At 37.3% G+C, this 118,627-nt stretch overlaps 1 protein-coding gene across 3 annotated transcripts; it reads right to left on the reverse strand.

Annotated features, from left to right (window-relative positions):
• Positions 1–24,079: 24,079 nt before the first annotated feature.
• On the reverse strand, positions 24,080–73,308 carry EIF4E (eukaryotic translation initiation factor 4E). 3 transcript variants are annotated; one of them, XM_047091563.1, is made up of 9 exons: positions 73,216–73,308; positions 70,578–70,675; positions 68,939–68,985; positions 44,916–45,022; positions 33,666–33,761; positions 30,426–30,489; positions 29,612–29,725; positions 28,144–28,283; positions 24,080–25,349 (listed from the first exon to the last, which is right to left on the reverse strand). In XM_047091563.1, the coding sequence occupies exons 3-9, from the start codon at positions 68,954–68,956 to the stop codon at positions 25,235–25,237; spliced, it is 654 nt and encodes a 217-aa protein (XP_046947519.1). In that variant the 5' UTR covers positions 68,957–68,985; positions 70,578–70,675; positions 73,216–73,308; the 3' UTR covers positions 24,080–25,234. The 3 variants fall into 3 exon arrangements, with proteins under 3 accessions (XP_046947519.1, XP_046947521.1, XP_046947522.1); XM_047091565.1 differs by lacking the exon at positions 70,578–70,675 and adding an exon at positions 70,728–70,843 and having other exon boundaries at positions 73,216–73,292; XM_047091566.1 differs by lacking the exon at positions 70,578–70,675 and having other exon boundaries at positions 73,216–73,238.
• Positions 73,309–118,627: the final 45,319 nt, after the last annotated feature.

Raw genomic sequence — 118,627 nt, forward strand, 5'->3', positions numbered from 1 at the left:
TTGACCTCTATCAAACTGGTATACAAAATTTAACTTGAGAAAAACCATAGTTCTAAATGTGTAAAACAATAAAGCTTTTTAAACAAAACAGAAAAATGTCAAGACAGTCTTACACAGAACACAAAAGACACTAATCATAAAAGACCAACTTCATTAAAATTAAGAACTATATTCATCAAAAAACACAATTAAACAGGTAAGAAAGGCAAATCACAGAATGGGAGATTTTCATGATACACATATCCAACAAAAGACTCATATCTAAATCTGTAAGAAAATGACAAATAACTCAGTTTTTTAATGGGCAAAAGACCTGAACAGGTCTGTCACAAAAGAGACTATTCAAATGGACAATAAGCATATGAAAAGGTATTTAAATAACTATTTGTCACAGAAATAATAATTAAAATATAATAAAACTCCTACCAGAATGACTAAAAATTAAAGGATTGTCCATATCAAATATTACTGAGGATATGAAGCAACCATTGGAACTCTCATATGTTACTTACTGGAAGGTAAGTTAGTTCAACCACTTTGGAAAACTGACAACACAAAAACTGACGACAGTATGCACTAAAATGAAACATACCTACCCTCTGACCGAGCAATTCTACTGCTACATACATACCCAAGAGAAATATGTGCATGCGTTTTCCAAAACATGTTTTTAAAATGGTCACAGCAGCATTACCCATAAAAGTAAAAAACTGGGATCCACCCAAATGTTCAATAGAAGGATGATTCAGTTAAGGTATAGTTTGACAATGGGATGCTATACGGTAATTGTTTTAAAACTATTGATACTTGCAACAAAATAGATGCATATTACAGACATCATGTCAAGTGAAAGCAGTCACAACAGTACACAATGATGATGTGTTTATATGAAGTTTAATATCAGACAAAACTAATGAACAGTAAAAGAAGTTAGAATCATGATTACCTTTTGAGGATGGGTATTTCCAGGAAGGGACATGAGGAAAACTTCTAGACAGAATGTTCTACAAATTTAGATGGATGGTGGTTTCATGGATCCTATAGACAAGTAACTCTTGAGGAGAGAATTGGGGCAGTAGCTGGCAGAGAAGTGGGAAAAGTTTTTTAGAGAATAGATAACATATTTATATACTGGTAAGAAGAATTAAGTAGTGAGACATATGAGGAGGAGGAGAGAGAATGATCCCTGAGCATGAAATATTCTGCCTATGTGGAGAGGGGGTTCTATAGCAGCAAGTGAGCCAAAATACATGAAATTGTATACGTGGGTAGATACAGTGATGGGAACCTAAAAAGTCATTTTCAGATTGTTTCCATTTTCTCAGGGAATTATGAAGCAAAAACCATCACAGGACAGAGCAAGTGACTTGGAAGTGGAAGAAAAGAGTAGAGTGAAATAACCAAGAGAGTAGCACAGTAAATGGACCATGTTGCTATACCACAACCATGAGGTAGCACTGAGAATTACTTAGGGCTAGGGTGATGAATTAAGTTAGTGTGGTTGTGTTTTTCTCCAGTTACCTGGGAGGTGGAGGGTTGGATTTAACCAGCTTTGCAGTTTTAGAGTAAGTGTTAGTGCAGATTTTGTGAGAGAGATCATAGAATCTTATTTTTACCAGTTGGGGCATCATTCGCTCTAGGTTCTTTCCGTGGGCAAAATTAGGAAGTATTCTTAAATATTTTTAAATAACTTCATATTGCTATTTATAATTCATACTTACTATTATAAAGATATTTCTGAACTTCTGATTTTACATTTGTATCTCTTTTCTCTGTCAGTGAAAATCTTGGGGCCCGATAATTCTACTACCATATTACTATTGGCAATAAAACTATGTAGTTTAAAGATTTCTTTGCAGTTCTTTTTGTTCTTACAATATATCCCATTTTGAATGTACACATGGAGTATGATATTCAACATTCATTTGGAATCATTATTTTCTCTGTATGGATTCTACCAACATGAAGTAAAATTATGCTTTCTAGGGGTGCCTGGGTGGCTCAGTTGGTTAAGCATCTGACTTCAGCTCAGGTCATGATCTCACACTCCATAAGTTCAAGCCCCATGTCAGGCTCCATGCTGTCAGCTCAGAGCCTGGAGCCTGCTTCAGATTCTGTGTCTCCCTCTCTCTCTGCCCCTACCCCGCTCATGCTGTTTATTGCTCTCTCAAAAATAAATAAACATTTTTAAAAAAATTTTTTAAATAGGCTTTCTAATTATTGGAGTTAAATTGGAGTTTACATTTTACACTCCATCTAAATTTTTCTTTCAATTGGTAAAACTCATTGGCAAAAGAAAATCAAAGTCATATAAAAGTCATGGTTCCATCCTTCTCCTCTCCCCATGCCCTCTTCATCCCTTATAGGCAACCATTCTTTAGTTTGGAAAGGAAAGAATTAAACATTTATCCTGCCTTTGGGGAAGAACTGGAACTTAACTCCTGTTGATGAGAGAAATTTCTTCTTTATAGAAAAATGTTAGATAATAAATGTAGAAGGAATTATTTAATTGGAAAACTTTTCTGCAAATCTTAATGAAATAATTAATTCAGACAAGGATGTTAAAGCCATTGGGTAAAAGCTTGTTGAAGATGATGATATTGGCGCAGAACCAAAGTATCACCCACAGATAACGTTTTTACTGCAAAGGAGAAACATATTGTACAACCAAGAGCCTGGGCATTACTATCCTAGCCAAGTGATCAAACATGACATTATGTGCTCACTGATGGGATCCAGTATGAAATACAGAGCATTAACCATGAAGCACTCTCACCAAAAAGGTTTAACATCATTCTAGCCAAACTGTTAGGCTAAACTTCCAATTAATGGGAATATCGAAGACAGAAGAACACATTAAACGATCAGACAAACCTAGATTGTGGGCCATCCTACAAGATCCGATTTCTTCTAATAGTCAATGAACATCCAGGGGGAGAAGCTGCTTCTAGGTGAAAAGAGACTAAGTGAAACTAGATTGTAAAAAGTCACAATGACACAAATAGAAATGTATTCACATCAGGTACACAAAGTACAACACTTCAGGATATTAAGCAATTCATTATTACTCTTACATTTGTGTATAAATAGTTACAGAGATAACGTGTGAAGTGTGTTACTGACTCTCTTTACATTGGCAACAAGATGGACATTGACCATTAGAATTGCAAAGAGTTTTATTTATATAAACCATTTAATAACATTTCATTAAATTTCCAAAAAATTAAGTTTTTAATTTAATTTTTATTTAAAATTGAGATACTATATTTGTATTTTACCTTTTAGTTTTAATAAATTAAGGAATAAATGAATATTTTAAGATAACTTTTTGAAAACATAAAAATAACTTCTAGCATTTATTTTAATTTTCATTAAAAAAATTTCTTTTTGAGAGACAGAGACAGCATGAGTCAGGGAGGGGCAGAGAGAGAGGGAGACACAGAATCTGAAGCAGGCTCCAGGCTCTGAGCTGTCAGCACAGAGCCCAACGTGGGGCTCGAACTCACGAACAGCAAGATCATGACCTGAGCCAAAGGCGGACACTTAGACTGAGTCACCCAGGAGCTCCTTTAATTTTCATTTTTGATGAAATATATTTAAATATTACACACTTGGAATATATTTTTAAACTTTATATTACTGCCAACAGAAATTATAAGAAAATTCTTCTTATAAGAATGTAATTAATGATTTTGCTAAAACAAAGCCAAGACTAATGAGCTCTTCAGAATAAAGATTCGAAAAAGACAAGAGGAGATAAAAACAACAGAAGACTGGCCAAAAAAATAAAAAATAGAATCAAAATAAACAGTGCTCCTGAAGAAGACTGAACAAAAGAAACAGAAGCATTAATCAAAAACATAGGTCTATGTCATTCACCCAAACACTGCTGCTGAAATCCCAGAAACATTCAATAATTAAATTCATATTTTGTCTTTCATCGGAGAAAAACCATAATGTTACATATCTTTTTCAACTTTATTGTAATGAAAGTTTATTTGCCAAGGTGAGAGAATGGTATATATTTAAGTTTATTAGCTTGATTCAAACATTTTAAATATTTAGATACATTGCATGTGGATCTCCATTTAAACTCTTGCCTCGGGCCCTGTGAACATTGCAGGTGGGCCTGACTGCAATTTTAAATGTCAAGAATAATTATGCAATATCTATAAAGTTTTCAAAGAGAAAATCCTGCCTCCCTAAAATGATAAACCATATATACCCCTTCAAGCTTCCTTTAAACGTAAAAAGAAACAAGAAGATCATTTTCAGATAGACAAAGTCTGAGAAAATACACCATCCACAAATCCTTCTTGTACAAGTTACATAAAGATGCCTACCAAACGACCCCAAATTAAAAGCTCAACATTGGAAGATTTCTGGGAAGATGGCAATGTGAATGCATTCCTACTGCTCGGCTTTCTCAACTCCAGCCCAAATACCACGTTCATCCCCAACTGGGCAGACAGCATGTATGAGCTAAACTTCAAGTGTGCTTAGATCTCTTCAGAGAGTGAGCTCAGGACTTTCGCTTCCAGGCCAGATGAAATGATTGGATCCTATAGAAAGAGCAGGAGTCCTGGGATGAGGGTTGAAAATCACTGATATCTGATCATACTAGATCTCATGACTTACTCCTTCTCACATCTCTGGCCCTTGGGGATAAGTGGGGAACTGATAAACTGACTGAATCTTCCAAATCTGAGGAGTCAAGGGAGCAGATCATTCTCAGCAGGAGGTAAACAACCTTCTGGCAGGAGTACCAGCAGGCTGCAAGACAGAAAATGCCAGTGCCTCTCAGAACTAGAGGTACACACTGGAGGTATATCAGTAGTAGCTCTTGAGCCCTGAGCAAGGATGGAGGGAGCCCTGTGGAGGCAAAGACAAATAACACAGCCCCCAACTTGGTAGCCAGAATGAGGAAGAACACCCAATACCCCCGGAACTGAGATCACCTCCTGAAACAGAGCTACTGAAAGACAAAGCCACCTTAAAATGCACAAAATCAAAATGTTTAAGGAAATCTAATTACAAATCACAAAGCATGGACTGAAAATTCTTAAATTAAATAGATAAATCAAAACAGGAAATTTGCTGTTTAGACCTTGATAAATTAAAAGTAAGGAGGCCTATCTCAAAACAGTCAGCAGGCATGCAAAAGAGTGTGACTTGCGAGAAAAGATGATAACTGACCTGGACAGATCCAAGGGCATCTCTCATAAAAAAATCACAGGAGTGCCAAGTTAACAAAATACAGATGAAGGAAAAGTAATAATTAAACTAATTAATAAAACTGAAGTCTGCAGATTAAAGAGGTTAGGAGCCCAGTTAGAATTGAGAAAATATACACACCTCATTAGTTTTATAAAACTCTCTTTTTCAAAGATAAAATCATATAGCCTTCTAGGCTGAAAGGGAAAAAAAGGGAAAAGCAATCATTTCCCTTCCCCATCCCATTCCCCCAAAGGTAGATGCTCTTATAATCCCTAGTTTACAGATGAGTAATAAAAGTACAGAGAGATTAAAAACCTTGCCCAAAGCCACAGGATGGTAAGTGGCAAAACTTTTCTCTTTGCTAATATCAGCCATATAATATCAGCAATATAATATTAAAAGCCTAGAGCAGAATAAAGAGAAGCATTATATACAAAGTAGCAATTCATGCAGATAAAATGGTCATAAATTTATAAGTACTAACAACATACATAGATAGGTTTGACGTCAAAAAATTTTAATTTGTGGATAAGAAAACAACTCAAGTCATTAAATAATATCCTTATGAAAGTATTTATAATGTGAAACCAGTAACTCTTAGAAAACAACAGCAAAAGTAACTGGACAGAAACATGGACTAAGGATATACATATGCAGAAGAGTGAATATTAATAAGCAGGAGAGTAAATCCAAATACACATATAAAATATTTTCACATTACTACACAGAGAAAAATGAAGTACCAAGGACATATCACTTTGCACCCATCAGATTATCAAGAATTAAGAGCCTCAGCACCTTACCAAAATTCTTACTATGGCTGACAAGGTCTGTTGTAATCTAGCCCTAGACCACCGCTTCTGACTTCATTTCTTTCTACTCTTCCCCTATCACTCCACCTGGCTACGCTGTCCAGCTAGTGATCCTCAAATAAAAAACAGTGTCCCTTCTGCCTGAAATATTTCCTCCTTGCTCCTTCACTTAAATCAAGTCTTTGCCCAAAAACTAACTGCTCAGAAATTTGTTCTGATCTCCCTAATAGAGAATCCCCTTCCCATAATACCTATCCTACTTTATTTCCCTTTACAGCACTTTTCAGTTGCCTAGAGTAACTGATTGTTTTATTGTATATTATATGTGTATAATATTTATTTTATTAGATTGCATTCATTACTTGTTTATTACCTGTCTTCCTCAATAGGCTGTAAACTCCATGAGGGCAGGAACTTTTTCACCCTCATGCCTGGAATAATGCCAGACACATGGCCAAGATAATAAATGTTTGCTGACTGAACAAACGTACAATGAGCAAACACCTACCACTAGTAAGAGTACTAATAAAATGAAAGTCTTCTACACTTGTGGGGGATATGTGAATTTGTAACAGCATTTTTGAATTTATGTAAAATTATGCCTGTGTGTGACAACATTCCCTTTAACCCAGCAATGGGTTACCATCCTCATAATCCAAATAAGCTAGCTCCAAAATCTGCAGAAACAAGCATAGGAAAGATATCCATAATGGCAATACTTGTAGAGGGAAAAAACTAGCAACATGAATGAATGTTCACCAAGCAGGATATGGGTGAATAAAATGTGGTAGATACACAGCACAGGTCATGCAGCCTCTAAAATAACTGAAATTAGATCTCTGCCTATTGACTTAGGAGAATTTGTACCATATAGTAGGCAAGAAAAAGAAGATTCAGATAAATGTATAGAACATGAGCCCATTTTATAAACCAGTGACTAAACCTCCACTCTGTACTTACGTGCATGTAAAAGCATAGTGAAATGTGAGCAAACAGATTTTTAATAATGGCTATATGGGGCTTGGGTGTGGTAAAAAAGAATTCTCTTTTGAAAAAATCCACACCAAAATAAACACAATATATGGCCCCATTGTGTACAATTTCACGTGCGACAAACGTAGCCATTCCCTACCATCCTTTCTTGCTATCAAAGTCTAAACTGTCAATATAGAAGCAGAAAATGCCTGAGGCACTCTTTCCCAGCCTCCCTTGCAGCTGAGGTGCAACCTTGTAACCTGACCAAAGGATAGTAAACATTTGCTAGCATCTCCTAGGAAAGATTTATTTTTTTCTTTAAAAAGACACAAGGAGAAGCAGTTTATTTCCTTGCTTCCTGATTTTGAACAGTTATCTGAGTATGTTATGGCTGGAATTGTGAGAGCCGTCTTGTGATTAAGAGAGGAAGGCCAATGGGGTGCCTGGGTGGCACAGTCGGTTAAGCGTCTGACTTCAACCAGGTCATGATGTCGCGGTCCGTGAGTTCGAGCCCCGCATCAGGCTCTGGGCTGATGGCTCAGAGCCTGGAGCCTGCTTCGGATTCTGTGTCTCCCTCTCTCTCTGCCCCTCCCCCGTTCATGCTCTGTCTCTCTCTGTCCCAAAAGTAAATAAACGTTGAAAAAAAATTTTTTTTTAAATAAAAAAAAAAAAAAAGAGAGAGGAAGGCCAAGAAAATCAAGAGAAGCCAATCCAAAGCCCCTAACTTTGCTAAGCTGCTATCAACCTGTAGCCTTATTTTATGTTATACATTTAATTAACAAATCTCTATTGTTGGTATTGCTTTCAGTCAAATATTTGGGTGAATTGTAACTCAACATCTTAACTAGCCCTGCGTGTATCTGGGTATTATGAATGCATGAAAATCTGACCACCAAAATATTAACAGTAGTCCTCAGACTTTCATAAAAAATTATTTGAATTTTTGATGAGCAAATAGCATTTAGATATCAAAATAATTAAGCAGATTTCATTATTCTAAAAAATCACGACTTCAGGGTCAGGTAGTAAATACGATAAAACAGAGATAACTTTTAATGCTGTAAATGTTGTCATAAAACACAATACAAAAAGACTCAGAATTGTAAGAATTGAAGCATTTTCTTAAACAAAAGGGGCTAAAAATATTACATGTCATAGAATCATTAATACTAACAAAGAACACAAGTTAAAGAATCCTTTGAAAACTTAAAATACCAACCACAAGAATCAAAAATAAAATACATTTTAGGAAGATAAAAGCAAAGAAAATAGTTTAAACCAAAGCACTGAAAAAAGAAACAGCAATCAAGCATTTTAAAAAAATGAAAAAGATGACTATCATCAAACACATTAATTATAAGAATAAATTAATCATCTGTATTAAAGACAGATGAGGGGCGCCTGGCTGGCTCAGTCAGCACAGCATATGACTCTTGATCTTGGATTGCAAGTTTGAGCCCCACATTGGGTGTAGAAATTACTTAAAAAATAAAAATAATGACAGATAATCTCAGAAAGGGTTAAAAATGACCAAAATCTGGTTTCTAATTGAAAAATAATAGACTCCGGATACATTTACCTCCCTTCCTTCCCATAATCATAATGAAGTAACAATGGAAAGAAATAGGGACTTCTAATGCAAAAGAGCTAGAAATCAGCATCTTTTCCTTTTCCTCTTGGAAACTGTACAAAAACCAGAATACAGGGAGGAGGGAAACCCTGTGACCTTTCCCAATGAAACATAGGAAAAGTATAATCCTCAGACACCAAAACAGATAACTACTGCCAAAAGCACCTGACATTACATAGAAGTAAACAGAGACAGCCCAGTGGTGGCAGGTTTCAGAGAGCACCAGCAAAAAATACTTTCATCCTAAAACGCATGGCCTTCTTTATAACCAGCACAAGAACTAAAGTGCAGGTTGTCACAGACAAAGGGGAGTGGAAAGCTTAGATGGTACCAAAAAGGCCAAGCAACAGAAAATGTGAGAAATGCCAGTAAAGTCTGTGCTGAGAGCTCAAAGCCTGGAGCCTACTTAGGATTCTGTGTCTCTCTCTCTCCCTCTGCCTCACCTACTCACACGCTCTCTCTTTCTCTTTCAAAAATAAATACAAACATTTAAAGAATATTTTTTTAAAAACTTAAAAAAATAAAAAAGTACACTTCAATTGCAATTCACTAAATAACTTTTTAAACTTTTTTAAGTTTATTTATTTTGAGAGAGACAGAGCAAGCAGACAGAGAAGGGGACAGAGGATCCAAAGCAGGCTGCGTGCTGACAGCAGAGAGTCTGATGTGGGGCTTGAACTCACTGACCATGAGACCGTGACCTGAGCTGAAGTGAGACACTTAAACAACTGAGCCACCCAGGTGCCCTGAAATAACTTTCCTAAATGGACACATCAAAGATATGATCAGTAATAAAATGAAATAACAAAACTGATGAAAAATGAGTACTCCTCCAGAGAATATGAACAATTATTGTGGAAGGACAACAAAATGGTTTTCTCCAGGCAATTCTGATAACAACTGAAATATAATTAAGTAAAAGGCAGGGGGTATTTATTTGCACACTGAATGCAGAAATTACTGAACAGAAATAGAATAGGGAAATATATGCGCTTCAGGAACAGCTGGAACTAGCAACCCAAAACCACCAGTTCTCACACTACCCTTATTTATTCTAGGGTATGCACACACGTGCACACACACACACACACACACACACACACCATCTTGAGAAAGGAGTATAAACTTGGCCAATGTGGAGAGGTTTTTTAAGAACAGAGCAGCAATTTTCAATCTTGGCTATACATCTGATTACCTGGTGACTACCTGAGGAGCTGTTAAAAACACCAGAATAATTATGAGTAAAAGGCAAAAACAATTTTTAAACACATACACACTCAGCCTTCAAAATATATTCAACATCACCCAAAACAAGAGAATATTAAACCTCTACCAAAATACAATTTCTCCACGTTCCATTGGCAAATGTAAAATTATGAACAACATACTGTTGGTTCAAGTCACGGGAAAACAGGCAGTCTCATACTGCAGGTGGCAATGCACACTGATGCAACTTCAAGAGACTAACAGAAACTACATAAATAATTATCTTTTAACTAAACAATCCTGTTTCAAGGAGTTTAACCTGGAGATACATGAAAATTTAACTGCACAAGATTATCCACTGCAGCAGGTTTGTAACTGCATATTTTGGAACACATAGTCATACATAGGAGCGTGGTTAAATAAACTATGAGACAGACAATGTAGCTTAAATAAGATCTCTATGAATAGATGTGAAATAATTTCCAGGATACACTGTCAGGTGAAATAAGCAAAGTACAAAAGATATCTGTAGTATCTTACCCTTTGCGTAAGAAATAAGAGGAAGTAAAATATACATGGATCTACTCCTTTGTGCAAAGAGAAATAAAGGACAGATAACCGAGAGATTCATGAATTCGGTTACCTACAGGAGGCGAGTTGGACTGGGGTAGAAAGAACAAAATAAATTAGGGGGGAGAGGAAGAGGTCATTTTTCTGAGTATAGCTTCATAAATCATCCTGCCTTTTTGAATCACATTTATGTTTTACACATTCAGGAAAGACAAAAGGGAAGAAGGTAAAGGGGAGAGAGGAGGAAGAAAATAAGGAGGGAAAGAAAAAGAAAGGGAAGGGAAGAAAAGGAGGGAAGGGAAAGAGAAAAAAAGGAAAGGAAAAAGAAAGGGTAAGAAAGGAGAGAAACCAGAAATGATGGGGCAGGGGAACCTAAAATGGAATACAACAGAAACCAAAGAACAAAGTGACATTTCAAATAATAACATGGCCACAACGAAGGAAAGGTGGGTAGGAGGGAGAACTGAAGTTTGAACACAGTATTTGAACTAAATGTCCTACATCTAAAGATCAAATGAACTCTAAACATATCTTGAATTATTAGAGTTCTTTCTTGTAAAGACAAAGGCTAGCAATTATGCAACTATTTTCTATTCTAGGATTGAACAAGTAAGTAAATATATTGGGGATGATAAACTGCTTTCTCACTGTACACAGACAAAGCTACATGTATGAAAAGAGAGGACACAAAAACTCCTGTTATATTGGGTTGGAATTAGAGGTATTGGATAAACTCAGGGATTTTACAAAAGATTATAGAAAGATATGTGTATACATCCCCAAAGGCAAGGGAATTAAAAGCAAAAATGAACTATTGGGACCTCATCAAGATAAAAAGCTTCTGCACAGCAAAGGAAACAATCAACAAAACTAAAAGGCAACTAATGGAATGGGAAAAGATATTTGCAAATGACATATCAGACAAAGGGCTAATATCCAAAATCTATAAAGAGCTCACCAAACTCCACACCCAAAAAACAAACAATCCAGTGAAGAAATGGGCAGAAAACATGAATAGACACTTCTCTAAAGAAGACATCCAGATGGCCAACAGGCACATGAAAAGATGCTCAACGTCGCTCCTCATCAGGGAAATACAAATCAAAACCATACTCAGATATCATCTCACGCCAGTCAGAGTGGCCAAAATGAACAAAGCAGGAGACTATAGATGCTGGAGAGGATGTGGAGAAACGGGAACCCTCTTGCACTGTTGGTGGGAATGCAAACTGGTGCAGCCACTCTGGAAAACAGTGTGGAGGTTCCTCAAAAAATTAAAAATAAACCTACCCTATGACCCAGCTGTAGCACTGCTAGAAATTTACCCAAGGGATACAGGAGCACTGATGCATAGGGGCACTTGTACACCAATGTTTATAGCAGCACTCTCAACAATAGCCAAATTGTGGAAAAAGCCTAAATGTCCATCAACTGATGAATGGATAAAGAAATTGTGGTTTATATACACAATGGAGTACTACGTGGCAATGAGAAAGAATGAAATATGGCCCTTTGTAGCAACATGGATGGAACTGGAGAGTGTGATGCTAAGTGAAATAAGCCATACAGAGAAAGACAGATACCATATGGTTTCACTCTTATGTGGATCCTGAGAAACTTAACAGAAACCCATGGGGGAGAGGAAGGGAAAATAAAAAGAGGTTAGAGTGGTTAGAGAGCCAAAGCATAAGAGACTCTTGAAAACTGAGAACTGAGGGTTGATGGGGGGGGGGGGTGGGAGAGAGGGAAGGGTAGGTGATGGGCATTGAGGAGGTCATCTTTTGGTATGAGCACTGGGGGTTGTATGGAAACCAATTTGACAATAAATTTCACATACTAAAAAAATAAAATAAAATAAAAAAATAAAATAAAATGCAAAAAAAAAAAAGAAAGATATGTGTATAAACACATACATACTTCTATTTCCTAGCTCTGTCAACCTGAGAACTTTTAAGCAATGACACCTTGGTAGCAATGAGTATACCAACTGCTAGATCTTGGCTATAAATCTATAGCCAATCTATTGGCTATAAATGACATTCTCCATTAAAGGGATCAGGGCTCCATGGAGAAATCACCAATTTCAGAACTGAAGCAGAGAAGGTACAAGATGAATCAAGATAAACCCGGGACATTCTTTATACCCAAAAGTAAATTCCACTCAAAGAATAATATGAATGTGTCAAAATGACAAGGAGCAGGCTTGGAGGAGCACCCACTGGCCAAATCTGGGACAATATGAACACCAAACTAATGATGGTAAAAGATTATTATCAATTGAATAGAAACCATGAGTCTGCACTTAAATAATAAGGGAAAGCTCTAACAATGGGAAGCCAAGTAATAAATACAGAAGACTGATGGAAGTAGAAAAATCACCATTTGTCAGTCCTAACTGAAGGCAACAACATCACTGAGTACTAAAATTTTCGGGCAAAATTTGTGGAGAAACAGGAAGTTCCCCTACAAGATACTATTATTAACTACAAAGAGAAAATCAGTAAGTTTACAGTGGACAAAACCATAGATATCATCTTAATCAAGTGATCAAAATTAACATCAGTAATGGAACAAATTGTCACCATGTGTTCCTCACAGGATGCCCTGAGAAAACCACATAACTTAGGTTATATATTTGCCAAAAGTTCATAGCCTGATTCTAATCATGAGGAAACATATTCAAACCAAAACTGAGAAATATACTACAAAGTAGCTGCCATGTTCTCTTCAAAATGTTAATGTCATTAAACCAAAGGGCTGAGGACCTGTTGCAGATTAAAGGAGACTAAAGGGATAGCACAACTGAATGCAACACAGAAATGGAACTTTTGATTTGTTATCAAGGAAATTATTGGGACAGATGATAATCGAATAAAATCTATAAATTTTACCACTGTATTAATGCTAATTTCCTGATTTTGATCACTGTATTATGCTTATGTAAGAGAATATCTTGGCTTCTAGAAAATATGCAGCATATATTTTAAGAAACATACTGAAGTATCTAGGGCAAAAGAGGTTATCAGCTTATTCTCAAATGGTCCAGAAAAAAATTTAGAATAAAGTAAATGTTATAAAATGCTAACATTTGATAAATCTGGGTGAAGGGTATATAGAAATTCTTCGTATTGTTCCAATTTTTCTGTAAATTTGAAACTATACCGAAATTAAAAGTTAAAAAAATATTTTCTGGAGTTCACACATAGATAACTAATTATTGCCCAGGAATAAAACTACCTATTTAAGATTCTAACCTACAGTAAAACCACATGGACTTCAGGGAGTTAGAGGAGGGGTTCAGGGTTCAGGGCTATCTACTGCAATGGAGAAATATTAGCCATTTGTTTGTATGATAAAGCATAAAATTAACAACAAAATGTCATCTGTTAACATCAAATAACTGCACTGAACTGTGTAAGGCAAAAACTGTTACAAACACAAAGGGAAAATGAACACATCTACAAATCTAAAACAAGATTTATTAGCTGAGAGATTTTTGTTCTGCTTTGTTGTTAGTATAAACTACCTTGGCATACAGTAACCATTGAATAAATGTATTTTCATTTACATTATATAAACTTACAGACTATATTCATCATCAAGGGTTACTATGTCTCACTTATTCTCCACTGTCTATTCAACACTTAGCAATGGCTAGTATATAATAGGTACTCAATATTTGTTGAATGGCTAAATACTAAGCCTGCTCATTAATACTTGTGGGAAACTGAGTAGTAAGAAACATCTTTAATAGATCAGAATTCCAATGGGAGAAACAATTAATATGTATATTTCCTATACTTTTTTTTAACTTCGTGTATTAATACCATACTTGGATAAGATGAATATAGGCTCTTTTGCTATACATAGATAAGTATTCATGTTAATGCAGATCACATGGGTTTACTGTCACTGTGACCTTAAATAGGCAAGCAGTTTGCAATGTAATTATTGCTTTCCCCACCTCCTCCCCTGCCCCCCAAAAATCTACAGAATACCTATCTAAAACCAGCACTATCACTTCTTACAATGTGGTAACTATTTAACTGATTAAGACTTTTGAGTGCCCACTCATTTAGTTACCTAGGAATATATTTTGTATTTATGTTACAGTCTAATTAAAAGAACTCAAACTGGGGCGCCTGGGTGCCTTCAGTTGGTTAAGTGTCCAACTTCGGCTCAGGTCATGATCTCACGGTTCATGAGTTCAGGCCCCAAGTTGGGATCTGTGCTGATAGCTGAGAGCCTGGAGCCTGCTTCAGATTCTGTGTCTCCCTCTCTCTCTGCCCCTATCCTGCTCATGCTCTTTCTCTCTCAAAAATAAATAAACATTAAAATAAAATTTTAAAAAATCAAACAACTCAATAGGAAAAAAAAAAATCCCAGTAAAAAATGGACAGAGAACCTAAACAGACATTTTTCCAAGGAAGACATATAGATAGCCACCAGACACACGAAAAGATGTTCAACATCATTAATTATCAGGGAAATGTAAATCAAAACCAGAATGAGATGTCACCTCACATCAGCCAGAATGGCTAGTATCAAAAGGACAAGAAATAACAAGTATTGGTGAGGATGTAGAGAAAAGATCCCTCATGTGCTGTTGGTGGGAATATAAATTGGCACAGCCACTATGGGAAACAGTATGCAGGTTCCTCAATAAATTAAAAACAGAAGTACCATATGATCCACCTATTCCATTTCTGAGTATATTTATCCAAAGAAATAAAAAACATTAATTCAAAAAGACACATGTACCCCATTATGTTCATTGCAGCATTATTTACAATAGTCAAGATATTTCAAGATATGAAAACAATCTAAATGTCCATCAATGCATGAATGAATCAAGATGTGGTGTATATATACACAATGGAATACTAATCAGGCGTAAAAAAAAAAGTCATCTTGCCATTTGTGGCATGGATGAGCCTTAAACATATTATGCTAAGTGAAATAACCCAGACAGAGAAAAACAAGTAATGTATGATTTTGTTTATATGTAGAATGTGAAACAAATGAACAAACAAAACTCATAGGTACAGAGAACAGATTGATAGTTATCAGAAATGAAGAGGATTGGGGGGTGGGCAAAATAAGTGAAGGGAGCCAACTGTATGGTGACGGATGGTAACTAGACTGAATTCTGCTGACCACTTTGTAGTGTATACAAATATCAAATTATGTCATACACTTCAAATTGTTATATACCAACTTTACTTCAATTTAAAAAAAAAATGTTAAACTGGTGGCGCCTGGCTGGCTCAGCCGAAAAGACTCTTGATCTCAGGGTTGTGAAGTCAAGCCCCACACAGGGTGTAGAGATTACTTACATGAAATTAAAAAAAAAAAAAAAAAGTTAAACTAACCAAGTGTAAACAAACAATGAAGGCTTTACAGATACTTTTTCATGGCTGATATGGCCAAATGGTATAAACTGCTTTATGATTTTAACAGGCTCACATTACCAGGGATATTTCCTATGGTATTTTTTCAAACTGCAGATTTTGCCTAACTAGATGAAGATCGAGACCAGCATAAAAAAAGAAACAGACTAGCACAGAAAAATCTCAGAATGGATCCCTATGGTAAAGCTGAGTACAGCTTAGTGAAACTTTTGTCTTGGGATATACAAATACACACAAACTGAGTCACAATATAAAATGTATTTCTGATTGTAGGTTGTAGTAAGAAACATTTTGAAAAATGCTGTTTCATGCTTTCCGTAGAATCTAGATCCATCTCTGCAGATTTGGGGACATTCCATTGTGGTACATGTCTTTACCAAGTTCAACTTTCACAAAAAGAATGACAATCTTATTCCAAACACGGCTCCTAAAGCATATGATCACACACATTAACTAGTTCTTCAGATAAATGTCCAGAAGTAAAACTCATTTAAAACCTATTAAAACCTATTAAAAGATGACTTGAGAAACAGTATTCACCACAACTCCCTAACAGAACTTTCTGCAATAATAGAAATGTCCAAGCTACCCTTTTGGACAATACAGATATAGAGCATTATGCCTTAAAGTGTGGCCCATGGATCGCAATAATCGTCTGAATCACGTGGGGATTTCTTAGAAATGCAGAATCATAGGTCTGACTCCAGGTATAATGAATCAGAATGACCTGCCAATTCATGTGTACAATGCAAACAATCTAAAGGACTAGCTATCAATGGGCACATTACCACTGAGCACTAGCATCCTAGTGGAAGTTTATGGGATACTTTGGTTATAGCAATTACAGGTAGAGTAATGCTGGCTTTACAGATAAGCAATACACAGAGCAGATCTACAAACCTAAGAGCTAGTATCCCAAACAACATTCAAATATCCTGCCAGACATTGACATTTAACCAATTTTTGCACAATTTTAATATACTCTGAATTTTCCAAAACTACATGTAAATTGAAAAAAGATAGTTTTAGTCCAGAACTGTCCTAAGCATTGTTCATTTCAGAGTAACTTAATAGCTTACATTTAGAATTGTTACATTCCCACTGATACTAGGTAGAAGTTCAATTATCAGACTTCATTATGTAGTTCCATTTGGGCTAAAATAATTTTTATAAAAATTACTTCCCTCTAATTTCCCTAATTATTCTATTATTACTTCTTTTATTCTCTGGTTAGGGTATTTATTAATTTTTCTTTAAAAGGGGATAAGCAAGTTATATTACCCAGCAATTTCACTTCAGAATAAGAACATACAAGGTTACATTTTCTTTTACACATGGGGTGCTATGTCTGACAGATTTATGAACCACTGACTTGGGGTGCCTGGGTGGCTCAGTCAGTTAAGTGTCAGACTCTTAATTTCAACTCAGATTATGATCTCACAGTTTCATGGCTTGGAGCCCCACATCGGGTCTACACTGGCAGTGAGGAGCCTGCTTGAGATGCTCTCCCCATCTGCCCCTTTCCTGCTTGTGCTCTCAAATAAATAAAACTTAAAAAAAAAAAATTAAGAACCACTGACTTAATGATTTATGCACCCAATACCATCTTCCTAAATCAAGAGCCCTCAATTTGGAGATACAAGGACACTCAGGCTAATTAATCCATGGAGTGGCTTCAGGTCAACAGGACTCCCAAATACTACATACGATTTGATATGTACGTATAGCTACTCTGGAATGGTAACACATAACTTTGCTCCATCAAAAACCGTTACATTAAGAACCATTACTTTACACCCTGAGACTCTTACGTCTTGGGCTGGGTTATATAAACTTGGCTCTCAAATGTGGTTGAGGCCCCTACCCAATTACATTTACGGAACTACAATTTACATGACTTCATCAGCTTACATTGACAAACAAATCCCATAAAAGAATTACTATGGTATGTCAGTCGCTACATGATGTACACTACAGGTATTCTTTCATGAAGACCCACGGAAGAAGGTTACTATTCATTCCTTCCACATTCACATGAACCAGGCACTGCACTATACACTGATCACACAACTGTCTTACAACCACCCTCTGATACAGGGATCACTTGTATCACAGATGAGAAAATGGACTTCAAGAGCTCAACAAACTTGACTAGTTTTAGGTATCTAATAGATGGCAGAACTAGAATCTGAACTCAAGCTGTCAGACTCCAAAGCATGTGTGTGCTTTTCTGGAGCAGGTAGCTGTTTTTTTCCTTTAATCATTTTATGGAGTATGTACTGGCTCCTGTCTTCCTTTGGCATAGCCTGTTAAATTACTTACAGCACAAATTGTGGCCACAAATGGGAGTTGCCCACGCATATTAGCATCTCCGAGTTACTTGCTTCTCCCTTTTATTTGGTCACTAGATTGACTTTATGGGATGAATGCATTTTACATTGCTAACTTTACTTTTGGCTTAATTTTTTCTTCCATTTCCCTCCTTTCTTCATTCTTCTACTTCCTGTAATAAAACAAGGAACAAACAAATGCACACACGTGCTGCTTTAGATAATACAGTAAGTATATTAGTAAGATAGTCCCACAGAGTACAAGCTTTCTTAGATAATTCAAAACCACTTTGCAATCATTTTTACAATTAAAAACACCAACTATCACTTTGATAGTGAGTACATAAGCTCCAGCATTTTCCAGTTGGAGAAAACTCCGGTTACTTTGCTTTCAAAAGAGCAGTAAGTCTTAATATGCAGATAAAACAGTAAGTGTTTGAAGCCATGGACAAAAAGTAGGGAGGTCAGTTGGGATGTCTTTTAGTATAAAAACCCAAAGGGACAATTAGGAGAAAACAGCAGTAGACTCAGAAATTGTGTGAGCGGAAGGTGAAAGAAAGTAAGTAACAACGCAAATCACATTTAATTGTGTTGATAATAAAGCTTTGATCAAGTGGGGATGGAGCTAGAGGTTTGCTAGAGGTGAAAAGGAAGTTGAAAGAGGATAAGATATTTGGTTTCTGCCAGTAACATCATCACCACAAAACATTTAGGGTAAGGGTAAGGATCAAACTTAAAAAAAAAAAAATCTTTTTCAATTAAGATTAGAAATCTCCAATTCAGTAAATATCTTAGGCTTCGCAGGCTACACAGTCTGTCACAACTAGCCAACTCCGCCATTGTAGCACAAAAACAGCCACAGACATACATCAACAAATGGATGAGGCTATGTTTTAATAAAACTTTATTTACAAAACAGAATGCAGACCAAATATAGCCTATGAGTTGTAGTTTGCTGACCCCAACATAAGAGGTCCAGTAGGCAGGGAGACACAGATCTGAAGCACAAGAGGAAGGTTATACCTAAGGACAAATACTTGAAGTCACTGTCACAAATAAAGTGACAGAATGGATAACCTAAGAAGAAATGGAACGCATTAATATTTATAGACAGAAACTTTATAAAGAGCAGCACTTTAAAAAAAGCATGAGGAGGAGGTCAATAATTAGTGGTTTCCTGAAAGAAGAAAAAGCATGTGAAATGAAAACTCGTGATTCCCTTAAAGGTCATTCTGGCTCAATTACAAATTCCTTATGCTTGAAAAAGCACAGGACACTGCAGTATTTAACCATAGTCATTATCTGAAAGGCAGTGCCAGAACACAGAAAAAGCCCCAAATGTGTATGTAATACACTTAATGCCTTGACATGAGACAACGCAGAGCAGGGTCAAGTTGGAACAATATCTTATGCCTCATGTATTTTATAGTGTATCCTGTACCAAAACAAAACACACAGGCATTTCACGGAAACCATTTACTTAAAACAGAGTCAAAGATTGAAAACAAATACAAAGAGGAAAAAAAAGCCCTTAAAAACAAAACCAAATGCCAAGGGGAAAAGGTTATAAAAATATATAGATGTGTTTGGGAAATGCTCTCATTTTAAAAATTATGGAGTTAAATTCATTACACTGCTTAAAAATAAAACAGGGTCCAATATCAATGTATTTGATTCAAGCTCTTTCAACGTTTACAGGTCTAAAATAGAATTACTAGCTTATTGCTTGTCTTTGGGAAAAACTACTTGTAATTATAACAATGTTGGCTCATTAGAAGAAAGTAATGCAATTAAAAACGAATCAGAAAGATATCATGAGGACCAAAACTGAAAACTTGCAAAGAAGCACTACAGGACACAATTACAAAACTGATGATAATTCATGTATGTAGTTTCAAACAGTCTGGTGTGGAAGAGGGAAAGAAGAGTAAGTGCCACTTAGCTAAAGAACAGAAAACTGTTTTCTTTACACACAGCAAAAAAACACAGTATACAAAGATAAGACAATTTACAGTGGGGACTATAAAGGCAAAAATTACAAGGAAGGAAAGCAGGCAAGCAGTCCTCCAATAAGGCATACATTCACACAATGGATCACTAGACAAAGAATAAAAACAATGTTCTATATGTGCAATTCAAGGTAAAAATGTCCAAAATTATTAAATGAGAAAATGCTACCAAAATGACCTGTGTCCAAAGAAAAGTTACACACATGTGCACACACATGTGTCTGGTGTGTGCACAGAAATTTAGACATTTACTAGAAATTTGAGAGGTACCTTGAAAAAAGAGTGGGTTTGAACAAGGAAGGAAATTTTCACCTTCTACCTTTCTGTAGTCAAAATACAATAAGCATGCATTGTTTGGTCAAATGTGAAAGGAAAAAACACTTTAGGTATTTTGGGGAGGTGGCTAGAGGATCTATACAACCATGCCAATGTAGACACAATCACATTTAAAATGTTTCACAATACTCAGTATGTTAAATGAAAGTTGTAATTATTAAAAAGTAAAATCACATAACCAAAAAAGAACCAAATTTTTCTTGGACAATCATAGATTTCAGTAATATAAAAATTAAGTCTTGCAAAAGCTGTTCTTTGCCTGCGAGGGTTTAGTCCTACCTAGTGTGATGTTCACTCATGGTTAAACCACCTCACCTTCTATGTACCTCCAGACTACTAATCCCTAGTAACAGAGACCCTAGGAGTTCTATTTCAATAACAAAAACTGTAGAACCTTATGGAGAGATCTGTTTATTTTTAAGACATGTCTGCTTTTAAAAGTTTGAAGCAGAGTCTAGTTCATTCTGTTTTCTGCTGTTAGGCCCCTCACCTAGAACACAACAAATGTAACGACTCAATACATATCTTGGGGGGGGGGGGGGGTGTGTGGATAGGAAACGCAGGAACAGAACCTCTGTGCAAAACTATGAGGAATTACAAGTTGTGAATTAAAAGAAACGGGACAAGGGGCGCCTGGGTGGCGCAGTCGGTTGGGCGTCCGACTTCAGCCAGGTCGCGATCTCGCGGTCCGTGAGTTCGAGCCCCGCGTCGGGCTCTGGGCTGATGGCTCAGAGCCTGGAGCCTGTTTCCGATTCTGTGTCTCCCTCTCTCTCTGCCCCTCCCCCGTTCATGCTCTGTCTCTCTCTGTCCCAAAAATAAATAAACGTTGAAAAAAAAAAAAAAATTTAAAAAAAAAAAAAAAAAAGAAACGGGACAAGATTAAAATGTGAAAATTGGTTCCTCTCAATTAAAAAGAAAAACCTAGTACCACACGTGATCGCATGCCTGCAATTTCATTTCTTGCTTCTAGCAATGGAATAGCAACAGGAACACTGAAGTATAAACTACCCAAGGTAACTAGGAAGGCTGCCTAATGTCTACTTTGGAATTCATAGTAAGCAGGATACCACACAGTATTATTTAAAGATGCTACAGTTTAGAAATGAAATTTTGACACCAAGTCCAATAGTTGTGAGGAGATGAATAACAAACCTAGTTGTTTCAGGGAAGGATGGGCAAATGAGCTGGCCTTGGCTCCTGAGGAAAACCACCTAAGAGTAGTGTTTCTCAAATTATATGTGAAGGACCAGTTTCAACGCCTAAATTGCTGTCAAAAACATTTTTGTAAAACACGTTTTCAAAAATTACTAGAAAAATGATAAACTTTAATGCAACAGCAATATCAAATTGCTGTAGAAATTTCTATACATTCTCAATTTCTAACTGGTGCACAGAGACACTGGATTGCAATGACCCAGTGTTTTGTTTTTTAATGTCAATCTGATCTAAAATCTTGCATTTGTCTAGAATCTGACTCTTGAGTGAGAAAACTCAGTTGTTTTTTCCCCCTCCTAAATAATGAAGACACTCCGTAACAATTAGAGATAAAAAGTAGCACAGAGACTTGTCATTAACTTGTTTTAATTTTAAAATGTAAAACATCGCATTATCACACTGCCTTAGAAAATTATCCTTTTAAATGCAAACTATGGTATTTAAGAACCTTTACTCCTATCAACTTGAAAATTTTGCTTTATTTTACCATTTATTTTAGAAGATAACAGGATATAGACACTTAAAAGTTGTATATGAAAATATCCACTTAACTGATACAACTGAACAGTATCTGTGAACTCCTGTATCTTTTTCTCCACATTCTCAAAACTCCTCCAGATGATTAATTTAGTTGATTGCTAACAGAGTGAGCCTAGGGGGACTGTCTATTTTACGTTTTCATTACCAAAGGAAATAAAATGTAAGTAAAATGCCTGGCCTATAAAATGACTACAATCTGATGTGATTTACCACAGACTTTAAGATAGGCTCTACACTATTAAGATTAAGAGTATGATGTGATTTACAGGGTCTCTGGAATGAAATCCACACTTTGCAATTTACAAGCTGTACAGTGACTTACATCCTCACTGCTTCTGTTTCATCTATAAAATAGGGATAACAGCACCTACATCAAATAATTACTGTGCAGGTTAAAGTGCATGTAAAGTGCTTAGAACACTGTCTGGCACAAAGTAAGTATTACATAAGTATTGTAATTACTTAATTCTTATACAGTATGTCTCAAATCCTTCTGTAGAATTGGATTAACAATTAAATTGGTTAAATATGTCACACCCTACAATTAATTACAATTCTTCTGTTAAAAGATTTTAATTCTCTATTATGAAAATATATTTATTTATAATATCCTGTTGGACAGGGAGAAAAAAGTTAGAAAAATCATATAGTCTAATCTTATATTTAGAAAAGACGCTAATGAAATTATGAAAAGTTGCAAGTCACTGTAATACTTAGGTGGCATCTGCCAAAAGTGACTCAGTAATTTATCATCCTCCCCACCCACTGGGAAAAGACTTAAAATAAAACTGATTATGATTCTAAAATGGTAATGATAAGGATAATCAAATGCTTGTTATAAATCAGGTTTTTTAAAATTCAGAAATGTGTACATTTAATGCATTATTCCTCCTCCACTCCTGAAAGCTGATGCTTCTTCAAATGGACTGCATCTTAGAATTAAGGAACTAGAGCATTAATTTCTAATAGATATACTACTCCAATCCCACCCATTGCCAACACACCACCATCACTTATAAGCAAGCTCTTGAAGTGCTCACAACTACACATATCAACACAGACAATAAATCACTTAACCAAGCACCCAAGCTTAAGCAGCAGATATTAGCTATAGTCTAGTGAGATTATAAACACAAGAGATTCAGTGTTTCTAGAATACTGAACAAGAGGTGTCTGTGGTATTGAGAGTACTCAGATGGTAGCCTGTGGCACCCTTTAAACTGAAGTTTTAAAATTCTTCAATGAAGTCAATATTATTAATTTCATGTTTACTTTATATGAGTTTTGTCAAACTTTTCAGTTCTTAAATGATTAATTCATAATGACTATTTAAACACAAATTTTCCTCTCATCTAATCATTTTCATTCTATCTAGAAGTTTAGCTTATTCTTTTGTCTACAATAGCCATTTCATTTTACTGCATCTGAAATACACAACTATATACAAAATTTTTCAAATGTGCTTTCAAATGCCTACAACGAGTAGATCACGTTTCAAATTTACATAAAACCATACTACACCAATTTACCAATATAAATATAAGTCTTCGTACCTGTTTATTCCATTCTATTTAGACAGCAACACTAACAAAATTCTTAATGTATATGCCCCCACCACCTGTACTCTTTCCCTATGCTATCATTTTGACACTTACAAAAGAACATCTCAATTCAGCAACCAAGTTTTACAACTACCATTCCTACCAATCAAATGGTAATGCACCAAGATAACAATTCTCTTGTGTTTTAATACATTAAGAGTACATTATTTACCTATGACTGAAGGACTATGCCTTCCTTTATAAAAAAACAAAGATAGTCACATCAATTTAATTCCATATATATGCTACCTATTCAATTTATTAAAAATTATAATAAACATAATAAACTAGTGCTCCAAACTTATGCTGTTCACGTGGAAGACACTATAAGACACAATAGAGACTGCCTGGCAATAAGAAATACAAATTCCTTCTATAGAGATGGAGAAATAAAAGGACAAATCTAGTTGTCTAAAAGACAATTCACTGTACACATTTTATTTACAGTTTTGTACACTGTCTTAATATGAATGGGACCGCTTTTCTACTTGAGCCATTTTTTAACCAAAGCAAAACAACCTAAGTAATACAAAGTGTTAAAATACAGCATAAAGATACAAAAACATACTAATTCTAATTAGGAATGTAATTATGATGTTACATTTTTTTTTATAATCCACAATTATGTTTAGGAAATCACACAAACATAGATCACTGATTTGAATGAAATGCATAAATTTGTAGCAAAGCTTTGTAGTTACAAAAAAACAAAAAAATTACCAAAGAATGCACAAAATTAATGTTTATTCCACCTTTGTGTCATATTCCTGGATCCTTCACCAATGTTACATGAGGAAAAAAACAAAAGCAAAACAAATGAAAAACTGAAATCAGAATCACTAATGTTATCAAGTAGGGAAACAAATAAATTAAAATCTAGCAGCCATCAGCAAGAGTACAGCAAAGACAATGCTGTAAAAAGAAACAAAGAAAATTGCTAGAAAACTGTATGCATCATACTCTTTCAAACCAGCAAAATATGCTCCTGCATACAATGGAACATAAACAGAATTTTTTCCTTTAAGGTATAGAAATGCAAGTTCTTTTTTGAATATTGTGGATGGGTAAAATGTGTTTATAATGGTAATTCTACTAAGCTATTACAGAGTGGGCCAGGAACACATTCATGGATTCTGGGGATGATGTGTACTGTAATTCTTTGATTGGGATAATGGACACTCTAGCCAAAAAAAAAAAAAAAAAAAAAGTGAACACAGAAGTACAAGACAAAGGCGAATGAGACTTCTCTTATATCTTAGCAACATTTAGATGGAAATCAAATTTAAATGCAGTCCACTCTGCTTTGGAAGAGGCTTTGGTTCAGCTCCCAAATCTCGATTGCTTGACGCAGTCTCCTATGAGAATACTCAGAAGGTGTCTTCTTAAACAACAAACCTATTTTTAGTGGTGGAGCCGCTCTTAGTAGCTGTGTCTGCATGGGACTGATAACCAATCACTATCTTTGGAGGAAGTCCTAACCTTTCTTTGTATACCCTCCTAGAAGAAGCAAAAGAAAAAAGGAGCTGTTAATTTTTATTCACACACACCAAATTCAGATTATTCTTTATATATAAAAAATATCTAGAGAGTGAAACAGGACATTGCATGCACTTTTCCTTACAACAAAATATACTCTTCATTTCCACAACAATCTTGGCTAATCACTTAAACAATATCTGAGATTCTATTGTGTTATCAGGATGTTATCAGGCATTGTAATTATTAATAAATCAATAATAAGCAAAGTATGGACAGTTCCTGGGTGTTTATAGTATTTGATTATTTATAAACAAATAATCCCACATACATAGGGTAGAGCTATATCACATGCATAATTTATATAAAATTAATGCCTACATAGGTCTACTTTAATTCTCTCTAAAATGCTACAATTATACTTTTCATATAACACATAATAAATATTGTATGATACTGCAAATTACATTTATCATACTTCTTACTTTATGGCATTTTGAGGGTAATTTATATACATGACTTCTGCCTTATATACTAACTCTGCAACCTACTTTCCAAATAACATGTGACTCTATTTTAAGAATAAACTATGATGAGTGCCAAAAGTAAGTATAGGGGTTGTGATACTAACAAAGATGATCTAATCTTATCTTTGAAATTAGAGAAAGTTCCCCTTTAAAAGTCACGAGGTTAAAAGTAAAATGCTGAGAAAATGAAACACATCTGAAGGCTGGGGAACAAAAATAAGGCTGTGTGGCGACAGTCCTTAAGGAAGAAAATATGAGCAAAAAGGCTGACAAGGTAAAATTGGGGACAGATCATAGAGAGCATGACAGGTAAATTTAGGAATATAGATATTTATTCTAAAGAAAAAATAGCAAAACTTCAAAAATAAACACCAAAATAAAATAAAAGGGATATATATTTTCATGGAGCTAAATTCTCCAATAGGATACTAGGGCAGTTTTATTCATACTCCACCTTCCAGAAGCTTCTACCTTCCTTCAAATAAAGGTTCTAAAAATAATTTCATGATAACTAAAATTATAACTATTATCAGATGTATATTATGAAACAATGTATTCTTTTCCATTATACATAATCATTAAAAATGCCAGAAAGCCAGAGCACTGCACTGAGCCATATAACTTGGAAGAATAAAAAAATAAATTAAAAAAAATCTTCCCAGGGCACCTGAGTGGCTCATGAGGTTAAGTGAAGGACTGACTTGATTTCAGCTCAGGTCATCATGATCTCGCAGCTCCTGAGTTTGAGCCCCCAGTCTCACTCTGTACACTGACCACATGGAGCCTGCTTGGGATTCTCCCTCTCTCCCTGACCCTTCCCTGCTCGTGTTCTTGGTCTCACTCAAAATAAATAAATTAATTAATAATCTTCCCTTGAAAAACTGAAGTCAAATGTTTTACAAAGATTTCAATTTTTAATATTGACACAAATACAAGATTTTCACAGGAAAGAAATTCATGCTCATTTTTTTAATTGATTTCCAACATGAAATCCCCACAACTATTAAGTTTTGATGCTGACAGAAAGATTAAGAATATGATGACAAATTGGGGCACTGGGGGGCTCAGTCAGTTAAGCAACTGACTCTTGATTTCGGCTCAGGTCATGATCTCACAGTTCGTGGGATCGAGCCATGCGTGGGGCTCTGCGCTGACAGGACAGGGCAAAGCCTGCTTGAGATTCTCTTTCTCCCTCTCTCTCCCCTCCCCTGCTCATGCTTTCTCTCAAAATAAGTATTAAAAAAAAAAAAAAGAACGTGATGACAAATTAACAGTCAACTTCTTTTACTGAAAACCTCTATAGAACGAAATCTGGAAAATCCCCATACTTTTTTTTTTTATTTTTTTTATTTTTAATGTTTATTTATTTTTGAGACAGAGAGAGACACAGCATGAGCAGGGAAGGGGCAGAGAGAGAGGGAGACACAGAATCCGAAGCAGGCTCCAGCCTCTGAGCTGTCCGCACAGAGCCCGACGTGGGGCTCGAACTCACAAGCTGTGAGATCATGGCCTGAGCTGAAGTCGGACGCTTAACCGACTGAGCCACCCAGGCACCCCCCATACTTTTTTTTAATAAAGAAAGGAATTATGTTCATAGGAGAATTCATAATGTTTGAAAAAAAAAAGAAATCACAAAGGGTAAACTGAACATTCTGTGACCTATGACCAATACATAATTTTAATACAAAATTTAAAGTCAAATTTTACTAATTTAAATGTAGTGAAAAGCAATTCCCAGTTAACACTGACAACATTTTGGGGGGAAAACAACAGGCAATTTTTGCAAGGAATAGTATTTACCAAAAAAAGTGTCAAAACATATACATGTGGGTTTTAAATATGGACAAAATTAAGATACTATCACTTAAATTTCACTGAAAATGTTATGTACAGTGATTACAAAACATGCACAGGATACACATATACCACTTGTCAATGCTCACTGAACTATTATGGGTGTTACATATTCATGTTATGTTATGGTTTTAAAATAGAAAAAAGACTTAATATTCTCATTTGATAAATGAACAAAATGCCACACACCAGAATTCAGGGTTCTGGTGATTATATACTCCATTGCTAGGAAAAAGAATTTTACAAAAATTAAAAAAAAATATGAACAAGACACTAAAAACCACTAGAGTAGTTCAAGATTATTAAAGTGTTTATGAAAACACAAGGAAAATAATGATCTACGAATCCAAGTATTTTTAAAGCTATAAATAACAGTACTTCTGCTTTTAGTTATCTTAATATTTTAAAGGAAGTGTACAAACAGCAAAACTTACCCTATATGTGTAACAGCCTCTCTGTTTTCACATTCAGTAGTCCATATTGCTATCTTATCACCTTTAGCTCTAACATTAACAACAGCTCCACATACATCATCACTGTAGTCATCAAAAGATTCTCCAATAAGGCACAGCAGCTTAAAAAAAAAATTAATCCCAAATTAAATAGATTATTTACTGCTTATTAAACTGCAAATGTCCCTTATGTATATGTGTATACATACAAAACTAAGAAAGTTTCTAAATCAAGTTGACTTCTTGAATGTCTAAATTATATTTATGTTTATAGTTCTTTGTCCTGACTTTTTAAGAATTCACATGTTTCTTTATTTAATAACAAGAACACTAACAGTTGTTTTAACTGTTTCAGCAAATGGGGCAATTGATATCAGGGGACATATAAAAGGCAAATTATCTTAATATTCATTTGCTCTGCTGCTGCTTATACTTGCCAGCAAACAAATATTAATAGAATGACTGAAGAGTTGTCATTATATTAAAAATAACCAAATAGTTACTCATGGTTAGATTAACTGCCTCTTGTTCTTGCGGTTTTTCAGAGCCATTTTCTAATTTTTTTTATTGTGGCGAATATATATAAAATCTACCATTTAATAAAGAATTTTTAAAAATTTACCATTTTAACCATTAAAAAATTTTTTTTGAGTATAGATGACACGTGACATTAAACCGCTTTAACCATTTTTAAGGGAACGGTTCAGTGGTGTAAGTATATTCACAACTATCACAACCATCCATCTCCAGAACTTTTGTCATCTTACAAAACTTTAACGTGGAATTCTAAAATGGTATTTACTGATAATCTCCCCCAAAAGCAAAATTAAGTCTCTCCATTTACCAAAAAAAACCTCCTATTCATTCAAATATTCACTAACTGCTTAATTTAGTAAGTGCTAACTATAAGCAAGACACCGTGCCGAATGCTGAAAATACACAAGAGACTATCATCCTTATTCCTGACAGCTTGGGGTTTAGGACTTCTCACTATACAAAATGTCAATTATTTCTTATTTAATTTACATCTTATAAAGCCAAATTTCCAGATTATATCATAACATAGAAGATGAATAATACCAAGCTACAATTTCACTGTTTGCTTCACTAATATAAAAAATTTAGTATACAAAGTAATACTCTAACAGGGTTGTAAAAACTTACATCATACAAAATGTGAGGCTCTATAATTTTGAAGTTAATGAAATGACCAGGATGAGCTTACTGTGGAAGGTGAGAGTCAACTGCCAATCACTTTCTATCTGATCTGTAATGTGGTACACGGTTTCACTGTACCAGTATGTAAAATATACAGTATTCACATGATTAATTGCCGGCTTAGATTTTATAGGGTGGGCATTCTTATCTTTTCAATTAGGTAATCAATTTAAAATGCAATGCAAAGTAAGTTTTAATATGCCAAAACTACTTTATAATTTTAAAACCTTACTGTCTCTAGCCAAAAGCGATCCAGATCACTTCGTCTCTGCTGTTTGTTCAATGTAATTAACCATCGTCCTCCTCGTTTGTTTTTCTCATCTTCCCACATAGGCTCAATACCATCCTAAAAGGTTAGTAGATAACAATATCAGACAAAATTGTTACTTTAACTGAAGAGATCACTAGAAAGAGCAAGCAACAACTCTGTCAACTTTTTACTTTATTCTCCATAAAACTTATTGATGTAGTGGGGGGGAAAGCATACAAGAATTAAAGCCAGAAGCATGGAATTGGGAGAATTAGAGACTTGACTTAGATACTTCTAGCTATCAAACCTTGGATTTCATTTAATTTGGAGGTTCTTAAACACTGAGTAACAGATAACTTTGAAAAATTACATACATTTCTATGCCTAAAAAATGTATGTAAAAATTATGCAATTTCAGAGTTAATGAATGCCCCTCCAACCCCTCTACCACTTGACAGAACCCACTTATAAATATCCCAAGGACCAATGCACCCCAAGTTAAGAATTCTTGACAAACTCTGGACTTACTTTGGTCTACTCAAATATATAAAGAGACTAGACTGGATATCAAAGCTCTCTGCAAAAATCAACGACAGTGTGTACCCAGAGTCAGACTCTCAATTTCAATTATTTATAGCAATAAGCCAAAATTGGTAAATGCTAAAGTCTAGTAAAACTAATTTAATTATTCTCCAAACCTCAGAGCATTAACTATTCCTAAGTTTCTGACAAGAGTTCTTAATAAATAACTGAATGGTCCAGTCTTAAAATATATGAAATCACTGATTAAACATACCTTAAAAAGTGAGTAGTCACAGCCAGGCATTAAATTACTAGACAACTGGATGTGGTTGTACAGACTAGGTAAAACAAAAGGACAATTATAAACATAAAATATGTAATGCAGAGTTTAGGTGCTCACATATACATTTAGAGAATATGATAAAAATTAAAAGATAAAAGTTTATGTTTACTCGTTTTTCTACTGAGTCAATTTCTGAACTGGACCAAAGAGATACCTTAATAATGGTCAGTTCAAGAATCAGCATTTGATGATTTTCAAGGCAATATTTTTAATGATTTTATTTTGACAAAAGTATATTTTGATGTATTAGTTAACTCAATGTATACATATGTATGTATGAGAATCTGAGACTAGGTGGGATGAGGTGGCTTTAAATACGTGAAAGAATTTATGGCGCTATTAACAAGTAGTTTTAAACACATAAGAGGATGCCTGGGTGGCTCAGTCGGTGAAGCGTCCAACCTCGGCTCAGGTCATGATCTCACAGTTTATGAGTTCGAGCCCTGTGTCCGGCTCTGTGCTGACAGCTCAGATTCTCTGTCTCCTTCTCTCTCTGCCCCTCCCCCAGTTGTGTTCTGTCTCTGTCTCTCAAAAATAAATGTAAAAAAAATTTTTTTTCAGCACATAAGACAAACCAAGAGAAAGCAAGATACACTTCCCAACTATCAGGACTGCATGACTGAAATAAAATAACACTAATATCCATGAAGGTATCCAAGAGTAGAACAGACCAATGGGTCTCAAATATCTCAATCATTACTAGTCAGTCAGCATAGCAATCGTTTGGGAACCTTTCAAAACAAAACAACAGTTCCAGGACCTACTCCTTGTGATTTTAATCCCTTAAACATAGGGTAGAGGGGCACCTGAGTGACTCAGTCGCTTAAGCCTGACTCTTGGTTTCAACTCAGGTTATGATTTCACGGATCATGAGCTCAAGCCCCGCATCTGACTCTGCACTGACAGCACAGAGCCTGCTTGGGATTCTCTCTCTCTCCTTCTCTCTCTGCCCCTTCCCTACTGGCACTCTCTCTCAAAATAAATAAATAAATGTACTCTCTCTCTCTCTCTCTCTCTCTCAAAATATCAATGTAACAGAGTAACACTTGAGATGACTTAGATACTCACTAGCCTGAAGGTAGAAGGCTAAATCATTTGGTCTTCTAAAGTTTCTTATAGCAAAATTGTTATAAAATTGGCAGCAGAGTAAGAATGCTTTGCCTGTCTCCAATATCAGATGCAGAAATATGATCTTTACTACATCTGCAGACCATGGACAATGCTGTTATCTTTAGTCAGATTCTCTTGATGCTATTTTAAACAAGTCTAGAAATACTTCAAGTAGTCTTAAGAAAGATTCTGGCATCCTTTGAATCATATTCCACAGGGTAATATATGAATTCAATTTGGTGGAAGGTAGCATAAGGCTGAATAAGGTTTGTCGAGTTACTCTACTTAACGGTCACTCTTCCCAAACTACATTATCACTGGCAGCTCCCTCTAGGCAACAACAGAGGCCTGGATACTAACAGTAACTATAAAATTAGGACCACTACTTTATAAAATTAATGGACAGGGTGGAGTAGCTGTCTTCAATGGCATTCAAGATAGATATGACCAATGCTTCTTTATGTGCCTCCTTTCTCCTTCATGATGCTCTAAGGTCTCTTAGCAAGTTACAGTAATGAAAATTTGTAATGATACAATCTAAACAGAATCAGAACACTATACACAAAACTGCATAAATCCCAAAGGGCTCAACAGTTGTTTACCACTACATCTGCCAGAAAAAAATGAGAAATTAAGAAGTGCTTAGATATTCACAGAAAGCTAAAGGATTCCTTCATATGTCTAAATTACACTATAAAAGTCCACTATGCAATGACATTGCTTACACATAACTAAAGTGTGCAGCCATATTCTAAATTAGAGGCCCACTTAGAAACCTAATTATGTACAATGGTGAAAGCTAACCAAACTAAATAAACGCAGCTCTGATTCCGTGGGGGAAATGGTTCAAGACTCTTGCTCTTCCTCCTCCATAGGAGACTTGGTTTAGAAGACTCAAATACAATTAAGGGAAAAAAAATCATCTGATGTTTTGATGAAGGGCAAAATAACCCTAGTTTAACTAGACAACCAGATCTATGAATAACTGGGGATTTAAATATAGTTTCATTACTTAAAAAAAAAAAAGTCAATGATTGCAATATGAAGTGACCACTCTTAAAGTGCCTACTTGCCTACTTCACAATTTTACAGTTTTCTCTAATTATTCTATGCTTTTTTCCCTCAGTGATTCAAACGTATACTAAATATCTATTATGGGCAAAGCACTGGAAAGATACAAAAGAATATTGTTTCTGTCCTGGAGGAAGTATACATATATGAATCTTCTGACAATCTGTTCTTAGTGTGGGCAAAATATACTCAGGCATACGGTTATGTTAATACAGAAGAGCTGCTCATTGAATACAGATACATGATCTAAAAATATACCAGATGTACAAATTAGAATTTTTAGGTAACTGCTAGTTAATTTACAGCTCTTAAAAATCTTTTTAAACAAGTTTTATCTTTGAAATGCAAATTACTTTCCAAATAAAATTACATACTAAATGAACTTTGTTTTAAAGAATCAATATTATAAAACGTCTTGAAAAGACTTTACAATTTTATACTGAGTCAAGCAAAGGTTTGACCCCCAAATCTGAACTTTTTGCTAAATCTGAAACAAAATCTCAAAGGTATTTCAACTATTCTTCTTGAAGTTGATCAACTAACATCAAAGACACTTGGACAAACCTGAATTTTGAGGACTTCAGTTTTTTAAATCTCAGAATCCTTAGTACAGGAAATCCCAGATGTTATACCAAAAAGAGTTTGCACAAATGGGAACCTAACAAAGCTCTGGAGTATAGGACAGATGTACCTAGGCAACCAAGAAAAGGACATGTTCCAACAAATTGTCAAAGTTCTAGAAGCAATAAAGGACTTTCAAAAGAAGAATCTTTTGGGACAAGGAATAAAGAATATACACAGGGCTAAAGGATGATGAGACTGAAGCTTTCTAAATGATGAGAAATAAACAGTTGTGAGGAGATGGAAAAACAAAAAGGTAGGTCTACAGATGAATATTTATTAACTATTCACCGTCCCTTCATTTTATGAGTGATTTAAAATGAAAAATTACACAATTCATAAAATAAACATTCTAAAATGGTTACTTACGCCCAAAAGTCTTCAACAGTATCAAACTTAGAGATCAGCCGAAGGTTTGCTTGCCAAGTTTTGCTTTTATCATTTTTAAAAAACCAGAGTGCCCATCTACAAGTAAAAAGTCAGTGTTAAAAAAAAAATGGTAGTTTTATTACACTCACATTCCTAGCAGCATTCTTCACAATAGCCAAAGGGCAGAAGCAACCCAAGTGTTCACTAACAGATGAACAGATAAACAAAATGTGGTATAAACAAACATACAGTAGAATACTTATCAGACTTAAAAAGGAAATTCTGAGAATGAACCTTGAGGACATTAAGTGAAATAAGTCAATCAAAAAAGACAAAACATGATTCTACTTGAATTAGGTACCTAAAGTAATGAAACTCACAGAGGCAGAAAGTAGAATGGCAGGGGCTAGAAGGAAAGGGAATGCACAATTGTTTAATGAGTACAGAGTTTTAGTTATGTAAGATGAAAACGGTTAAGATGGTAAATTTTATGGTATGTGTAGTCTAACACAATTAAAAATTTGTTTTAAGAATAATTTTAAATGGTAGATTACACTGGCAAAAAATGAGTTTTCTTTCATTTTTAAAGTATGTATTTTATACCTACTTCATAACAGATTCTCTGCTATACTTTACAGACCCATTGAGGCTCATCCCGCAGAGTAATTCAGAAATGTAGTAGAGAGACAATTACAGTGTGCTAAGTGCTATAACCAAGATATCAAGCAGTTACTCAAGAAAAAAGAGTGGAAGTACTTAACCAGAAAGGAAAGTAGGGACAAGAAAGCTGGATCTTTAGAGAAATGAAAAGGTATTAGCCAAGAGGGGATAATGGGACTTCTAAAAAAGAGGGGAAACTATTAATAAATTCTGTTTACTCAAACACACCAATAGGAAAATAACAAAATAAAGAGATTCATTGAGTAATGCTACCATAGATATATTCTGAAATAATGTATACTAGTTTCTCCATATCTGTATATACCTGTTAAAAGTTTATTCTAATACCTGGAAGATAAACTCCTGTCACATCAAAGTTATAATTAAATATCCCAAGATAACATCTTTAGAACAATTATATTGTCTGAATTACTATACCTAAGGTAACTCAAAAGGAGAATTTTATTTTCTCATTGACAAAAATGTTACCAAAAGATAGGTTTCCAAACAGATGCATATATATATATTTCATAACTCCATGATTAATGTTTGGATAATTTGACATAAAAATGAGATGCATTTCAACATCCACTTGATAATTTGAATTTGCCAACCCACTATCAAGGAGGATAAAAAAGAAAAAAGGAAAGGCATAAAAATTATTAAACATAAATGTAAGGTCAAGTACTATACTTTGGTCTTCCAAAATTAATTCAATCTTTCCTCAAAAAATTAAAAATTGAACTACCATATCATCTAGCAATTCTACTTCTGGGTTATTTATCGGAATAAAATGAAAACACTAACTCAAAAAATATATATGCACTCTCATGTTCATGCAGCATTACTTACAAAGTCAAGATGTGCAAACAACGTCAGCGTCGATCAAAGAATGAATGGATAAAATAAGTGTTGTATGTACGCCATGGATATTTATTCGCCCACCCCCCCCCAAAAAAGGAAGAAATCTTGTCATTTGCAACACTGAATGGACCTTGAGGGCATTATGCTAACTAAGTGAAACAAAGAAATAAGACAAATACCATATGATCTCATTTATATGTGGAATCTTAAAAAACAAAAAAACCAACCTCATAGACACAGAGAACAGACTGGTTGCTAGAAGTAGGGGTAGGGTGAAAAAGGGTGAAAGCAGTCAAAAGGTAACAAACTTCCAGTTATAAAATAAATAACTCCTAACTATGTAACATACAACATGGTGACTACAGTTAATATCAATGTATTATGTGTATGAAAGTTGCTAAGAAACAATAAAAGTTCTCATCACAAGGAAAAAAACTTTGTAACTCTATCATGGCAGATGTTAAGTACCCTTTCTATAGTGATCATTTCACAATATGCATAAATACTGAGTTATGTGCTACACCTGAAACTAATATAATAGGTCAATTATATCTCAATTAAACATGATACCAAAATTGTCTTTTTGTCTTTTTTACTGCACTCAGCCATTAAACATGCAAAAATTTATCCTAATAATTAGATGACTAGGCAAAAACGTTGTACAAGAATGTTCTTAATACTGGAAAATTTGGAAACATCTTACGTGCCTTCAACAAGGGATCATTTAAATCACAGTTATCAAAATGTGGTTTGCAAGACACTTAGGGGACCCCCAGACCCTTATCAGAAGATGTGATAAGTAAAAACTATTTTCATAATAATGCTAAGGCATTCTTTTACTTTTCACTGTTAACATCTATACTAATGGTACAAAAGCAATGGTGCAGTGAATCTGCTGGTGTCTTACAAAGTTTCATACAGTGGGACCGAACTGTATTAGTAGTCACTATACCCTTTATTATCACCACCTCTCACAGTAACAACAATGTTTTAGCTAAGAATACAACTGATGAAGCAGTAATTATTGGTTTCATTAAATTTCAATCTGTATACAGTCTTCTTCATACTCTGCAAAAAAATCAAAAACGACAAAAAAACACTTCTGCACACCAAAGAACAATGCTTAAAAAACTGAACTGTGAAATGAATTAGCCACTTTTTTCATGGCACACCACTTTAACCATGACTGACAGATAAACCATGGTTATTTCTTGAAAATGAAGTAGTGAGCCTGATGCTTTACTGTGGGCTTTCAGGGGAAAAATCAGAATTTTGGAAATCCTGCATGTGCCCCTGTTGAGCTTGACAAACTTACTAAAGTTTAGTGAGTTTACTAGTGATATAAATATTACTGTTTTGATACTATATAATGAAAAGTATCAATATCCAGAAAATCTGTATAACTCACTGTTTTCTAAATGACCAGTGATGTTGCACAATCATGCATGAGTAAAAGATCCATTCCAAATGCAAGACAAGCCAATAGATTTTTTTAACATAGAGTAGGAAAAGTTCTTGGAGGGGCACCTGGGTGGCTCAGTCAGTTAAGCGTCCAACTTTGGCTCAGGTCATGATCTTAACCGCTCAAGAGTTCAAGCCCGTGTTGGGCTCTGTGCGGACAGCTCAGACCCTAGAGCCTGCTTCAGATTGTCTCCCTCTCTCTCTGCACCTCCGTGACTCATGCTCTGTCTCTCTCTCAAAAACAAATAAAATACTGGAAAAAAAAAAAAAGAAAGAAAGAAAGAAAGAAAGGTTCTTGGATATGGTTTCAGATTTTACATTGCAGGTGACTTATAAGAAACCTAGTATCAAAGACGAATGGCTATCATTAGCTTAAAAGGCTATTAAATACCCTCTTCCATTTTCCAACCATGAATTTGTGTGACTTCACATTTTCTCATACTTAATATAAAACAAGTTATCTCCTCCATAGACTGAATGCAGAAGCAGCTATAAAAATACAACTAACTTCTATTAAGTCAGGCACTTGAAGAGATTTATAAAAATGCAAAGATGCTATACTTCCCATTATATTTTTTAAATATTTTTTCATATAAAATATTTATGTTGGGGTGCCTGAGTAGCTCAGTCGGTTAAGCATCCGACTTCAGCTCAGATCACGATCTCACAGTTCATGAGTTTGAGCCCAGCACAGGGCTCTGCAATGACAGTGTGGAGACTGCTTGAGATTTTCTCTCTTCCTCTGTCTCTGCCCCTTTCTCCCTCTCTCTCTCTCTCTCTCAAAATAAATAAAATATAAATACTTATATTAACATACAATGGATTTTCTAAATGACTATTTAATTTTACATATTCTCGGCTTTTTCTAACAATAAATGGAAATAGATAAAAATCTATATAACCAAAGCTCTGTGAAGTCTTCAATAACTTAAAAAAAATTTTTTTAATGTTTATTTTTGAAAGAGAGACAGAGAGACAGAGAGCAAGCAGGGGAGGGGCAGAGAGAGAGAGAGGGAGAGACAAAACCAAAGCAGGCTCCAAGCTCTGAGCTGTTGGCACAGAGCCCGACAAGGGGCTCAAACCCGCGAACCATGAGATCATTACCTGAGCCGAAGTCTGGCGCTTAACCTACTGAGCCCACCCAGGAGCCCTTTCAATAACTTTTAAGAGTATAAAAAGGTCATGAGACCAAAAAGTTTGAGAACTGCTGACTTAAATAACATATACATACATAAAAGAGACTACCATGCAGTTACTTAATAGAATAATTATGTGGGTAGGGGTGCCTGGGTGGCTCAGTTGGTTGACTGACTCTTGGTTTCAGTGCAGGTCATGATCTTTCTTGGCTGTGAGAAGAGCCCTGCGTGTTCAGCATGGAGCCTGCTTGGGATATTCTCTCTCTCTCTCCCTCTCTCCCTCTCCCTCTCTCCCTCTACCCCTCCCCCACTCGCATGCACATGCTCTCTCAAATAAATAAACTTTCAAAAAAAGGGGGGGATAATTATGTGGGTAAAGTTATCCCTAAGACGTCGGACATGAAACCCAGAGCCATGGAGGAAAGGTGATACTGGACTACATAAATATCAAAAACCTGTGGGGCGCCTGAGTTAAGAATCATCCAACTCTTGATTTTGGCTCACAGTCATGAAATCATGAGATCAAGTCTCCCACCTGCCAACACTCCCCCCAGCACTGGGCATGGAGGCCTGTTTGAGATTTTCTCTCCCTCTGCCCCTCCCTCCCCCACCAAAAAAAAAAAGACCTGTAAAAAACATAATTCCACAGACAATGCTCTAAGACAAATGATTTGGTAATTCATTTTCAACCTAATGCCCCACCTGGATGAGTTAGCATCCCTAATTATAGTGCTTGGAATTAAACTTTAAAAGATACCACCCTTCCACCTCAACAGACAAAAGAAATGAGCAGTCTGTCCACAGATAAAAACAAAAATGATCAATAAATATGAAACTGCTTTGGAACTTCAATAAAAGAAATGCAAACAAAATGACAAGACATTGGTTTTATAAATCAGAATAGGACCAGTTCATCTGGTCCTGAAAAGACTGATGGCACCAATTGGCAAAGATGTAGAAACCAGGAACTCTCAAACTGCTAAGAGCCTAAACTGATAAAAGAAGGATAATTTGGCAATTATCTACAAAAGTTAGTCTTTAACCTAAGAAATCTGAAACTTCTATAAATATATTCACACAAGTGCACAAAAACATATAGGAATGTGTACACTACAACACTGTAAATAGAAAACAAAATCTATATACTCATTAATATAAGCTTAATATGACTATATATTCATTTACTATAAGGCAGTAGTTTAAAATAATGAGCCCAAATATGCACAAACAAAAAAGGTCACCTGTATAAAAAAAAAAAAAAAAAAAAAGATATGTACATTGAAAAGCTCTGGAGGGGCGCCTGGGTGGCTCAGTTGGTTGAGCGTCTGACTTTGGGCTCAGGTCATGATCTCACGCTCCATGAGGTCAAGCCCCGCATCAGGCTCTGTGTTGACAGCTCAGAGCCTGGAGCCTGCTTCCGATTCTGTGTCTCCCTCTCTCTCTGTCCCTGTCCCTCCCCTGCTTGTGCTCTGTCTCCCTGTCTCTCAAAAGTAAATAAACATTAAAAATTTTAAAAGAAGAAAAAAGAAAAGCTCTGGAAAACTACAAACCAAATTTAGCACTGACTACTCCACAGAGTGAAGAAAAGTAAAATGGAGAAGAGAATATCTGAGGAAAATCAGAGAACATTTACTTTATATACTTGTACTCTGATGATTTGCTTTCTTATAATTATTATAGATGAAGTAAATAATGAGGAAACTACCAAAATGTGAACATAAAGCATCCTGGAATATTTTTCTAAATGATGCTATTTTACACAAGAAGTGCAATCATAGAGAAACTGAAATCCTCACAGGCCATTTGTCTACTGATGACACTTTAAAAAAAAATTTTTTTTAATGTTTATTTATTTTTGAGAGAGAGAGAGAGAGAGAGAGAGAGAGAGAGAGCAAGCATGAGCGGGGGAGGGGCAGAAAGAAAGGGAGACACAGAATCCAAAGCAGGCTCCAGGCTCTGAGCTGTCAGCACACAGCCCGACGTAGGGCTCAAACTCGCAAACCATGATATCAGGACCTGAGCCGAAACTGGACGCTCAACTGACTGAGCCACCCAGGCACCCCTACTGATGACACTTTAAAAAAAAAATTTTTTTTATGTTTACTTACTTTTTGAGAGAGTGTGTGTGGGGGGGGGGGGTACAGAGAGAGAGGGAGGCAGAGAATCTGAAGCAGGTTCCAGGCTCTGAACCCGATGTGGGGCTGGAACCCCAAAACCAAAACCATGAGAGCATGACCTGAGCTGAAGTCAGTTGCTTAACCAACTGAGCCACCCAGGGGCTCCTCAGATTTTATTCAAACTGTGAGGGATTATGTCTTGATTACTCTCCCAACAACAACACTAAAAACTGGGCTTAGCACAGACAGAAGGCATACAGAGTGGCTTTTTATAAGATAATACTAAAAAGATGAAAAAATACCTTAAGGGGTTTGGTGCTGTTAGGCTGAATTATATGAAATTGCTGCTAATCAATAGTTCAACTTTGGTATAATGCTTTCTTGAGGATAGATTATACCTCTATGGACTATCTGATCTTCGATAACTCACTCACTAGCTGACAATCTTCACTGTCCAGAGCATTAATTTCTTCCTCGCTACAGGATATGCTGAACTACAGGTCTCCTATGAAAAACTACACAAAACACATTTGGACTTTTATTTCAGCGAGTCTACCAAGATAATGAGAAACGATAAGAGATACTGCAGATTCAGTTACAGACCACCATAATAAAGCAAATATTGCAATAATGTCAATTGAAGTTTCTGGTTTCCCACTGCACATAAAAGTTAAGTTTATACTATACTGTAGTATAGTAAGGATACAATAGGATTATGTATTTAAAAATGTGTATGTTTGGGGCGCCTGGGTGGCGCAGTCGGTTAAGCGTCCGACTTCAGCCAGGTCACGATCTCGCGGTCCGGGAGTTCGAGCCCCGCGTCAGGCTCTGGGCTGATGGCTCGGAGCCTGGAGCCTGTTTCCGATTCTGTGTCTCCCTCTCTCTCTGCCCCTCCCCTGTTCATGCTCTGTCTCTCTCTGTCCCAAAAATAAATAAACGTTGAAAAAAAAATTTAAAAAAAAAATAAAAATAAAAAAAAAATAAATAAATAAAAATGTGTATGTTTCAATTTAAAAATATTTTATTGCTGGGGGTGCCTGGATGGCTCAGTCAGTTAAGCATCCGACTCTTGATTTTGGCTCAGGTCATGGTCTCACAGTTCATGAGTCTGAGCCCTGCTTGAGGACTTCTCTCTCAAAATAAATAAACTTAAAATGCTAACCATTATCCAAGCTTTTAGTGAGTCACCATTTTGCTCATGGAAGGTCTTGCCTTGGTGTTGCTGGCTGCTGCCTGACCAGTGGGTGGTTACTGAAGGATGGGGTGGCTGCGGTAATTTCTTAAAGTAAGACAACAATGAAAATTTGCTGTCAACACTGATTGATTCTTCCTTGGACAAACGATTTCTCCATAGCATGCAATGCTGTTTGGTATTTTACCCACAGAGCTTCTTTCAAAATTGGAGTCAATCCTCTCAAACTCTGCTGCTGCTTTATCCAACTAAGTTTATGTAATATTCTAAATCTTCTGTTGTCATTTCAACAATCTGCACAGCATCTTCACCAGGAGTAGGTACCATCTCAAGAAACTATTTTCTGTGCTTATCCATAATAAGCAACTCCTTACCCATTCAGTTTTATGATGAGATTATAGCAATTCAGTCACACCTTCAGGCTCCAATTCTAATTCTAGTTCTCTTGCTATTTCTACCACATTTGTAGTTACTTCTTCCACCAAAGTCTTGAACCCTTCAAAGTCATCCAGGAGGACTGGAATCAACTTCTTCCAAATGCTTGTTCATGTTGACATTTTGAGCTCTACCCATGAATCACCATGTTCTTAATGGCATCTCAGAATGGTGAATCCTTTCCAGGGGCACTTGAGTGGCCCAGTTGATTAAGCATCTGACTTTGATTTGGGTTCAGGTCATGATCTCACCGTCTGAGTTGGAGCCCCTCATCTGGCTCTCTGCAGAGCCTGCTTTAGATCCTTTGTCCCCCTCTCTCCCTGCCTTTCCTCCACCCACGCACTCTCTCCCTCTCTCAAAAATAAACATTAAAAAAAAAAAAACAAAACAAACAACAGTGAATCCTTTCCAGAAGGTTTTCAACGTACTTTGCCCAGATCATCCAGAGGAATGACTATCTATGGCAGCTATAGTCTTACAAAATGTATTTCTTTTTTTTTTTAATTTTTTTTTTTCAACGTTTATTTATTTTTGGGACAGAGAGAGACAGAGCATGAACGGGGGAGGGGCAGAGAGAGAGGGAGACACAGAATCGGAAACAGGCTCCAGGCTCCGAGCCATCAGCCCAGAGCCCGACGCGGGGCTCGAACTCCCGAACCGCGAGATCGTGACCTGGCTGAAGTCGGACGCTTAACTGACTGCGCCACCCAGGCGCCCCATAAAATGTATTTCTTAAATAGTAAGACTTGGAAGTCAAAATTACTCTTAAGCTGCAAAATGGATGTTGTATTAGCAGGCATGAAAATAACATGAACCTTGTACATCCCAACCAGAACCCTTGGGTGACCAGAATCATTTTCAATGAGTAGTATTTTGAAAGGAATCTTTTTGCTCTGAGCAAGTTTCAACACTGGGCTTAAAATATTCAGTAAACCATGTTGTAAACAGAAGTGCTGTTATCCACTTTATTGCTCCATTTATAAAGCACAGGAGAGTAGATATAGCATTATTCTTTAGGGCCCTAGGATTTTCAGGATGGTAAATGAGCACTGGCTTCAACCTAAAGCCACCAGTTGTATTAGACTCTAACAGGAAAGTCAGCCTGTCTTTTGAAGCTTTAAAGCCAGGCACTGACTTCTCCTCTCTAGCTATGGAAGTCCATCTAGATGGACTAAATCTTCTTCCACTAAAAGGCTGTTTCATCTTCACTGAAAATCTATTGTTTAGCGAAGCCAGCTTCATAATGATCTTAGCTAAATCTTCTGGATACTTGCTGCAGCATCTACATCAGCACTTGTTGCTTCATCTTGCCCTTTTATATCATGGAAATGGCTTCTTTCCTTAAGCCTCACAAACCAAACCTGTGTTAGCTTTAACCTTTTCTTCTGCAGCTGCCTCACCTTTTTCAGCCATCACAGAATTGAAGAGAATTAGGCCCTTGCTCTGGATCAGGTTTTGGCTTAGGGGAATGTTAAGGTTGGTTTGATCTTCTATCCAGATCACTCAAACTTTCTCCATTTCAACAGTAAGTCTGTTTCACTTTCTTATCATTCATGTGCTTGCTGGAGTAGCACTAATTTCCTTCAAGAACTTTTCCTTTGCATTCACAACTTGGCTGTTGAACAACAGGTTTAGTTTTTGGCCTCTCTTGGCTTTCAACATGCCTTCCTCACTCAGCTTAATCATTTCTAGCTCTTGAATTGAAGTGAGATGTGTGGGACTCTTCCTTTCACCTGAGCACTTAGAGGCCACTGTAGGGTTACTTATTGACCTAATTTCAATATTGTGCCTCAGGGAATAGGGAGAACAGAGGAGAGGGAGAGAGATGGGGGAACAACTGGTCAGGAAAGCAGTCAGAACACAGACAACATTTATTAAGTTTGCCATTTTATATGGGCACAGTTCATGGTGCCCCAACACAACTATAATAGTAACAAATCAAAGATCACTGATTACAGATCACCATAACAAACACAGTGAAAAAGTTTGAGATATTGTGAGAATTGCCAAAATGTGAGAGACACAAAATGAGCAAATGCTGTTGGAAAAATAGCACCAACAGACTTGTTCAATGCAGGGTTGCCACAAACCTTCAATTTGAAAAAAAAATGCAGTATCTGCAAAATCCGATAAAACACAGTATGCTGTGAAACATACATAGGCTTATAGGATCTTTAAAAGTCTTGGGGTAGGAGAATGAAAGGAACTTGAACACTTATATATCCCCAGAAATTAATTGCAATTTACTTTCCTCCAGATTCTTACAATGTTTCTGCATTGCCTTTTTCTTCTCACCATCAGCTCTCAGTACATTCATTTTAATTTTCATCATATAAACCATAAAAATACAAACATACTGGGAAGTGGTGGGGTGGTGTTAATGAGCTATAGTCAACTGTAACTATCAAACTCAATTCATCTTTTTTTTTTTTTTTAAGTAGGCTCTGCACCCAACATAGGGCTTAAACTCACAACCCCTGAGATCAAGAATCACATGCTCTACCAACTGAGCCACCCAGGTGCCCCAAAGCTTAACTCATCTTAACCTCTCCTCTTTTCTTCTAACTTGGCTTAAATACAAACTAACCGGAGTGCCTGGGTAGCTCAGTTAAGTGTCCGACTCTTGATCTCAGCTCAGGTCTTGATCTCAGGGTTGTGAGTTCAAACTCCACTTTGGGCTCCACAATGGTTGTGGAGCCTACTTTAAAAAAAAAAACAAAAAAAACCCACCCACCAGACTCCACATCCCTTAGAGCTTTTTCTCCTTCACACCCCAACTTTAAGTTGCTTATCTTCTCTATAACACATTTGTATACTTTCTATTCACTATGCAAACTACTCCAATCTTTTTCCATCATCTACATTCTACTAAATTTTCTCCTACATTAGCAAAGAATTTGCCATTCAATCCAATGGCCATTCTGAAATGTTTATTACTCAATCCAATGGGTATGTGACCTTTTTGTGGCACATACGCTATTGACCACATACCTGTCCTTAAAACAAACCATTTTCTTTGCTTCTCTGACCACCACTCTATTCTAGTTTATACAGTTTATATGTCTAAACCCTTCATAGGCATTCTCCCTCCAAAAAATCCCTTACATGCTGGTATCCCAAGCCTCTGTCTTGAGTCAAGTTCACTTTAAAGAGAATTCATGTACTACTAGTTTCACTCACCACCAATTACTGGTGAACTTCAAACCCAATGTCTCAACCAGTTCTTTCTGAGCTCAAGACTCACACATAAAACTGCTTACTAGAAACAGGTTACCCAAATGAAAATGGAATCCTCAACCTAATATATTTAAAACTAGTCTCACCCAGTCATTCACCATTTACCTTACTGCCTAAGTCAGAAAAACCTGTATGTCAGAAGGCTTACCTGTTCTGTAAAGGATGTTTAATATAGTGTTCTGGGTTAGCAACCTCCTGATTAGATTCTGTTTTCTCTTCTTCTGAAGGCGGGGGATTAGGAGTAGGGGTGGTTTCCTAATGGAAAATAATAAAACATTATTTTAAATGTCTTAACTATGATAACAATACTCTAAATCAACTTGAACTAATATTGCCAATATTCCCTTTCTAAGGAGAAAGAATTACAGCAGAAGCATTTCATAAAATAGACCACAGACCAAGCTCTAAGAAAAGCACCAGACTCTCCCATTCTAGCCATCTCTGCACTAAGAGCAAAGGGTTTCTCAAGTTTAAAAATACAGTAACAATATTATATACAGTTATCTTTCACTTACGCATTTTAGTATCAGAAAGATTGTTAGACACCATGCAACAAAATTAAGGAAATCAGCTGTCTTTCTTAACATACCATTAAAGTACTATGTACGATTTGGAGACTGGCTTGAACTAAATCTTCTTCTTGGTTAGACATAATTAATATTGTCATCTAAAAATGTCAGGGAAAAAAGGAGCTTGTGGATGATCTGTGTTCACAGCTCATGTAGCTCTTCACCCTGTTATAAATTATGGTCAACAAAACAGAATGCCAAGGAAAGGCACCAGAAGCTAAAAGAAAAGCTGATTTTGTTCAAAAAGGGCACCACAACAAGAGTCTAGGGGTCAAATTTAAACCAGCAAAACCCTCGAGATATTATGTTCACATTAACAAGATTATGTAGATCAGTTATGTAGGATCTAAAAGATCTAGCAGGTAGGTGGTAAATATTCAACTGACAAAACACATTTTTCTTAATAACATGACATGTCCAGGAATTAATTTCTACTGGCCTAAGAAATTGCTCACAGCAGGAGCTAGGTCTTGATTTTGCTCATAATTATAATGCCAATGAGCAAAGTGCTATACTCAATAGGAATTTATTGGCGTGATCACTTAAGTAATAAATTTAAATGTTTACAAAGCAATTAAGACCCTAAAATTTACATAGTCAATGCTTTAAAAATCACCATTTTTTACTGCATTTTTCCATCACAGTCAATTTACATCTTCGTATAATTACCAAAAACTATTCCTTACCCCACTAGCTTAAAATTAATGACAGTCTCCAGACAGGCAGTCTCCATGAATAAACAGGGAACGGTTAGGGACTAACAAGGCAGGTGGGCTTTGGGAGACAAAGTACTAGAGAAAAATGGGCTGCAGAGGTGTGAGCCTCAAAAAATCTAGGTAAAAAGCCCTCGCAGGTCCTTGGCTAGTTTAAACTGTGACATTCAGAGTACAGCAACAGCTGAGCCAAGACTTCAGAGGCCAATAACATAAGACTGGGTTCAGACCAAGCCAGAGTGGGTGGGTGAAATCCTCAGCTTTCTGATGAAATCCTAGAAAGGCCATGCCCTAGGAATCAGGTGAAACACATCTAACAAAACCTAAAACCAACCTTTGACAATATCAAGGTAATCTACCTATAAATTAAGTGCCTCCAAGAACCAAACTCTACACTCTTCAGGAGAGAACATAATCCTGTGTCTCTGAATGTTATTTACAATACCCTACCAATCAAACATTACTAGACATGTAAAGAATTTCTTAAGTCACTAATCATCAAGAGATTAACCTGTCCACAGAAAGACATCCAAGCATGATCCAAATAATGAAATTAATAACTATGATTACTATGGGAAAATAGCAAAGTCTTAATAATCAAGATTGTTACAGTAAAATAGAAGAAAAGATAAGGAGAGAGATGAAAAAAACAGAGTATTTGAAAATGAAACTGAGAGTGCCTAGGTGGCTTAGTCAGTTAAGCATCTGACTCGGTTTAGGCTCAGGTCATGATCTCATGGTTCCTGATTTTGAGTTCTACACTGGGCTCTGTGCTGTCAGTGTGGAACCTACTTAGAATTCTCTTTCCCTCTCTCTCTGTTCCTCCCAGCCTTGTGTGTGCTCTCTCTCTCTCTCAAAATAAATAAACTTAAAAAAAGGGAACAAATCTATTTTAAAGGAACCAAATGGAAATTATGGAACTGCCAAGTACAATGTCTGAAATTAAGAGCTCTCTGAATTTGATTAACAAGAAATTCAACTCAGCAGAATGTAAGACTGGTGAAATCAAAGATAAGTCAACAGAAGATATTCAAATAGAGAGAGGGGGAAAATAGATGCTAAGAAACACTGGTATCAATGACAGCCTAACTATGAAGAGAGCCCAAATGCCCATCAACCGATGGATAAAGATGATGTGGTAAATAAACACACACACACACACACACACACACACACACACACGGAATATTACTCAGCTGTTAAAAAAAATGAAATCTTGCCATTTGCAATAACGTGGATGGAGCTAGTGTATTATACAAGAGAAATAAGTGAAAGAAAGACAAACACCATAAGATTTCATTCATATGTGAAATTTAAGAAACAAAACAGGTGAACATATGGGAGGAGGGAGAAAAAAGAGAGGGAAACAAACCATAAGAGACTCTTGACGATAGAGAACTGAGGAGTTGGAAGGAGGTAGATGGAGGATGGGCTAGATGGGGGATGGATGCTAAGGAGGGCATTTGTTATGATGAGCACTGGGAGTTGTATGTAAGTGATGAATCCCTGAATACTACTGCTGAAACCAATATTACACTGTACGTTAACTAAAATTTAAATAAAAATTTGAAGAAAAAAAAACACTGTCGAAGAGGTTTAAAAAGTTCAAAGACAAGATGAGAAAATGGGACAGAAGCAATACATAAAAAATGACCAAAATATATAGTATCTCATCCGAAACTCAAGTCACAGACTCAAAAACCTGAAGGAATTTCAAGCAGTAAAACACAAACAAAATTGTATCTGGGCACATCAGATTCAAACTACTGAAAACTAAATATAAAGAAGCCGTATTAAAAGCAGTTAGGAAATCGGTGTTGGGGGCGGGGGCGGATGGGTGGTTCAGTTGGTTAAGCATCTGACTCTGGCTCAGGTCATGATCTCACAGTTCGTGAGTTCGAAAGTCCTACATTAGGCTCTGTGTTGACAGCTCAGAGCCTGGAGCCTGCTTCGAATTGTGTGTGTGTGTGTGTGTGTGTGTGTGTGTGTGTGTGTGTGTCTGCCCCTCCCCTACTCATGCTCCTTCTCTCTCAAAAATAAATACTAAAAAAAATTTTTTTAATAAAAATAAAAGCAGTTAGGAGGGACACACACACACACACACACACACACACACACACACACCCCTAACTTTCCAACAGCAACTATGGAAGCCATAAGACAACAGAATATCTCCATGCTGAAAGAAAAACTGTCAACCTAGAATTCAATGCCTAGGAAAAATATCCTTCACAACCCACCCCACGCCACCACCACCCCACATACACACAGGTCCAACGTAAGGGGAACACCAAAGGAAAAGTCTTCAGGCTAGAGGAAGAATAAGATCCCACTAGGAACATGAAAATGCAAAAAAGGAATGAAAAGCCCTGCAAAAGGTAAATCAGTGGGTAAATATGTAAGAAACTACAAATAGTTTAAAGGAACAATAATAACGATGTCTTAGGGAGTTTAAAATATTAGTGATTGGTCCTAGCAAAGGACAGAGTATATATATGGATTTGTGAGGTTGGGTATGAAGTATATTCTTCCTCCAAAAGTTCAGTAAATTCTCTTATCTAAAAGACAAGTAAAATTTACTCATAAGTTCCAAATCCTCAATACAAACCATACTTTCAGAACATTTATTTAAACAGTTTATGTCAGCAGCACACTAAAAAATAATTAATTATAGTATGAGTAATTACAAGTTTCATGAGGTCCAAAATGTCACCTAACTCAGTATTTTCCTTTCTTTTTGGTTTCTCAACTCTTCTCACAATTAGGGGAATGATGAAAGACTCAGATGGTATAAAAAGTCTCTGGACACATAGGAATTGAAAGCAGTTAATAACAGGAAAAAGTATATTCAGTTCCTAGAATTTAAAAAAAGTTTCTTTTAAAATTTAAAAGTCCTACCTTACTTGATGTTTTAGTCTTTATACTAAGAATATATAATTTTAGATTTTTCTTATAACCAAAATACTCAACTTTAAAAAATGTGTCTGTGGATATATGAATAAGTATAATTTAAAATCTTTCAGTATTCACTTTTAATATAGAAATATGCTAGGTGTTAAGACAAATACTCTAAAAAATATCTTAACCATAGACATTCATCTTTTCAGTAGTTAAAACCTCTTTTTCATAACGTAAGCAATATTGATGTTTCTTTTATTTAGCCTTTTAAGTTACTATGTGCAGTTTAATAGTCTTCTGTTTAAAATTTTAACTTAAGGATTTCTCAAACTCTTCTAATAAAGCAAAAATGGTTTTAATAGCCAATTATTTTCAAGATGGAATACAAAATACTCTATGAAAATATCCATATGGCACAAACCAAATCTAATAAGATTTAGAAACCACTTCATGATAGAAATTACCTATGAAAACATTAACATTATACAGGGCACATTTTCAAAAAAAAAGAAAAAAATGCATATTTTCTTGGCATACATTTTCTCATTTAGGTCATATTTTGTTATGACCATCTACTTTTCTTAGCAGTCCATTCTTTTTTTTTTTTTTTAATGTTTATTTTGAGAGAAAGAGAGGAACAGGCACACACAAGCAGGAGAGGGGCTGAGAGAGCAGGAAAGAGAGAATCCCAGAGGGCTCCGTGATGCCAGCACACAGCCAGACACGGGGCTCAGTCTCAGGAACTGTGAGATCATGACCTGAACCAAATTCAAGAGTTAGAGGCTTAACTGACTGAGCCAACCCAGGAGCCCCTCACCAATCCATTCTTAATCAGCAGAAATTTAAACCAAAAAGCTTACTATCAAACAGTCACCTTCTAAGTTTCTTGCAGTTATGTTGTAAATTATTGCAAAGGAAAAACAAAACAAAACAAAACTTGGGACTATTGAGGCATGCCTCATTAAAATCATTTCCTGCTAATTTCTTTCAACTTATTATTTTGTTGTTATAAAACCTCTTAAGTTTGATTCACATAATCGGTATTTTTTTTTAACTGAGATAAAACATTAGAAAAATAATATCAATGTAGGCTATTTAAAACTTTCAGGCTAATTCAGTGGGGGTAGTCCATTCTACGGGGAAATTCCAATTTCTAAACAACCTCTTGAATCTATGGCAACATATACAATGAGAAACGATGTCCAGAATGATGGCCATACTATATTAAACTCTTTGATCAAAAAATGATTTATAATTACCACCATATGCCAAACCAGAACAAAGAAATACAATTTATTTTTCTAAGGGACTGAAACAAAAAAACCACACTTTCAGTTCCACTCTTAAGCATAAGCCTGTAACAAATCTCCAAATTATCCATTATTTGTCCTAATTTGCTAAGTACTTCTAATATAAACTGAATTTGAAAATAAAATTATCTTAAAATTTTATCTCCTCTTAAAACTATTTGTAAAGTTATTAACTACGAAGGTTTCTGAGACTTAAGATTACCATGAAATAGGTACAGGAGGGCTATGTGGTATTTATCAACAGCAATTTCACAAAATTCTCTCTGAAAACTCCATAGCAGGGGTTTTCATGGTATGTATGTTTAACAACTGATTCAATCAGTTATTTTTAAATGTGGAAGATCATCAAATCAGCAAGGAACCAAAATTATTGTATGATTGTAGAAGAACTAAAAAACATTTTATAACCTGTCATTTTTATTGTTGCTTCACATATAGAGCAAATAATAAAATAGTTTCAAATTTACATTCAATTTAAAAACAAAATTCTTCACCACAAAGTTCCACAACATTCCTGTATCTACTCTCTCAGCTTGACAGTCTCCTCTGTAAGCAAATTTCATTAGAAATTACATCTAAAATACCCATGCTTTACCAGTATTTCTAAATTTTAAAATTATGCAAAAACACAAAAGGCTAATTTAACAGATTATAGCTACTCTCAAAGTAATCAAATACATTCTTTCCAAGTTGTTATTTAAATTCCAATTAACATACAGTGTAGCAGTAGTTTCAGGTATAGAATTTAGTGATTCAACACTTAACATACAACACTGGGTGCTCATCACAGCCCAATGCCCTCCTTAAACCCTTCCCTCCACAGACCTCCCCTCCAGTAATGATCAGTTTGTTCTCTATAGTTTAGAGCCTGTTTCTTGGTCTGCCTCTTTTTTTAAACCCCTATTTGGTTTCTTAAATTCCACATATGAGTAAATCATGTTTTTCTCTGACTTGACTTACTCAGCTTAGCATAATACTCTCTAGCTCCATCCATGCCATTGCAAACGGCAAGATTTCTTTCATTTTTTATGGCTAATTATCCAGGGTGTATACACACACACACACACACACACACACACCACATCTTCATCCATTCACCAATGGACGCCTGGTTGTTTCCATAATTTGGCTATTGTTGATATTGCTGCTATTAACATTGGGGTGCATGTATCCCTTCAAATTAGTATTTCTGTATCCTTTGGGTAAATACCTAGTACTACAATTGCTGGATTGTAGGGTAGTTCTATTTTTTTTTTAAAGAAATTTTTTTAATGTTTTATTTATTATTGAGAGAGAGAGTATGAGGTGGGGAGGGGCAGAGAGAGAGGGAGGCACAGAATCCAAAGCAGGCTCCAGGCTCTGAGCTGTCAGCACAGCCCATTGCAGGGCTCGAACTCATCAACTGTGAGATCATGACCTGAGCTGACTGAGACACCCAGGAGCCCCAAAGTAGTTCTATTTTTAACTTTCTGAGGAACTTCCATACAGTTTTCCAGAGCGGCTGCACCAGTTTGTATTCCCATCAACAGTGTAAGAGGGTTCCCCTTACTCCACATCCTCGCCAACACCTGTTGCTTCCTGTGTTGTTAATTTTGTTCCAAGTAATCAAATACGTTTTTAGCTTAAAAGACAAACTATACTTGAAAAACTATTGTATAAGACATTTCAGGTGGTGAGAATGGAGAGCCATTCTCAAAGCAATGAGAGCCACAAAGCCATGAGATAGTGCAGTGCTTAACTAGAAGATGGTAAAGAACCAATGAGACTTAAAGAGTTCATGAAACCAAAGACACACTAGAACAGTGGGCTGAAGGGAGATTGTGAAAGGCCTCAAAGGTCAAGCTAAAAGTGTTACCTTTCATCTTGTGAGCAATGGAAGCCATTCACTGACAGATCAAAATGATTAAATACTGATGACAAGTAAGGGAATAGAAAAGACAACGAGTTTAAGTGCAAAATATTAAAAGTGGTTTTGGATTTGCTGAGTTAATGAGATTCAAATAAACAAGCTGTCTTATAATTCAGTGGTCCCAGGCTCAATAGGTGTCATAGCAAGAGAAGAAAGTCTGGGGGGGGGGGGTAGTAGAGCAAGGGTGGGACAAGTCTAACAATTAGCCGCAAAGAAATCTCCAGCAACTTTTGAATGTTGCTACAGCATGATAGAATGTAGTAACATTCTGCAAAAACCAGCACATGTATCAAACACAATATTAACTTTGTGGGTCAATCCTAATATTATAAAGCTAGATACTCCGTAGATATAGTATTGTCTCTCTAATCTGACTAAAGTTTAGATTCTTCCTTCTAGCCATGTTCAATTCTACACTGCTTTAATTCCAAAACCATGGTGTGCTTTTTCATGGTGATGAACATTCAAGATTTTTCATTAACTCAACCCAAACACACAAACTATCTCTCCTTAGAAATAACAATGAGCCTTACCCTCAGGACACCCAATTAGTGTCTTCCATGAACAAATGAACAAATATTACTTCAATGAACAAATATTACTACTAAGAACTTCCCGAGTCTCCCAACCCCCACACCTTTGGGGCATCCCCTAAACCTTAACTTGAAGTAAGCAAAAATCAATAGTTCCCTTGGCACTAATAAGTTAGGTTTTAAAACAAAGTGTGGTCCACAGACTTCTGCTGGTTATAGTCTACAACGAGGTTAGGTATAGAAATAGAAAGTAGGGGCGCCTGGGTGGCTCAGTCGGTTAAGTATCAGACTCTTGGTTTTGGCTCAGGTATGATCTCACAGCTTGTGAGATCCAGGCCCACATGGGGCTCTGTGCTGACAGTGTGGAGCCTGCTTGGAATTTTCTTTCTGCCCCTCCTACCGCCTCCAGCACGTGCATGTGTGTGCTCTCTCAAAATAAATAAATAATATGGAACATAAACACTTAGAATACTTCATAGAAATCTGACAGTATTTTTGTACCTGGTCACACTAAAAATAGCAAATTCAGGCTTACATTTTTGTGCATTTTTTTCACTTTTATCCTATTTCCATGATTTACAAAAACATTACATTAAAACTGTTTAAAAACAAAATAGAAAACAAATTCATGTTCTGCTAGAGTATGAGAAGCACTGGTTTAGGTCACATACTCTTGAGCCATGTTACCCAGATTAGAATCCCAGCTCTGCCATTCACAGTTGTATAATTGCAGGCAAATTCAACAGAACAACAAATAATGGATAATGATATTATTGGTAACCCATTTTCAGTAGCACTTTCTCATATTCTCCCTTCCTTGCTTCACTACTTTTCTTAGCAGAATTAGAAAAGACCAGTTGCAGAATTAACAGAAATATAAATGCTATTATGGCAAAGATAACTGCAATTATCTCTACAAATTACTCCACATTTCAGTAAACTGAAGGCACTACATACATGAAAGGTATGAAATAATGAGAAGAGTAAGCAAATAAGAACAGAAAAGGATGGTGTTTTATGACTTTTAAAGTGGTTACACCCATCCTCACACTTCATCATAGGTAACACTTACAAAGCAGTTACTATCAAATAATGTGCTACATACTTTTATATACGTTATTTCAACATTTATATAAACTCAGTCAATATATTTAATCTTCACAATACTGTGAAACTACTGTTCTCTCTGCTTTTCAAATTTAAGTGCTGAGAAGTTACTATGGCCTAGTTGTACTCTACATTGAATTCAAGACTGTCAGGGTTCATGGATAGGAATACTGCATGTCCTGGTTTTACCTGTTTGTTGCTTCAGCTATTAGAACCTTTGTTCACTCTCAAAAGTGCCCCAGAGTTGGAGAATAAATTACATATGGTACTAAGGTACATGGTACTAAGGTACTCCTTCCAGGCAGCATACCCCTGTGCTGTATATGCTATACTATATATAGTATATACTATATATATACTATACACTATATACTACACACACACACACACACACACACACACACACACACACACACTATACTTAGTGCCACAGCCTCAGGCTCAACACCTTCACTATCTTGCAAGCACATGCCACTGCCAATAAGCTAGAAAAAAAAAAAAGGCATAAATGGTGCACCTCACACTCCCAACACACACAAAATCCCACTAGGATAAAAAGCAAGAAAATGCCAATGATTAATCACAGTGGTTTATATTGTTATACAAGACAGCATACGAATTGCCTATGTGGTCAAATACCTCAGAAATACAGGCAAGTATAAATAAAATCCTCTCTTTATGGATATAAATAACTGGAAGGAGAAAATCATTTCCTACAAGTATGATATGTAAACAGACTTCAAGATACTCTACTCTTCCTTCTCGTCTCCAAACATTCAGTTCCTAGGTCTCTTGCAAACAATACAACTCCCCGAGCACTCTCCCATAAGTAAATTACTATAATTAATTAACAAATACACAAGAACAAGTGGTTTTACCACTTGCCTTGTAAGGTATATAACTTGGTGTAAACACTGAAAAGCATCACAAATAGTTTAAATCAATTGTTTTGGTTGTTAAAGTGATACCAGCTAATCCAGCATCCCACATCACAAAAATGGAGGCTGTGGATTTTGCAGATCTTCTTCCTTGTCATAATAAAGGATCAAAATAGTGATCTTTGTGCTCTAAAATAAAAAGCTGAAGCAGAAAAACAACATATGCAGATTTAGCAAAATACAAACCTTTTAAGTTTAAAGCACTGCTCAAATGGGAGAAAATTTTTCCATGTAAAGGACTGTGAAAGCCCATATATCAATTCCAATTCAAAAGACATTACTTATTTTAATATTCTTCTCAATTGATGTAAAATGACATCTACACAACAAAAAATACTTGAAGCAGAGGTATAGACGGGAAGAGCTGTAATGATTTGTACAAATTGTGTCGTATCTAAAAGTGCTGCAAAATTTAATAGGTGTTCAATCTATTTGAGTAACAATAACCTAGTTACCTCATTAAAATTAATGACTAGCACTAAACTTTTCAGTGAACAGAGTTGATTAAGTTTGCTGCTCTACAGCTTAAAAAAAAAAAAAAAGCCTATCTCTGAATAGACAGCAAGGTATACTTAACCACATTTTACGCATATTAAAAAAAAAAAAATCCCTACAGGCCACACTTGAATTTCTGATCTTCTGGAATACAATTTCAAAACTTGGATGCATATGTCTTTTTTTTTTTTAAACTTTTATTTTTGAGACAGAGAGAGACAGAGCATGAACGGGGGAGGGTCAGAGAGAGAGGGAGACACAGAATCGGAAACAGGCTCCAGGCTCTGAGCTGTCAGCACAGAGCCGGACGCAGGGCTCAAACTCACAAACCGCGAGATCATGACCTGAGCCGAAGTCAGACGCTTAACCGACTGAGCCACCCAGGCGCCCGGGATGCATATGTCTTTAACTCTTCACTAGAAAGAGTTGTAGGCACCTCGTTTCATTTAAGATAACCTGACACCCAAATTACTCTGCACATCTTATGTTGCTTAGGACAAGATCTCAAATTCAGAAACGAAAGCGTGATGATAGAGACATAAATAAACATGTGTGATCTAGAATGACAACAGGCTAATGATAAAATTTAAATGTCAGTGCTAGTTAAACCAAAGGCTACCAGAGACTCCTACTTTACAATAACTAAGGAAATTTATAGAAGTTAAACATTACACAAAATTAAAAAGTACTTCAAATAACATTAAAATGATGTTAGGACAAGCATTTTCACTGCACAAAATTACACTGGTTCCAGTAGCATGATAATTTCTATTTCAATTATTCTTTAAAGCTTAAAATTACAATCTGAAAGGCAAACGTTTTAAAGAATTTAACTGCTGCTTCTTTTTAAGTTTATTGCTTTTAAAACTATAACAAAACGTAATGACACTGAATGTTAGTTTAAAAATCAATCTTGGGGCACCTGTGTCTCATCAGTTAAGTGCACAACTCTTGGTTTTAGTTCAGGTCATGATCTCATGGTTCTTGGGTTCAAGCCCCATGTCAGGCTCCACACTGACAGCACGAAGCCTGCTTGGGATTTCCTCTCTCTCTCAAAATAAATAAATAAACTTTGGGGTGCCTGGGTAGCTCAGTCAGTTGAGCACTGATTTTGGCTCAGGTCATGATCTCATGGTTCATAAGTCTGAGCCTCACCTATCAGCTATCAGCTATCAGCACAGAGTCCGCTTGGAACCTCTATCCCGCCCCCCGCCCTCAAAAATAAACATTAAAAAAATAACAATAAATACACTTAAAAAAATCAATCTTTACATGGCACAGTTAAACCAGCAGCTGAATTCTTTCTAAATTCTACATGTTTTTTAAAAGTTCTATTAATGTTAGGGGCGCCTGGGTGGCTCAGCTGGTCAAAATGAATAAATAAACTTAAAAAAAATTCTATAATGTTAAAAGTTAAAGATTAATATTATATTACATAGATACGTATCTATACGTATAGATTATATTACATAGATACGTATCTATGTAATATAATATAATTATAGCTTTTTTTTTTTTAAGGTAAGCTCTACTGCCAATAGGGAGCTCGAACTCATAACCCTGAGATCAACAAGCACATGCTCTACCAACTGAGCCATCCAGGCACACCAACTATAATTTTAGTAAGAAAACTAGACTTAATATTTAAATTATCTTCCAAAAGAAATCAACTTATATTTCTTTCAAAAAATTAGAAAACCATAGGGACAGTTTTCAAATGTCCCCAGGTTTATAGAGTATATCCTTCCACTTACTGAGCTTGTGAACTATCAAGCTTTCAAATATAAAAAGAGCTATATTCTTTATACGTCTAAAAGATTTCTTCAAAGTATCAGAACGCTAACAATTTTATATATTCTTATGTTAGCAAATAAAAAGTAGAGACAACATAAAACAAAAGATACAACCAAAAGGTAACAGATACATCATGGTGTTTACGACGTAGGCACTAAAAGTGATGCTGAGAAAATGATTTTAAAATGCTAACGTAAATGTGGGAAAAGGTAGATTACAGAAGTGTATAAACAAGGAGCACTTTACTTTATTGGTGGAGGGGACACACTTTTTAATTTAAGAAGTCCTAAATAAACTGTGGTACATCCAGACAATGCAATATTGGTTCTGCACACACAAAAATTGGGCTATCAAAAACTGTGAAAAGACATGGAGGAACCATAAATGTACATTACTAAGTGAAAGAAGCCAGTCTGAAAAGCTATGATTCCAACTATAGGACATTCTGGAAAAGGCAAAAAAACTATGGAGGCAGTAAAAAGATTAGTGGTTGCCAGGTATTAGGAGGGAGGGTTGAAAAAGCAAAGAACACAGTATTTTAGTCAGTGAAACTACTTCTGTGTGACACTATAATGATAAATACATGTCATTACGTATTTTTCTAAACCCAACAATTGTATAACACCAAGAATGAACCCTAATGTAAACTAAAGACTTGAGGGGACAATGATGTGTCCACACAGGTCATCTGGTGCAACAAATGTGCTGCTCTGGTGTGGGATGTTGATAGTGGGGGAGGCTGTGCATATGGAAGCAGGAGATACACCAGAACTCTCTGTACCTTCTTCTCAATTTTGTGGTGAACCTAAAAACTTCTCTAAAAATACTCTATTTAAAAGGAAAAGAAAAGGGGCTCCTGGGTGGCTTGGTTGAGTGTCCAACGTCAGCTCAGGTCATGATCTCGCAGTTTGTGGGTTCAAGCCCAGCATTGGGGTTGCTGCTGTCTGTGCAAAGCCCTCTTGGAATCCTCAGGCTACCCCTCTCTCTGCCCCTCTCATGTATGCACTCTCTCAAAAGTAAATCAACAATTTTTTTTAAAAAAAGGAAGAAAGAGGTACAAAGAGATGTAGTGAGAAGAAAAGAATCCACAAACAAGTAAACCAAAATAATACCAAAGAAACCCTAGTTGCCATTACAGATGACTTTTATTCCCCCCGCCCCCAGATCTAAATGTTCCAAATTTACTACAACAAAATATATACTTGAGTCTACTTCTGGACTGTTCAGTCTATTCCAGTGATCTGTCACTATTCAGTAATCCATCTATAGGATTTGAATTTTGTTCCTTCTCAAAATCTCACTAAAATGATGACATTTTTTTCTAAGTCCACAACTATAGAAAGTGCAAGGAAAAAAAGAAAAGAACTGGAACACAGAACGGACAAGTGATTACTTAGCAACGTACACAGCTAGATCCTTAAGTCTCAAAAGCTGGCAGCACCTTTAGAACTAGGAGTTAAGTAGGAGATGAAGTAAATTAAGGAGAATTTGGTGAAAGCTATTTGAAAAATAACTAGATCCCTCAATTCCCTCCCTCTACCTTACTAGGACTGCTGCCATGAGTTCAAAAACAAAAAAGAAAATTAAGCAACTTGGAGGAAGCAGGCAGAGAAAAGAAAATGTCTTTAAAAATACATACCTATTATATCCTCAAAAGGTTAAAATGTTGCATCACAATTACAGGAAGCTATAAAAGTGAACATTCAGAAAACCAGAAAGAACATCTAGAAATTAAAATTATGACACAGAAAATGTTGGAAAATAAACTTCCCAGAAAATACAAAGAGAAAATGAAAGCAGGATTTAAACTGGAAAAAAAAAAAAAAAAAAAGTCAGAGAACCAGGCTAGGAGATCCAATATCTGAATGAATAACTGTTTCAAAGAGAAACTGGGAAGAGGAGAATCACAAATAAATGTGAAGTGATGGACAGGAGTTGCCACATTAAAAAAGTACAATGCGTACCTAGCACAATGGATGAAAACACTCATACTAATAAAGCATGTCATTGTGAAATGGGGACAAAAAAAAAAGTAGGGGAAATGGTCACACACACGCACACACACGTACAAAACAAAAGAAAAAAGAAAAAAAAGTAGTCATCAGAATAATTTCTGACTTAACGGTCACAACAGATGACCTGGAATGACTAAAATTCCGAAGAAAAGAATTCTACATACACCCAAACTACAGACACGATATTGCTTAGTATGCAAGGTCTCAAAAATCTTTCTCATGTATCTTTTCTCAAAAAATTAGTGGAGATTTGATCTACCAAAATGAAATAAGAATCCAAATAAGACAACAAGGAACATGGCAAATGGAGAGGCACACCAAGGAAGTCAGATGAGAGGAGTCCCGAGCATAGTCAAAGACAGGTGTGCACCAGATATAGAGAGCAACATCCAGATTGGAGCAATGCAATTCAGGCTACATTCTTCATTTGATGGCTATAATGATAAAAATGCTTATTATTCTACCCTTAAAAAAAAACAACAAACAAAACACTGATTGCCATGGTTTGTCTGGCCTAGACTTTTATCTATACTTAACTCACCTTAACCATGTGTTAACAAAGCTCCTTTTCCCTCCTTTGTGCACTGCTCCTTAGAACAGCTACAAATTTCACACCAGGAGTTCACCTTTAATCTACTTTTAAAACAACATACAACCACTCTCCTAACTGAGAGTTCTCTGCCTGGCCCACTGGTTTCCCCAAGAGAGGCTTTTGTAGAGATTCCAGGAAGCTGAAGCCATCATAAAGACATGATGATGCCTTAGGTGATGAGTATACAGGTCTTCAGTTTATTACTCTAAAACTTATACGGATGTGTATCTTTTGTTTTCTACAAATAAACCGTTCACAAATAGAAAGGGAGGGTAGCTCTAAATATATATATATATAGCCCAACTATAGTCACAAACTGTTTTATCTAACCAGTTTTTTTTTAATGTTCATTTATTTTTGAGACAGAAAGGCAAAGCAAGAGCGGCGGGGAGGGGCAGAGAGGGAGGGAGACACAGAATCCGAAGCAGGCTCCAAGCTCTGAGCTGTCAGCACAGACACAGGGCTTGAACCCACAAACCATTGAGATCATGACCTGAGCAGAAGTCAAACACTCTACTGATTGAGCCATCCAGGCACCCCTAACCAGTAGAGTTTTTAAAATTTCAATTTATTGCCAAAACATTTACCTTGCAACTATACTACCTCATGCATGGAAATGATACAGATAAAAGGCTATTCACCACAGACTGTTGGAAATTTCACAAATTGCTGGAAACAACCCAAATATTGATCAATAAAGAAATAACTATGTTTAAGACCAAATTATGCAATACACACCATCAGAAAAAAAAAAGTGAAAGCTTTATGTGCTGATATACAACACTCTAAAACACCAGTTATTAAGTGAAAAACATAATGTGCCAGAATAGCGTATATAGTTGACTACTGTTATTTAAAAAAAAATATATACATCCTGTTTACTTACATATATACACACACACACACACACAAACACACACACACACACAAATCTCTATGGAAATTCAGGAAATGACAATGCTGGCTGCCTCTAGAGGTGATTCACCTGGATGGGATCAACTAGAGAAAACAGACTTCATCATATACTCTTTTGTACAAAATGTGAATTTTGAACATAAAGTACTGTCTACTCACACATTTTTTTAAACAGCAAAAAAAGGCTACGGGACAATTTTAATTATCTATACAAGAGCAAATAATTGCCTTTGAAAGTTTAAATACAGACAGAAGTTTCCCTAGGATAAAATTAAATAATTTCTTTAACCAAACTAGTCATATCCAGTTGAACCTTACAAAGTTAAGCCAATTACAATATGCATATGTGTATGTATATATCAGGTGTATCTAGACTAGAGCTATGCTGTCCAATTTGGTAGCCACTAGCTATATATGAAATTAAATTTCAAGTAATTAAAATTACATTTAAAGTTGAATGAAGTTTAAAATTCACTTCCTTGGTTTAGGGGTGTCTGGGTGGCTCAGTAGGTCAAGCGTCTAACTCTTGCTTTTGGCTCAGGTCATGATCTCACAGTTCATGGAATCTAGCCCACATCGGGCTCTATGCTGACAGTGCATAGCCTGCTTGGGATGCTCTTCCCCACCCTCTCTCTGCACCTCCCCTGGCTCATGCTATCTCTCTCTCTCTCTCTCTCTCTCTCTCTCTCTCAATAAACATTTAAAAAATAACATAAAATTCACTTCCTTGGTTGAATTAGTCACATTTCAAGTGCTCAATAGGCATGTGGGGCTAGTGGCTACCGTACTGATCAGCTCAGAGAGAGAGAACATTTCCACCATCATGGAAAGTTCTCTTGGACAGCCCATATCTAGAAGAATCCTCAAAAAATAAAAACTGATTGGGGCCCGTGGGGGGCTCAGTCGGTTAAGTGTCCGACTTCAGCTCAGGTCTTGATCTCATGGTTTGTGAGTTTGAGCCCTACGTCCGGCTCTGTGCTGATAGCTCAGAGCCTGGAGCCTGCTTCGGATTCCGTGTATGTGCGTGTCTCTCTTTCTCTGCCCCTCCCCCACTTGTGCTCAGTCTCTCTCTCTCTCTCTCTCTCTCTCAAAAATAAATAAAATGTAAAAAAAAAAAAATTAAGTTAAAAAAATAAAATAAAAACCGACCAACAGTGTGAATGCTTTGGGAAGGGAAACTAGGTGGCTGAAGAATATAGGTAGAACATAGGTTTTCTGCAATAAAAAAGACAGGACTTAGCCTGTGCCAGGCATCATCCTTAATGTTTCATTTTAACTCACTTAATCCTTACTGTAATTCAATATAATCAGTTTCCCCTATAATTCTACATATTTTCTTTAAGGCATTTAAAAACACTCTGACAATGAGGTCACAGGCTTCACTGCTAAAGGGACCCATCTGAATTTTGGACCATGAGCATGTCTTTCTAGTCTTGGTTGAATTTGTTTCTTTTTTTGAACAGGAAAGTAATACAGCTTGGGGCCAGGACCTGGGTTTGAGTTCAAGTTCCCTCACTTAGGAACTATGTGACCTTGGCAGAAAAACAAACAAATATTACTTGAAATATGAATTTCCCACCTATTATTTATCCCAAAATATTGAGAGCATTAGGAAAAAAACTACAAGAAAAAGATGTACATTTCATCTTTCCATTAAAATATCAAATTTTCTTCCCTTAGTTAATAGTTGGAAGTTATCGGACTTTGTGGCTGCATAAGGTGCTGCCCTAAGATGACCATGTAAAACCTCACAAAAATTCTTCATAGCAATACTAACATTAATTCACATAAATATAAAAATCTTATTGACTGTCACTATAATAAGAGCACAGAAAGATTATACTTAATTTCTGTATAGCACTTTACAGTAACCAGTTTAAAATAGCTAAAAACATGCAAATACATGTTTTAACTCTAACAATTACTGCAGGGGCACCTGGGTGGCTCAATTGATGGAGTGTCCGTCTGTCCGACTCTGGATTTTGGCTCAGGTCCTGATCTCAAGGTTGTGAGATAAAGTCCCCAATCCACATTCAGTGTGGAGCCTGTTTGAGATTCTCTTCCCCCCCCCCATACCTCCCCTGCTCTCTTTAAAAAAAAAAATTTTAATAAGGGCACCTGGGTGGCTCAGTAGATTAAGCATCGGACTTGGGTTTGGGTCATGATCTCTCAGTCTGTGAGTTTGAGCCCCACATCGGGCTCTGCGCTGATAGCTCAGAGCCTGGAGCCTGCTTCGGATTCTGTCTCTCTCTCTTTGTCCCTCCCCCCATTCAAAAATGAATAAACATTTAAAAAAAAAACTTTTTTGGGGCGCCTGGGTGGCTCAGTCGGCAAGCGGCCGACTTCGGCTCAGGTCATGATCTTGCAGTCCGTGAGTTTGAGCCCTGCGCTGGGCTCTGTGCTGACAGCTCAGAGCCTGGAGCCTGTTTCAGATTCTGTGTCTCCCTCTCTCTGACCCTCCCCCGTTCATGCTCTGTCTCTCTCTGTCTCAAAAATAAATAAACGTTGGGGCGCCTGGGTGGCGCAGTCGGTTAAGCGTCCAACTTCAGCCAGGTCACGATCTCGCGGTCTGGGAGTTCGAGCCCCGCGTCAGGCTCTGGGCTGATGGCTCGGAGCCTGGAGCCTGTTTCCCATTCTGTGTCTCCCTCTCTCTCTGCCCCTCCCCCGTTCATGCTCTGTCTCTCTCTGTCCCAAAAATAAATAAACGTTGAAAAAAAAATTTAAAAAATAAATAAATAAATAAATAAATAAACGTTAAAAAAATAAAAATAAAAAATAAACTTTTTAATAAAATGAAGTCTTTAACAATTACTGCAAAGCCATGAGTTTCAGAGAAATCTTATGGTCTTCCTACTACCTTCCTCAAACAATTTAGCTTTTAAGACTAGCAACATACACTCAAAGTTTTTCAAAACAACCGCTTAACTCTTGGCCAGACCATTCACCAAAATTACTAACAGTACAAAAGTAGTTAAGAGTAAATTCCATATTCACAAATTTTTAAAAACTTACTAATACTGTTTTCACTAGCAAAATATTTTAACTAGCAAATCATTTGAATTGACAAGGTCCAGAAATCAAATGAAAAGGGGGAGGAGGGAAATGTCCATTTGCTTTCTTCAGAAATCTATCCAAAATGTTCTGGACCAGTTACTAAAATATAACCTTATGTATAACTACTTGTTTAGTCCTTGCATTCAGAAACCACAGTGCTATTTCCTTATGACTCTGTACTTCGGTCATCAGTTACCAAACACTGCACAAAAGGGCCTAAAATATCCGCACATCTTCTTTTACAGCTGCAGCAAAATATCTAGTAAGTTTCTCAAATTAATTTTCCCAGGTCAAATAAGGAAAACACATAACACGGAGAGACAGTGTCATGGTTAAGAATGCATACTCTGGAATCCGGCTGCTTTAGTTTGAACTCCACCCCACCATTTATTAGCTGTGTGATCTTCACCAAGTTAGTCACACAAAGTTACCTAATCTCTTTGTGCCTTGGTTTCCTCATCTGAATTAAGAATAATATCTACCTCATAGGGTTGCTGTAGGATTAAATGAATTAATATATGCAAAGCACATAGTGTGGTGCCTGATATAGATTAGTGCCGTATGTTAGCTATTATTAAGAAATAAAAATCTGCCTACATTAAAAATCACACAAATAGGTTGTGTTTATAGGTCATTTTTATGGTCAGTTGCTTAGAACTCTAAATCCGTATCCCTGGAAATTCAACGTTAGTCACATCTGTCCTAATTCCACAGAAATTTACTGAACAATGTGACTAAATTACAGCTTCCCACTGTTTCTATGGAATAATGTATCAAACATTCCAACTGGGAAAAAAAAACTTATTTTCCAACCACATTCCCACGTACCTGAAAGTCAAAAGTGATCCTTTCTTTTTTCTCCAAATAGAACTTTTGAAGGAACACTAGTGATTTTTATGATAGAGATAGGAGTAGGAAGAGTATCTGAGGGTTGTAGATCATAAGCTTTGCATTTCTTGCTATTGGCCAAGGATTGCTAATCAAAAGGGAGCTATGTGAATTTCTTAGCACAAAAAGAAAAAGGTGAGTATATACATTATGCATGGATACACTTGCATGCAACACATTCATGGAACATTAACTTTATCCAGTTCTTCATAACTGACATTATGGAATTGACATAACTTCATAACCTCTGAATACTGCATTTGAAAATCAAAATCATTGGAAGATATCTTCGTATTCCCATTCTTTCAACTAGACTTAGAAATCCCAGTCAAGGTCATACAGATATTAAAATTAGACTACAACCCATGCTCATTTCCATTTCTCCAGAAAGCCTCTATTACAAAGATGGAAAAACTCACAGGTACCAGAAGGGCTAGGAAATTTCCAGTAGTAGTAGCAGAGAACGAAAAGTAGAAATTACCATTGCTAGAATAACCACTTCACAAGGTCCTTGTTACATCCAGGTACTTGTACATTCTTTACCTTAGTTAAACTACATATTTTTAAATCTTGCCTAGAATTTGCTGTCCAAATTGGATTAGGCTTACCTAATTCATTTAACATTGTATTCTCTGCAACTTCAGTGTATAGACTATGTCTGCCTTCTAAATTGGATTTCTCTAAGTCAAATAATTATGCACAGTATTAATTCAAAGTATAAAATAAAGTGAAATTTGAAATATAAACAGAACCAAATTTATTTGGTTCATGAATGAACTTTGATACATGTAGTGGGTTTTTTGATTAAGGCAAAAATATGCATGGGGGGGGGGGGAACCTGGGCAGCTCAGGTGGTTAAGTGACCAACTTTGGCTCAGGTCATAATTCATGAGCTCAAGCCCCACATGGGGCTCTGTCTGCACTGAGGGCCTGGAACCTGCTTCTGTCTCTTCTCTCGGCCCCTCCCTCACAATCAAGCACTCTCTCAAAAATGAACATTTTTAAAAAGCATATTAATTTGCAAGGTCTGCTTGTCAATCAGTCTCTGATTAACCAAAAACACTGAATTATATACAACATATTTGTCAATACATGTGTAAGCCTTATTTACTTTTAATAAACTCTTCGCAGTACAATACATGTTTCTGAAGGATAAAAATGGAAACATTGGATTAGCTGTTCAAGTTAATTCCACTAATGAAATTAATGTAGTTTTAAAAATCTAAAAAATGTAAAAACCATGTAAAACTATATACCCTTTCAACTAAAACAAAAACAAAACAAAACAACCTCTTACCTTAAAAAGAACTACAAGTCAAAAAACAGCCCAATAATTAAGAATGCGGAATGAAGATAAAGCTACAAAGAAACATGACCCACTGGAAGCAAAATGGCCCGGGGAAATTGCTTGCCATGTTCATGACTAATATTGAGTCTAATTTTGACCTAGTCACAATTCAAGTGCCAACAGACTAACAGGAATGCACTATTGATCCCAACGTTCAAAATTTTGCCATATTACCTGTAAAGAGGTAAAATGCTTCCATTAATTTGCCCTATCAAGCTTCTCAACAAATTTAATATTTGTAAGCTACATCTTAATGTAAAAGATCTCTTACACACACTTGAGTAAAATCAAGTAATAGCAAACTGAAAAATGACTGATATTTTGTGTTAATTTCCACAGATAAAAATTCCCCAAATGCCTATGAAAGGTGGGACAACCAAGAAAAGCCCATAGCTCTTTAAGTGCTTATGATTATGCCCAAATGAAAACCAATAAGGAAACTCACAAGCTAGTTAAAGTAGCAGTGAACAAATACGGTTTCTGGAGGCTTCAGCAGGAATACCTCAATCGTAATCGATACTAATAGGCTGCTTTAAAAAAAAAAAAACACCCACTATTCAAAATTGTCAAAGAATTCTAAGAGACTAACCTGTGAAAAGGGTGCATTAGAAGTACTAAAAATTTGGGGTGCCTGGGTAGCTCAGTCGGTTAAGCAACTGACTTCAACTCAGGTCATGATCTCGCAGTTTGTGGGTTCAAGCTCTGCGTTGGTCTCTGTTCTGACAGCTCAGAGCCTGGAGCCTACTTCAGATTCTGTGTCTCCCTCTCTCTGCCCCTTCCCCCCCCCCCCACCATGGTCTCTTTCTCAAAAATAAACATTAAAAAATTTTTTTAACAAAAAATAAAGTACTAAAAATTTGCCATTCTCACTAAAAATGAATATATCAGTCTACTTTACAAACATCCTCAAACTACTACTGGCTTTCTCCACTTTTCACACACTTTAGGTTTTTAGGTTCCCTACTCCCCAAATTTAAATGCAGTATCTAAATTTCCCTGGGTCAGCACCAGAATGAATACTATACTGTTATCATTGACCACATCACTGAGAATTAAGTTCCTTAAGAGTTTACACTGAACAAGGTATAGAATCATATTTTGTATAACTCTGTATCCTAAAGAACATTTGGTATAAACTCCTAAACATAACAGAGGCTATAAATATTTACTGACTCAAAATAGTCCTTCAACACTGTAGTTCTGTGCTGTTGAAACAAAACTGCATAGCTCTGCAAAATCCAAAAGACTGAAATGTTACTGATAAACTTCATAGAATACATTATTTAACAGCTCAGATATGTTAGCCTTGTTCCTATTACCAGCTGTAATGTTTTTTAATGATGCTACTACCATGCGTAGGAAAGCAGATCCAGTAAAAAGCGAATATGGAAACTTGTTAAAAGGGAGTATTTTCATATTCATCCTATACCTTTATTTGGAACATGAATGTTCCAAAGTCAGTTAACTGTATCAGAAAATTAAGAGACAGTTTTGCAGCCAACCTAATTTTCAGAAACATAAATGAAAACTGGTACCAATAAAAAACAAGTAACCAAACAGAAGAACTGCCTTAAATTCTGGCAACAAGCTAAGGATAGTTTACATCAATGTAATGAAAAATAAGTTTTTTTGTATTCTGTAAGCCTTTCCATGGCTAATTTTTGACCTAGCTATGAAAGTCTAAAAAGTCAAAGCAAACTGGTAAGTCATTATCAAAAATCACAAACTACCATTAAAGATACACACAAATATCTGGCAACCAAGGTCTAGAACTGATTCGAGTGTCACAGGTCTTCTAGTTGTTAAAATACTCCATATTATGCTCTAAAACAATTTCACTTAGATGTGACATTCCTAAAACAGCAACCCAGGCCTGTAAATGAGCCAGTGCCGGCAAACCAAACTACGACAAAGATATCCTCTCTCCTTTGGGCGGTAACTACCAAAGTACTGGGATCAGCTTGCTTCAACTAAGTTTAAGATGGTGCCTAAAATGAAAGGAAAGCCAGTAGAACGGGTAAAAAAAAAAAAAATGTATGGAAAACCAATTTTTAAAGTTAAGTTCCTATTTCCAATAAACTGTGCCTTAGAAATCTTTCAGACGACAAAGGCTCGTAAGGACAGACGGATCAAGACCCATCCGCATTCTTGGAGACGTGCGCAGAGCGAAAAGGATGAATGAATGGAAGACAGGCGCGTGTGAAACGCAGCAGGTCCGGCCGGCAACTAGACCAGCAGCAGCGATCAGTAGGCCTCGCTCCTCCCCCTTCCCTCCTCCATGACAGCCCAGTATCAAGCATGGAGGGGAGAGGACAATGTGATCCCCGTTTCTCACCACCACCACCCTTCATCCTACTCTGAGAGCTTTACCGCGCTACACGAGGTTCTCCTTCCCGCCCCAAACCTTTCTCGCCTCCCCAGCCGCCAACCCCGGCAACTCTTGAGCGCGCTGGAGTAACATGCGCTTGCCCCTCTCGGCTCCCCTCGGCGAGGTCGAAGCTTCTCCGCGCGTGCGGCGGCACCACTCCCGCCCAACCCACCCTTTGGCAACGCGCGCCCACCGGCTCCCTGGCCCACCGGTCTAAGGAAGACCCGCGCGCGTCTGGCACCCGAACCCCCAGGCTGGAGCTCGGGAGGGAAAGAGGGAGGGAAATTCTACTCAGGGGCTCCCTCCTCCATCTCATTCCAGGCCGTCTTGCCGCCCACCCTCCCTGCGGATCCCGGCGCCCGCTCGGAGCCAGTCCTGCACCCTTCTATCCCGAAGACACAAGCCCCACACACCTAGCCCAGGGCACCGATCACCCTCCACCCTTGTAGACCACCTCGCAGCTTCACCAGGAGGCGCCGTGCCGCCCCTCCCCCACCTCTCTCCCCCAGCCCTTGGGCCCCCACCAGAACGTGTGCGCTACACGCCGCCGCGGCCAGCCGCCGGGGCGCCCCCAGTTGCCCGCGGAGAGGTCAGACCCAAGAAGAGGGGGAGGGGGCAGCAAGAGGCAGCGTGCGCGCCGGGAACGCCGTCCCGCGGGGTCCCCTAGTCCGAAGGGAGACGGAGCGCGGGGACCGGTGGGGGTGGGGGCCAAAGGCAATACTCACCGGTTCCACAGTCGCCATCTTAGATCGATCTGATCGCACAACCGCTCCTGAAGGGGGGGTGAGAAGAAAAAAATGAGATTCAAACCGGATTGGCCGGCTACTGTTCACGTGACCGACGTGTCCGTTTGGCCCTGGCGGCGCCTGCGCAAGACTGCGGCTGCGTGGGTAACAAGAGGCTTCTGGGAAGTGGAGTCTCTCTCGCTCACTCACTCTCCCTCTCTTTTTTTTAAGGGAAAAGAAGTTTAAAAAAAAAAAAAAAAAAAGGACTTGTCACGTGGTTGGTGAGCTGGGTGCGCGGTTCTCGGCTGCGGACCCTAGCGAGTCGGTGCGTGGTTTTTAGTCCTGTGCTCTTCCGCCTGGATAGGTGCTGTAGCGTTTACTGCCAGACATTGCTGCCGTGCCCTTTGTTGCCCTGTCCTCCCATTTTCCCCGGAAAGTTGGGAACTGCAGGCTCAGCGCGCACAATGAGGTTTCATCTGCTTAGTTGAGGTCCTAGGACAAGTTGTCTGTTTATTTAAATTTTGTTTAACTTCCCACCATTTTCTCTTGCTTTCCGAAAGAGGCGGCGATGGAGAGTCGTTGTTTAAAGCAATCCACCCTCCCCCGTCCCCCGGCTCTGCTAACGCTGGTGGTCACTCATTGCCATCACTGCGAAAGGGGGTGGCAGAACCGTCCACAGTTCCCAGTTGCCACAGGTTGGGGGAGGGGGAGTGCACCCGACAGCTTTTCCTGTCCTAAATCCTGAGATTAAGAGCACAGGGCTAAATCTTGAGTAGAAGTAAAAATTATTTGAAAGTTCTGTCTTCTCAGTTCCACTATTCTGCTTTAACGTGAACGGAAATAGCCTAAGTCCAGGTGCCAGCCAGGGAAGCCACTCCGGGCCCCGCTGACTAAGCCCTGGACTGACCGTCAGAAGTTAGGTCGGTCAACTATGACTCTTGACGTTGACTCATTCTCCTTAGGCAAGTGATTCAGTGCCTGGCATTTTCATTTATGAACCACAGATGATAATACACTTACCTCACAAGGGTGTGCTGTGGTAATGATTGTAACCAGCTTTGAAAATGCATCCGACTCTGTAAGCACTTAATAATAAGCAACCTCGTGCCTCTCCCCTAATGTTTTTTGAAACAATATTTAAAATTTTTCTTTTGTTTACTTTGTCGTATTATCGTGTACAACAATGACATTTTAAAGTTTCAAGACAACTTTTTTCTTTATTACTGTAGCTACCTACAACAGAAGCTTTAATGTTCAGGAAAATATCACTATATTCACAACAATCATTGGCAATTAGAAATTTATCCCCACATTGGCATCCTACATTTCCTTTCCCTCTGTGACACTACGCTGTTATTTCTTAAGACAGTGTTATTCTGCAGTCTTGATGTTAATAAAATAGAGATAAATCTAGTAGAGCACTACTATAAAGTTCTAGTTAGGAAGACATATCATTACTATCTTCCATACTTCTTAAGAATGTTAATACTAAAATATCAGTATAAGTAGGCTGCCTGTGCCTGCCCGCTTATTGTGTTGCTGATGTCCAGACCTGTGTCATACCTATTATTGAGTACATAATGGTTGCTTGAGTTGACTAACACATAATTGAGACTGTATAAGAACTCAAAACCATTGCCTGTTCATATGTTTTGGTTTCCCTGGATGTCAGAGGTGATTAATGAAAGCTTTTTTCCAGTCAGCTTAGTTCTAGTAGGCTTAAAAGTAGATGGAATTCTAAAACAAACAAAACAAAACGAAAACAGGGTAAATTTCTGTTTCTACTTACAAAGACGATCTACTGTTAAACTATCCAAAGTAATTACAGTTGATCTCAGTGTATCTTCTTGTAGTGTCTGGTTATCTTCTTTGAGGAGATAACATAGATGTATTTTCACAGTGTTGCTAGAAAACAGCAAAGAATTAAGGAAATTTCAGTCCCATATGGGACTGAAAACTTTTTTTAATGATAGCTTCTGTTTTATTAACTTTTCTCTTGATTAAAAAACTACCCACTTTTGTCAGTCAGCCTAATACTTCTATAATACTTGTATATGCTTCTATTCTTTGTAGCTTAATTTCTCTCGTTTTTGTATACACTTTGTTGCATGTGTTTTTATGGCACATTGATGGGTCTCCACCTAATACATCTCCATTAGATTCTGATTTGGTGGTTAAGTTTTTATCCATGTGTTTATGTGGTTTTGTTTTTTCCAGCTTGAAATATGCGGAGAAGAAATGTTATACTTTATTTTTCTGTTAATCTACAGAAAATTCCATTTGTCATCTTACTGCCATATTCATGCTTATTCTTAAGGAAAAGGGCAATAAAAAGATATATGAAATGGGATATGGTATTGAAATATATTCTACTTCATTTAGTTAGTTAATATATAACTAATGGTTCAGTATAGTATCATGGTAATTATTATTTGTAAGCCTGGGATGATTGGTTATCATTTAGCATGTATAGTCATGATCTTTTCCCTACATAATATATTTCTCAAGCTGGCATATTACTACTAGCCTTTATAGATTTAACTCATGGTAAAAGATTTTAAATAATTTGATAGAACACATAGGTTGTTTTTATCATTTATTTACCTCTTTGTCATTGTAATTTTCAGTTTCTAGATAACCAGAGTCATTGTTTTGCTGGGCATTGTTCAACTATGGTTCAAACCCATCACATTTGTTACAATCAATCCCTCAAAAATATTATTGCTGCACTCTCTAGGATTTTTTTCTAAAAGCCTTGGAATTTTAGGTAATCTGTTCTTATTAGGTGCCTTTTTTAGTCTTTCTTAGTCTCTGATCAATATTAAGCAACCGTTTTTCTTAAAATGAGTAGATCTTCAGAAGATGAAAGAAGATATGAAATTGCATAATAAATGATCCTTAATATTACAGGGTTGGCTATTTATTAGCTTTAGATATAATCTAAAGCAACCTTTAATTAACATTAACAGTGAGGTTTTTTTTTTTTTTTTAACCTTATTCACCCTCTTTAAACTTGATCGTGCCTTAAGTTCTATTTTTTTTGTTACTGTCACTTTCTACAGGTATGTTCCTTTAGGAAAGACCTAGGTGGGATGCCTGGGTGGTTCAGTTGGTTAAGCGTCTGACTCTTGATTTCAACTCAGGTCACGATCTCGCAATTCCTGTATTTGGGCTCAGGGCATGATCTCCCAGTTCCTGGGTTTAGGCTCTGCACCATTAGCATGGGGATTCTCTCTCTCCCTTCTGCACGCCCCCTGTCTCTCTCCCTCCCTCTCTCTGTCTCTCAAGATAAACTTTAAAAAATAAAAAAAAGTTTATTTTTTATAAAAAGGAAAGACCTAGGTGATGGCTTGGGACAGGATAAGTAATCTTTTAATTATCGCATTTATTAGTTTATTATCCCAATTCCACCACTTACTGTATGACAGTATGTAGATTATTTAGTCTCTTTGTGCCTCATTTTTTAAGTGGGCTCCACGCCCAATGTGGGGCTTGAACTCATGACCTGAGATTGAGAGTTGCATGCTCTACCAACTGAATTAGCCAGGATCCCCATCTTTGTGCCTTATTTTTGTCATGAGTTAAATGTGCAGAATAATAGTACTTATCTTGTTTGATCAGTGTGAGAAATAATCAAATTAACCCATGTAACATGCTTAGAATAGTTCTTAGAACATGGTAAGAATTCAATGTTAACTACAATTTTATAGTTACATAAATTTCTTATTTCTACTTTTTAGTTTAGTGTAGTATGCTTAAGAATTATTTTATGCAGGGGCGCCTGGGTGGCGCAGTCGGTTAAGCATCCGACTTCAGCCAGGTCACGATCTCGCGGTCCGTGAGTTCGAGCCCCGCGTCGGGCTCTGGGCTGATGGCTCGGAGCCTGGAGCCTGTTTCCGACTCTGTGTCTCCCTCTCTCTCTGCCCCTCCCCCGTTCATGCTCTGTCTCTCTCTGTCCCAAAAATAAATAAACGTTGAAAAAAAAAAAAAGAATTATTTTATGCAGAAAAACAACCACAGCCCATTATCTTTAAGGATACTCCGAGTTTTCAAAATCAAGTAACATTTACTGATTTCCTATTGCATACCAAGTATTTTTCATATCAATTATTTCATTTGACCTTTACAACAATTAGGTGAATTAAACATTATCAACCCCATTTTAGAGATAAAGAAACAAATGCAGTAAAGTTAGGGGACATATACAAGTCCACACAGTCAGTGGTGAGCCGGCATTCAAACCCAATTCTCTGGATTCAAGATTCTTTCCTCCATACCATAGCTGCTCTCCTCTGGTAGGTTCTTCCAAATGCTTGCTCCTCTTCAAAGGACTTCTGATACTAAGTTCGTTTACAGAACTGACAAACCACTCAAGAAGTACTAAGTCAGTCATGGGAAATGTGTAATCACTGGCAGATATTTAAAGCACATGGGAAGCCCAGGCACTTCCTTCCTGGACTGTAAAATCTGCGTGGCCTGCTAAGTCATAGAAATATAAATAGTTCAGTACCCGTATAAAGAAGCGTGACTAAGAACCAAAAGGATGCAGCTAACAAGCATCATAACAAGCACTCATTCATCTAATAAATTGAGCCCATCACCTAGTTCCTTCCCTCATTTCACTCAGGTCTATGTTTTAAAGCCATTTCCTGACAAAACACTTCCTTGACCACCCTAAGTTAGCATACTCATTACTCTTTATCTCCTTACCTTTCTTTCTTTTTCTTCAGACTACGTCATTACCCTAGCTCTAAACCCAGTATCATATTAAACGTTATTTAATTAATTGCAGGTTGTCTCCACTGGTAAAAGAGTAGCTTCTTGTGATTTGTAGGTAGATTGCTAACAAATATTTGGGAAAATTCAAATCTAATTTTTAAAACTACATACAATTCTAGCCTGAAAACTAATAATGTAATAGAAAATTATGATATGCCAAGCACCACGTTATGCAGTTTACTTGCCATGATAATAACCTCATATTATCTTCAAAACAATGTTCTGAGATAGATAAACTAAGGTTAAATAACTTTTCCAAGAACACAGTTTGGTCTCCAGGACTCTTAGCACTGTGTAATATTGACTAGATTGTGACTGGACCACCTAGTAAGTAAAATCATTTTCTGAAACAATGAGAAAGAAATCATCTGCAAAGAGTATGTGAAAAATTCATGTAAGCAGTATGTTGGACAAAAATAAGGTAGTTCCCAAATGAACTACTTTACCTTTTAAAACAAATTGGGAAAAAAATTAAACATATGGGATAAGATCCATAGTATTTAGAAATAACCTACAGGATTGTAAACACTCAAAATTCAGAGATTTAAGTGGAACTCCCAGGGAGGCATGACTGAATTTTCATTGTGAATAAATGCCTGCACTGAATTTGTCTAAAGACAGAAATGTATTAATGGGTGGCAGATGGCCTGCTTGCCATCTGTAAAAGAGAAATCTAAAATGACTATATTTGGTGATCTGTCCCTAGCATTGTTCTGTGGACTGGTGCTCTGGTGCAAAAACATGGATCTCTGGTCCATTGTTCCTCATTGGAAATGGTTTCTTGAGGACACCAACCATACAACAAATTCACCTTGCTTTGATTCCAGGTTCACAGTCATATGAAACATAAGTTCCCATATTGATTTGTATGTATGCAGGACTGATACAGAAACATGATCCATAATAGCTGTATCACTCAGAGTCCATTTAAAAAAATGTTTATTTTTGAGAGAGAGAGAGAGAGAGAGAGAGTCAGGGAAGGGGGGAAGAGAAAGAGAGAGAGAGACAGAGACAGAGAGAGAGAGAGACAGAGAGAGAGAGAGAGAGAGAGAGAGAGAGAGAGAATCCCAAGTAGGCTCAATGCTGTCAGCGCAGAGCCCAACTCAGGGCTTGAACTTCCGAACCAAACTCATGAACTGTGAGATCGTGACCTGAGCTGAAATAAGAGTTGGAATCTTAACTGACTGAGCCACCCGGGTGCTCCAGCTCAGAGTCCAGATTTTAAAAAATATTTTTAAAGTAAGCTCTAAATCCAACATGGGACTTGAACTCATGACCCCTAGATCAAGAATCACTTGCTGTACCAACGGGGCCAGCCAGGCATCCCACAGTCCTTTTTTTTTTTTTAAACAGTACTTAGTTTTTTAGTTTTTTATACTTATGCTCTCTGAGCTTGGCAAGTGGAAAACTACCCCTGTGGGCTGGATTTTCTGTGTCTTTGGACTGTAATGATTCTCTGAGGAAATGTCAATCTGTAGGAATTGTATGGATGGCTAATTACCCTTCTTCAGGACTTGCCATGTGCCTTTCTATTCCAACTGCATCTTTAGACAGCTACGAATTAGGAATTTTTGATTTACCTACATCTAAACTCTTTAATTTCAAAGTTTGAGAGATACCAGTCCTCAGTTAGGATGTTGCTTAAAAACATGAGATGTACTAAAAATTCTGATATGATCCTGTGTGTTTCAAGTAGCTAATGGAAAACCATGATTATTGTTTTATTAATATAAATTATAATATAATGCTAATAATACTCAGGGAGCCATTAGTCTCTGGAAAAAATGAGAAATTACTATTAAGGACATGCTATTTGGGAAGAACTTTTACCAGCTCTATGGATGCATTTAGTACAAATTAACCAACAGCATTCAGAGCTCTTAAATGGAAAATTAGGAAACAAGAGTCTGTACTTTATCACATCAGTACCCGAGATTATCAGGTTTTAAGAAGAGGGGAAGGATTTAATCCAGATATGCATGTTAGCAGACTGGATATATTTACCTTGTAAAAACTGACTTCTGGGAAATGACAAAATACCATTTCTGAGCAGACTTATGAAATAAACTGTTAATTTAATTGCCAGACAATTTATGGAAATGGCACCTTAAAAAATAATCTTTGTTTAAAAATTCTTTCTTATGTCTTTATATGCTTATATGCTTCCTCCTACCCACCCCTGATAAGTAGAGAGAATTTATTCAGATGAAAGTCAAATGTGGTAACTATTTCATTTTATAATAAAGTAAGATGGCAAGATGGGTAAACACCGTCTTAATATCCTAACAGAGCTTAATTTTTACATTCTGAAAGAGATTTTTGGAAATATATAGGAAAATGTCAATAGCCATTATTAAAATTAAAAAGCCAAGGGGGGCAGGGTGCACCTGGGTGGCTTAGTCGGTTGAGCATCCGACGTTGGCTCAGGTCATGATCTCACGGTTTGTGAGTTTAAGCCCCGAATCGGGCTCTGCTAGCAGTTCAGAGCCTGGAGCCTGCTTTGGATTCTGTCTGTCTCTCTCTCTCTCTCTCTGCCCTTCCCCCACTTGTGCTTTGTCTCTCTCAAAAATAAATAAAAAATGTAAATAAATAAAAAGTCAAGGGGAAATTATTGTGTTTTGTTAATTACAAAAAGAAATGGCTAAATGTAATACTTGAAAGGCAGAGCAATCAACAGTACTTGACTGAAAATATTTGAGTGAAAGTTTTAAAATATTTTAGCTTATTACTTTTGTTTATTTTTTTATCTTAAGAAGCAATGTTACATTCTAAGTCAACTATACCACAATAAAGCTCTTTGTTTTGTTTTTTAAGCTCAAAAGAGAATGTTTAATATAGGAAATTCATGCTATTTTCTGAACCTGCCTAGGGGCTAAAAGTATTTAAAGTGTTGACAAAGAAACTTGGAATTATGCTGCTGTTTTGGGAGATTAAATCAGATACCTGATAGAAGATAACATTATTTAAAAGTCTGGTGCTGGGGCACCTGGGTGGCTCAGTCGGTTGAGCTTCCGACTTTGGCTCAGGTCACGATCTCACGGACCGTGAGTTCGAGCCCCGCGTCGGGCTCTAGGCTGATGGCTCAGAGCCTGGAGCCTGCTTCCAGTTCTGTGTCTCCCTCTCTCTCTGGCCCTCCCCCGTTCATGCTGTGTCTGTCTCTGTCTCAAAAATAAATAAACATTAAAAAATAAATAAATAAATAAATAAAAGGCTGGTGCTTAGCTCATTTAAAAAAAAAAATCACACCCACACCAAAGCTGAATTTGTTTTATTATTATTTGTTTGTTTTTTAATTTAGAACTGTACTTTAAATTCACTTTGGGATTGGAACAACAGCTTAAATTACTTTGAATCTATAAACTAAACTTCTGTTTTTCAAAATAGTTAAGGAACCCTGGAGCAGAAGTGGAACTTTTTAAAAATTATTTTGTTATTCTTATTATTTATTATTGTTTTTCCCCTTGGTGGTTTTTGAAATGCATTTAATCTTACATAGTGCTTTCATTTTAAGTACAATATAACAAACAATATAAAAGAAAAAAAATTTAAGAAAATCTCTTCTACTACTCCAGTATATCCAACATGCCAACATTTTATGCTTTGACAATTACAGGGCACATACAATTTTGAACTGGGCATTTTTTCACATGATATTTTATTGCAAACATTGCAAATTGAACATTGGTTACAGACTGGAGAACATTTTTAAACATTTTATTTTGAAAAATTATCAAATTTACAGAATCGTTGCAACAGTAAACTCCCACAAATCTTTCTAACTTCACCAGTAATTAATATGTTGCTCTGTTTCTCAATCTTTCATTATTCCTGAGCCATTCAAGAGCAAGTTGCAGACATAATGACCTCTAAATAGTTCAGCATACTCCTCCGAAGTATAAAGACATGTTCTTACAGAGCCATATAATTAATGTAATCAAGATATATAATATTGATTCAATACTTTTATCTAAAACATATAATCAATATTGAATTTTTCCAGTTGTTCCAATAATTACTTTCATAGAACTGGGTTTTGTTTTTGTTTTTGTTTTTGTTTCCCAGTCCAGGATCATGCATCACATGAGTTGTGATGTCCTTTCAGTTTTCTTTAATTTGGAACAATGTCTCAGTTTTTCTTTGCCTTTTGAGATATTGACACTCTGAGGAATAAAGGACAGTAGTTTTGAACAATATCCCTTACCTTGGTTTATTGGATTGTTTTCTTACCACAGTTTGACACTCAGTGCTGATAAGGTTATTGTTATGTGGATACAACATTTTTGGGTTTGTGCATTTCTGGCAGAAATACTGCATAAGTAATACTGTGTCATCCCTAGTGAATCACAACACTGGTAACATTAGTGGCTTCAGAATATTCCACTGAGTAGGTATATTACAATTCTCTTGCCCAATTCCCCACAGTTATATTTCAGGTTATTTCCACTTTCCTCCTATTATGAATAATACTATTATGAATAATACATACATTCATGAGAATTTTTTTCATATTTTAGATGATTCTTTCAGGATGAATTTTCAGCAATGGAATTAATTTATATAAGATAAACAAAATGTTCACTCTTTATACATATTGGAATTCACATTGCTCTCCAAAAGTGTTAGGTTGACATGACAGGTCACACAAACTCATCAGCAATGAGTGCTAAAAAGAATTAAGAGAATATATTGTTAATAATTTTTATCACTGGTTTCTACCCTACCTTTTATTTTAGAAACTCTTTAAATTTTTTTAATGTTTATTTTATTTTTTGAGAGATAGAGAGTATGAGTGGGGGAGGGGTACAGAGAGGGAGAAAATCTTTAAATCTACAAAATGTTGAAACAGTGTAATAAACAACTGTAAGTTCTTCATCTAGATGATCTTTGAATCAATAGGATTGACAAGAATATTTGTGATAATTGAAGAGTGTGTGGAGGTGCCTGGGTGGCACAGTCGGTTAAGCGTCTGACTCTTGATCTCAACTCAGGTCATGGTCTGGTGGTTTGTGAGTTCAAGCCCCACATTGGGCTGTACACTGATGGTGTGGACCCTGCTTGAGATTCTGACTCCCCTTCTCTCTGCCCCTCCTCTGCTTGTGCTCTCTCTGTCTCTCTGTCTCTCTCTCTGTCTCTGTCAAAATAAATAAACCAAAAAAAAAAGACCTAATTTCTTAAAAAAAAAGTGTATAGCAGCCAATGGGGCCTGTCCCTCAGAATTATGGAAACCGTTAATAAGACATGAAGTGTCTAGGTGTAAAACTGATGGGCAGGCAACAAGGGCACTATTTGATTTGTACAGTCAAAAAATTATTATGGATAAAACGAAAGCCGAAGGCAGTTGTATCGATAAAACATCACAATTTTTTAATCCAATTATGATTAACATACAGTATTATATTAGTTTCAGTTGTACAATATGATTTAACAATTCTGTACATTTCTCAGTGCTTACCAAGATAAATATACTCATCTCAATCTTTTGCCCAATACCTGGGCCTGTGCCAGTTTCCAGACCCCAAATCCATTGACTGAAGAAGGTGGATGCCCAAGAGAAAGGAACCATGGCCAGTAATGGGGAAATGATTTTCCCAGTCCTTCCTCAAATGGATCTATGGCCACTTGGGTAACTGTACACCTTGGAAAAGGTAATATCTAAATATTTCTAACATTGTTAGACCCATGTCTGACTTTACATTGATATCCAGATCCCTGAAAAATCATGTTGGCTCCTTTCTTAGAATCACAGCATATGGAATTCAAGTAATAAATAGAATCCTGGTTAGGGTCTAGCTCGCAGTAAATCCACTGTATCAAGAAAGCCACCTGGTGGTTATTTTACCATTCCCTGAATGTGTAACTGGAATAGTCATACTTGGTAGTTGGAATTTTGGCCCTTGGGAGAAAAGATTTCATAATGGTAAAGGCCAAGTGAAGACCTCTGAAACTGCTCCTCTTTCCCCACTGACTCCAGTTAAGATAATAAACCAAAAGCAGTATATTTCTGGGAACAATGATAATACCACTCCTAAAACTCAAAAAGATGCACGGATGGTGACCCCCCCACTATATCTTGATTTAATCTGCAAGTCTTGCTCATATAAAAGCTAGATAGTTCCCCCCAAAATCACATTATACCTTTGAAACTCAACTAAGTAGAAGCCCCAATTGCTGCTGCATAATATCTTTGCTATAGCAGATAATATCTTTGCAAACATAATATCTTTGCTATAGCAGATTAATATCTTTGCTATAGCAGATTAATATCTTTGCTATAGCAGATCATATCTTTGCAAACATAATATCTTTGCTATAGCAGATTAATATGGCCACGGCACATCATGTATATCCATTAATTTGGTAAAATTCCTTTTCCATCCTTATCCAAAATGTGGATTAGAAAGACTGCATTTACATGGACAGAACATATGTTTATAATTTTGCCCTCAGGCTATGTTATTATACAGTATATTATATGCCTCTGACATAATGTAGTTCCATGAAGCTTGAATGGACATCCTGCAGAACCTCACATTTACCTGCTGTATCAGTGACATCATTCTAATCAAACTTCATGAGCAAATGGGTTAGCACATTGGAGATTTTGATAGGACATATATGCACCAGATAGTAGAAGATAAACTCTACTAAGATTCAGGAGCCTGACACATCAATATAATTTTTAGGGGTCTAATGGTCAGTGTCACGCCAGGATACCTCATCCAAACTAAAGGACTAATTATTGCATCTCATACTACCTCCAATGAAAAAGGAAGCATAACATCAGATACATGCTTCTTCAGATTCTGAAAGCAACATACTCTACTCCTGGGATGAAGCAATAAAGGCTGCTAGCTTTAAGTAGCGCCCAGAGGAGAAAGAGTTCTAGAGCAGGACCAGATTATGGTGCGAACAGTCCCACCCTTTGGGCCATTGAACCAGAAGAACTATGATGTTAGAGGTATCAATGGTGGTAAAAGATGCCATGTGGAATTTTTGGCAAGCTGCAGTAGGATAATCACAATGTAAGCTTCTGGGGTTTCAGAGAAAGGCCACGACTTTTGCAGCAGAGAATTTTACTCCTTTTGAAAAACAATTTCTGGCATGATTAATCCCTGATACAAGGGGAGTACTTGCCCTTGGGACATCAAGTGACCATCTGGTTGCAACTACCCATGATGAGCTGAGTTCTGTCAGATCTATTCCACCAAGTCACAAGGTTAGGTAGCCTAGCAATGATTCATAATGAGATGAAAGTTGTACACCTGGAATCTAGCATACATAGAACCAGCGGGCCCAAGTAGTTTGCATTAGCACATCTCCTTCACCTTACACTGTGGCTATATGGAGAATTACTTGAGATCACCTGATGGAGGAGGAAAGCTCAAATTTGAGTCATGGCTGGGTCCACTCAGTAAGTGGGTGCAAGCTGAAAATAGAAGTTCACTGCAGCCCCACATGGGTGTGGTCTTAGAAAACACTGGTGAATGCCAAAAATAGTGAGATACCTAGGAATAAACCTAACCAAACAGGTGAAAGACCTGCACTCTGGAAACTATAAAACACTGATGGAAGAAATTGAAGATGACACAAAGAAATGAAAAGACATTCCATGCTCATAGATTGGAAGAACAAATACTGTTAAAATGTCTATCCTACCCAAAACAATCTACACATTTAATGCAATAAAAATGCTGACAGCATTTTTCACAGAACTAGAATAAACGATGATATAATTTGTATGGAACCACAAAAGAACTAAATAGACAAAGCAATCTTGAGAAAAAAACAAAACTGGAGGTATCACAATTCCTGAGTTTGTATTACAAAACTATAGTAATCAAAACAGTAGGGTACTGGCACAAGAATAGACACACATAGGTCAATAGAACAGAATAGAAAATCCAGAAATGAACCCACAATTATATGGTCAAGTAATCTTCAACAAAGCTGGGGAGAATATCTAATGGGCAAAAGACAGTTTCTTCAACAAATGGTGTTGGGAAAACTGGACAGCAACAGGCAAAAGAATGAAACTGGACTACTTCCTTACACCAAACACAAAAATAAATTCAAAGTGGATTAAAGGCCTAAATGTGAGACCTGAATCCATAAAAATTCTAGAAGAGAGCACAGGCAGTAATTTCTCTGACATCAGCTGTAGCAACTTTTTTTCCAAATAGGTCCCCCAAAAGCAAGGGGAACAAAAGCAAAAAATAAACTTTTGGGACTACATCAGAATAAAAAGCTTCTGCACAGCAGGGAAAACCATCCACAAAACTAAAAGGCAACCTATGGAATGGGAGAAGATATTTGCAAATGACATATTCGATAAAGGGTTAATATCCAAAATATATAAAAAACTGGTACAATTCAACACCTAAAAAACAAATAATACAATTAAACAATGGGAAGAAGACATGAATAAACATTTCTCCAAAGACATACAGATGGCCAATAGACACATGAAAAGATGCTCATCATTACCTATCACCAGGTAAATGCACATCAAAATTACAGTGAGATATTACCTCACACCTGTTGGAATGGCTAAAATAGAAAACACAGGAAACAACAGATGTTGGTGAGGATGTGGAAAAAGAGGAACCCTCTTGCACTGTTGGTGGGAATGCAAACTGGTGCAGCCACTGTGGAAGACAGTATGTAGGTTACTAAAAAATTTAAAAATAGAATTATCTTATGATCCAGCAATCACACTCCTGGGATATTTACCTAAAGAGTACAAAAACACTGGTTCAGTTGGTAGAGCATATAACTCTTGATCTCAGGGTTGTGAGTTCAAGCACCATGTTGGGCGTGGAGCCCACTTAAAAAAAGAAAAAAGAAAAGAAAGAATACAAAAACACCAGTTTAAAGGGATACATGCATCCCCATGTTTATAGCAGCATTATTTACGATAGCTAAGATATGGAAGCAGCCCAAGTGTCCATCGATGAAGCATTCCACTTCGGCTCAGGTCATGATCTCACTGTTTCTGAGTTTGAGCCTCACATCAGACTCTCTGCTGTTAGCACAGAGCCAGCTTCAGATCCTCTGTCTCGCTCTCTCTAAGCCCCTCCCCTACTCGAGCATTCCCTCTCTCTCTCAAAAATAAATATTAAAAGAACTATAAAATAAAAATTTAAAAATAAAAGTCCCTGGTGAAAGAAATTCCTCCAATGAGCACACTGGTACTGGATCCTCCACTTTGCGTGGAAAGATAAGTGGCCCAGGGTCAGATGTCTAAAAACCCATGTCAGTGGTCAATGGCTCAGCCTGATAGATAGGGGCCTGAAAAAAGAAATATTAGAAGATTAGAGCCAAGTAGATCTGGGGAACATGTACATAAGCATTTGTGAATACAAGTATTAGGGTCCCTGTGTCACATGTTAATGTCCCCCAAAGATCATCCACCATGGAAGAGACTCTAAACAACCAAGAAAACAAAATGGCTTGGCCACTTGATGTTAGCCAGCCTCCGTCATCAGCACCTCAGTGCTTGCACAATGGGTGCATGAACAGAATACCCAGGTGACAGTGAATGGAGGCTGTACACAGCCACCAAAAGATGAATTTACTCACCAAGGCTGCTCTAGCTCCTGCCACCATCAAGCTGCAACTTGGCAGACAAAAAGAGGACTCATCATTCTGTCAGAAGTCATTGACCCTGCCAATCAGGAAGAGGCAGAACTGCTATTAAGCAGTGGAGGCAGGGAGGAGATGCTTGGTGCCCAGGAGATCCACATGGGTGCCTCCTAGTGCTGTCTTGACTAAGTTTGAAGGCACGTGGACAAAGAAGGGCATGGTAACTTGGGAATCAGACCCCTTGGATAAGGACCTGGGCCAAGCCATGGGGCAAACTACTGAGACCACCACAGGGGCTCTCTGAGGGTGAGGAGAATCTTAAGTGGATAGTGAGGAAGGGAGACAGTGAGGCTCAGCTACAGCCCTGACGTCAGCTGCTGTGGTGGTATCTGTGATTCCTTCCACTCGCCTTCTACTTCCAAATTTCCCTTGGAAAACAGGACCACTGGGATCTGGGAGAAGGTGTTCCAAAACATATGTGAAGAAGTGGGTCTGTACACCTGAAACGAATGTAATGTTGTATGTCAACTACATTTCAATTAGAAAAAAAGTTGCTTAAAAGAAAAAGTAGTGGATCTGAGCAGCACAGGGGATAAACTACTGTCAATACAATGCTGACCCACCAAGATTTGCCTTTAATGAATGGCTCATTGCCCCCAGCTCTGTGTCAGAATGTACTGACCAGAATGTACAACAAGCAACAATCTATATACATAGATAATAATTTAAAATTTTGAGCAGGTGTAATTTGACATATAAGCAGAACACCTATATTTAGTACATTTTAAATGAAATATTTTTTTTTCAAATACGTACCAGCATTTGAATAGGCCTGGAGAAGTTCATGATTGAATCATAATTAATGAATAAATTGGAAAATATATAATGGCATAATTTGTCATAAAACCCTGAGGAAATGTTTTAAGCTAAATATGGAAATCAAAGGGTGAAAAATATTAAATTACAATGTGATATATCTGGCAACTTAAACTGTGACCACATTTTTTTTCTAAATTGCTATATAAAGAATTCATATATCCTGAACCACAGGATTATTATTGCTTTTTAGGATAATAATGTGTCTTCTTATTATACTTATACAGGTGGCTTACTCATTTCTATATTTGGAAATGCTAAAATCCTGAAATTATACTTTATATTACTTATAATGTTGCTGCTATTTTTTTGGATTGAGAATAGATAAAAATTCAGCATTTAAACAAACTGACCCCATAGTCTCCAAACCCCATGACTCAATTCTAGCTCTGGCTGCTAGGACAAGACCTTCCCACTAAGTGACCTTACATGACTATATTAGGGTTCTCCAGAGAAACAAAACAAAACAGAATAATATCCTACTATGGGATATGTATATGTGTATGTATACATATCCTTTATACATGATTTATAGGGAAAGAAATTGGCTTATGCAATTATGGAGGCCAGGAAGACTCACAATCTATTGTCTGCAGGCTGGAGAATCAGGAAAGCCAGTGGTACGATTACTCTGAGTCTTAAGGTCTGAGAACCAAGAGAGCCAACGGTGTAAGCCCTAGTGCAAGTACAAAGGCTGGAGAGCCAGGAACACTGAGGTCCAAGGACAGAAGATAGAGAAAGTAGAGAAAAAAATCACCCTTCCTCCATCTTTTTGTTCTATTCAGATCCTCAGTGGATTGGATGATGCCCAACCACATTGGCGAGGGCAATCTTACTCAGTCTACCAGTCAACCACTAGTCTCTTCCAGAAACAGCCTCACAGATACACACAGAAAAAAATGACTTACCAGTTATTGGGGCATCCCTCAGCCCAGTCAAGTTGACACATAAAATTAACAAGCACTGTGACATTTGAATAGCTAAAAATAATATCTGGGACTCACCAACTTCGAGTTGGGTTCTTAATAACCAGCATCTTCCAACATTAACCAGATGGATGTTTTATTTTTAAAATAAAGTGTCATAGGGGCATCTGGTGGCTTAGTTAGTAGAGCGTGTGACTCTTGGTCTTGAGGTCGTGAGTTCAAGCCCTACATTGGGCATAGAGATTGCTTAATAAAAAAACTTTTAAGTGTTGTAGATATTGTTACAACCCCTTTTGTATTCCTCCTAGATCACACTTCTCTCCAATTCTCCCCCACAGTCCTTGAGCATCATTCCTAAAGACTGAACCTCTAAAAATCCTTTTATATATTGTTGGTCATATGTAAGTAATAACGGTTAGTAATCTTTTCTAATTTAAAATGATGGCTGTTTGCCAGCTTCAAGAAAATTTTCAAGAAATTAATGTTAAGGAACTTTCTCAGAACCTGCCAAATGGAATTACTAGCTTGAATACTAGTAATTAATAGACGAGTAATTTATCAAGAGATTGTGAATAATATTGACAAAAAATGTGCTTTAAACTATGAATGTTACAGTTGTATAAGATGAGGGACTATCTTTGCATGGCTCTTACTTGAATCAGTCTTGGTGCTTTTTTTTCTTTTAAAAAAAATTTTTTTAATGCTTATTTTATTTATTTTGAAAGAGAGAGAAAGAGAGGAGAGGGGAAGAGACAGACAGAGAGAGAGAGAGAGAGAGAGAGAGAGAGAGAGAGAAAGAGAGGATCCCAAGCAGGCTCCACACTGTCAGTGCAGCGCCCCATGCGGGACTTGAACTGACAAACTGTGAGATCACAACCTGAGCCGAAATCGAGTCAGACACTTAACTGACGGAGCCACTCAGGTGCCCTTCTTTTTTCTTTTTTAAAGATTTTATTTTTAAGCAGTCTCTACACTCAACGTGGGGCTTGTACTCACAACCCCAAGATCAAGAGTTGCATGCTCCACCAACTAAGCCAGCCAGTCTTGGTGATTTCCTTTTTTAAAAAAATGTTTACTTGTTTTTGAGAGAGCACAAGTTGGGGGGTGGGAAGTGGGGGGGGCAGAGGGAGGGGTAGAGGATCAGAAGCAGGCTCTGCACTAACAGCAGCAAGCCCAGTGTGGGGCTCAAACTCACAAACCGTGAGATCATGACCTGAGCTGAAATCAGAAGCTCAACCAACTGAGCCACCCAGGTGCCTCCAGTCTTGGTGATTTATAACTCAAGGAACATGGTGTGATCCTGATTGTGTTTCTGCTCACTGCATGTTTTCATCCATGCACTGGTAACAAGGAGAAAGTACTGATAGTCTGATCCAGTGGATGCTTCATGAGTGTTACCTGAAGAAATAACATCCCATATTTACAACTTTTGAGGATCCCATTAGTGAAAATAAGGTTCAGAACACCCTGTGTAACCTTAATGACATACTTCAAAATGTTTTGTTTTGTTGAAACAATGTTTCAGAGATGGTAGGGATGAAATGGGAGTATCCTTATGTTTTTTAGGGACCTAGCATAAGCAAAAAGAGGGAAATTACTTGAGAATCTCTTTTAGTTGGAAGAACTTAGAAAAGACTAGAATGAAACTAAGTCTCAGGAACAGGGAATTTGAATGACTTCAAAACTTCCTCTGTGTCTTATTTGTGCTCTGCATGTCTGCCTTCTCTTCTCACTGCAAAGTGTCTCCAAATTGTAGGAAACATGGCTGCCGAAAACTCCACACCTCACTGTCATACTATAGGACTTGCCACCAGAATGGTACTGACTCCCATGGTCCTATGCTAAAGTAATCCCAGGGAAGGAAGAGTTAGTTTTACGTCAGATACCTACATCTAGACCAATCAATGAAGTCCAGCAAGGGTGGGATGTTATATCTGGCCTGACTTAAGTTATATACTCCTTTTGGATGGTCAACTCTGCCTGGGGAAGGAATAGCATTTGTAACAACGTAGTAACTTCTGTGTGAGTCAGAGAGTTGGAGGAGAGGGAAGAGTAGGTTACAGAAAAGTGAAAGGAGTGATGTGCTGCTGAGAAAGGAGTATTTAGTATAAAAGAAAAACCCAAACAAAAGCTTAATTAAGATCATACACAGATGCATAATTAACCAGGTTAATCAACCTAGATATTATAAGATGAATAAACTCTAACAACAGAATAAAAACTGAGCATATTTTGAAAGAACAATGATATGAAAATATACAGAGGGATACATATCAATGTATTAACAATAGTTATTTCTGGGAAATGTGTGTGTGTGTGTGGGGGGGGGGTCATGCAGAGACTTCCATGTTTTACACATCTATAGTGTTTGAAATTGTTATGATTATGTGTATACTGTAGTATACCAAAGGTTGTGAAGAAATAGCAAAGACAGAAGACCCAAGATTCCTTAAAAGTCTTTTAAGCAACAGGAATAGAAAAATATTATATACTGGGAACTAACAGAGGTGCCATGTGTAATGAAAAACACACCAATAAAATGTTAATAGTCATCAATTCTGTAGATTTGAAATAAAGAGAGAGAATAGCTCTTCTGCTCTCCGGGAGAAGACTATCTAAGAAGTAAGTGAGATGATGCATTTTCAGAAATAACAAATAAAAGCTGTACTGTCTAATTAACAATAGGTTTACAACCTATTGGAAATATGTATTAATTCCCCCCCCACACACACACACCAATGGAGTCCCAAACTCATAGACAGTTCACTTCCACTTCCTGGTTCTTCTTCCCCTCTCCCTTTCGAGGGCTTATTTTCATCATGGGCTTATTTTCAGGGGCTTTGCAATGAGCATGTGCCAAAGAATAAAGGGAGGAACTACTAAAAGTCTCTGCGTCACTTCAGGGAACATACACGTGTTTCAATCAGACTACTTTTTGCCTTACACGGGCATAGGTGACTTCTGGGTAAGGCTGTAACCTCTGTAGTACTCAGCCAATGAGGAATCAGGGAAGAGACTTGCATGCTCAGAGATAAATTGTCTGCTGTAACTGCCCCAGTGTGCTTGTCCATCAGACACCCACTCTTGCAAGAACGTGGATTAAAGCTTCGCTTCCCTATGCTCCGAGTCTCCGTGTCCCTCCTTTGTTTGGGTCAATGGGTTTATTTCTAACACATCTGCAAAATAAATAACATCCAAGCTGATGAAATTGGTATGATACTTACATGAGGTCACAAAGTGTGTCAAAGTCTAGATAGATAAGAAAGAAAAATAAGTGATTAGAGGATTCTGAGGCAAAAGAAAGTTAGGGGTGGTTTAAAGATTTCTAAGCCTAGGTTGTTGAGATAAACCTATAACCAATCCCCCCAAATGGGGTAGGGGGTAAATTTAGTTGGTTCAAGAAACTAAAAGCAAGGTATGATACAAAGTAATGAATACACTTCACCACTGAGAATGGAACAAAGAAGTGTGATATGTTGCCTGTTTAGGTAGAAATTGACATTTATTTTAACAAATTTAAAAATTGCCAGAGGCTACTCTAAGCAGAGACAATATTTCACTTTAGAATAGATTTTTTTTGAGAAGAATCACCCCAGTGGCTGTTTTTAGTTATGTAAATGTAAGAACACAGGAACCCCTTATCCTTTATTTTGTGGCTTGACAAAAGCTGCCCTTCCCAATGCTTCTTCATATGCAAATTTTCCTAGAAAAATAGGAGCCTCCTGAGTGGAAAGGAACCAAGATCTTGACCTCATTTCTTCTAATATTCCAATTTATTACAATCTATTTAATGGATTGAGATGGTCCCAAATGATGATGGTCCCATCCGGCAGTAAAGAACACCAAAGTTACCAGGGAATAAGCCATGAAGAAAGGGGGCATCTGGGGACAGAGACATACCCCTATGTAGCATAGCAAGTGGCTCACAAGGAGGATTTTTTCTCTTTTCTGTCTCTCATCTTACTTGTCTTGGAGAGTGTGTTCTTAAATATGTTACAATGCTATGGCTTTGGGGGCCCAAACCTAGAGTGACTTGTGCCCCATTTAGACCAGCAAGATATTAATTATTGTATTAGTAGACAGAACCATAAACCCAAACTAGAGCTGTTAGTGAACTTGCATGCTTCTCCAATTTCTTTCTTCTATAGAATTGGAACAGGTCTCCTTGGACTGAGTAAGTTCCTAGGCTTTTTAATAATTCAGGGGGGTAATGCCAAAACAGAGCATACTCCTCCAATAATGAGTAGAAAATAACAAAATTCAGTAAAGATGTCCTAGGTATAAAGTTAGAGAAGCACATTTGGATTGTGTTTTATTCATTATTTTTAAGTTTATTTGTTTATTTTGAGAGACAGAGAATGCACACATGCGTGCATGAGCAAGGGAGGGGCAGAGAGAGAGAGGGAGAGAGAGAATCCCAAGCAGGTTCCGTACTGTCAGTGCAGAGTCCCATGTGGGCTTGATTCCACGACCATGAGATCGTGGCCTGAGCCAAAATCAAAGTTGGACGCTTAACTGACTGAGCTACCCTGGTGCACTGGATTGCAATATTCAGCCTATACCAGACTAACAAAGTTGGTGACACTTGTCATTATTAAATAGGATATAAAACTTAGAGGTAGCCCTATAAAATTAATACTAAAAATTGCTTACAGATGAACGCTAATGAAAGTAAGTGGAATCCAAAACACTACTAATCTCTCTTCTACATAACCACACATTTCTTTTCCTGGATTCTTTTTGTCCTGGTTAATGATAAAAATCATCCTCCAGTCACTCTTTTTCTACAAATCTTGTCATCAGCCCTCCAAAGACTATCCTTCTCTCATCCTCCACATCTAGAAAATAATCAGGAATAAACAATTCTTTTAATATTTTCAAATATTCCCTCTTCTCTTCATTCTCACTACCTTAGTGTAGTGGGCATCTTTAGATCTATAGATCAGCTTTCTCCTTCCTCTGGTAACAATGATTTTTTTCTTTTGATGACCTACTCCCACTCTAATCACTCCCACTCCAATCATGTTATCCTACTGGGGTCTTTCTCAGAGATCTTACTCCAGCCACAAATGGAGGCACAGGACCTAGGGTAGGAAGTTAAAAGGGGAGGCATAACTTGAAAGGACATGCTCAGAAACTTAACCTTCTGCAAGTCAAAGTTATTATAGTGGTCTTGGTAGATGACTCCCCAGCACTGGTTCCCTCCCCCACCGATGATTAGCCTAAATCAGTAAGTCCCCATACTACTGACATTTGGGATCAGATAATTCTTGTTTGTAGGGGGCTGTTCAGTGTCTTGTAGGATGTTTGGCAGTATTCCTGATTTCTACCCATTAGATGCCAGTAGCACCCTCCCCCCCAAGTTGTGCCAAAAAAACTCAAGATATTGCAAATGCCAGCAGGAAGACAAAATCACTCTGGGATTGAGAACTACTGGTGTAAGCTATTTATGGTAATTTTACTACTTTTTTCTTAGAACTGGGTAGGTATCCCAAACCTGGCCAATGTGTTATAAAGGAATTTTCCACTAGAGGGCTTCTAGGAAGACTTCCTCACTCCTAGGAAAGTGAACCTGAAAAGAGACAATCTTTTTCTTGCTAAAAGTTGTATCTGCACGTAAGTACATAAACTGTTGTAGCCATCTCATAACCATAGAAGAACAAGCTCTAAGATGAAGACAATATGGAGGGAGAAATGTAGAAATGTATAGAAATGCAAGGAATTTGCATCCTCAAGTATCAAGCTGATGATTTCCTTCAATGTTTCTACACACAATCTTATTTCTGGAATACCACTTATTCTTTACTATGTATACACTAATTTACTCATTTGGTGCATATGTATACATATATATGATAAATAGCAGTATATATTGTACTCCCATTTCGGTGTGTGTATATTTTTTAGTATATTCAAAATTTGTTCATATATATAATATTTTCACACAATATTTGTAAGTGATGCTTCCATATAAGTATCTATAGAAATACTTCCCTCTTTTCATTGACTGTAAATGATTCCATTTTTTAGATAAAGGATAATGTATTTAACTAGTATTCTAGAAGCTTTTATGCATTTTTTAAAACATTTTTTTAATGCAAAGAATGGTTCAGTAAATTTCCATATATGTAAGTCATTTCACATGTGCGTAGTGTATGGAATAGAATTCAAAGAAGGGATTGTTAGGTAAAAATATATGTGTATATGTGATTCTGATAATATTATAAAATGTCCAGGAAAGATAACAAATTATTAATACTCATTAGCAACGTGTGACAGTGCCTACTGACTCATACCCTCATGAATAACATTAAGTTATCAAAATTTTTGTGCTTTAGTAATTTCATAAAATATGGTATTATAATGTTGTTTTAGTCTGTATGCCTCTTCTAATGAGTGAAATTGAATGTTTTTTCATATATTTAAGAATTATTTGTGTATTTTCTAGTTTTACAAAATGTCCCTTCATATCTTTGTCCATTTTTCTTTTTTTTTTTTTAATTTTTTTTTTCAACGTTTTTTATTTATTTTTGGGACAGAGAGAGACAGAGCATGAACGGGGGAGGGGCAGAGAGAGAGGGAGACACAGAATCGGAAACAGGCTCCAGGCTCCGAGCCATCAGCCCAGAGCCTGACGCGGGGCTCGAACTCACAGACCGCGAGATCGTGACCTGGCTGAAGTCGGACGCTTAACCGACTGCGCCACCCAGGCGCCCCTCTTTGTCCATTTTTCTAATGGTTGGTAGGTCATTTTATTACTGACTTTAAGGAATCTTTTATGTATTGAGGAAGTTTTCTCTTTGTGATATGAATTGCAAATATTTTTTTCCAGTTTATAGTTTGTCACTTAACTGTTGATGAGTTTTCCTATTTGAGAGTTTTAAAAGATTTTTTATGTGCTTCATTTTATCAGTCTTATGCTTTATGGCTTCTGGGTTTATCTCATATTTAGAATGCTCTGTCTTATTCTAAGAGTATGGTTTTGTTTGTATGTTGTTGTTTTTGTAAGTAGGCTCTGTACTCAACATGGAACTAGAACTCATGACCATGAGATCAAGAGTCACATGCCCCACCGACTGAGACAGCCAGGGGCCCCTCTAAGAGTGTGTGTTTTAAAAATATCCCTCTTTTATGTAGTTATATATTTTTATATCTTAAGTTTAAGTCTTTGAATTATTTATTTTTTTTAGTGGAATGTATTACGTAAGAATCCAACTCTATTTTTCTGAATTATCATCCAGCTGTACCATATGTTCTTTTCTTTCTTTTAGTTTGTGCCATTATTTATTATTGTAGGTTTTTTTCCCTATAGTTACATCTATATTTTATTTATTTAATTTTTTCATTTTTTTTTAAAATTTAAGGGGCGCCTGGGTGGCGCAGTCGGTTAAGCGTCCGACTTCAGCCAGGTCACGATCTCGCGGTCCGTGAGTTCGAGCCCCGCGTCGGGCTCTGGGCTGATGGCTCAGAGCCTGGAGCCTGTTTCCGATTCTGTGTCTCCCTCTCTCTCTGCCCCTCCCCCGTTCATGCTCTGTCTCTGTCTGTCCCAAAAATAAATAAATGTTGAAAAAAAAAATTTAAAAATTTAAGTCCAAGTTACATTATTTAACATATAATGTAATAATGATTTCAGAAACAGAATTTAGTGATTCATCACTTACATATAATACCCAGTGCTCATCCTAGCAAGTGTCTTTCTTAATGACCATTGCCCATTTAGCCCGTCCCCCCCACTCAACACCCCCACCAGCAACCCTCAGTTCATTCTCTGTATCTAAGAGTCTCTTATGGTTTGTCTCCCTCTCTGTTTTTATTTTATTTTTGCTTCCCTTCCCCTACGTTCATCTGTTTGTTTCTTAAATTCCACGTATGAGTGAAATCATATATTTGTCTTTCTCTGATTGACTTATCTCACTTAGCACAATACCCTCTAGTTCTATCAATGTTGTTGCAAATGGAAGATTTCATTCTTTTTGATTACTGGGTAATATTCCATTGTATACATACGCCACTTCTTCTTTATCTGTTCATCAATTAATGGACACTTGGGGTCTTTCCATACTTTGGTTATTGTTGATAGTGCTGCTATAATATGAGCAATTCTATCCAAGTCTGTTTTTTTGTCCAAAAAATATTATTGATGAATTATCCTTGATTGCTCACTCTCCCTTGACCTGGAAACTGTTAAACTGTCTTATGATATTAAGGATGGATACATTCTCTTTGTTATAACAACCACTATCCCTTACTGTGGTATGTAATACACAAAAACTGAGTTCCCAGCTTCTGGAGCCAGAATGTTGTATTCTTTGCTTACTAGCTGTGTGCCCCTGAGCTTCTTGCTATCTCTGTGGCTCAGTTACCTTACTGTAAAATGAAACTATTATGAGGATTAAATGAGTTTATGATTGCAACACATTTAAAATGATACCTGGTGCATAGGCGAGGCTGTGTTAAGTGTTGGGTTATTATGAACATTACCCTCCTGTGGCTTGGGAGAGGGAAGAAGTGGGCTGAGGCCATGGGTAGCTTCAAGACTTTGCAGATCTTGGGCTTCTGATTTAGAAATGAACTCAGGCAGTCTTGCTCAGAGATTTGCTCTTAATCTCTAATATTTATACCTCTCCTTTAATATTTCTTCAGTTTAGTCCAAATGCTTCTGTATTTGGAAGATGTTTCCCAAAGTTTGGAAAAAAACACATTATTTTAATTTTGGGGGGCACCTGGGTGGCTCAGTTGGTTAAATTTCCAGCTCTTGGTTTCTGCGCAGGTCGTGGTCTCACGGTTTTGTGAGTTCGAGTCCCACGTTGGGCTCTGCACTGACCGTGCGGAGCTTGCTTGGGACTCTCTGTCTCCTCTCTCCTCCTCTCCCATTCATGCTATCTCTGTCTCTTTCAAAATAAACAAATAAACTTAAAAATTTTTTTAAATTTTTTTAAAAAGTGGAGGGAAAAGGGGGGTAGGAGCTGATTAAAATGGGTAAAGGGGGTAAAAAATACAAACTTTCAGTTATAAAATAAATAAGTCATGAGGATATAATGAACGGCATGGGGACTACAGTTAATATACTATATTGCATATTTGGAAGTTGCTAAGAGAGTATATCTTAAAAGTTCTTATCACAAGAAAAAATGTGTAACTATGTATGGTAATGGATGTTAACTAGACTTATTGCAGTGATATTTTTTCAATATATACAATTATGGAATCATTATGTCGTATACTTGAAACTAGTATGTCATATGTCAATTATACCTAAATAAAATTTAAAAAGTAAAAATAGTCCCAAGTCAAATATTAGACAAATACACCATTTGTGGGTTTTTTTTAAAGTTTTTATTTATTTTTGAGACAGAGAGAGACAGAGCATGAGCAGGGGAGGGGCAGAGAGAGAGGGAGACAGAATCTGAAGCAGGCTCCAGGCTCTGAGCTGTCAGCACAGAGCCCGACCCGGGGCTTAAACTCACACAGACTGTGAGATCATGACCTGAGCTGAAGTCGGATGCTTAACTGACTGAGCCACCCAGGCGCCCCCACCATTTGTGTTTTAAAATGAATCATGGCAAGGGCACCAGGGTGGCTCAGTCAGTTGAATGTCTGACTCTTGGTTTTGGCTCAGGTCATGATCTCAGGGTTCATGAGTTTGAGCCCAGTGTCAGGCTCCTTGCTGACAGTGAGGATCCTGCCTGGGATTCACTCCTTCTCCCTCCGTCTCTGCCCCTCTCTTGCTCTCTCCCTCTCTCTCTGCCCTTCTCTTGCTCTCTCTCTCAAAAATGAATAAACTTAAAAAAATGAATCATAGCAGTGATTTATTCCAGCAATGCAACCTAATGTATTTGTTAAAAGCCTCTTATATGCATGTATGTATTATATATAAAATTAATGGCATTAAAGAGTTAAAGGAAAAAGTTCACAAAGTCATCTACGTAAATACTAAAAATATGTTTAATAAGAATTATGCGCCCACTTCAGGTTCAAACTAGAAATTGTAATCTACTTCTTCATTATTGTAATAATTACTTACCTGAAGCAAACAGCCAGTGTCATTCTTCACAATGAAATCCTACAGGCACTCATCTGAAGCCACTCCGGGGCATTTTCAATCTTTTTGAAATCTTTACCAAGATTATAGTTGTTAAGTCTTTCTCTATGTTTTGACTTAAGCAAAGTTTCTGAATATAGCCCAGAAACTTAAATACCTACAAGACTGGGCAGATTGCATAAATGCATGACACAGCCGGGATAGAATAAAGTATTTTGCTGCAAAGCGTGCTATTTTCTTTTTTGAAGAAACAGGTAACACATGGGTATAAGAAAGGTTTCCTGTCCTCTGAACTTTACTACAAGAAACCCAGCAACACAAGTATGGTGATAAATGTAAACTGACAACAGCATTAATGCGGGGGAGCTCTACAGAGTGGTAATAATAGCTACTATGTGCGAGCACCTACATATTCCGGCGGGACACTGAAGCGGAAGCAGAGAAACACGCACACGGAGAGATTGAGGTGGGACTCTACTAGTCTGACTCTTAACTTACATGTAATTGTGAACCATATCTGTGGTACAAATCAGAGGTGGGCCTGAAGGATGTGACACGGGTGTTGTAAGTGTCTGTTTACACTGGCTGTTTATGAAATGAGAGAAATCCTTCCATAGGATAAAAATTCCCCAAGAGATTGTGTTGAAATCTTTTATTAAGACAAAGTTCATATGGTGTCCGGATCTCTGGTGTGTCTTTTGGTAATATTTGGCTTTGGTTTTCCTTCGTCCCTTGGTAATTTGGGATCTCTTACCACTGCTTTTTGCCTTGCCCACCGGTACTATCTCCCGCCACCAGGATATCCCTCAAGCCTCAGAATTTTCTTTCTTTCTTTCTTTCTTTCTTTCTTTCTTATGTTTATTTATTTTTGAGAGAGACATAGAGCACGCACTAGTGGGGAAGGGGCAGAGAGAGAGGGAGAGGAGGATCCAAAGCAGGCTCTGTGCTGACAGCAGTGAGCCTGATGTGGGGCCTGAACTCATGAGTTGTGAGATCATGACATGAGCCGAAGTCAGATGCTTAACCCACTGAGCCACCCAGGTGCCTCTAGCCTCAGAATTTTCTAATTCATCATCACTCCTCCTAGATATTTTTTCTCTTCGGCACACATAACATTTTCTATCCTGAGAAAGTTTAGTCTTCAGTTTATGTGAAACAAATTAATGTCAGATAATTTTGAAAGTTCAAATTTTTTTTAACATTTTTTTTTACTTAACCTGAAGAGTATTCATACATAAATTAAAGGAATAATAGTAGAAATTACTTCTGCTTTACCACGTGTCAGGCAATGTTCTAAGGGCTTAACATGTGAAATCCCATCTAATCCTTCCCACAACCCTATGAGATTGGTGCTATTATTATCCTCATTTTCAGATGAGGAAACTGAGGCATGGAAATGTGAAGTGCAGCGTACAGGTTCGCACCACTAACAAGGGCAGCTTCACAATGTCTGGCTCTGGTACATGGCTCTCCCGCAGCCATTGCGCCATCCTGCTGCAAGACCGCAGGCCAAAGTACCGAAGGGAAACACTCCTTTCACACACGCCAACCATTCATTTCTTCCCTCATTTATCATACTATTTGGAATGCATACTATGAAAAAAAAATGCTCTTCCAGGAACGGTACAAACAATAAAACACAAAAACCAAATAGCTAACAAGTGCTACAGAAACTGAAGAAATATGTAAACTCAGTAGGAAGTAAAACAGGTTAATCAATTACGTTAGTGATTTACTATAATCAGATTTGCAATGAACTTTAATCTAGTTCATGGCAAATTGTTCTTGAATCCCTAACAAATGCTTTTGACATTTCTTCAAAACTAACTCAAAACTTCATTTTATTTTGTCTATTTAATTCTGTTTAATTTGGATAAAAATTTTGCTTTAAGCAAACCTAATTTAGTCACTCTCTATGAGATATCATAATAGATTCAGTCTATTTGTTCTTCAGTTCTATGAATTACTGACAGCTTTCTAAATTATTCTAAGATTCTGGAGTGCAATGATTTATTACTTGTGCAATAATTTCTGCAAGGCTGCTGAAACCTGGCAAGTCTATAACTAATTACATATATTAGACTAAGCATTTGGCTCTGACATAAAGTGGGTTTTGTTTTTCTCATCTCTACAGTATTTTCTGTCACTATGTTATCACTTGCCTATCTACAAGAATGCCTTGTTTCTGTTTTAGTGGTGCAGAGAGCATATGTATTTGTGCGCATTACTTGAAGATCTCCTTTTAATCTGAAAGATAAAACTGGGAAAGAACAATATACCAAATAGTATTGAAGTATAGCATGGAGTCTCAATTTGAAATTAGGATAGGCTGCAGGCATGAGCAGGGATGTCTGCCAAACTGGTAGGGTAGGGTCCCTAGGAACTGTTTGTATGAAGACAAAGTTGCCTCATGGGAGAAATCACCTTGAAGAAAGACCAAGTAAGAAACAATGAACATGAGTTTGTAACAGAGCCTTATTAGGAAGAGAATAGGGCTCTGTGGGCTGCCTGGTGGCTATTATTTAGCTCATTCTCATTTTCAAGCAAGATATCTGGGACCTAGAAAGGGACAGGGCTCTACGTAAAAACTGAACGTGCCATAAAACATTGAAACTGCTGGTTTGGATTCCTCTTATCAGAATTGATAGGGGAGAAGCATCTTCCTTTAGTGCCTTTGTGGCAGTGTTTGGTGAGAGACACTGGCAGGCAGAATCGTGGCTAAGACCAGTAAGAATTGCCATGCCTAGGTGGAGTAGAACAGAAGCTGGGATGCCTCATGGAACAGCAGCAGCGTCTGCAGGTAAGTTGGTGCCTGCAGTGCCCATCAAGTGATCCGGAAGCCTCCCTGAACATCAGTGGAACCCAGCAGAAATTGCCATGCGCAGAGCCTGGTAAGGAAACAGTGCTGGGGGAAGAGTTCCAGGTTCTTGTGAGCAAATGTGATACCTGGTGGGTGGTTGCTGAATCAGGGTGAGTTTGTGAGCATATGGGAGACACCCACTGAAGATGCCTAAAACACCTCAAGGAAGTGAGATTTCAAAAAAGGACTGAAGTCCTGCATTATGCAGGTGATGACATAAGCCAATGACTAGTGGGTCATTCCTCTTAAAATGACCTTATTTGCATCTACAAGCTGGTGGAAGCTGGACAAATGGATATATAAAATAATCTAGAGATCGGAAGTCATCATCAGACTATTGAGGATATTTGAAGGGAACTGTTCATAATAATTTTGAGACAAATAGAATGTGTAATCTCATTTTATAGTCACAGGCTACCTTGTTATATAAGGTCTTATTTAAGACTAAATAACCCAAACTTTGGGAAATGAACCAATTTGGACTCTGGTCATTGCCTCATAAAGGTCATGGAACTAAACCATGTTTAACATGGATCAGGATGAGGTTTCATCCCCCAAGGGAAAGGATATGTTTATATTCTGAAAGCAATATTTCCTCTATTTACTCTACCTTTGACAGTAACACTGAACAAGCTAAGCCTCAGGATATGTCTGCCAACAGCCCCTTCTAAGAGGTTCTTGTCTATAATACTCTTCTAGAGGTTTACTTCTACATAGAATTCTCTTCTTGTATAAAATCACCCTGTCATCTTAGCCACAACTGATACGAACAAAGGCAGTTATCTGATCCAGGGAAAGCCAATAGCACATTTAGTTAATAACATATGAGTTGATATTTCATAGAAACTCAATTGGGAATAATTGTAGTTAGGCTGATGAATAGCACCTTTCCTTGAGAAAGTGGTAGCAAACACAAAAACTGAAAAACAAAGATGGAGAAAAGGTAATTAATAGAAGTCTATAAGCAGAAGCCACAAATAAAAAGCTGAAGTAAGCAGATGCCATTATGTTGAAAGGAGATGGTCAGTTTATTGGTGGCATGTGAAGCAGGACAATCAGACACAGAGTAACGGAGTCTCTGTTATGGTTGAGCATCGAATGAAGGTCATTGGAAGATTACTGAGCCACAAGAACTGCTGAACATCATGATGGACCTTGCAGTTCCCAAGCCATATTCTGTCTCCTTGACCTGGTAACTCAAGTATGTCTCTATTCCTGTAACCTAGCATGCCCTAGCTACCTCCTACACTACTGCAATGAATTTTGTCGGTTAAAAAAAATCAACAGTGATTTGAATAAGTGGGGAAGTGTACTTGCTTACATGATATACCTCATAGAGTTAGTAATAGAATGACAATCTAAAAATCAGAACTTAAGCAAAATAAATTGGTAAATATTCTCACTTCAAGGATCTATAATTGCTATGTATGTTCAGCATAAAATTTGAAGCCCAACCTTCCAGGTATCTAAGGCATATATATATATATATATATATATATATATATATACACACATATATATATATTTTATATTTATATTTTATATAAATATATATTTATATAAATATATGTATTTTATATAAATATATATATTTATATATTTAGAAATATATATATATATAAAAGAAAAAAGAAAAAAGAACTAAAATATTTTGAGACATTTAACTTTTATCTCTTTATTTTTCCCTTTCCCTTCCTCTAAGTAGGTGGGCAGGTTAGTGCTTTCTTCAGCAAGATGAAGTGTGTACTAGGGATGGATATTGAAGTTGTCTGGAAAACTTTCTGGCTTTTATTTCAAAAGGCTAAGCCTCAGTAGAAGAGAGAAATTGCAGGTGGAGACAAAATTACCAGGAGAAAGCTGAAGTTAGAACTTCCCTCAGTTTAGAAAAAAAAAGACTCTACATGCCAATGGGGGCCAGAGGACTTGGATGAAGGAACCTAGATCATGCTCTCGGGTAGTATTGTTAGGGAGGCAGCAAGATGGACCTCAGAAAGTGATGGCTGCAGGGTACATGAGAGCCCAAGCTTGGAATTCTTGGTAAAAATATCCATCCTGCAGACCTGGTGCAGAAGCAGCTGAGAGCTGCTGGACCTGAAGGGATAATGCAGACAGAGCAAAATCAGGGCTGTGAAGAGATGACCAACAACCACTGGGCCTTTCTTCCATCTGAGTGATGTCTTGGCACTGCATAAGATTCCAGAACCATGAACAACCCTGGGTAGGTTGGGGTCAGCTCCAAGAATGGACAATGTTAAATTTCCACACACCTGATGGAAAGATGATGGTAGGACTCAGCATCAGGAAGTACCTTGATACAGAACATTTTTGTACATCTGTATCTGTGGACAGAGATTCACAAGGCGCTATACTCGAGTTATCAGAAAAAATGTACCAAGATCACTTCTAAGTTTCAGATTAATCATAGTGGCTATGATGATGGCTCTTTAAATCACAAAATAAAATGACAAGCTAGGGAAGCTTAAGTGATAGGGCTTTAAAGTAAGCCAGACAAATAGCTTCTGCAGTCAGACCCTCTTCCCCCACTGGAGTGAATCTGGAAGGTCATTCGGGATATTAGCAGTTTATGCCATTGTGTTCTCATGCCGCCATGGATCCCTGTTGCAGTCCTATACCATTCTGGTGACTCAGCTACTCTTTGTAGCTGCTATTCCTGCTATTCCATTCTGTCCATTGTCTTTCTTAGCTTTTGCCATTCATAGTTTCTGACGACTGTTGGGTTTTATTGTCTCACGGCTTCTGATGATTGCTTTTTCTCTGGGTGTTTGTTTGGTTTTGTTCTTTTCATTTTTTGAATTCTACCCCTATAATAAACTGCTGACTTACTCTCTGTGTTATACCCTCAGCCTTTGCAAAAGAGTCCATTCATTCAGTTACAGCCACTTCTGTTGAATGGAGTGCTCACACCTGTATCCTCTCTGCTACAGCCAGCACTGTGAGTTCCTGAAAATTTCATAGCCCACTGTACAAGGACAGTTTTATGGACAGACTCTGTGAAAATAATAATAATATAATGATAATAATATCTAACACTTATGGAGTGCTAACTGTGAACTAGACATTGTTCCAAGTACTTTATAGTCTATTCAAACCTCTGAATAAAATTCCCATTTTACAGATAAAAAAGCAAGCTAATGTGGTTAGAGGTGAGCAATGTTTCTGAGGTCACACAGCCAGTAAGCAGCAGAGCCAGGATTCTATCCAGGCAGTCTGGCTTTTGCCCGCTACATTTCCACCTCGACTGAATTTTTTAAAGAAACCTACACTGGATCTGCCATGCGCAGCAGAGGGGCTAGCTGACTACTAACGATCCAAATTCTGTGTTCCTGGTGGAGAGTTGTAATGGGAAGTGGTTGCCCAGCCAAGGGCTATGTTTTTCTAGTCCCTTTGAATCTAAGTAAGAACATATGACTGGTTCTAGCCAATGTGAACACCAGTGATGTGCTTCACATTCAGCTCAAGGAAAGTAGTATCTGATGTGCCTTCCTCATGCTCTATTCCCCTTCCGTGGAAACCCTGGAATCCACCTATTTCGGATGGTAGTGCCATAAGATGGGAGGTGCCTGGTTCTCACTTGGAGAATCGCCTGGGAAAGCTGCCCAGTCAGGAACATCTACTTGACTTTGCATGTGGGAGAAATAAACTTCAGTGGGTTTAGATTTGGGGTTGTTATGGCAGTTAGCCTATTCTGACACATAAACCACATAAGCACCAGTTTCTTGAATAAGATTGGCAAATTTGTTGATAAATGTGTGGTTGAGATGTTGTAACCACATAAATGTTTCAGACACCGACACTGTTAAGTGACCTAACAGTTTTGACAAAGGCTCTGGGAAGAAAAGGAAAACTCTTTAGTGATCTTTACCAAAGATTAATACCTTCCAGCAGTAATGGACTCTTCTCTTCTGCATGTGTGGCTATATATGCAAATATTTATATGTGCTGAGACATCTTTCCCCAGACTTCCTAGAATTATTATGTGCATAATCAAGATGATCATTGGAAATAGTGTGAACTGCTTCCACATTTCCTGAATCTAGAGTCTGATAGATCTGACTGAGATCATATTTCTCAATATTATGGGCTGAGCTGCAGCCGCCTCCCCCCCCCCCCCAAATTCATGTATTGAGGTCCTAATCCCCAATACCTCAGAATATGATTGTATGTGGAGATAGGGTCTTTAAAGAGGTAATTAAGGTAAAATGAGATTATGTGGATGGACCCTAATCCAACAAGACTGGTGTCCTTGTAAGAGATTAGGACACAGACAGCACAGACCAAGGGATGACTATGTGAAGACACAACAAGAAGGTGACCACCTGCAAGCCAAGGGGAGTGGCCTCAGAAGAAACCAAACCTGACAACATCTGAATCTTGGACTTCTAACTTCCAGAACTGTGAAAAACTCTTGTTGTTTAAGCCCCCTAGTCCATGTTATCTTGTAGGGCTTGCTAGGCAGCCCTAGCAAACTCATACACTCCAAAGGGCCCTTTGCCTTTTGGAATTAACATTCTGCTTCTTCGAACCTCCTAAATCATCACAGGTATAGTCTTGCACAGTGTGGGTGGGATTTTTATGTTTGAGTCAATCTCTAGATATTGTGAACACAAACTTTTTTTTTTTATTTTTACTAATTCCATGGCTAAGAGCTCTCTGCTAGCATCCTATGAAATCCCTGTTTATTAGAAGCTGTTCCTTTATTTCCTGAGCTGAGATAGATAATCCAGCTCCTCAGTTAAGTCAGGAATATCCCCGTTAAGCTGCTGATTGCAGTTCAATATTCGAATATCACAACAGAGAGATTCAACAGTCTCACAAATTCATCAAACGTTTGCTTTTTTTTCCTAAGTGAAAAAGAAGATAGAGTCTGATTATGGTAAATATTTTTCTTCCATATTCAAAACTGTGAGAAGCATGCCTGGTTCTGTTGGCGACCTCTATTTTTGTTTATTTTAAGGAAGCGTTAGAAGAGCAGGTTCACTAATATCAGACTTTTCAGTGAGCCCTCTAAAAGTGTTTTATGGTCATGTCTGATTCAGCTTTTATAAATTATAAAACTAAGTATTATAGATAATACTTTCAATATGATGAAATGACATACAGAATTGGAAGCCTATGCTGTTCATCTTTTTTTCTCTCTCTCTCTTTTTTTTTAATGTTTATTTATTTATTTTTTTTTTAATTTTTTTTTTCAACGTTTATTTATTTTTGGGACAGAGAGAGACAGAGCATGAACGGGGGAGGGGCAGAGAGAGGGAGACACAGAATCGGAAACAGGCTCCAGGCTCTGAGCCATCAGTCCAGAGCCTGACGCGGGGCTCGAACTCACGGACCGTGAGATCGTGACCTGGCTGAAGTCGGACGCTTAACCGACTGCGCCACCCAGGCGCCCCTAATGTTTATTTATTTTTGAGAAAGAGAGAGACAGAGCACGAGTAGGGGAGGGGCAGGGAGAGAGGGAGACACAGAATCAGAAGTAGGCTCCAGAATCCAAGCTGTCAGCACAGAGCTCGATGCGGGACTAGAATTCACAGACGGTGAGATCAGGACCTGAGCCGAAGTCAGATGCTTAACTGATTGAGCCACCCAGGCACCCCTATGCTGTTCATCTATGTAAAAAATATCAGAATACATGGAGAAAACAGTAATAAATATAAAATTATTTAGGAATCCTTATATTCTCATTGTTAAGACTATTATTTTTTTAAGTTTATTTTTTTAATAATCTCTACACCCAACGTGGGGCTTGAACTCATAACCCCAAGATCAAGAGTCGCGTGCTCTTCCAACTGAGCCAGCCAAGTGTCCCCATAAAGACTGTTATTGAAAAAACTTGCCTAAATGCACCAAGTGTTTGAGAAGAAATATGGTTTAATCATAAGACAAGGAAAGAGAACCGAATTGCATTATTCAGTTACATTCTTCATTTTGATAGTTATGAGATTGGACTAAAGCAAAGTAGATAGCTTATGCAATCCCAGGTTGCACATTGACATTTTTTGAATTATCAAGACACTTGATTAAGTAGCATCACACTGTCGCACTGGCCATTCTCACACAGCAGCTGTACTCACAGCTGGATGAAGTGGCATTCTCACAAAGGCATTCTGACCTTGGTAGCATGTCTGACCTCTCCTTTGAGACTTCTCTGTGAGCTTCTGTAGATCTCACCTCTTGCACTACTTTCATTCATGCCCAGAATGGGGCTGAAATGGAGTCCTGCCATAAATCAAGGTCCATGAATGGATACTATAAAATTCCTGATTTATACGCTACGTGCTGTGTGTTCCTTTGAGAGACATAAAGCTATGCAAATAGAGTAACTAGAAAGCACAATAGAGAAGGACCATTTGCTTCCTAAGAAAGGAAGCAATAGTAATCAGTAAGCTTGTTTCACGTTGAGTGAGTGTACCACCAAGCAGTCCCAAAGGGCAGCTGTAGAGGGCCTTGGAAGAAACTTGGCTAAGCTATCAGAAAAGAAGATGATAAGTTTATAAAACAAACAGATGCTGGTCCTTCATTTCCAAACTGGTTTGGTGAAATGTAGTTAGTTGTCTTTCCTACCATTTACCTGGAAGGTGGGACAAACCATTCTGTGTAATTTGAGCCCAAATGAAAGATGTAAAAGAATTGTACTTCCCCTTGCTTCTTTCCTGGAGTCTCTCTTTGCTACAAGGATTGCCACAAACATAAGCAGAGTATAAAAGGCTATTGCCTTGTATATAAATGTTACATGGGTAATCGAATCTCCATCATTTGGATCCTGCTAGCCTGATAGATGACATGTTACTTCCACCCACAGTTCAAATGAGAAAGTTCAGAATCTGAACGTGGCTTTGGTGTTAATGTATATGTCACATTTTCCACAATTTATGGATTTTTGTCTGTCTCTAATCACTCAAAGATTTCACTTCTTTTAAATTTATCACAGGCACTCAAGACAGAAAACCAGAATGGTGCTGATTTTACATATCTCCAAACCCACTTTTAAAAAAAATCACTTTTAGTTCAACTTGTATGTGTAATCAATCTTAGAACAGTCTTGTAATACATTGAAGAATATGTCAGCAGAAATAAATTTAAGCAACTCTTCAGTATCTCTTGCTGCCTCAAAGGGTTAGCAGATGATGCCACTTGACATTTTAATTTGTTAAACAGTATTGAGGGAAACCAGACTGTAACGTGGAACACATATTTCAAATTAAACTTTGTGGTGCTTGGTTGATATTTATCTGAGGCATTGCATTGCAGAGTTATATTAGCACAGAATTTGAGTCAATTAATTCTGGCTGACTTATATATGTGAAACCTGTGTTTTCTATGAAACGTAGAGAAGATGATCCTAGGAGTTTGCTAGGCTTGTGAGTTCAGCATGTTTTCTCAGATATTATTTTTTAGAAATGCATGTTGAAAAATCCCCGCCTTTATAACTGAACTGAAATCTAGAACTTGCAATGAATTAAAAAGAAATAGGAAAGTTTGGACAAATGGTGTGTCTGTCATATTATTATAAATAGCATATTATTATAAACAGCACGTTATAAATAGCATATTGTGTAAATTAAAGAAATGTTTCTTCTTTTTAAAATAGCTTTTCCCCTCCAAGGGAACAGATTCATTAAGGATACTGGAAAATACAGAAATGTATAGAGAAAAAAAAAACCTATTTGCCATTGTTCAATGGTGTAAAGATAGGTATTTTCAATATTTCAGTATGTTTCCTCTACACTTTTTTCTGCTTCTGTTTTGAGTTTCTGTATGTATACAATTATTTTTTTATCCTGCCCTTTTCTCTAATAATACCATTTCTCTAATTTAATACATAAATTTACAAAAAATTTTAAAAAGCCATACAATTTTCTGTTAAATGTAGGGTCTGTAAATTATTTATCTAGTCCCAAATCATTAGATATTTAGGTTGATGTAAGTTTTAACTTTCATAAAATATACTACTGTGAATATCTTTGTGCATAGAACATAGTTTTCCTTTTTAATTTTAGATTATTTATGTAGGCTTTCTTCTCAGAAGGGAAATCATATTTAAAGACCTTTAAAAACAGGACACCACCATCAGGTACCATCACAAAGTTCTGGGGAAGGGGCACCTTGATATCTCAGTTGGTTAACTGTCTCTCTCTCTTTTTTTTCTAATGTTTGTTTTTATTTTTGAGAGAGAGAGAAAGAAAGACAGAACATGAGCAGGGGAAGGGCAGAGAGAGAGGGAGACACAGAATTCAAAGCCGGCTCCAGGCTCTGAGCTATCACTACAGAGCCCGACACAGGGCTGGAACCCATGAACGGCGAGATCATGACCTAAGCCAAAGTTGGACGCTTAACCGACTGAGCCACCCAGGCTCCCCAGGTGTCTGACTCTTGATTTCATCCCAGATCATGATCTCACGGTTTGTGGGTATGAGCCCCACATCAGGCTCTGCACCGAGCATGGAGCCTGCTTGGGATTCTCTCTCTCTCTCTCTCTCTCTCTCTCTCTCTCTGTTTTTCTGCCCCCCCCCTTGTTCATATTCTCTCTCTCGCTCTCTCTCAAAGTAAATAAACAAATAAACATTAAAAAAAAAGTTCTGGGGACGCCTGGGTGGCTTAGTCAGTTAAGTGTCTGAGTTGGGCTCTGGTCATGATCTCATGGTTCATGAGTTCAAGCCCCACATCAGACTCTCTGGCAGAACCCGCTTCAGATCCTCTGTCCCCCCTCTTTCTCTGCCCCTCTCCTGCTCTCATGCTTCCATGATTTCTCTCTCTGTCTCTTAAAAATAAATATTAAAGGGGGTGCCTGGGTGGCGCAGTCGGTTAAGCGTCCGACTTCAGCCAGGTCACGATCTCGCGGTCTGTGAGTTCGAGCCCCGCGTCAGGCTCTGGGCTGATGGCTCAGAGCCTGGAGCCTGTTTCCAATTCTGTGTCTCCCTCTCTCTCTGCCCCTCCCCCGTTCATGCTCTGTCTCTCTCTGTCCCAAAAATAAATAAAAAACGTTGAAAAAAAATTTAAAAAATAAATATTAAAAACAAAAGAAATTTCCGAGAATGCTGTTCAATGGCATACTGGCAGCAATGAATAGTATCATATACATGATTTCCTGTTAAACATGGGACTATGACCAAATACATTTATTTTCTCTTTTACTCAAAGCTTCAACAAAGAAACAGTAAAAAATAAAATACATATTCTAACTCAGAATATTAAATAAAATGGGAATGAAAATATGAAATCTGGACCACAGGAAGTAGTGACTCCGGGAGCTGATGAGAATAAAGTGAAAGACTCTTTTCTGGGGATTGAGGCAGTCAAATATATACAACTTCTTGGCAGGAGATAAGAGAATTATTTCTTGTGTAACTTAAGATCATCAGAAAAGACCACCAAATAACATTTTGGTCTCCTAACACAAGGGTTGGCTTGTTGTCTAAAATATTCAGACAGAAACTTGGAGAGGAAAAAGGGCAGAAAATGTAAAAAAGAACATAAGAGTCACACTAGACATGGAAGATATATTGAATATATGTGTAATTGAAGTTTACTTTTAACGTATGTGTAATGAGAGATACTAAGAATTTTCAAAATCTAACAAGAGATATCAAGCCACAGAACCAGTAAGCAATAGACTACAGGCAGGATAAATACAAAGAAAATCATGTCTAGGCACATCACAGCAAAGCTATTGAATATCAAAGGCAAAGAAGGAAATTTTAAAAGTATTCTGAAGGAGGGAAATCACTTTCAAAGGAACAAAAACAAGGCTATCCGCTGGTTTTTAAAAAGAAACCCTAAAAACCAAGAGCAATTAGAATGATAACTTTAAAGTCTTTTCAGAAGTACCTCCATGTATCAGTCTTTACATCTTTCTTCTCTTTTCCTTTTTTGTTTCAAATTAACTTAAAAAAAAACTGAGATATAATTCATATATCATAAAATTCATAATTTCCATTATACAGTTGAGTGGTTTTTGGTATATTTACAAGGTTGAACAGCCATCACTAGTATCCATTTATATTTATTTATTTTGAGAGAGAGAGGAGAGAGTCCCATGTGGAGCTCGATCCCATGAATCGTGAGATCACAACCCCAGGGGAAATCAAGAGTCAAGCGTTCAACTGACTGAACCACCTAGGTGCCCCTGCCATTCCTTTTTTATGACTGAGTAATATTCTGTCACATGGTTATAACACATTTTAAAAAATTCATTCATCAGTTAATGGATATTTGTGTGGCTTCCATTTTTTGGAAAACAAATATATGGATTTATTTTGGACTCTCAATTCTATTCAATTAATTGATATGTCTGCCTATAAGCCAGTAACACACAGTTCTGTGTTTTCCATGAAAGCAGTTATGTGCCCCTGACATTTATTTATCTGATTCTTGTCAGAATCTTCAAGAATACAAAGTCTACGTTGTCTGTTGTATCCCGATAATGTAGAATAGTGCTTAGGGTATGGTAGGTCACAATATAACATGCTAATTCTATTGTATTTCTTGAGTAAAAACTATTATTGGAGATAGAACTTACCACATCCATTATCTAATGAACACACGGATAGTGTAGATAAGCACAGGGATATGGCTTTTTTAATGCTTATTTATTTATTTATTTATTTATCTAGAGAGAGAGAAAGAGAGTGTGCAGGGGAGGGGCAGAGAGAGGGAGAGAGAGAAACCCAAGCAGGCTCCGCACTGTCAGTGCAGAGCCTGACATGGAGTTCGATCTCACAGACCGTGAGATCATGACCTGAGCTGAAACTAAGAGTCAGACACTTAACCAACTGAGCCACCCAGGCGCCACAAGCACAGAGATATGTTTTATCTGAAATGTGCATTTGTGTGATCCCATTGTGCTTGTTTTGGTTACTCTGTGCACATATACACATAAAAAACACACAAGTATGTACATTGCTAATATTAATAGTAAAAAACACTTTCTAGCAGAATTAAAATATGTACATGCAAAAATTAAAGCATTTGAATCAGGGCCAAACTATCACCTGAAAGTAAGTCAATTTTCACAATACTTACTTTGTTTTTAATTATAGGCAGAGTTTATTGTACTATGCATTAGAAAATTTAAGTAGCATACCTAAAATATTTTATAAAACTTTGCATATGATGAGGCTGCCTTTCTTGAAACAATCCCAGAGAAAAGCCGTAATTATGATGCAAACGTTATTTTTCTTTAACCATTCCAGAGAAAATTGCCTACCTGATGTCCCATCACCTCCCAATACTTCGGAGTGCATTTCCTACAATGAGGACATTCTCCTACATAACCACACACTACCATAAAGATCAGAAAGTTACCATTGATACATTACTACCATCCAATCAGCAAACCCATTCAAATTTCACCAGATGTGCAAATAATGTCCTTTAGAGCAAAAGGATCCATTTCAGAACCGTGAGCTGTTTTTAACTGTCATGTATCTTTAGTCTCCTTTTGTTTAAAACAGTTCTTTAGTCTTTCCTTTATTTTTATAACTTTAATTTTTGATCATATCAAGGCAGTTGTCTATATAATATTCCTCAGTTTTGGTTTGATGTTTCTTCATGATCAGATGCAGGTTACGCATCTTTAGAAGAGACATACATTCTCATTGCATCCTCTCAGGTGGAACACTATTTTGATTTGTTCCTTTGCTGGTGATATTTGATATGATTACTTGATTAAGAAGGCATCTGCTGGGCTTGTCAACTCTGAAGTTACTTTTCCTCCTTTATTATTATTGAAATATTAATTTGGTGAAATATTTGAAACCATGTAAATATTCTATTAACAAACTCAATTTATTCATTTATCATTTTTTAGAAGTATGATTCATTATCTCCTACTTATTTAATGGGCTATAATCTATAATTCTTATTATTTTGGTTCCTCTTTAGCAGGCTGATATTTAGAAGCCAGGATCTGGCACCAGTATGATCCTTGCTATTGGGATGATGCAGGTCTCAGCTTCACTCAGTGGATAGAGCTGGGGAATGTGTATATTTACATGCACAAATATACTTACATTTAAATGTATATTTATGTCTATATCCATCAATATATATTGAAAACCATAGCTCACATTTCCTTCAATTTCATTCAACACCACGGCATTTCTTTTAGTTTTCCACCTTTCCATATTTGAAACTGCCTTCTATGACAGAGAGAAAACTGGCTTCAATTATCTTTAACATATTTATTTGTTGGATCCTGCATACACAACCAATCTTCATTGTTTTATTATTATTATTATTATTATTATTATTATAAATGTTTTATTTTTGACAGAGAGACAGAGAGACACAGAGAGAGACAGAGCATGAGCAGGGGAGGGGCAGACAGAGAGGGACACACAGAATCCAAAGCAGGCTACAGGCTCTGAGCTATCAGCACAGAGCCCCATGCAGGGCTCAAAACCACAAACTATGAGATCATGACCTGAGCTGAAGTTGGACGCTTACCTGACTGAGCAACCCAGGCGCCCCGACCAATCCCATTGTTGCTGCTGCCCTCCTGTGTACACATTTTCTTCTTATCACACATGGGCTCCAACACCCCACATCAGTCTTCCCCTTCACTTGTATGACTTCCTCACCCAACTCAGGCTCAGACACCACACACTTCCCCCCTTTCCCTATGGATCTCCTCCAGCATTCAGGCTCTGACTACCCATGTCGGGCTGCCTCTCTGGAGTGATGCCTACCTCACCTCCATTAGACTCTGACTTGTCATGCTAAGCTGCTGTCCTGTACAGGCATCCTCCTCAACATACTCTAGGGTTAACTCTCCTTGCCAGCCCGTCCCTCTATGGGTATGTCCTTCTCGCCCAGCTCTGGCCATGACACCCCAGGTGGGACCGTCACTGTGCAGAGATGTTGTTGTCATCTTGCTGGGGCTCTGACACCCCGTTCCTGGCCATCCCATTTAGGGGGAGACCCACTTTATATCTACTGTTAAAGCTTAAGTAGGATGAAAAGAGAATCCCAATGAAATGCAACCAATTTGAGCACATTGATTTTGTATCCTGCGACTTTGCTGAATTAATGTATCAGTTCTAGCATTTTTTGGGGTGGAGACTTTTGGGTTTTCCATGTGGAGTATCATTTTGTCTGCAAAGAGGGAAAGTTTGATTTCTTCCTTGCTGACTTGGATGCCTTGTTTTCTTTTTGTTGTCTGATTGCTGAGGCTAGGACTTCCAACACTATGTTGAATAATAGTGGTGAGAGTGGACACCCCTGTTGTGTTTCTGACTTTGGGGGGAAAGCTCTCAGTTTTTCTTCATTGAAGATAATATTAGCTGTGGGTCTTTCATATACGGGCTTCATGATCTTGAGGTATGTTCCTTTTATCCCTACTTTCTTGAGGGCTTTTATCAAGAAAGGAAAACGAGGGAATTCCTTTTTTATTTTCCCCTTTCTAGCCATGCCCTATTTCCCAGGACGAGGGGCTCTCTGCACAGAACCTGATCCCAATGTGTGGTGGGGCACACCAAGACACTTGGCGCACAGGTGGGGGCTTGCCAGTGGGGAAGGCAGGGAACCAACTATCTGAGGCCAACAGAAGAGCTGTGGTGCTGCGATGGGTGGGATTCCGACTTAGAGGTTCAACAGTCCATAATCCCACAGATGGTAGCTTCGTCCCATTGGCTTCTGAGGCAAACACATACACCAAATGTCTGAACTTGTGGTTCCTCTCATACTGAGCAGGATTGCCATAAAACCAGGGAATTCTTAAGGATACAATACAATCTTTATATTTTCCTTTTAGCAAAATCATTTTTTTCTTTTTATCCAAAATCTAACCCAGATTCAAGTTGTCATGTCTCTTTAGTCTCTTTTGATATGGAAGAGTTCCTCAAATCTTTCTCTGTCTTTGGGATATTGACATTTTGCAGATTACAGGTCATTTATATTATAGATTGTTTTCCATTTGGGGTTGACTGTTTCTTCATGGTTAGAATCAATTATGCATTTCTGAACACCACAGAAGACAAATTGTGTTCTCAGTGTTTCATATCAGGAGGTGCACAAAGTCAATTTGTCTCATTACTGGTGATTTTAACTTAGAAAACACTGTTAAGACAGTATCTACAAGGTTCTCACTGTGAAGTTATTATTTTGCTTTTTATGTTTATTTAATTTTTAATTTTTTAACATATGTACTTATTTATTTTGAGAGAGAGGAAGACAGAGAATCCAAGTAGGCTCAACGCTCAGTGTGGAGCCTGACGAAGGGCTGAATCCCACGACCATGAGATCATGACTTGTGCGGAAATCAAGAGTTGGACACTCAACTGACTGAGCCACCCAGACGCCCCTATTTTGCCTTTTTAAATGATAAATATTTTGTAGGGAGTTACACTGAGACTATGTAAATACCCTGTTACTTAAGAAACTTTCACCCAGTGAAAGCATACATTTTTTTTAGCATTTTTTGATGACTATTGCCTGAATAAATTATTGCTATAATGATTGCCAAATGGTGATTTTCTAACTCCATCATTCTTTCCAAATTAGTTTTTTCCTAGTTTTATTTTTTTAATTGAAGTATAGTTGACACACAATGTTACATTAGTTTCACATGTAAAACTTAGTGATTTGACAGCTCTATACATCCTGTTACGCTTATCACAAGTGTAGCTACCCATGTAGCTATCATTGAATACCAAATAGGTATAGTCAATACTTTTGACTATATTCCTTATGCTATACCTTTCATCCCCATGACTTATTCATTCTATAACTGGAAGCCTGTACTTCCCATTCCCCTTCACCTATTTTACCCATTCCCCTACCAATCTCCTGTCTGGCAACCATCGATTTGTTCTCTGTATTCCTGCTGTTTGTTTGTTTATTCATTTATTTTGTTTTCTAGATTCCACATATAACTAACAGTATTTGTCTTTCTCTGGCTTATTTCACTTACCGTAATATCTTCTAGGTCCATCTATGTTATAAATGGCAAGATTTCATTCTTTAAAAAAATTTTTTTTTAACGTTTATTTTATTATTGAGAGACAGAGAGAGACAGAGCATGAGCATGGGTGGGGCAGAGAGAGGAGGAGACACAGAATACGAAGCAGGCTCCAGGCTTTGAGCTGTCAGCACAGAACATGAAACAGGGCTCGAACTCACAAACCGCGAGATCATGACCTGAGTCGAAGTTGGACGCCTGACTGACTGAGCCAGCCAGGTGCTCCAAGATTTCATTCTTTTTTATGGCTGAGCAATATTCCAGTGTATATACATACCACCTTCTTTATCCATTCATCTATTAATGGACACTTGGGTTGTTTCCATATTTTGGCTATTGTTAAGTAGTGCTGCAATAAACATAGGAGTGCATATATTTTTGAATTAGTGTTTTTGTTTTCTTTGGGTAAATACACAGTAGTGGAATTACTGGTGTGTGTAGTACTTCTCTTTTTAATTTTTTGAGGAACCGCCATACAGTTTTCTCCATACAGTGGCTGCACCAATTTGCATCCCCACCAATAGTGTATGAGGTTTTCTTTTTTTCCGCATCCTTGCCAACACTTGTTATTTCTTGTCTTTTTCATTTTAGCCATTCTGACAGGTATGAGGTGATATCTCATTGTGGTTTTGATTTGCATTCCCTGATTAGTGATGTTGACCATCTTTTATTGTGCCTGTTAGCCATCTGTACTTCTCTTTGCAAAAATGTCTATTCAGATTCTCTGCCCATTAAAATTATTTTAATGTTTATTTTTGAGAGAGAGAGAGAGAAGAAGAAGAAGAAGAAGAAGAAGAAGAAGAAGAAGAAGAAGAGAGAATGAGTGGGGGAAGGATGGAGACAGAGGGAGACAGCGAATCCAAAGCAGGCTCCAGGCTCTGAGCTGTTAGCACAGAGCCCAACATCAGGCTTGAACCCATGAACTGTGAGATCATGACCTGAGCTGAAGTCGGATGCTCAACTGACTGAGCCACCTGGATGCCCCTACCCATTTTTTAGTTAGGTTTGTGTGTGTGCGTGTGTGTGAATGTGTGTGTGTGTTTCAATGTGTGTGTTGAGTGTATACATTCTTTATATATTTTGGGTATTAACCCCTTATCAGGTACATGCAAGTATCTTCTCTCATTCAGTAAATTGCCTATTTTGTTGATAGTTTCTTTTGGTGTGCAAAAGCTTTTTATTTTGGTGTAGTCCCAATAATTTATTTTTGCTTTTGTTTCCCTTGCGTGAGGAGATATATCCATAAATATGTTCATGAGGCTGATGTCCAAGAGATTACTATGTTTTCTTTTAGTTTTATAGTTTCAGGTCTCACATTTTGGTCTTTAATCCATATCGTGTTTTGTGTCTGGTGTAAGAAAGTGGTCCAGTTTCATTATTTTGCATATAGCTATACAGTTTTTCCAACGCCATTTGTTGAAGAGACTGTCTTTGCCCCATTGTATATTCTTGCCTCCTTCACTACAGATTAATTGACCATATAGGTGTGGGTTTATTTCTGGGCTTTCTATCCTGTTCCATTGATCTGTGTGTCTATTTTTGTGCCAGTATCATACTGTTTTGATTACTATAGCTTTGTAGTGTATCTTGAAGTCTGGGATTGTGATACCATCAGTTTCTCAAGATTGCTTTGACAATTTGATGTCTTTTGTTGTTCTACGCAAATTTTGGGATTTGTTCTAGTTCTGTGAATACTACACTGGTATTTTGATAGTGATTGCATTGAATGTGTAGATTGCTTTAGGTAGAATGGGCATTTTAGTGATGTTAATTCTTCCAGTCCATGAGCATGGAATAGATTTCCATTTGTTTGTGTCATGTTCAATTTCTGTCACCAGTGTCTTAGAGTTTTCAGAGTATAGGTCAGTCACCTCATTGGATAAGTTTATTCCTAGTTATTTTATTCTTTTTGGTACAACTGTAATGGGACTGTTTTCTTAATTTCTCTTTCTGCTACTTTGTTATTAGTGTATAGAAATGCAGCAAATTTCTGTATATTAATTTTGTATCCTGCAACTTTACTGAATTCATTTATCAATTCTAATAGTTTTTTGGTAGAGCCTTTAGGGTTTCCCATATACAATATCATGTTATCTGCAAATTGTAAAGTTTTACTTCTTCCTTACCAATTTAGGTGCCTTTTATTTCTTTTTCTAGTCTGATTGCTATAGCAAGGATTTCTAGTACTAAGCTGAATAAAAGTGGTGAGCATGGACATTCTTGTCTTGTTCTTGATCTTAGAATAAAAGCTCTCAGTTTTCTTGCGATTTCTTAGTTGATATTCTATTGTAAATAAGAGCTTACTTTTTTTTTTTAAATTTTTTTTCAACGTTTATTTATTTTTGGGACAGAGAAAGACAGAGCATGAACGGGGGAGGGGCAGAGAAAGAGGGAGACACAGAATCGGACACAGGTTCCAGGCTCTGAGCCATCAGCCCAGAGCCCGACGTGGGGCTCGAACTCACGGACCACAAGATCGTGGCCTGGCTGAAGTCGGACGCTTAACCGACTGCGCCACCCAGGCGCCCCATAAATAAGAGCTTACTTTTGTCCCTCATTTGTTTATGTCTTTTTAGCAATATAGGCTCATGGAATATTATCTTTTTTCAGTGGGTTATAATCGGATACTATCACTATTTATTCTGGTTCACATTGTATTCAATTTGGCCAGTGGGAGCTGCTTCAACTTGGCTACCATGTCCTTTCTATAGTCACCATAATTTTTGTGTTCTACCTTATGTTCTGGTACAATTTGACTTTCCAGACTTGTACTTTCCCTGCTCTAGTTTTGGAATGAGCCAGCTCCCCAAGGACATCTGATCCCTTTTATTGGAGAAAAGTATTTAGAAACAAAGATCTGAAAATTAGGTGTGCTCATTGCCTATAGTTCCATTTAGTGGTCAGAACTATACACACACACACACATATGCATGTCCATATTATCTATCTATTATGCAAAACCTTGAGTTCACATCAATATATTTTTAAAAATGTTTAATTATTAAAAATTTTTTGATTTTTATTTATTTTTGAGAGAGAGACAGTGTGATCTTTATTTTTGAGACAGAGAGAGAGAGAGAGAGTGTGAGTAGGGGAGGAACAGAGAGAGAGGGAGACATAGAATTCAAAGCAGGCTTCAGGATCTGAGCTGTCAGCACAGAACCCCATACAGGGCTTGAACTCATGAAGTGTGAGATCGTGACCTCACCTGAGCAGAAGTCAGACACTTAACTGACTGAACCACACAGATGCCCCTTAGTGTTTATTTATTTTGAGAAAGAGAGAGACACAGAAAGGGCATGTATGTGAGAGAGGGAGAGGGGCAGAGAGGGAAAGAGAATTCCAAGCAGGCTCCATGCTAACCTCCCCCTGACCCCCACCCCAATGTGGGGCTTGATCTCACAACCATAACATCACAACCTGAGTGGATATCAAGAGACAGACGCTTAACTGACTGAGTCACCCAGGAGCCCATCACATCAATATTTCCAAATCCAATATAATACCACATGATTCATCCTAGCCTTCATCCTTTTCATATTTGTACCTCCCTCAGACAGTGATAAAGTTGTCTCTCATTACCCTTAATTTAGTTATGTATTTGCTCATTTCATTTTTATGTACCAAGCTCCTTATCTCCTTGGCTGTGTCCTTAGCTTTGACTTTGGTGGTCCACAGATCTCCTTAGTCCTGTTTCCTTACCACCAACTCTGCAGGGTCTGGCCACCTTTTGACCCTGGCTCCAGCTCTACAAGCCCCATATTAGCAAAGGATTTTAAACAGGGGAAAGGCATGATCAGATTTATCTCTGAGAACAATCAGCTTGATGGCAGGGTAGATTCAATGGATTAAAGGCAGTTAAGAAGCTACTGTAACAGTCTAAGCAAAGGCTTAAAATGGCCTAAACTAAAGCTGTAGCCATAAGAAGAGAGAACATATTAAAAAAAAATTATTTATTTATAAATGTTTTTATTACTATTGTTTTGAGAGAGAGACAGAGCGTGACAGGGGAGGAACAGAGACAGGGGGGAAACAGAATCTGAAGCAGGCTCCAGGTTCCAAGCTGTCAGCACAGAGCCTGATGTGGGGCTCGAACTCACAAATCTCAAGCTCAGGTCATGAGCTGAACTTTGACGCTTAACTGACTGGGCCACCCAGACACCCCTAAAAAAATATTTAGAGGATAAAGTCTATGAAACTGAGTGATTCATTTGATGTAGGGGTTTAAAGAGAAGGGGCCTAATTTTTAACTTGGGAGAAAAGACTAGATAGAGGATGTCACAAAGCAAGACAGGGAATTCAGGAGAAAAAGCAGATTTGAAGGGCAAAAGTGGGTAAATAGAAGATAATTGTTTCTTTTTGGCTATGTTGATTTGAAATGTCCATGGACACTGGAAATATTGTAGCTAGTTGGGCAGATAGTTTGAACATGTGCTTAAACATGATATCAAAAATGCTTCTCTCTATTCAGAAGTCCTGGGAAACAAGTGCTTTCCAAGGCCAAAGGACTCGGTTTTTTTTTGTTTTTTGTTTTTTTTTAAGTTTGTTTGTTTGTTTGTTTATTTATTTATTTAGAGAGATAGAGGCAGAGGGAGAGAGGAAAGAGAGAATCCCAAGCAGGCTTTGCCTGAGATCATGACCTGAGCTGAAATCAAGAGTTGGGCACTTAACTGACTGAGCCACTCAGGTGCCCCCAAAGGACTCTTGATAAATGCCAAATTTTCAGCTGCGATTCTGAAGCGCATTCTTCCTCCTGGATGTGGGTTGGCTGAACTTTGCACATAGGAATTAAAACAGAAACAGTTAAAATCTCAAAAGGAAGAGAAGAATAAAACAGGGACTCTGACAGACATAATTTTGTAAAACCTCTCATATATTGTCACTTTTTTATGTTTAAGTAAAAGGAATATGGATGATTATCTTGAGAATAAGATAAGGTGATCTTAGGAAGTTTATCTCACTCAACAGCCTGTTTGAGGCTGGTGTGGTGGTGGGGTGAGTAGGACCAAGGAAGGAGGACTTGATGGCAAAGCTAACTAAGTATTGCTAATGGAGCTCCAAAGCACTTCACAAAATCTATTTGATTTAACTATCATAAAACTCCATGGGTAGGTACTCTAGCTTGTATTTTTCAGATATGGGAAATGAGGTTAAATAAGGTGCTCATGGGAACATGACTAAGGGAGGAGAGTTAGGAGGCAGAGGTTTCAACCCAGGTCTGCCTATCTTAATCAACATCTGTGCTCTTAATTGCCCCACAGCATTGCTTTCCTAAAGGTGCAAGGACGCAACCGACTCCAGAGCAGACAGCTAGCAAAAGCAGAAGAGTTTCCGGTCTCCCCATGCCTGAGAAGAACCCTGAGGGTCTTTTGGACTAGAGTTTTCAATAATTCCTCTTCCTCTATTTGATTAGCTTCATCTGGACACAACCCATTAGGGAACAAACTGGAATTCCTCCAGATTAGATGGAGAAAGATTGCAAGGGATCTAAACTTACCACAGATGGAAGGGGATGCTGTAAGACTGACAAACCATAAGACCTGACAGTCTCAAACACATAAAAGAGCTGTCATGTTGAAAAGGAATAGAACTTAGTGTTTTTCCTAAATCTGAGATTAATCCATGGCATAGTATTATGTGAAAATGT

This window comes from Lynx rufus, unplaced genomic scaffold (assembly GCF_022079265.1).
Source record: "Lynx rufus isolate CCGP_SWC_20201006 ecotype Redwood Valley unplaced genomic scaffold, mLynRuf1.p SCAF_3, whole genome shotgun sequence".
Taxonomy (NCBI): Eukaryota; Metazoa; Chordata; class Mammalia; order Carnivora; family Felidae; genus Lynx; species Lynx rufus.

Excerpts from the sequence above, each read along its gene's own strand:
- EIF4E (XM_047091563.1), bottom strand. Across the intron at positions 33,762-44,915 it reads AAACATCCTTTACAGAACAG|ATGGGCACTCTGGTTTTTTA; the intron begins GTAAGCCTTCTG and ends TTTTACTTGTAG. Across the intron at positions 28,284-29,611 it reads ATCGCTTTTGGCTAGAGACA|CTGCTGTGCCTTATTGGAGA; the intron begins GTAAGGTTTTAA and ends TTTTTTTTTAAG.